The 144179-nt window shown below is 41.8% G+C and overlaps 2 protein-coding genes and 1 non-coding gene across 5 annotated transcripts in view; all 3 read right to left on the bottom strand.

The window, feature by feature from the left end:
• The window catches only part of XPO4 (exportin 4), a 106676-nt gene extending 92548 nt beyond the window's left edge, over nt 1-14128 (bottom strand). Inside the window, exon 1 of the mRNA XM_037037249.1 lies at nt 13427-14128. Coding sequence (XP_036893144.1) covers nt 13427-13495 — 69 coding nt within the window. The 5' untranslated portion in view covers nt 13496-14128. The remainder of the gene's footprint in view (nt 1-13426) is intronic.
• A 25667-nt stretch (nt 14129-39795) lies between these two features.
• On the bottom strand, nt 39796-133895 carry LATS2 (large tumor suppressor kinase 2). 3 transcript variants are annotated; one of them, XM_037037294.1, is made up of 8 exons: nt 133806-133895; nt 118840-119374; nt 52432-52564; nt 50060-51360; nt 48593-49175; nt 47139-47321; nt 44892-44998; nt 39796-42114 (listed from the first exon to the last, which is right to left on the bottom strand). In XM_037037294.1, exons 2-8 carry the CDS (start codon nt 119173-119175, stop codon nt 41620-41622), a joined length of 3138 nt encoding a protein of 1045 aa, XP_036893189.1. In that variant the 5' UTR covers nt 119176-119374; nt 133806-133895; the 3' UTR covers nt 39796-41619. The 3 variants fall into 3 exon arrangements, with proteins under 3 accessions (XP_036893189.1, XP_036893191.1, XP_036893190.1); XM_037037296.1 differs by lacking the exons at nt 118840-119374; nt 133806-133895 and adding an exon at nt 66126-66423; XM_037037295.1 differs by lacking the exons at nt 118840-119374; nt 133806-133895 and adding an exon at nt 60823-60833 and having other exon boundaries at nt 52432-52568.
• On the bottom strand, nt 116252-116354 carry LOC118980636 (U6 spliceosomal RNA). Its single transcript, XR_005065162.1, has one exon. It is a non-coding gene; the product is annotated as a U6 spliceosomal RNA (small nuclear RNA).
• Nucleotides 133896-144179: the final 10284 nt, after the last annotated feature.

The raw sequence follows: 144179 nt of genomic DNA, 5'->3' as shown, positions 1-144179 counted from the left end.
AGACTTCTTAAACACTGAAGTATAATCTAAAAGGTAGATAGAAAGGATTTCACTAACCATCACGACAATCCTATGAGGCAGATACTGTTATTATCCCCATTTTACAAATGAGGAAATTTGTACCAGCTGAAAACATGTATATTGACAGCTGTTGATTCATTCACTAGAGACTTTAAATTAATGGTAAGAATTTACTGGATTTTCAGTTACCTTAAACCTTTGGAACTTAACCATTGCTCTTATCTAAATGTAAATCCATAACACAAAATGATATTTTGTTACTTTTTAAAAACATTTTATTTATTCATTTTTAGAGAAGAGAAAGGAGAGAGAAAAAGGGGAAAAAATCAACATGTGCCCCAACTGGGGACCTGGCTGGCAACCCAGGCACGTGCCTTGACTGGGAATCGACCTGGTGACCCCTTGATCCACAAGCCAGCACTCAAGCCACAGAGCCACACCAGCCTACGTGATACTTTGTTACTTTTTGAATGAGTGGACCTTCCATTCCCAATGGTATCAGTGACTAGATACCTTGAACAACTCTTCTGCTAAAATCAAATAAAAATGGTGAAATATTTCCAAAAATTTTTAATGTATTGCTGAACTTACAGGAAATTAAGGAACCCTCAGAAACTAAAAAGGAACCAAAGCAGGGATCCAAACATGAAAGCAAGCACACATGCATGCATTCACCCTAAAGGTGATCAACCCCAAATGACCTTGAGTTTGCATTGTGATAGCTGCCCAACGTACAGAAGACTGTAGATAGAGCAGGGCCCTCCTAAGGTGGGGCTCTAACAAGACATTTCTCCACACAAAGCTGGGATCTTCAGTAGAAGAGTGAATGAACTATTTTTAAAAAGTGGTGAAATCATTACTCAAAAATTATTTCATTCTCTAATATTCGGTGACAAGAACCTTAACCAACTTGCTTTGCTATAAGGGTATGTGACACATATTGTGTACTCTTTTATGATGTCTGAAAAATTTTCCTGATACAGTTCATAAGTGGACAAGTAGGTGTACAAATGAAGGTGATGAAAAAAAATTCAGTCTTAATCATTCTATTTGGCATTTATAAATCTAAAATGAGAATTACTTATAATTATAAAGCAAAGAACATGGCCAATTTCTCTCCATCACTCTGGTACCATCAATGTTTTCTTTTCCAAAGTACTGTTTTGATGACTCTAAACCAAGGGGAAAATATCAGAAGAGTAAGAAAGAAGCAGCCCTGGCTGGCGTCACTCAGTGGATTGAGCACTGCCCTGAGAACCAAAGGGTCGCCAGTTCAATTCCTAGTCAGGGCACATGCTTGGGTTGCAGGACAGGTCCCCAGTAGGGGGCATGTAAGAGGCAACCACATATTGATGTTTCTCTCTCTCTCTTTCTCCTTCCCTTCCACTGTCTAAAACTAAATAAGTAAAATATTTTTTTTTAAAAAAGAAAGAATCAGCCCTGGCTGGTGTAGCTCAGTGGATTGAGCGCAGGCTCGCGAACCAAAAAAAAAAAGAATCAGTATTCATTCTGACAGTGGAAGTGCAACGAGTAGAAGTAATGAGGATTACTATGAGGATTTTAAGAAATCTGGGATCAGTTTACAAACCATAGGAAGAATGCAAAGAGACATGCAACCACACTGTAGACATGTGCTGCCCACTATGGTTGCCAGTCTCCATATGTGGCCACTTAAATTAAGTTAAATTAAAAATCTAGGAGACTTCTGACCAAGATGGAGGCATAGGTAGACACACTGTGCCTCCTCACACAACCAAAAGAAGGACAACAACAAATTTAAAAACAAAAAACAACCAGAACTGACAGAAAATAGAAATGAATGGAAGTCCAACAACCAAAGAGTTAAAGAAGATACATTCATCCAGACTGGTAGGAGGGAACTCACGGCAAGGCAGTGGCTGGAGGACAGGGGCAGGTGAGGCAGCAGCTGGCAGATGGGGCAGTCCCACATTTGCCTACAGATAAACCAGGAGGAACAACTAGGGAGCAAGAAAGACCCTGCAACCCAGGGTTCCAGTACCGGGAAATGAAGCCTCAAAGCCGCTGACTGAAAACACCTGTGGGGGTTGAGGCAGCAGGAGGAAAAACTCCCAGCCTCACAGGAGAGTTCACTGGAAAGACCCATAGGGTCCTAGAATGTACACAAACCCACCTACCTGGTAATCAGCACCAAAAGGGCCCGATTTGCTCATGGGTAGGGGGAAGAGACTGAAAACTGGCAGAGGGTGGAGCAAGCAGCACTGTTCCCTCTCGAACCCCTCCACTACACACAGTGTCACAACAACATGGGTTGCCCCACCCTAGTGAACACCTAAGGCTTCAACCCTTAATATGTAACAAGTGTGCTAAAAAAGGGCCAAAATGAAAGATCAGATCAAATCTCCACAAAAAATACAACTAAGCAACAAAGAGATAGCCAACCTATCAGATGGATAGTTCAAAACACTGGTAATCAGGATGCTCACAGAATTGGTAAAATATGGTCACAAATTAGATGAAAAAATGAAGGCTATGCTAAGTGAAATAAAGGAAAATGTACAGGAAACCAACAGTGAAGGGAAGGAAACTGGGACTCAAATCAACAATTTGGAGCTGAAGGAAGAAATAAACATTCACCACAACAGAATAAAGAAATCAGAATTCAAAAATAAATGAGGAGAGTTTTAGGAACCTCCAGGACATCTTTAAACATTCCAACGCCCAAATCACAGGAGTGCAAGAAGGAGAAGAGGAAGAGTAAGAAACTGAAAACCTATTTGAATAATGAAGAACTGCCCTAATCTGGCAAAGGAAATAGAAGTCCAGGAAGCTCAGAGAGTCCCAGAGAAGTTGGACCCAAGGAAGCACACACCAAGGCACATCGTAATTACACTACCCAAGATTAAAATGAAGGAGAGAATCTTAAAAACAGCAAGAGACAAGGAGAGAGTTACCCCAAAAAAGTTCCCATAAGACTAACAGCTGATTTCTCAAAAGAAATCTTACAGGCAAGAAAGGGCTGGAAAGAAGTGTTCAAAGTCATGAAAGGCAAGGACCTACATCCAAGATTACTCTATCAGACAAAGCTATCATTTAGAATGGAAGGGCAGATACAGTGCTTCCCAGGTAAAGTGAAGTTAGAGGAGTTCATCATCACCAAGCCCTTACTGTATAAAATGTTAAAGGGACTTATCTAAGAAAAAGATAAAAAATATGAACAATAAAATGACAGCAAACTCACAATCATTAACCACCACACCGAAAACAAAAACAAAATCTAAGCAAACAATAGAACAAGAACAGAACTACAGAAATAGAGATCACATGGAGGGTTAACAACGGGGGAGTGGGAGGGGGAGAGAGGGGGAAAAAGTACAGAGAATAAGTCGTCTAAATGGCAGGTAGAAGATGGACAGGGGGAAATTAAGAATAGTATAGAAAATATAGACTTCCGGCCAAGATGGAGGCATAGGTGGAAACACAGTGCCTCCTCGCACAACCAAGTTTAAAAACAACAAAGTTTTAGTAACAAAAACATAACCACAGAAAACTAAACTATACAGAAGCCCAACAACAACGAACTGTTCAGCTAGACCGGTAAGAGGGGCAGAGCCAGTGACTGGCGGAGCAGGGTTGCGTAGGAAAACTTGGCCAGACCGACCCAGGTGCACAGGCAGCAGTTGGCAGATCCCAGGCATGGGGTTGCGATAGGCAGACCCAGTGAGGGCGCAAGGCCGCAGGCTGACCGCAGTCATACATTCACGCGCAGATAAACCAGGCAAAGGAGTGAGCAGTGAGATAGACTGCACAGGCCCCAGCACGAAGCAGAGGGGACCGCCATTACCCCTCTTTGACCCCGCCCCCACATACAGCATCATAACCCAGAGACTGAGTGGCCCCGCCCTGGGGAACACCTAAGGCTCTGCCCCTTATACATAACAGGCGCGAACAGACCAAAACACTACGGCTCAAGAAGAACCCAAAGCCCCAGAGCCCATAACTTTAAGCGACCAAGAAATAGCCAACCTATCAGATGCACAGTTCAAAACACTGGTCATCAGGATGCTCACAGAACTTGCTGATTTTAGTCACAAATTAGAGGAACAAATGAAAGCTAAACTAATTGAAATGAAGGGAAATGCACAGGAAAACAATAGTGATGGAAAGGAAACTGGGACTCAAATCAAGGGAGTGGACCAGAAGGAAAAAAAATGACCAAACAGAAAAGAATGAAGAAACAAGAATTCAAAAAAATGAGGAGCGGCTTAGGAACCTCCAGGACATCTTTAAATGTTCCAACATCCGAATTATACAGAAGGGGGAAAGAAACAGCCATGAGTGGAAAACTTATTTGAACAAATAATAAAGGAGAACTTTCCCAATCTGGCAAAGGAAACAGACTTCCAGGAAATCAGGAAGCTCAAAGTCCCAAAGAAGTTGGACCCAAGAAGGAACACACCAAGGCACATCAGAATTACATTAGCCAAGATGAAAATGAAGGAGAGAATTCTAGAAGCAGCAAGAGATAAAGGGACAGTCACCTACAAAGGAGTACCCATCAGACTGTCAGCTGATTTCTCAAAAGAGACCTTACAGACAAGAAGGGTTTGGAAAGAAGTATTCCAAGTCATGAAAGACCTATGACCAAGATTGCTCTATCCAGCAAAGCTTTCATTTAGAATGGAAGGACAGATAAAGTGCTTCTCAGATAAGGTCAAGTTCAAGGAGTTCATCATCACCAAGCCCTTATTCTATGAAATGTTAAAGGGACTTATGTAAGAAAAAGAAGATGAAAAATATGAACAGTGAAAGGACAGCAAACTCAGTTATTAACAACCACACCTAAAACAAAAGCAAACTAAGAGGACAGCTAGATCGGGAGTGGAACCATAGAAATGAAGATCACATGGAGGGTTAGCAACAGAGGAGTGGGAGGAGGAGAAAGGGGGAGAAGGTACAGAAAATAGCATAGAGAGTAGGCAGAAAATAGACAGGGAGGGAGGGCAAGAATAGTATGGGAAATACAGAATCTAAAGAACTTGAGACACTTGGACATAAACTGAAGGGGAGGAATGGTGGGGGAGGGGTGTGCAGGGTGTAGGAAAATGAAGGGGGAAATAGAACAACTGTAATGGCATAATCAATAAAATATATTTAAAAAAACGTAGAAGCCAAGAACTTATATACGTGACCCATGGACATGAACTACAGGCGGAGAATGCGGGTGGGAGGTGGTATGCAGGGCAGAGGGGAATAAAGGGGGGAAATAGGACAACTGTAATAGCATAATCAATAAAATATATTTCTAAAAAAATTAGCTCCTCCACTGCACTATCCACATTTCAAGTGCTCAAAAGCCACACGTGGCTAATGGCTACCATATGGGAAAAAGTGTAGGCATAGAACATTTTCCCTCAACGCAGAAAGCACTGCTGGCAAGAGATTTTAACTAATATTTACAAACTACTTACAACAAGGCCCCCTTGATTTATGTGCTTTGACACAATGTTATTTGATACATTAAAGTACAAAATAACTGTTAACACTTACAAAACACTCACTATGTGCCAGGCACTACACTGAACACTTTCCTTCCAATGTAAATGAAATCATTTAATATTTACATTAGCTCCCTGCAGTAAATACCATTATTACCCTCTTTTAGAGATGAAAAAATAGACACAAAGACATTAAAGGACTGACTAAATGTCATACAGCCTAGTTCCAGGAAGAGTCAAGAAGAATCCAAACAGTCTGGCTCCAGACCTCAACGTTACACTGCCTTTCAATTCCTAAATTTTAATAATTCCCATGAGTGCTTACTAATATAGCAACAGGGCGATTTTTCTACTCTCAACTGATTAGGTCAACATCATACAACTACTCCTTTCTAATTTGTTCTCTAATCCCTGCCACAAAACCACAAAATAAAGACAGGCCAGTTTTCTAAAACTATTCATTTTATTCAAAAATTAGGGTCCCACAATTTTACATTAAAACATTGATGTATTATGGATTAGAATAAAATTTTTTAAGATAAAATTTGAGAAAGTCTGAACTTACGCAAGCTGTCCTGGTGTACTCCCCAGCTTAACCCAGACACATATTCATTCTCCTTTACCATAATAGTCACTTTGACATTAAATAATGTTTTGAGAATATTAATATATCCCCTTCTATCTAGCTTTGTTCAGAATCTCATCATCTTTAGCAACTTCAGCAAACTCCTAACTCGTCTTAACTCACATCTTGTTTCCCTCTGATGAGATTTCACAGTTCCACAAGGGACACCACTGGGTGGATTCAAGGTAATCATTGTGGCAAGTGAGGCCCCAGGGTAACTCGGCCCCTGCCTATTTCCTGAGGCTCACCTCACACTACTTCCTTCCTCATTTATTCATTAATGTCTTCATTCTGCAAATATTACTGAGGGACTACTATCTGTAAACAAGGTCCCTAAACTAATACATATTAGGGTCTAGCAAGGGATGCCACGTCATTAATTAACAGCACCAAGTAAATGTAAGATTTTGAATGTGGTAGGTATCGATGAATCACACAATTATCTCAGTACAGGCAGGTACGTTTCAGCTTTCAGGGAAGCTAGGGAAGGCTTTCCAGAAAAAGTAACTACGCAGAGACCTGGAGAATTATGTGACATGAAGAAGAGCATTCTAGACTGAGGGAACAGTACATGAAAGAAGGGCAGGACAAAGGACTGAAAGAGAGCTGTGTGGCTATTGCAGAGAAAAGGCGGTGGGCCAAGGTTTCTAAGGAACTAGAGAGATAAAAACTTACCCAAAGCCTCACAAACAGCAGTCAGTAACAAACCTCAATTCAAACCTGGGTAATCTGTGTCTGACCCCACCACAACACTGTATACCTCCCCTATAGCACTCTGTTCATATGTGTCAGTCCACAAATCACTATCAAATGCCCACTATGTGCCAGGCAATATGTTACATGGTTTAGATACAACAATGTTTCAAGTATAAGCAAAACCAAACTGAATCCCTGTCTGTATGGAGCTTACAATCCATGAGGAGTCAATAACAGAATCCCACACACAGCATAAAATTACAGGTGTAATAATACATGTTACTGAAGCAAATGGCACTAAGAAAAATAATTTAAGTTAGTTCAGCATTGTCAGGCTTTTTGACAAATTAAACTACTGCACTGAGATCTGAGGAATTAAATGTTAACTATGCAAAACGGAGCAGGGTGTTCCACAGGGGTACATTCATGTAAAGTTCCTGAAAGAGGAGATCAACTGGGATGGACTGGAGTGTGACCTGTGCAATGGCATAAGCCCCAGCTCTTAAAAGGGCCATCCTGAAATTCTAAATTATTTTTACCGTTAAACTTGTGACTTGTTACGTGAAGCCCAAACGGACTGTGTGGGAGCTTTGAAGACAGGCTGGTGACCAAGCACCAACCTGCGCAGGCCTCCAGGTAATCTGAGGCACAGAAGCCCCCAGGGGACCTTGGGTAGGGGCTGGGCCTACAGTGGGAACCACTAGCCTGTCCATCCCCAGAGTCTGTCCCAGAGTGTTACCTCTCCAGCCTAAGCACTGCAACAGGAACTCAGGTGGTAAACTTTGATAGTAAATTACATAACAGTAAGTACACATGGCAATGCTATCAGGGACTTATTAGAATTCTTCAAAAAGTTACAATCTCTGGTTCTCAAAATGCTACAGCACAGGTGGCAAACACAAGGCCCGCAGGGCTGAATCTGGCCCTCTACCTGTTATAAGGCCAAGCACCTTGTTTCTACCTGGCAGCAGTGCCAAGCTCTCACTTACCTGTTCAGGAGTAGTTACACTCACACAGTCCTAAAATTACATTCAGCCCTTTGAAGGCAACCTCGAGGCTGATGTGGCCCCCAGTGAAAATGAGTTTGACACCCCTGTGATACAGCAAAGCAAAAATTTACAGGCTTAGAAATAGAAATTAAATTTAAAGATCACTGCAAAACTAAAAATGGAACTGCCTTTTGACCTGGCAATTCCACTGCTGGAATTATATCCTAACAACCCTGAAACACCAATCCAAAAGAACCTATGCACCCCAATGTTCATAACAGCACAATTTACAATAGTGAAGTGCTGGAAGCAACCCAAGTGCCCATCAGTAAATGACTGGATAAAAAAAATCTACGGTACATTTACACAATAAAATTCTACACAGGGGAGGGGAGGGGAAGAGGAGGGGAGGGAAAGGGGAGAGGGAAGGGAAGGGAAAAGAAAAAAGCAAAAAGAGCTCCTACCCTTTGCGACAGTATGGATGGAACTGGAAAGCACTATGCTAAGTGAAATAAGCCAGGAGGTGAAAGACAAATACCATATGATCTCATCTTTAACAGGAATCTAATCAACAAAACAAACAAGCAAGCAAAGTATAGCCAAAGACACTGAAATTGACAACAGGCTGAGAGTTATCAGAGGAGAGAGGGGAGGGGATAATGGAGGAAAAGGATGAAGGGTTTACAGGAACAATTATTTTAAAAAAGAAAAAAATTAATAAATATCATTGTATTCCACAGAAAAAGAATGTTATTTTATTATAAAGCTCTGAACAAACCATTTATTATTAATAAGAAAGACAACCTTACTTTTTTCTTATAATTGAAGATGCAATGCCAGGATGTAAACAGGCATTTCTAATGATTTACAAGCCATTAAGCTACTTCTGGTTTTTTGTGTTACCTACACTAGTAAGAATTGTCAGAGGAAACATTAAGATCTTCTACAAATATACATCTAATGTTACACTCAGACTTATAAAAATCTCATTATATGGTTAAATCGTTTTAGAAAACAAATGTTCAAGAATCAACAGTTCTAAATGTACTAAAATTTTTATCTGTAAACAATCAGAAATTTTTCCCAATGTTGTCCCAGCCTATAAACTATGACAGCTCTAGCCATGGCTGGTATGGCTCAGTGGATTGAGCGCGGGCTGTGAACCAAAGGATCTCGGTTCGATTCCCAGTCAGGGCACATGCCTGGGTTGCGGGCCACTTCTCAGTGGGGGATGCATGAGAGGCAACCATACATTGATATTTCTCTCCCTCTTTCCTTCCCTTCCCCTCTGAAGATAAGTAAATAAAATCTGTTTAAGAAATAATAAAATATGACAGCTCTAGTAATAGTTGCACCAGCAGAAAGACTCTACTCAGTTATAAAAAATTATTCACTATCTTGCATTTGCCAAGAGCAACTGATATCACTTTCAATTATACTGACAGAAAGTGAACTTGCTAAAAGTAAAATTTTCACAACCTAATATATTTGTAGAAAAGCAGACAAAAATACTTTATAACCAATCAAGATATCACAGCCCTGGCCAGTGTGGCTCAGTTAATTGGAACATCAACCTATAAACTGAAAGGCTGCAGGTTCAACTCTCAGTCTGGACACACACCTGGGTTGTGCGATCTGTTCCCGGTTATGGCGCACATGAGGCAATTGATTGCTGTTTCTCTCTCACATCAATATTTCTCTCTCTTTGTACTCTACATCCTCCCCCACCTCTAAAATCAATAAGTACATCCTCAGAGAAGATACTACAGAGGTGTTATTCATTGTAATATATAAAGTTATAATAAAACATGACTTTTGCCAATTTATAAATTTGTTCTCAGAAAGCACTATTACCCCTATTATGTTCTAACGGGTTTTTCTTTTTTAAAGAGAAAGCTTTATACTTTAAAACTTTTAATGGCAACTTTTCCTTTTAAAAAATTTATTTTTAGAGAGAGGGGAAGGGAGAAAGAGAGGGGAAGAAACATCAACGTGTGGTTGCCTCTCACATGCCCCCCTACTGGGGACCTGGCCTGCAACCCAGGCATGTGCCCTGGCTGGGAATCAAACCAGCAACCTCGCAGTGCATGCTGGCACTCAATTCACTGAGCCACACCAGCCAGGGCTTTCCTGCTGTTTGAACCAAGGATTCCACAAATTCTGTGGCCAATCCTGGCTAGAAAACAAATACAGTGAGAGGCATACCTCAGGGTGGACTCAGGGAAGGCCAAAAACTGTGCTGAGCTCAGAGTCTACTGAGACAGCCATTAAAATGAGGGGATGGAATAAAGCATGGTCCAGTAAATCAGAACCTTTATAATTAAAATAGGAGTTCATAGTTCTAACAATTACCCCAAGATTGACTGTGCACACTCTAAACTTTGAAGGCCCCTACTCCAGAATATTCTTTTTTTGTCATTTTATAGTGGGCCTGATTTTTCCCGCAATTACAATAGATCTTGGCCTAAGAGTAAATCTATATCCCTTCTCCAGAATTATGTTTATCATTTTCCCTTTTTTTTCAATTTTTTTATTTAATTACTTTTCAAGTACAGTTTTCAGTCTATTACTCCCATCCCATCCCACCCCCCATCCTCCCCCCTCCCTCCCATTTCCACCCTTCTCAGTTGTTGTACATGTATCCTTTATATAGGTTCCTTAAGTTTATCATTTTCCTAATAGCTCTTTCTCAAAAGCCTTTTTTAGCCCTTATTTGTTAGCAAGGTTAAGCTCATAGCAGTGATGAAACGATCTGCAAAAAATGGGATAACTGACATAAAATGCAAAGCTACAAACCCAGTCTTCACTCAGCCCAGCCAAGAGAGTTTTTCGTTTTCTGAAGAGTTTATTTATTTATTTTTAGAGAGAGGGCAAGGGAGGTAGAGAGGGAGAGAAACATCAATGCATGAGGACCATTAATCGGTTGCTTCTCACATGCGCCCCATCAAATCCACAACCCAGGCATGAGGGCATTGGAGCAGGACCCTTAGCTCTGCGAGACAATGCCCAACCGAGCCTCACCAGTGAAAGCGCTTTTAGTTTTGAGATAAAAACTACTGAACATTCAAAAGTCAGCATATATTTTATAAACACATGAAACATTCAATTTTATCAAAATCTTACTATTTGCAATTCAATAATTTTTTATTTTGTAAAAAATTCAGTTTATATTAAAACTTAGAAATTGAGGACACTTGACACATGCAATCCTATTCCCTATGTAACTATTCTTACAAATTTAGTATATATCTTCCAATTCTGCTTCTATACACATACAAATACATACAGAGATTTTTATTTAGAAAACGAAAATATTCTGTTCTGCACTTTTCCCCTCACTTATTTTGAGCATCCGTCCACGTCTATTCGGAACTTTCCATTAAAACACACACACACACACACACAAAATTACCACATATTAGATCCACATTTCTTGAGAATTCCACAAAATTCCACTGTATAGAATACCACAGCTTATTCAAACAATTTCTCCCAACTAAACATTCATTCTGTTTCAGTTCTGTGCTACTGCAAGGTACAATATAGACAGGGTCAGAAGACATACAGATTTTTTTTTTATCCTCACCCAAGGACATTTTTTTCATTGCTTTTAGAGAGGAAGAAACATCCATGTGTGAAAAACATCAATTGGTTTCCTCCTGGCTGCAATGGGATAGGATCATACGCACTCAGGGTGGGATCAAACCTGCAACCTAGGTATGTGCCCTGACCAATAATCAAACCCACAACCTTTCAGTTATGAGATGATGCTCCAACCAACAGAGCCACATGGGCCAGGGCAACATATAAATTTTTAAGGCTTTGGTACTTCCTACCAAAAACTTGTAACTTTTGTATAACTTGGACTAGCATTCTCTGCTTCCCCACACTTACAGTTTGAAATAATCATTTTAATCATAGTTCTGGTTCTGAACTATTCTTTTCCAGCTTTCTATTCTCTTCCCATGACAGTGCTAAAATGTTTCAATTATTGCAGCTTTCAAATACATACATTTCAACAACTGGTACATCAAGTCAGTCCCTCAAATCTTTTATTTGCTTGTTTGTTTATCTCTGGAAAGATTAAAAGTATGCAAACTTCTATCTATTTGGCATATATGAGAGGTGATGAGGTAGAATGGAAAGAAATCCAGCTTTAGACCCAGGAAAATCTTGAGTTGTAGACCTAATTGTGCAGCTCAGTAATTATGTGATCCAGGCCATGTAAACTCTCAACTTTGTAAATCTGTTGCAAGGAGTACTAGTGTGTAAAGTATGAAACAAAATATCTGGCATGTAATATTCAGTCAATAAACAGCACTTATGACTATCACCCTCATAGGTGATAAAACTAGCTTTGCCAGGATAGAGCGAAAACACAAGCAAGAACAAATACCAACACTCAGGATGGTGATGAAGGACACTCATCTCTTACCAATGAGAGAAATAAAGCTGTAGTTTTGGGGTCCCATACTCCTTCTGGAGTCTAATGAAAATGGGGCTCCGAGAGAAACTTTCTCAGTATTTAACGAAATTCTTTATGCCAGGAACCTTAAGAACCTTGTATTAAGAGAAAGACTAGGTATTTTTTTCTGGACTTAACTGCAAGAATCTGAACACGTTATCTACCAAGTTTTGTGACAAAATTATTCACTTAACTTTGCCCAGAATGAAGCAATTAAATCCTGCTTTTTATTAGACTCCTCAATTTCATGAGAAGGTTGTATGTAAAAACAAATCTTGGTAAGTGAAACCACAAGCTGTGCTAGAATTAGTTCAAGTATTTTTAAATGTGGTTTTCAAACACATAACCTAAACACCGAACCAAAAGGAAAAAAAGTCCAAAAGGATAACAAACCTGGCTGCAGTCAATTCTTAAAAAGGCTGAATCAATTCAAGGAATTAAATGAGGTCCAAAATTCCACACAAACACACACAAAAAGATGACTTCCTTGTCTACGAACAAGGAAGTCACCATTTAAAAAACAAAACTGACCCAGCAAATATACACAAGTTTAACGAGTAAATGAATACAGTTTATCCCGACTTCCTCCAGCGAGGAATCCTTTAAACCCTTTATTCTCCACAAACTCCCTGGGTAAATAACACACTCATTTGTTTAACATGTCGTGCAGAATGAAGACAGGGGAACCAATGGGAGTACCAGACAAAGTTTGGCACCAAGATTCTTGGTCCCAAAGAGTCCGCTCCCTCCCACAGCCACCATTCCACGTGCTGGCGATGCGGTGGCCCCAAGGTGGCTGGAGGCCCGAAGACGCACTTGGGAACTGGAAACACCAGAGCTGCTAACAGCGCCAGGCTGGGCCGCTGGGCCGCTGGGCCTCCGGGCCTCCGGGCCTCCGGGTCGCCAGGCCTCCGGGCCTCCCTCCCTCCCTCCAGTCTCGCTCCCAAGATGCGCGCAGTGTCGTGGACCCCGCGGCCTGAGAAACTCTCATCCGGCAACCATACATCCCCAGGATAGATGGCCCCAAGACGCGGTCGGACAGCAGGACAGCATCATAAGACTCCCATGCCACGCCACCGCCTCCCTCGTGGGCCCCCAGGGGGCCTGGCGGGACCAGACAGGAGTGGAGGCTGTAGCGGGACCGTGCGCTCACCATCAGAACTTTGGCCGCATTCTCCAGCTGAGCGATCACTTCTGGGGGGCCCAGTGTCGCCGCCATCATGGTCTCTCTTCAATGACGCGCCATCCAATGCATTCTGGGAACGGCGCAGCTGCTCACCAATCGGCACACGCCCCTCCCCTGCTCGCCCCAGGTGGCTGGGGAGGGCGGAGTAGGGTGGGGGGGGGGGGTGGGACGGGCTGCCTAGCTCACGACACAGCGGGTTGGGGGCAGGGAAGCGTGGACAGTGTCAGAAATGGGATTGAGGAGCACCGGCGACGACGGCCACGCAAGCGTGCTGCTAGTCTCAGAGATCAGGTGCCTGGCCGCACTAACCCGCAGTTCTCTGTCAGTGACTCCCAGCCGCCATCACTGGCACCTGCACCAGCACCGCGGACGGCCACCATCTCCTGTGTGCCCCGGTACATGCTGCGTTCTGCATAAGAGAGCTTAGTGAGATCTGGATCCCGGGGCGCTCCCCCAGAACGTGCCTCCTGCATCCAGGCTTCCTTGCCTCGGCCTGCAACTCTGCACTCCGGGAGACCGTGCGTAAGGCGTGGTCCCGGTGCGTTTGCACCACAGGCTGCTGACACACTTGTGGGAAAACCCATCCTTCACTGTCCGTACCAGAGAAGCAGAAGCAGACCCGGGTTGACCGCCTGCTTCTCTTACCAAGTGAGAGCTCACAGCCTCCAGGCTTCCAGCTCTGTCGTGTTCACGGGATTCATCATGTAAATCCTGGGCCCATGTGGAGAGGCCGTTGGAGGCGCTACTAACGCACCGCACCGTGCACTCTTTCAGTCTGCTCCTCAGACTCAGCTGCTCTGACTGCTACAAATGGGTTTGGATAAGGGTGTATTTCGTTTGGAGTCCACATCCCTCTTCCTATAATGTCTACTTTGCTGCTGCTCTTGTTCCTGGGACCACACAGTGAGGAAAACACGAAGATAGGAAATATATAAAATGAGGTCACTTTAACCAAGCTGCTAAAATATTATTAACATTAGGAAGGTTGAAGCATGAGGAAAGACTCCATTCTTGTTCTAACTAGCCCGGAAACTCAAACTTTTTCAACTTTTCAGTCTCAGAGTCTCAGCCCTCCGATTACCTCCCTGAAGGATTCACATATCCAGACGACAGGACCAGACTGGACCTGATGGCCATCACCCAGGACACCTGACATTTGACTGATAACTGTCCTAGGGCTAAAAATGCAGGACTGATAATTCTCAAGAATGCACTTTTTTCTCTAAGAACTCTAATTTTCTTCTTTGGAACACTCCTGTGGTTTTATCTAGCTTTGTTCCAGGTTTGCGACCCCTGAGACCCTTGAAAAATTCCTTATTTATTTCTAACCAAAGCCCCCAGACTCCTTTTGAATTTCCTTGGCAACAGAAAATCAAATTCATTGCAGGGTTTTTAAGTTTCATCTGTTGAAATCTTCCTGTAATTCTTCCTAGTTATTAGTAAGTCACACTTTTGAGGGTTTTTTTATGTCACTGCAACAAAATTGCATAATTAGCTCAGTTGAAAATCAGGTCGTTTTATCTGGCATCTCTACAACTTGAGGCTTAAAAAGTGAATTAAAAATTTTTATTGCTTGAGAAATGAAGTAAGTTTCATTTCATTACAAAAGGGTAAAATATGGCAAAATATAGGTAATAGTCTTTTTTTTTATTTTAAGAATTGTGTGAAATGAGCTCTGGCTGGTGTGGCTCAATAGATTGAGTGCTGGCCTGCAAGCCAAAAGGCCGCCAGTTCGATTCTCAGTCAGAAGAGACTGAGTCATGAGAGACAACCCATGCGTGGGTTGTGGGTCAGGTCCCCAGTTGGGGGTGCATGAAAAGCAACCACACATTGATGTTTCTGTCCCTCTTTCTCCCTCCCTTCCCTTCTCTCTAAAAATTAGTTTTAAAAAGTTTTTGAAATGAAGTGGTTGAGATAATGACTTAAATATTTGACTACAATGTCTCTAGTTGCCACAGAACATAATTCTGGCAGGTCAGTGGTATATCTGCAGAACTGTAGATAAATGAATCATTTGTGACATTGAAGGTTTGAGGCCTATAATGCTTCATATTGGGCCTCTGCTCCAAAGCATTTGTTTTGTGCAATTATGTAAGAACTGTGCATCTAGACACACTTTAAGAGGCAGGAGGAAAAGTGTTTTAGCAAATGTGAAGGTGAGTGTGCTTCTTCACAAATTAACTATTTTGAATTTAGAGGCTTTATAAAGTAGATTACAGACATCTCACATAACTGGGAGCCATGAATGTTAGGGTAAACATTGAAGTTGTAGAATCTCAATTTTGGAAAACACTGGAATTTATCTATTAGTTTAATGTCTCCTCCACATGCCTGACTCTCTAGGTAGGGGTGAGTTGTAGTATTGCAGCCATATGGGCTTCATTTCATAAAATGGAAGGGAAGAAAGTAAGTTGTGCGAATTTCAATAATTTCTCATGAGGCATGAGAGAAATGTTTATGGTCTAGGAAAGAATAGTTGTCTGGTTGAAATGTTCCTGAAATCAAGAACATTTCACAAATACATCCCCTCTGCTTTTAGGGTACTCTAACATCTATGGTGTTGACAGGAAAAAAATTCTGAGATGTGGTAGATTACAGCCCATGATTGGAGAGTAGGAAGGGGAGAGTAATTAACAAGTTAATAGCTGTGGGCCAAATAGCAGTAGATTGCTCACAGTCCTGAAGCTTTGAATCAACTTTAGTGACTATTGGAAGCCACCACATCTCTCATATGCCTGTACCCAATGTAAAGAAAAAAACATTTCTTGCTTGAAGACCGCACTCCTATTATAGAACTGCCTGGGCTTCATCTTCCCCCGACTCCACTCCCTCCCCTGACCCACCCTGATCTGTAGCCAATGTAAATTCTTTTAAAACAACTCAACATCTTTCTTCCCCAAAACAATGTATGAAAGTGCCAGGACAGCACATGTGTTCATCTTCCCCAACTTGCCCTTCTGCTAGTGGTTTAGATTGTACAATCCAGGACCTGCTTTTCTGGCTAGGATTTGGCTCAATAAACCCTTTAAGAAAAGTTTTTGAACTATTGGTCAAGATGGTGGTGTAGGCAGCTATGGCTCACCTCTTCACGCAACCACATCAAAATTACAACTAAAATATAGAACAATCATCACTCAGAACCAGCAGAAATCAAGTTGAATAGAAGTTTGACAGCTACGGAATTAAAGAAACCACATCCATCCAGACCGGTAGAAGGGGCGCGGGTGCAGATGCAGAATGTGTGGTGAATACAAATTTGGGAGGGATATCTCAGGAGCGAGGAGTCCCAGACCCACACCAGGACCCCTAGCCCAGGATTTCAGAGTCAGGAAGATAAGTCCCCCTAACTTCTGGCTGCAAAAACCAGCAGAGATTGAGTAGTGGTAGAAACTTCTGGAGCCCCAAGCAATTTCTCTTAAAGAACCCAAACACAGACTCACCCACTCAGACTCCCTCTGGGCTCTGGTACTGGGGTGGCAGCTTGAGGGACACCAGTGGCATGCAGGAGGAGCTGAGGTGTCAGACATCAAGGAGAGCAGAGGCCATTATCCCTTTTCTAGGCCCTCCATCAACTTAGCTAACACTGTTTGACCAGCCTCAGAGATCCCCAGAGTTTCCACCCTACCCAACTAACTGGCCCACCTAAGCTACTTTTCATACAAAGGGTCATGGCTCTTGCTTCACAACTTCCTAAATACTCTCAAAGCAGCAACAGCTGGCCTCAGTGAGCCTCAGGCCTGGAACTAGCACCCTCAATTCCCAGCTTGGCTTCACCTGGAAATCTCCAAGCCCGGCACAAGTAGCAGCCATCTCAGATTGCTTTATAACTCAGGCAGTGTGACCCTGGGAAAAACATAGGTGGAGGCTGACCTTGGCCTGCACCACCCGGGAAATCCTAGGGGCAAGTGCACCCAGTGGACCATGTCAGCTACAGACCATGTCAGAGCATCACAATTATGCCCCTGCACAGCTGATCCTCTGTGGAGAGTGGAAGTTGGTGGCCATGAAAACAGCCAATTCTAACAGCTGACTAGCCTGGGAAAATCCCTCCTATTGTTCTGCCAGTAGCAATCAAGGCTCAACTACAAGAGCAGGGTGCACTCAACCCACACAAACGGTGCACCTTGAGTACCCAGCTTTAGGGAGGCTGTGCCACTGGATCCTACAGGACACCTACTCCATTAGGCCACACTACCAAGACACAGAGTCAAAACAGCTCTACCTAATACATAAAAAGCAAACACAGGGAGGCTGCCAAAACAAGCAGACAAATAAACATGACTCAAATGAAGGAACAGATTAAAACTCCAGAAAAAGAGCTAAATGAAATGGAGATAAGCAATCTATCAGATGCAGAGTTTGAAACACTGCTTATAAGGATGCAGACCTTAACAGAACAAAAAAGATCCAGTCAGGTACAAAGGATACACAGTTTTTAACTGAAATAAAGAACAATTAGAGGGAAAACAACAGTAGAGAGGGTGAGGCTGACAATCAGATTAATGATTGGGAACATTAGGAAGCAAAAAACAACCAATCAGGGTGACAAGAAGAAAAGAGAATCCAAAAAAAACCGAGGATAGTTTAAGCAGCCTTGTGGGACAACTTCAAGGGGTCCAACATTCACTTCATAAGGGTGCCAGAAGGGGAAGCAAAAGAGTAAGAAATTGGAAATCTATTTTTAAAAATAATGAAAGAAAACTTCCCTAATTTGTTGAAGGAAATGGACATACAAGTCCAGGAAGCACAGAGAGTCCCAAACAAGATGGATTCAAAGAGGCTCACCCCAAGATACATGATAATTAAAATGCCAAAGTTCAATGATAAAGAGATGGGAGAGTGTCTGTGGGAGAACGGGTGAGAGGTGAGGGAATTAAGAAGTACAAACAGATAGTTAAAGAATAGCCATGGCAATGTAACTACAGAATAGGAAAAAGAGCAGCCAAAGAACTTACATACATGACCCGTGGGCATGAACAAGGGTGAAGAGATTGCTAGAGGGAGTGAAGGGGGAAAATGGGGAAAAATCAGGATAACTATATCAATAAAATATAATCAATATAATAAAATAATCAACAAAATATAATTGAAACAAAAGAAAAATGTTTCTACATGGACCTGGCCATGTTATTCAGTTGGTTAGAGCATTGCCCTGCACACCAAAGAGTTGGGGATTTGATCCTTGGTTGAAATATGCATATGAGAGGCAACCAATCGATGTTTCCCTCACACATCAATGTTTCTCTCTCTCTCCCTCTCTCTCTCAAATCAATAACTTCTGATCAAACTTCTTTTCAAATCAAAAATATAGTTTTTTATAAGTTTTTTTCCCCAATTTTCCTCTTTATCCCCCCTCTGCCCTGTACCCTCCAACCCTCCAGCCTCCCCTGCCCCTACTAGTTCATGTCCATGGATTGTACATATAAGCTCTTTGACATCTCTGTTTCCTATACCATTCTTAACCTCTCCCAATCTATTTTATGCCTACCAATTATGCTTCTTCACTCTACCTTTCCCCTCGTTCTTCCCCTCCTCTCTCCACTGAAAACCCGCTATGTGATGTCCATTTCTCTGATTCTGTTCTTGTTGTAGTTCTTTTTGTTTTGTTTTATTTTTTTTTTAGGTTCAGCTGTTGATAGTTTTGAATTTGTTGTCATTTTATTGTTCATAGTTTTTTATCTTCTTCTATTTCTTAGATAAGTCCCTTTAACCTTTCATATAACAAGGGCTTGGTGATGATGACCTCCTTTAACTTGATGTTATCTGGGAAGCACTTTATCTGCCCTTCCATTTTAAATGAAAGCTTTGCTGGGTAATCTTGGAGGTAGGTGATATAGGTCCTTGCCTTTCATGACTTCAAACACTCTTTTCCAGCCCTTTCTTGCCTGTAAGGTTTCTTTTGAGAAATCATCTATTCTTCTCCTTCCAGCACTCCTATGATTCAGATGTTGGAACGTTTATAGTTGTCCCAGAAGTTCCTAAGTCTCTCATTTTTTTGAGTTCTTATTTCTTCATTCTATTCTGGTTGACTTTATTTCTTCCTTTTGTTCTAAATCATTGATTTGAGTCCTGGTTTCCTACCCTTCACTGTTAGTTGCCTGTATATTTTGCTTTATTTCACTATAGGTAGCCTTCATTTGTTCCTCCATTTTGCGATCAAGCTCAATCAGTTCTGTGACATCCTGATTGCCAATGTTTTGAACTCTGCATATAAGTTGGCAATCTCTTCATCGCTTAGTTGTATTTTTTCCCTGGAGCTTTGGTCTGTTCTTTCATTTGGCCCATTTTATTTTGTCTCGGCACGCCTGTTATGTAGTGAGGGGTAAACCCTCACTACATACCCTTAAGTGTTCACCAAGGGAAGGTAACCCATATCACTGCCTGGTGGTACTGCATGTGGGGGAGGAGTCTGGGAGGGAACAATGCTGCTTGCTCTGCTCTCTCCTGGCTTTCAGTCACTCCCATCGTTACCCACAAGCAAATCGATTTCCGGGTGGGTGGGTTTGTGTACATTCTAGGACCCTGTGGGTCTCTCCAGTGAACTCTCCTGTGAGGCTGGGTGTTTCTCCCTCCAGCTCAATTCTCACAGGTTTTTTCAGTCAGAGGTTTGAGGCTTTATTTCCCCATGCTGGAACCCTAGTTGTGCAGTCTGTCTTGCTCCCCAGTTGTTCCTCCCAGTTTATCTGCACTCAAATGTGGGACTGCCTGCTCCGCCAGCTGATGCCTTGCCAGCTGCAGTCCTCCAGCCACCACCTTGCCCCAAGTCCTCTCCCTGGCTGCCTATCTCTGCCCCTCTTACTGGTATCATGAATGTTTCTTCTTTAAGTCCTTGGTTGTCCGACTTCCATACAGTTCAATTTTCTGGTTGGTTGTTGTTTTTAAATTTATTGTTGTCCTTCTTTTGGTTGTGCAAGGAGGCACAATTGTGTCTACTTATGTCTCCATCTTGGCCAGAAGTCTTCAACCCTTGTATTTTTTATTTATTAGTCTGTGGAAGAACAACTTAAGACCGCACAGTGGTTGTCTTACCCATTCAATGGTCTGAGCAGTGGGAGCTGCCAAGCAGTTTCAGTGGGGACAGCTAAATGGACATAAGTACAACTGTTCCCCTCCAGGCTAAGGAGTAGAAAGTACCAACCCACTACAGGAAGTGATGTGTCCACCAGAGGGAGCCATCCTTGCCCAGGAGGAGACAGGAACACATTTTGAGTGTGGGAGTGCTAAAGGTTTGGGTTCTGGTTTTAAAAGATCACCTAAAGTTCTGTTGTGAAAGAAAAGAAAGGGGCTTTGCAGAAAGGGTTACAAAAATGTGGGGTACATGGAGAGAGAGGAGTAGCAAGTCAAGAATCACTGGGTTGGGTCACCCAAGGCCTGGGACTAATCTGACATTAAACTCAGAAGAAGTCCTACTGTGTCTTGATTGTGAGGGCAAAGGGTAAGACCACTGGGAAGGGTAATAGTCAAGAACCCTAGGGGCTTTGAGCCTGAAACCTGCTAGGGGCTGAATGCCCAGCTCTAACTTGAGCAAGAGCCACTCTGAGGGCAGCCCACGGCCTCAGCAGTTCCTCCCACAGTGACTCAGAGAAGCACATGCATGCCCCAGCATGCTCTTGGGCCCCAAAGAGATTTCTGGCCAGCTGTGGGGGACTTCCCACCCCTTCCCTTGAGCAAGCTAGAGGTCTGGAACTAAGACACCCTATCCTTATCTGTGTATGTCTCCTGGGTGGGAACAAAGAACAAGAATTTGGGAGTGATGGGCATGTGGCCACACACTCAAATACATGTTTATACCTGACTGATTACCATTCTGAGTAGACTGGGCTTATCTCCATGTGTTAAAGAAGCTACTAGGAGAGTTATAATGATGTAAAGTTAAAATGTCTCTGGGATGATTAAGTGCTATGCTAGTGGTCTACTACTTGTCATGTCACATTCACAATAGTTTTTAATCATCTGCTGGCATCAGTATCTCAACGTCCATGCTGCTCATTGCAGCACTGACAAACTTCATGAAAGATCACAAGCACACACTCAGAAATCTCAGACCTAGAAATTTCAGGCAGTGACATGCCAAGAACAATATGGCTATTAACAAACCTATAATATATTGCTTTATCAGTGGATGGTCAAAAAAAGTCTAATGATAAGAATGTACCTTGAGTCATATAGAATTTTCAATCTAAAAGTGACTTTGGAGATTCTAGAGCCCAACCTCCATTTTTTCTTATAATTATTATGTAAAAGAGCACACTTTAATTCCAGGAAATTTAGAAATAAACAGAAAACAATGGAGGGGAAAAATTCACCCACAATCACACCATCCAAAAGAGGCAAAGTTTTTTAACTTTGCCACATTCTTCTCATTTAAAATTTTGATACATCTTTCTTTTTCTCCCTACATTCCACAGTTGAGATGATATTATACATATATCTTGTATCCTCCACTTTTAACATTATATAGTGATCATTTAATTTGTCATTAAAAATTCTTAGAAAATAGAATTTCTAAAGATTCATGAAAGGTCAATATGTCATAGGATTAGATCATAAATTTTTTTTAAAGATTTTATTTATTTTTAGGCAGAGGGGAAGGGTGGGGAGAAAGAGAGGGAGAGAAACATCAATGTGTGGTTGCCTCTCACACACCCCCTGCTGGGGACCTGGCTTGAAACCTAGGCATGTGTCCTGACTGGGAATCAAACCAGCAACCCTTTGGTTCGTAGGCTGGTGCTCTATACACTGAGCCACACCAGCCAGGGGTAGATAATAATATTTTTAATTGTCTCATGCTATTGGGCATGTCATTGTTTTTTAAAAAATATTACTGTAAATGTGTTGGAGTAAATAGTTCTGTGCTGGTTTTGTCTTTATAAGCTCCAGTTTCTTTGTTCTCTCTGCATCAGGTGAGTTGCTACCTGAATCTGTGTCTCCTGGGTTGCAACTCATTTGTTCAAATAAATGCTTTTTATTTTTATTACACTCTAGAATAAATTTTGGTTGACAAGGGCACCAGAGACAGTTCAAGAAAAGACTTGGAGGTGCAACATGAGGTGTCTCACATGGGCAACAATATGAGCCAAACTGGAGATGTTTGGCCTTCAAAACAGAGGCTGATGGAAAGACTGACTCCGTGTGGTCACCTGGAATGCTCCTGGGCCCCAAAGGTGCAGAGCCACCTGTGAGGAGTGTTCCCATCCTTTGGGGTTTTAACCACTCAAGATAACAACTTGCTTTAGTCCAGTGGGTCTCACAGTTTTGAACTCAGGAGGCCTCTACACTCTTAAAAATTATTGAGGACCCAAAAGAATTTTGTGTGTGGAGAGGGTGTGAAAAGAGCTATATCTGTTAACCTTTACCATATTATAAATTAAAACTAAGACATTTAAAATGTTTATTAATTGAAAAAATAATAAAAAGACCCTGGCTGGGGCAGTTCAGTGGATTGACTGCTGGCCTGTGAACCAAAGGGTCGCCCGTTGGATTCCCAGTCAGGATACATGCCTGCATTGCAGACCAGGTCACCAGTAGGGGGCACACAAGAGACAACCACACATTGATGTTTCCCTCCCTCTTTCTTTCTTCCTCCCTTCCCCTCTCTAAAAATAAATAGAATCTTTAAAAAATTAACAAAACCATTGCATGTTCACATGTTCACATAAATGTTTTATGTAAAATAATCTTTTCCAGAGCAAAACAAAACTTATGGTGCTGGGATAAGTGATGAGTGGCAGGCATTGTTTTATATTTTACAAATTTCTAGAATTGTGCTTTCTTATTTCTGCCTACACATTCAGTCTGTTGCAACACACTATTTTGGCTGGAGAAGATGGAGACAGTCCAACCTCCCCCAGGTATGCAGTTGGAAAACAGTTCTTCTTGGCCCTGCAAGTCTGCAGAACACACTGGCAGCTGTTCCTCTGGCCTAAGTTGAGACTTCTGCAACCCCATGAGCAGTGCTCCAGCAGAAACCTGTACTATTTCAACAGTCCAGAGACAAATTGTTTGGAAAAGGGTTTTCTAGGAGTTGCCATAAATCACATGACCCATTTGAACCTTTTTACTACTTTGAAAAAACTTCAGCCATACAGCCTTTTCCTGTTTCCAAACCTAAGGCTCTGGACTCAATGAACACCTGACCTGCTAGGCCCTGTCCACAAGGTTGCTCCTGGCCCAACCCTTTTTAGATGGACCCAGTCCAAGGCCCTTGGTTCCAAAAGGGGGCATGTCCAGAGCCAAGGGAAGGAGCTGGGAGGTGGGTGCAGAGAGCCACAGCAAAAATTCTCGCTGTGGGCATGATGGTCTTCCACAGCTGTCCATTCTTACGTTTCTCAAGTCATTCTTTCTCGCAGGAAAAAGAAAAAGGAAAAAAAGATGAATCAAACAAGAACACGTCATGGTTTGGAAGCCCTGCCTGAATGCAAGACTGCAGCTGTCACAGGAGATCAGTGAGTGGTTCAACAGTGTCTCCTGCCGTCTGCCAGCATCCTTCCAATCCTGTCCTTGCCTGTGACCGAGCCCATGGACACTGGGTTTTTCTCAGCAGACACTACTTGCTGTGTCACATGACTGTAGTTGTTTTTCTTTTTTTTTAACTTTGTATTTGGGTAGATAAAAGTAAAAAAAACAGTTTATGTCTAAGCACAAGTGATCTAATAACATTGATTTTAACATTGATTTTGTGTGTACTCATAAAGCAGGTGGTGTTAATTTTGAACAGACTTGATGCTATACTGATAAGGTTTAAGATCAAAGAGTTCCCAGGGCAAAGAGAAATGGCCTGAGGTTACAAGGCTGTCTATAATATTTACAGTATGGGGGCAACTTTGCCAGCAAGTTCCCCAGTCCGCCACAGATGAAAGTGAAACTACAAAGACATGACCTGCTTGGGGAGGAGAGGTGGTCAATCTCTCAGAGAAGGACCAAGAGCCCCTTCTTCAATGGCTTTTATTAGGTTTGTAATACACAGGAATACAGGTAAAGCTCATCAATCAATGTCAGGAGGCAAGGATCAAACAACAGATAACATTTCAAAGAGATCTGAGGGCTTAGTCTGAGTCAGTGTCTGTCAGGTAAGGGGGTTGCAAACACTTTGGGAGACATACTCATTTCCTGCTTGGACCCTTATCATATGAATGAAAGTACTCTTAGCAAAGCAGGCTTCACAGGACTTTAGAATTCTTTCTTATGCCCAATCACCCCGGATCCCACTCTAGCCGGCAAGGGGCTGCACCACCTTCCCAGTCACAGGTTTTTAGGCTTAAGTGGACTAGAGCCAGGAAGCGCTTCTCCCAGATGGAAATGGGGACTCAGCGTGGGGGTGACTTCCCTCGCAGGTCCCCCCAGTTGCCATGGATGAGAATGAATATGACCGAGACACAATGTGAACTGCTTGGGGAGGAGAAGTGGCCATTTTCCCAGAGGGAAAAGGCCATGGGCTGGTGGCCAGTTTCTCTGGGGAAAAAGGCCAGCAGCGGCCAGTTTCTCCAAGGACAAAAAGGCCTGAGCCCCCTCTTCCAGAGCCTTTTATTGGGTTGTAATACACAGGAATACAGGGCGGCAAGATTCAAAGAGTAGATAACATTTCAAAGAAATCTGAGGGCTTACTATGAGTCAGTCTGTCAGGAACAGAGTTTTAGGGTTTCCTGCTCGAACCCTTAACATATGAATAAACTCACTCTTAGCAGAGCAGATTTCACAGGTTTATCAGGAAGTCTTTGTGATGCCAGATTTTTCCCCAGGACACGCTCTAGCAAGGCAAGGAGCTGCACCTCTCCCCAACAGGTATTCAGGCTTAAGGCGATTAGAGCCAGGAAGTGCTTCTCTCAGAGAACATGGGGACTTGGGTTATGTCAAAGCCAGGGGGCAAGAGTCCATTGCTCCTTGTTGCAGCCCCCCAAGTCTTTCCATGAAGGCCTCCCAAGTGATGAGTCTGGCGTAGGTTGCCCCCCACTGTGAGGAGTCTTACCTGTCACTGACTTCCGACCATGCTTTGGAGGCAGGGAGAGGAAACTGAGGCAGCATTTGCTACCAGAGACAAGCTTTGTCTCCTGTGGCTCACATTCCAGAGGTCGTCCCTCGCCTTTAGCCACAAGGGGTCGAGATACAATTCCTAAAACCAGGTAGAGTGGTCTGCAACAACTCAGGCTATGTCAGAATAGCCAGGGGGCGAGGGTCCATCACCCCCCCTTTGTTGCAGCCCCCCAAGTCCTTTCTTGATGGCCTCCCAAGTGATGCTGTCTGGCTTAGGTTGCCCGCCCCCCCCTCCCCACTGAGGGGTCTTACCCATCTCTGACTATCCGATCATGCACTGGGGGCAGGGGATGAAGCAGAAGCAGCGCTGCTGCCAGAGATAAGTTTTGTCTCCTTAGTGGCTCACAGACCGGAGGTCGCTCACTCAGCCTTAGCCATGGGGGACCAGTTACAACTTCTGAAACCAGGCAGAGCGGTTCCCAACATTAAACCATAGGCTAGTGATGTTTCTGGGAAAAATGCAAAATCCCAGGAAGCTAGAACCTGGAGTATAACCTCAGGGCCACCCTCTTCCATGTTCCATGGCTCTGGATGTGTGCTCCACACCTAGGGGTCTCTTTTCACCTTCTCTTTTCAGGACACACCCACAAGAACCAGTCCCGGCTCCAAAGGCACAAGAATAAACTGTTGTGTCCTTGGCTCTTGCTTTCTTGGGCACTTATTTACTAAGGGTTATTATTATGTATAACATTGCATTGGGCACTAGGTAAAGGGGATAAGTCATGGAGAAATCAAATGATTGTCACACACAGGCCCCACTCTGAAGGACACTGTAGATGAATATATAAATTTAACAAATAATATGAGTGCCTACTATGTGTGATACACAGGAAGTCAATGGGGAAATAAGACATCTTTAACAAAAATCACTAAACTTAAAAAATATTTTGACATGAATTCTAGATCAATAAAAGCTTGAGCTAAAAAGCTTCTAGAAGAAAACAGAACATCTTTATAATCTTGAAGAAGAGAAATATTTCTTAAGTATAACATAATGCATTAATCATAAAAGAAAACATGAATTTGGGATTCATCAAAATTAAAACCTTGCTTTTAAGATACTATTAAGAAAATGGAATGTGTTCCCAATACACACACCTGACAAAGAATTTACACCATATTGCCTCCTTCTAATGCAAAATCACATTTTCTGTCTTAGCATATATAATTATTCTCCAACACGGAGAATGAGAATTCTTTTTTTAATATATTTTATTGATTATGCTATGACAGTTGTCCCATTTCCCCCTTTACTCCCTTCCACCCTGCACACCCCCTCCCACCCACATTCCCTCCCTTTAGTTCATGTCCATGTGTCATATGTTCTTTAGCTTCTACATTTCCCATACTATTCTTCCTACATGTAGGAAACAAATGTTTTTCTTTCCATGTAGAGAAAAACCCAATTCTTCCCTTCTGTGTTTCCAGAGTGTCTCCTTTACTATTCATTCACATGAAACACTTTACTTATGGTCACCAAATGTGGAGGTTTCCCCAGCCTCCCTACCAAGTAATTCCTCTGCACTGCCGGCTGGATATCCTACAATTTAACTCAATTCTGGTGCTATCCACCTGGACGTAGATCAGATCCCACAGGTTAAGGACTCAGTCCCCCCCCCCCTTCACATGACCCTTGCAAGTAGTAGGTCCCCTGGTTACCCACAAATTGAAGGTTCCCACAACCCTTCCCTCAGTTTTGATCATTTTGCTATGTAGCTCACAGAACTCAGAGCAACACGTCAGCAGTTTATTAAACAATATGATAAAGGACACAGACGAATAGCCAGATGAAGAGATGCATACACAGAGAGAGGCCTGGGAGGGTCCCAAACACAAGAACTTCTGCCCCCTGGAGTTAGGGTGCCAGCCTGAAAGCTGTCCAAAGCCCCTACAACTGGAATTTTTATGCAGGCTCCCTCATATTGGCAAGTAACTCCAAGTAACTCTGTGTCCAGCTCCTCTCCCCTCTCTGAAAGATGAGGGTAGGTGTAAAAACTCCAAGTTTCTTTCTCCAGTCTTTCTGATGACCAACCCCCATCGAAGAGTCCACCTAGTCACCTCTTTAGAACAAGAGATGCTTATAGTGTTCTTATTTAGGAAATTACAAGGGCTTCAGGAACTCTGCCTGGAACTGGGGACAGAGACCAATTATATTTTTTCTTTGCTTCATACCTTATATACATATCTCTATCTGAATTCTTTTTTTAAAGATTTTTTGAGAGAGGGAAGGAGGAGAGGAACATAGATCAATGTGCAAGAGATACATTTATAAATGGGCTGCCTGTTGTATGCCCCCAGCTGGGGACCTGGTGTGCACCCAGACATGTACCCTGACCAGGAATTGAACTGGCAACCTTTAGATGCGGGTCTGCACTAAATCCACTGAGCCACACCAGCCAGGGCTATATATGAATTCTGAAGAGTGGGGTTGCCTGTAGAGAGATTAATTACACAGTGCAACTTTGATGTATATTGCCAAATTACTTTATTTTTTACAGTTAAGCCATTTTACACTCCCACGAAAAATGCTGCATTCCCTCAGCCTCAGCAACACTGGTAATTTGCTTATTAGACAAAACAGTCTTATTACTGACTTCACTTGCATTTTTAAAATGTATTTTATTGATTATGCAATTACAGTTGTCCCATTTCTCCTTCATTTCCCTCCACCCTGCACACCGCCTCCCACCCGCATCCCCCACACATCAGCCCATGTGTCATACTTGTAAGTTCTTTAACTTCTGTATTTCCCATACTATTCTTACCCTCCCCCTTTTTTCTACTTACCATCTATGCTACTTATTCTCTGTACCTTTTCCCCCTCTCTCCTCCTCCCACTCCCATTGCTAACCCTCCATATGATCTTCATTTCTGTGGTTCTGTTCCTGTTCTAGTTGTTTGCCAGTTTTTGTTTTGATTTTAGGTGTGGTTGTTAATAATTGTGAGTTTGCTGTCATTTTATTTACATATTTTTTATCTTCTTTTTCTTAGATAAGTCCCTTTTTAAAAGATTTTATTTATTTATCTTTAGAGGTGGAAGGGAAGGAGAAAGGGAAAGAAATATCACTGTATGGCTGCCTCTCCTGCATCCCCTGCTGGGAACTGGCCTGCAACCCAGGCATGTGCCCTGACTGGGAATCGAACTGCGATCCTTTGGTTCACAGGCCCGTGCTGGTAAGTCCCTTTAACATTTCATGTAATAAGAGCTTGGTGATGATGAACTCCTTGAACTTGACCTTATCTGAGAAGCACTTTATCTGCCCTTCCATTATAAATGAAAGTTTTACTGGATAGAACAATCTTGGATGTAGGTTCTTGCCTTTTATGACTTGGAATACTTTTTTCCAGCCCCTTGTTGCCTGCAAGGTCTCTTTTGAGAAATCAACTGATAGTCTGATGGGAACTCCTTTGTAGGTAACTGTCTCCTTATCTCTTGCTGCTTTTAAGATTCTCTCCTTCTCTTTAAACTTGGCCAAGGTAATTATGATGTGCCTTGGTGTGTTCCTCCCCGAGTCCACGTTCTTTGGGACTCTGAGCTTCCTGGACTTCCTGGAAATGTATTTCCTTTGCCAGATTGGGGAAGTTCTCCTTTATTATTTGTTCAAATAACTTTTCCACTTGTTGCTCTTCCTCTTCCCCTTCTGGTACCCTTATAATTTGGATGTTGGAACATTTATTAAAGATGTCCTGAGCCCTGGCTGGTATAGCTCAGTGGATTGAGCTCAGGCCTGTGAACCAGACGATCACGGTTCGATTCCCAGTCAGGGCACATGTCTGGGTTGCAGGTCAGTTCCCCGCAGGGGCCAGTTCCCAGCAGGGGATGCACGAGAAGCAACCATATATTGATGTTTCTCTTCCTCTCTCCTTCCCTTCCCCTCTAAAGATAAATAAATAAATATTAAAAAAAAAATGTCCTGGAGGTTCCTAAACCTCTCCTCATTTTTTGAATTCTTGCTTCTTCATTCTTTTGTTTGGTTGTTTTTTCTTCCTTCTGGCCCACTCCATTGATTTGAGTCCCAGTTTTCTTCCCATCACTATTGGTTCCCTGTACATTTTCCTTTGTTTCACTTAGCATAACCTTTATTTTTTTCATCTAATTTGCGACCAAATACAACCAATTCTGTGAGCATCCTGATCACTAGTGCTTTGAACTGACAGGTTGGCTATCTCTTGGTCACTTAAAAAGTACTATCTCTTGGGCTTTGATTTGTTCTTCTGTTTGTGCCATTTTTGGTCTGGTTGTGCCTGTTACATATGAGGGGCGGAGCCTTAGGTGTTCACCTGGGTGGGTCAACCCAGTCACTGGGTTGTGATGCTGCCTGTGAGGCAAAGGTCAGAGAAGGAACGATGGCACTTGCTCCACTCTGCAGGATTTCAGTCCCTTCTACCATTTCCCCCAAGCAAACTGGGCACTTCCAGTGCTGACTTCTGTGTGGATGGGCTAGTGTATATTCTAGGACTCTGTGGGTCTCTCCAACAAACTCCTGTGAGGCTAGGAGTCTCTCCCACCACCTCAACTCCCACAGGTGTTTTCAACTGGTATTTTGAGGCTTTATTTCCCTGTGCTGAGACCCTGGGTTGAGTGGTCTGTCCTGCTCCCCAGTTTCACCCGGTTTATCTGCATGAGAATGTGGGACTGCCTGGTCTGCCAGTCACCACCTGCACACCCTGGGTCCACCAGCCACCTCTGTTTTGTCTGTGACCCCTCTCCACCCCTCCCACCAGTCTGGATGAATATGTCTATTTTAACTCCTTGGTTGTCAGACTTCCATACAGGTCAATTTTCTGTCAATACTGGTTGTTTTTTGTTTTTAAATTTTTGTTGTCTTATTTTCGTTGTGCGAGGAGGCACACACAGTGTGTCTACCTATGCCTCCATCTTGACCAGAAGTTGAGAATTTAATTCTTTTAAAACTCTCTGCCCCTGATACCCATACACGTTCTTCCTGCTTCCCCATCTTTCTAATATAGGATTCTCGTGATTTGGTAAAATATTTAGCTTTTCATTATTATAACTATCCCAGTGCTTTCTCTAAATGAACCATATGGTAAACAATTCTTTGCTTTTCTGCAGAACCTTTAGTTTTTCCCTAGAATTAATTTTTGGCTTGTGTTTTCTAATCAGTGATTTATGTTTTCCAGGTACTTCTCCCAAATTCAATTCCAGACTCTTTACCAAGTACCCTAATCTCCTTTCAAGACAGGTGAAAGACTTCTTCCCTGAGAATTCTCTCCACGAGCCTTCTGACCCTAGATGCCCCAACATAAACCCAGTGATTCCCTTTCCTCTGCTCCTTTGTTGGGTCCATCTCTTGGATGCCATGTCTTCCCCCAGCTTGGTTTGCTCTCTTCTTTTGGTAGAGGGCATCCTGCCCTCCTAAGAGGGAGTATGAAAAGAAAATATTCTTTATTCTCAAATGTCTGAAATGCTATTATTCTATTCTCACACTGATAACTTGTCTGAGTGTAAAATTTTAAGTCACGAACAACTATTTTTACAAATTATGAAGGCCTTGTTCCATTATTCTCTAATATCTGTAAATGGTATTAAATTCAAAACCGTTCTGATTCTTGACCCTTTGTGTATGAGCTCTTTTATCTCTCTGGAAGCTTATAGGATTTTCTTTGTTCCAAATATGTATTCTAAAATTTTGTGATAACATGCATTTCTATGGGTCTATTTTTATTCATTTTCCAGGCAGTCCAGGCTCTTTTTATCTAGCAATATATCTTTTAGCTGTAGAAAATACTCTTGAATTACTGCATTGAGAATTCAACTCCAATTAAATTGTTTTTTTCTCATGCTTGAAACTCTTATGATTCAGATGTTAGACATGGACTCATCTTCTAACTTTATGTTTCTCTCTTACTTTCCATTTCTTCATCTTCAGCTTTTTTTTTTTCTGGGAGAGTTCCTTGACTTTATTGCCCGAACTTTCTACTAAGGTTTTCATTCTTGCTATCATTGCTATCTTTTAAATTCCAAAGCATTCTCTTTTCTTTTCAGGATTTTTATTTTCTCCATTGTATCCTGTTCTCATTTCAAGGTTGTAAGATTTATCATCCTGAAATTATTCACGGTAATTTGTTGACATGTTCCTCTCCTTGCACAGCTGCTTTCAATTAGGTTGCATTTTTATTTTTATTTTTTAAAGATTATCTATTTACTTATTTTTAGAGCAAAGCGAAGGGAGAAAGAGAAACATCGATGTGCAAGAGATATATTGATTGGGTGCATCTTTCACACCCCCAACTGGGGACCTGGCCTGCAACCCAGGCCTGTGCCCTGACAGGGAATTGAGCAGGTGACCTTTGTATTCACAGGCTGGCACTCAATCCATCCTGCCACACCAGCTAGGGCTAGGTTGCATTTAAAATAAAATTGATTTGAAAGAGAGAGAAACATTGATTTGTTGTTCCACTTATTTATGCATTCATTGGTTGATTCTTGTTGTATGTGACCTGACCAGGGACTTAACCCTCAGCATTGGCATATTGGGATGCTATTCTAATCAAATGAGCTACCCAGCCAGGGCCTAGGTTGCTTTTTGACTTTGTGTTGACTGCATCTCCCATGTTAGATGCTCTCTTCAGGTTCAGTTAGTCTTCAGAGGATAACATCTGAGAGGTGGACACTAAAATGCAGACTAGATCTTATTGTCTGAGGGAAGCTTCAGTGTAAGGTATCCCACTAGGTTCCCTAGTTAGGGAACCTTGATACTCATATTTTCAAGTCTCTCCTCCTAGAGTGTTCAGAGGTCCCAGAGAAGACCACCACTCTCCTGCTCAGAGCATGACAACCTTGTTGCCAGTATTCCAAGAGCTGACTAGGAAAAGAACCGAAAGATTCAGTATGCATACATTCACTTCATCCTGCTGTGGACAGCCCCACAGTTCTGTCCAGAACCATGCCTCGTAACCTCAGCAGCCTTCTAGTTTACCACCCTCAGGAGTAACTGCCTCATCTTTTTCAATCTGGATTAAGGGCAGCCATTCGTCTGTCCAGAGTTGAAGAGATGATCTGGATAACTTCTGTAATAGATTTTCAACCAATCTTCTTTATTTTAGCATGAAATATTACTCAAGACAGACCACATTCTGGGCCATAAAACACACTTTTATACATTTAAAATAATAAAAATCATAGGTTTTAGACCACAATGGAAATGAAATAGATAACAGAAAGATCACTGGAAAATCCCAAAATACTTGGAGATTAAGCAACACACTCCTAAATAACACATAGGTCAAAGAAATTTTAAAATATTTTGAACTACATGAAAATAAAAACACAACTAACTTATCAAAATTTGTAGGATGCAGCAAAAGCAGTGCTTAGAGATAAATTTATAATAATGACTATGTATATTAGAAAATAAGAAAAATGTAAAATCAATAATCTAAACTTCCACCTTAGGAAACTAGAAAAGGAAGAGCAGTTAAATCCAAAGCTATCATAAGAAGATGAATGATAAATATTAGAACAGAAATCAATGAAATTGAGAACAGGAAATCAGAAAATAAAATCAATAAAAGTGGTTCTTTGAAAAGATCAATGTAATAAATACACTTCTGGACAGACTAATTAGGGACAAAAAGAAGCAGAACACAAACTGACAGTATTAGAAATGAAGGAGGGAGCATTACTACCACATGGATATTACAAGGACAATCAAGGATTATGAACAACTATGTCTATGAACTTGATATCTGAGATATAACAGACCAATTCTTTGAGACACAATATGCCAAAATACACACTAAGAAGAAGATTCCAAATAGGCCTATATTGTAAAATGAATACTATTTGGCAACAGAAAGTAATGATACACTGACACATGCTACAACACAGATAAACCTTTAAAACATTGCTAACTGGAGACTTCCGCCAAGATGGAGGCATAGGTGGAAACACTGTGCCTTCTCCCACAACCAAATTTGAATACAACAAAGGTTTGGAGAAACAAAGACACAACCAAAGGACAGAAAATTGAATTATACGGAAGTCCGACTACATCTAGCCGTTCAACAGGGACGGTAAGAGGAGCGGAGCCAGCAGCGAGCAGGGTCGGGTAGGACAGGGCCCCCGACCCAGGCGTGCAGGCAGACGGGAACCAGTTGGGGTGCGGGGCAGACCGCGAGCGCATATTCGCGCACAGGGAGACAGACCACGCAGGCCCCAGGGGGCGAGGGCTGACGGCGGTGGCACACTCGAGTGCAGTGGGCCCGGTGACGGCAGCAACTGCGGCACCGGTGAGGGCCGCGGCGGCAGGCGGCAGACGGAACGCCAGAGTCCCTTTCTGACCCCGCCCCCACATACAGCGTCACAACCCAGCGACTTAGTTGCCCTCCGATACCGGTGAGAGCCATTGTCCCTCTTTGACCCCGCCCCCACATACAACGTCACAACCCAGTGACTGAGTTGCCCTGTTCTAGTGAACACTTTAGGGCTCTGATCCTGCTATGGAACAGGCACGAACAACCCGAAAGATGGCGCAAGAAGAACTCAAAGTCCCAGAGCCAATAACTCTAAGCGACCAAGAAATTGCCAGCCTCTCAGAAGCACAATTCAGGACACTATTTATCAGGATGCTCACAGAACTGGTAGATTATAGTCACAAATTAGAGGAACAAAGTTACAAATTAGAGGAATATATGAAGGCTAAACTAATTGAAATGAAGGGAGATGCACAGAAAACCAATAGTGATGGAAAGGAAACTGGGACTCAAATCAATGGAATGGACCAGAAGGAAGAACAAAACATCCCACCAGAAAGGAATGAAGAAATGAGAAATCAAAAAAATGAGGAGAGGCTTAGGAACCTCCAGGACATCTTTAAACGTTCCAACATCCGGATTATAGGGGTACCAGAAGGGGGAAAGAAACAGCCACGAGTGGAAAACTTATTTGAACAAATAATAAAGGAGAACTTCCCCAGTCTGGCAAAGGAAATAGACTTCCAGGAAATCCAGGAAGCTCAGAGAGTGCCAAAGAAGTTGGACCCAAGAAGGAACACACCAAGGCACATCATAATTACATTAGCCAAGACCAAAATGAAGGAGAGAATCCTAGAAGCAGCAAGGGATAAGGGGACAGTCACCTACAAAGGAGTACCCATCAGACTGTCAGCGGATTTCTCAAAAGAGACCTTACAGGCAAGAAGGGGCTGGAAAGAAGTATTCCAAGTCATGAAATCCAAAGACCTACAGCCAAGATTGCTTTATCCAGCAAAGCTTTCATTTAGAATGGAAGGGCAGATAAAGTGCTTCTCAGATAAGGTCAAGTTCAAGGAGTTCATCATTACCAAGCCCTTATTATATGAAATGCTAAAGGGACTTATATAAGAAAAAGAAGATGAAAAATATTAACAGTGAAAGGACAGCAAACACACAGCTATTAACAACCACACCTAAAACAAAAGCAAACCAAGAGGACAGCTAGATCAGGAGTGGAACCATAGAAATGAAGAACACATGGAGGGTTAGAAACAGGGGGGTGGGAGGGGGAGAAGGGGGGAGAAGGCACAGAAAATAGCATAGATGGTAGGCAGAAAATAGGGGGGAGGGCGAGAATAGTGGGGGAAATATAGAATCCAAAGAACTTGAGACACGTGGTTATAAACTAAGGGGGGCAGAATGGTGGGGGAGGGAGTGTGCGGGTGGAGGGGATTGAAGGGGGGGAATAGAACAACTGTAATGGTATAATCAATAAAATATAAAAAAAAAAGAAAATGAAAGTAAAAAAAAATAAAAAATAAAATAAAACATTGCTAACTGAAAGGAGCCAGTCACTAAAGGCCATTTACAAGAAATATGTACAATAGGCAATAGAACCCAGAGACACAGAAAGTAGGTTAATGGTTGCCTAAGGTGGGAAGTTGAAATTGGAGTGATTGCCAAAGGGAACAGGGTCTCTTTTGGGATGATAAAAATGTTCCAAAATTGACTGTGGTGATATTTGTGCAACTCTGTAAATATACTAAAAACTGTTTAATTGAATGGGCAAATTTTGTGGATTTATGTGAATTATATCTCAATAAAGCTATTAAAAAATGTGCAAAGCCTTAATGAAAGCCTCAACATGAAAGAGAAAGAACAAAGCAAAGAAAGAAACCAGCAAAACAACAGAAAGGAGCCCATGGGACATAGAGGCATTTGGGAAGCGGGGGGGGGGGGGGGAACAACTTGAAATAATAAGAGAAATAAACAACATAAAAATTGAAAACAAAACAAGAACAAATTGTAATGCATGTCCCCAAAAACATTTAATTTAAAATCTGTAAGACAGAGTCAATGACATCTTCCAGAAAGTGAAATAAAAAAGACATGGATTGTAGGATATAAAGATAAGAAAATTAGAGGGTCATTTGAGGAGCTCCAACTTATAGGAATTAGAGAATAGAAAAAATAAAGTTCAAGAAAATAATGCAAGAAAATTTCCCAGAACTGAAGGGCACTAGTGTCCAGGTTGAAAGCTCCTAGAGTGTTCAGCCTATATCAAGGAACACCATCATGAAGTGTACGACACGGGGCACACAAAGATGATCCTAAATACCTCTAGAGAGAGGAAGACAGATCAATCATACAGAACTGAGAATCAGAATGGCAGTCAGGCCAGAAGCAGAACAAAGGACTCATGTCTTCAAAAGTGCTGCGTGACTTTTCATGCTAGAATTTTATGCCCACCCATATTTTCAATTGAGTATAAACAAGACATTTTTAGACATTTGGCAAAAATGAGATCCTACACAGCAAAGTGACAAAAGAAATTTCCAAGATGACAGCTGCTTGCCAGGCTTGGAGAACAGCTGGTCCAGACTGCAGGAGGAAGTAGACAAAGCATCTGCTCTTGGGAAGTAGTCTGGCATCTGACAGACCCACTGTAGCAGCTGGAGAGGAAGGAGGGAGGGAGGGGAGGGAGGAACCTGCAGTTTCAAAGAAGAAAGAGCAAATTAAAAACTTTGGTAATTATTAAGTCCAAGAGGAAAGAATTTTCATATAAGAAACAATCACAATATTCTAAGACTCAAAGACTACCTAGTATAGTATTAATAATATTTACATTGACAATTGATTTAACTAAAAATCTTAATAGAACTGGAAAGGGAAACAGAGATTGAGAGAGATAAGAGAATTATCATAATATGCAGTTGATAGAACCAACTTAAAATAAGTCAAGAAATATCATTAAAAGCTATTAATAATATAATGAAAACCCGTGAAAAATAAACTTAGAAAACACAAGAGCAGTGATGTTTGGGAAACAGGAAGTGGCAAAAGGTGGACCGAGACTCCCTCTTACAGTAATACAACTATGTACATTTATTGTTTATAGAATTAAAAATTAGCTCTAAACACAAAAGAAAACACATTACTAAGTATTTAAACCAATAGTCTTATCTTATTGGGGTGATAACTTTGTAAGGTATATAAATGTCTAAAACATAATATTGTATGTCAACTGTAATTGAAAAAAAACCCAACAAATTAATAAGCCTGTAGTCTTAAAGCTTTCTTGTTGTTGTTAGCAGAATGCTTTTCCCCAAAATTTAATGCAGAACAAAAGCACAGCTAGTCTGACAGACGCTGAGGGCAGGGCTCTCCTGCCCTGGCAGCCCCTGAAACACTTCCTTTTAGAAGTCACTAATTCTGGAGAATTTTAAAACTTACTAGTTTTATAATGACTCATATAACTAATATAACTCATATAACTCTGACTCATATAACTAATGAATCTGGAAGAAGTTATACAAAGTTGGGGTTACACTCAAGAGTCTGCACTCAGGACTCTTTCTCTTACATGGTCCTGCTTCAAAAATTTATAAACGAAGGGAGAGAGGTATCAATTAATGCCAATTCATGTTTAGAGATAAGAAAATGGGGATATCCTTGATTACACTGGTGTAGGAATTGGGGAAAGTGGGGAAAGTGAAAGAGAATGCAGGAGACTTGAGGCTTTCACAGGAGATTTAGCAAAAGAAATAAACCTACAGGTTCAAGAAGCTGGGTAAACCACAAACAGGGTACACCCAGGGAAATCCAAGCTGAGACATGTCATAACTAACCTAAAAGGTAATCAAAGAAAAACCTTGAAAGCAGCCAGAGGAAAACAACATCTTTTCTATAGGGAGAAGTAATCAGAATGACAACAGATTCTCCTCAGAGATCATCAAGGCTAGAAGGAAGTGTCAACCCAGAATCCTGTACCCTAAACACAATTATACCCCCAATAGATGTGCCTAAAATACCCTTCAGGATAAAGGGAGAAATGAAGACACTTTTCAATGAAGAAAACTAAGAATCTGTCCCTAGTTGACCTATCCTAAAAGAATGGCTAAAGAAGTTTTGTAAAAGAGGAAAGAGAGAAGAAGCCTTAGACCACCAGGAAGCAAGAACTCAGTAAGAGAAACTATTAGTAAATACAACAGCCTTCTTCTCTCTCCTCTTGAGTTTTCTAAGGTATGTTTGATGGTTGAAACTAACGTATAGTAACACTATCTGATTTGAGTTTCGAAAGAAGAACAATGTTGTCACCAGGCATTTCTCTGAGGCCACATGTATTTAACCACAGTGTCCAATAACCATAGAATTTTTCTTCCTTTCCACAGTTAAATAACCACATTTTGTACACTAAATTTAAGATGCCACTTTGGGAAATGAAAAGTTCTCTTGCTAAAGGAAATGTTTTTTTACCGATGGAAAAGGATACAATGCTTAATAAAATGACTTATAAATGCGCACATAATGGCAACAATCTTCTTAATTATGCTGAATTCTGCCAGCTGAAATAAAATATTAGTTAAGTACTGGGGCTTTAAACTTGGTTTGTAAGTCAAATTTGGAAGAAATAAACCACATTTCAAAAATTTGTAACTGAAAAATGGTTCAGACCACATGAGGTTCAGGGGAAGCGTGCCATGCTGGCTAATGTTTTTCTCTTTGTGATTTGCCTTATCAAGCGGACATGTAGCATGCAAGGTGGAGAAGGAAACTTGGCAGGAATGTAATATAATTTTCTCCCTCAACAAACTCCAATCATATCCAACAATGACCACAAACATGATGAAGCCGGGCCTGACTGTGCCCTGGCAACCCTCTGAACAGAGAACTCTGGAATGCTAGAGTATTCACCTCCTCTGGAATCTGTCAAAACACTGAAGAAACTGTTGTTCTCCATAATCTGTTGTTTGGTCACTAGACACAGTTAGTTAAATGACCCATGTTAGCTGAGCAGGAAGAGAAGATGATGAATGAGAAGAGAAAGGAAATCATTTGGGAGTCTCAACTGAGGAAGGTCTTAGGAACCAGCATTCAATTTATGCCTAAAATTAGGATCATCGTTTTTAAGGACATTCAAATAGATGTCAAGCATAGACAAAAGATGCTCAACTTCTTTCAAAATAAGAGGAATGCCAAGTAAAAGTACACCAAGGTTTTTGTTTTTGTTTTTTAATTTAGTTAATGGGCAAAGATAAAAAAAGTTAGTATATTGGTACATTGTGTGGCTGGCAAGAGTCTACCTAAACTATCTGCACATTGCTATTGGGAATGTATATTGACTCAGTATCTGTTGTCAGGTCTAAGATTGAATTTTATCCTACTTACAAGCTAATAAGTAAGTGAGCCTGTTAATTCCTTCATGGATCCTGAATTAAGACAGGAGACGCCAGGATCAGAGACAAAGGACTTTGTTACTCATAGCACATGAAGCAGTTTGAGCACCAGTGTGTTGGCACAATGAGCTAGCGGAAGGTGCTCATTGCAAACTCGAACCTGAGAAATGGTCCATATAAAGATACGTCAAGGACGTGCATTCTCGGCTACCTAGTGGGGTGTGGAGGAGATAACCTAGAGGGGTTCCTCCTCTATTGTGCAGGGCTACTTTGCAATAAAAACCACACACACATTTAACTTTTGACCCAGCAATTCCATCTCTAGGAATCTATCCTACATATTTCCTTGCGCACAATGATGCCTATAAGGGGTTACTTATTCCAACATGGTTCATAATAGAAAAAGACCAGAAACAATTGAAATGTCCATTGATATAGGACTGGTCTAATTATAACAGACCCTCACAATAAAATATTACACAGTAATAATAAAGGGTGAAAAATTTATGTACTGGTACAGATAAAATGTGCATAATCCTCCCACTTGTGTAAAAGAGACAAAAAAGTGTATTTTCTTGTGCTAAATATGCATAAAGTTTCACTTTTCTATAGATACACAAAAATTAATTTTAACTCTTATATGATACACTGATAAAAGAACTTAAAATTCCAATAAAACATGACACCAAGGGGTTTGTATTCAAAATTTTAATAATATTTTGTGCCAATAGAAGCTTTTCAAAGGTAATGATATATCAATAAATAATAGTTAAATTGAGTTCCTGAGAAAGAACCTACCACTTAAAAGTGTGTCAGAGCGCTGTAAATAACAACACAGCATTACTGTAAAGTCGCAGAAATACTGACAGTCATGGTACAAGCACAGCAGATGTTGGGATTTGCCATTCATACAAAATGTAAACCGGTACACAGGAATTTTTTTATAGTTTAGACATGATAAACTTATAAGTGTTATTGCCTAGATATATACTAAATAATGAATACAGTATGCTAAAAATATCAAGGGAAAATATGTGGAATAATATAATGAAAATATAATGCACTGGATTCTTAAAAAGCAAGAGAACTGAACTTTTCACTGAAATATAAATCACTTTAAATAGGAATCATACTAATTTGAAATAAGGAATATTTTATACATTTATCTATGTAGTTATATATGTATCTACACATCTAAGAAAATAGGTATGGCTTCATTTTTATTTGTATTCCAATGTCACTTTGAATAATCCTTACTGTTTTACAAAGATGAGGAAAATGTACTTTTAAAACCAAGTTAAGATTGACATTCAAAGCACATCAAAACAAAGAAAAGTGAAAGAATGCCAAGATCACTAAATTTCGACATGGTGAGACCACAGCTGTCTCAGTGGTGGGAGGAATGGTGGTGGGCAGACCTCTCGGTGGGGCCGTCTGGGGCAGTTATTGGACCCCACACGTCAGCTATGCCAAGAACGAGAACGAGAGAGTGGATTGACTGGTGAGACAGAGTTCCATGATTAACTTCAAACTTTTTTGGCATAGCTAAATTAATCCTTTTAGAAGAACACAAGTTTAGCACATGACAAATGCTTAATTTTAGCCCCCAAAGAATCCAACCATACCCAAGACACACATAGAAAGTCACTTCTCAGTTCCATACTTGCATTTCTTTAACAAAACAGTAAGGGATACAATCACAGTGAAGTCACCCACACATGTCATCACACACTGTGTACAATGTCTCATTTATAGATACTGTATAAAAACATCTTCACAGAACCCGCTGTGAATGGCAAGACACAGTCATTCATAACAGAAAGCCCAGCTCACGCAGCACTCTACACACCAGACATCAGAAGTCACACCCGTGGAGTCACCTTGTTCACGAACTGCCTATTATATTATAATATGCAAAAAGCAATTTTAAAAAAGCAGCTTTTAACATATCACAATTTTTAAATGTGGGAAAAATATAAAACAAAAACCACTGTATGAATAAAATGGTATCAGTAACAACAAACAGTGTTATCTTTATGTTATTGCACAGAGATTTATCACGTTCTTCAGTTTAATTTTTTTCCCTAAATGTGAGTAAGTGCTGTGATAAAATACAAATGTATAAAATAACAGCAGCACGATTTGTCAGAGTTAATCCCTATAGTTTAGTAATAAAAATGACTATAAACAAAATAAGTGCTCTTTCTAAACTGTACTAAATTTTTTAAAAATTCTTTCAATGCAGAGAAGGTCCTCAAAAGCTGATTCAAAGCCATGTTTACAACCATCCCTCTTATCAACCAGAATCTAGAAGTGAAGATATGCTAGACTAGAGTCCTTTTTTAAAAAGTATTTTTGGGTTTTTTTGGTTTTTTTTTGACGAAGACTAGAGTTTCAAGTGAAATAATCAATGAACTAACTGAAAACGAAGCTGCCCTGAACTTTCCCTCAGGCCTTTTAAGGAACCAGCCACAAGCACCCAGGCCTGACGGAGCTGGGCGCCAGCGCCAAGTCTACCTACACGTACACTGGTTGGCAACCTTCAGTCTGATCCACCAGATTGGAATTTTCCAAATCCGAGTTCTCAGCCTGTGACATCTCTGCTCCTGAAGGCTTTGGGCATCTGAAGGGGTAGCCATTGTCATCAAAGAACCTTCGGAAGGTAAATTCGTAAAATGCGTGTTCAGGGTGCTTGTTATTTGGGGAGGTGAGTGTGTCCCAGGCCTTGGTGCTATCTTCACTAGCATCATGCCAAGGGTTTTCTTCATCTACTGGGTCAAAATTTGAGGTGTCCATGGGGTGGCTGATCTTGGGAACGTAGGGGGCTGGCTGCTTCCGAATGTCACTAGAGAAATCAATGGTGACGAAGAATGGGTGGGCCTTCAGGTCGTCAGCCCCGTTCCTCCCCAGCCGGTGGTCAGCAGCACAGCATAGTTTAGTGATGAGGTCCCGGGCCTCGGGGCTCAGCTTGACCTGGGCTGGAATGTGGAGCGTGTTCTCCCAGTTTATCACCTCAAGAGACAATAGAACCAAAGGTTTAGTTTCTCTCAACATCCCAAAGCCTATATGGACAGTTCTGGGACAATATGTGATGATGTGACTTTTAAATAATTTTAGCCTGACAGAAGAAAAGGTAGGATAGACTCAGAAGATACAGTTGTGGATCTGAGCAGCCATAGCAGGTCACTGACCTAGTCTGAGGCCAGGATGCTGAAGCTGAATGCAGACCCAGAGAGACCAATTTTCTTCTATCAGAGAGACTGTTTAGCAAAAGAATTTTGTGCTTTCCACAAAAAATGAAGAGACTGATCCTCTCTGAATCATTTCTTTAGCTATGGCAACAGATTTTTGTTGAACCATCATGGTTCTCATTAAATACTTATTGTGGCTGAGAGATGGTGAGCTGGGGTTTTATAATTTAAAAAGGCAATCTCATAGAGAAGAATAAAGCTGACCTACCCTATGACCTTGACCTCCTATCCCTGGTGCTCAACTGCACACACCAGCCATCTAAATGCTCAGTAAATACATTTGTCATAGAAATGTGTTTACTGTGAGAAGAAAAGCTAAAGGACTTTACTGCGCATACTTTGAATCAAGCCAACATAACTGGCTACTGTAAGGGGAACTGAGCATCGGGTGTGGCATGAAGGACGGTAGGTGTGTGGATGGGAGGGTTGGTTTGAATCTGAGTAGTTTTAGTAGAGCTAAAATTTATCCAATTCCTAGCAGAAAATGGGAAAATCTTCATGACATTGGATTTGGCAAAGATTTCTTGGATATGATACCAAAAGCACAGACAAAAAAAAAACATACAAATTTGACTTAATCAAAATTTAAAACTTCTGTTCATCAAAAGACACTTGTAAGCAGAATGAAGAGGACTATATTTATTCACAGAATGGAAGACTATATTTGCAAAAAAAGTATCTGATAACAAGTCAATATGCAAAATATATAAAGACATTCTACAACTCAACAACAAGAAACAGTAAAAAAGGGCAAAGGCCTTAAACAGACATTTCTCCAAAGACATACAAATGTCCAGTAAGTACATGAAAAGAGGTTCAACATCACTAATCATTAGGGAAATGAAAATCAAAACCACAGTGAGGTATCATCTCATTAGGATGAAATGAAGCCATTGTTGGGATGGCTACTATAAAAAAAAGGAAAAGTGTTGGTGAGAATGTGGAGGAAATGGAACCCTCATGCACTGTTGGCAGAAATGTAAAAATGGTGCAGCCAGTGTGGAAAATAGTGTGAATAAGTTAAACAGAGGTACCATGTGACTCAGCAATTCCACTTTTGGGTATACAGTCAAAAGAATTGAAAGCAAGACTCACACAAATTCTTGCACATGGATGTTCATATCAGCACCATTCGCAATAACCAAATAAGGTAGAAATCAACCAAGTGTCCAATGCTGGATGATGCGCAAATAAAATGTGGTCTATATGCACAACGCAGTATTATTCAGGCTTAAAAAGGAAGGAAATTCTTTCACATGCAACAACATGCATGACCCTTGAAGACATCCTCAGTGAAATAAACCAGTCATAAGTGGGCAAGTACTATGTGATTCTACTCATCTGAGGCACCCAGAGTAGTCAAATAGAAGAGAGGTTACAGGAGTTGGGGTGGGGGGAATGGAGAGTTACTGTTAAACACGTACAGTTCTGTTTGGAAAAATGAAAATGTCTGGAAATAGACAGTGGTGGCAGTTGCACAACACTGTGAATATATTTATTGCCACTAAATTGCACACTTACAAATGGTTAAAATGGTAAATTTTATTTACAATAGAAACTGTGTTATTATCACACAGGCAAATTAGTGAGTGGTTTAGCTATTCAGTGAGGCTACAGATAATACCAACTTCCAATTTTAACAATAAAATTGGAACTGGCATGAAACTAACCCTTAATTTAGGGTTCTTCTAATTAAGAGACTATTAATTTGGAGTCTACCATAAACTCCAGGGCATATGAAATCTTCCTAGAATTGTTAGTAAACATGTGTCAGTGGGTAAGTGCACTGTTCTGAGAAGTGGTAAAGATTTCATCAGATTCTCAATTCAATTCAATTCTTCTTAAGTAATTGAACCATTTATGCCAGAGAGTAAACAGCCATCATTCTAAAACTAATTATTTAATTACATCAAATGAATGTTAGAAATATGTACACTACCATAACCTTATACTGATAATTTGAAAACAGTAATGATAAAACATCCAAATAAACAAATTTATCTCTTTACGGATAGTTTATATAAAGTTTTCTGTTCCTTTGCACAGTGGCAGTAGAGACTAGATCTGACCATGCCTTACTGCTTGCTTTTCTTTCTTCTTACCTAGAAATACCAAGATGGCAGGGGACCAATGGTTTAAGTAAAATTTCACACACACAATATTCTGTATTTTAAAACTCTGGTCTAACTCTAGGGCTTTACTTATTAAAACAAAAATGTTCACCCTGGCTGGTGTGGCTCAGTGGACTGAGGAATGGCCTGTGACTCTAAGGGTCACTGGTTCCATTCCCAGTCAGGGCACATGCCTGGGTTACAGGCCAGGTCCCCAGTAGGGGGTGCACAAGAGGCAACCACACATTGATGTTTCTCTCCTTCTTTCTCCCTCCCTTCCCCTCTCTAAAAATAAATAAAAATCTTTAAAAATAAAATCAAATCATTAAAATCCCATTTTATACAACTGAGATTCCCATATCACTCAGAATAAAAGGTCAGAACATCATGTGTTTGCAGCAAATGGATGCATTTCCCCCTTCATTACCTTTAGCTGGGTCTCTGTGGGAGTGGGGGCCAAAAAGGGTGGCTGCCCCACCAGCATCTCAAAGAGAATCACTCCAACGCTCCACCAGTCACAGAGCTGAGTGTACCCTGAAAGACAAGGCTACATTCAAGTCCAGCATGGGTACATACTCTTTGCAGAGAACTGTACGAAAAACTCAAGTATTACTTTGCTACATGGGGAAACATGGTGTAGCAACACACATTATATAAAAGAAAATCCTATACAAAACACATCCCCTTGTATGTGTGGCTCAGAATAAAGGCTGGAAAGGGTATGTGCTAGGGTGGTAACAGTGTTTATGTGGGCAGGAGGGTATCACTTGCTTTTTTTCTTATTTTCAGTCACTGGTCTGTGATAAACACAGGATGCTTTTGTAATAAGAAAAAACAATTTTAAAATATTACTGTTGTTGTTACTAATGATACTAACCAGAATTTTAAATTCTCAAAGATCATACAGACACAAATTATGATTAGCAGTAACCACAAACAGGAAGTGTTAAGACCTGTGAACAGGTGTGTCCAGTCACGAGGGCTTCCTGACCAGGCTTTCCTGAAAGGGACAGAGGTAAGTGAAGAACATGAAGGGAGGAGGAAAGGGAGCACCTGAGGAAAGGGAGCACTTTGGCAAAGGGAACAACTGTCACTGAAGACACAATCCCTGTGTGAGGCATTAACTAGCCAGGCTCTTCCTCACAGTGCTCCCAAGACAGAGCTAAGGCAGGACATCCTGCAGTTCAGTCAGAGTCAGCCCCAAGGAGGCTGCAGCGCAGGTGCATTTTTTTCTCTGATTCTCTCCCACTTTTCCTCCAGAGCCTCAGGTCCCATTCTAAACCATGCTCCAGTCTTGATGTCACCCAATCTGTGCCAAGTATGAACTGGGACCTTTCCCAGTTGGCAGTATTCCCAGTCAAGTTTCTCCAGACTCTTTGGTGCCCTTCATCCCAGTCTTTCCTGCCCGTCTAGCACTAGGGGCTGCAGAGTAATACCACCTCCAGTTCCTGGACTGGACGCATGGTGGATGCTGAAGAAGGGTAGGATGGGAAGAGGGATGTTTTGTCCCATGGCCCAGCACCACTTCCTCCTACTTTGAGACTGTGACTGGGCACCAAGGTTATTGTTATAGCTGTGGCTCTGAGTGGTTAGTTAATTTGCCTTGGATTACCGCAGCTAATAAAGAAAACACAGATTTGAATCAAGTCTGGCTGGCTGCAAAGATTTGAAACAACACATGTGAACTGTGTTGTTTCTGTCATACTCAATAACCAGCTGGAGATGGTACAGCTCAACTCAGAATGTGAGCAAGAAGCTGTGGTGCATATATATAATGGATTATTACTTGGCCATAAAAAGAATGAAACCTTACCATTTGTGACAGTGTGGATGGACCTGGAAGGTACTACACTAAGTAAAACAAGTTAGCCAGAGAAAGACAAGTAACTTAGAATTTCACTTATATGTGGAGTCTACAGAACAATATAAACAAGGTAAAACAGAAACAGACTCACAGATACAGAAAACAGATTGATGGTTGCCAAAGTAGAGGGGAGGTTAGAAGACTGGGTGAAAAAATTGAAAGGATTAAGAAGTGCAAATTGGCATTTACAAAACAGCCACAGGGGTGTAAAGTACAGCACAGGAAAGAGTCAATAATATTGTAATAATTATGTATGGTGCCAGGTGGGTACTAGAAATATTGGGGGTGGTGAGGGTGGATCACAATGTAAATGATGACTAACCACTCTGCTGTATACCTGAAACTAATACAAACTAATATTGAACTTAAAGTGTAATTGAAAAGATAAAATAAAGTAAGTTTTTTAAAAAAGAGAGCTAGAGCCAGAAATGTCTTAGGTGGATGAACAGTGTCTCTGTGCCCCCCCGAGTTGTTTCTACCACACGACTGTCAAACTAGTTCTGGAGCGGTTCTCCTGGGAACCAGACAGTAAGCCCACACCTCTATTTCCCACTTCCCAGTCAAAGGCGGAGCGAGCAAAGACTGACCTAAGGGTACATGTCTTCTGTCATCCTGGGGGCAAGTGCAGTTCCAAAATGGAAGTGACACATGCTTCCATGGGTACACAGTTACAGGGGAATATTTAGGGTCTTAGAAAGCTGGGGCTGGAGAGACTCTCAGAGGTCCTCTGGCTCTACGGGTAAGGAGTCAAGATGGCCTCTGGCTGGGCAGGAGTGTGGAATGGCCTAGGTGAGCGCCAGAGGCACCCACCTTTTCGGAGAAGCACTTCTGGCGCAATGTAATTTGGGGTCCCAACCAAGGAGTGCGCCAGACACCTCTGATGCTGCTTCTTGGCTCTCTGTTCCAGGGTCTTCAGCCTGTCTCCACAATGACAATTAGACACATCATCCCAGAGGTCGCCAGGCTCCATGCTGTCCTGTCTGATGTGGCTCCCTTTTTCACCCAGGAATAAGAGAATACAGAACAAATTAATTTTTCACATTTTGACAAACTCATAGCTTCAAACTGAAGAGTAATTCAATTCAGCTCCTTATGCACTAAGAGAAAGAACCCTGCCCAGCTGCTCAGCAGGGCAGCCTGAGGTCCTGGGCGTGAGACTCCACGTGAGGTGAACACTGCACCATGACAGAAACAACTGTGGCGTGGTGACAGCAGCTGTAGGCTGCACTGAGCCTTAGGTGACTGAGGGAATGTCACTTTGTGCCCTTCTCATGCCAATCTCAACAAGGCATGCTTTAAGATGAGCATGGAAAAGTGTAAGAAGATTTTCGAAATGTGAATTTAAAAAATGACATAAATGCCAGAAAATAGGACTAGATTAAATGACTTAAGATTAGTTTTAAGTTAAAAGAAAAAGCCCAGAAACCTGAAGTATGATATTAAAATAAATACTTTCTGGCTGGGAAGCTCAGTTGGTCACAACATCGACCCAATATGCCAAGATTGAGGGTTCAATCACCAGCCAGGGCATACACAAGACTCAACCAGTGAATGCATAAACTAGTGGAACAGCAAATCGATCTCTTTTCTCTAAAATCAGTAAATTTTTTAAAAATTTAAAAAAGAAAAAAGAACCCAAGCCATAAATAATAGCCAGCTGTTTCTGATTTTTCCAAACAGCAGAACTATAGGAGCTAAACTATAATCATCCCTATATCCATACCTACACTTACAGATACCTACAGATACTGCAGACAGTGCAGGCAGATTCAGGTCAGCTGTATTAAGACTCCTTAGGACGTCGTGAGGCTCACTTTTTAAGGTTCATTTTAATAGGGCAGAGTGACAGTTCTTCACAAAGGCCCCATGACACCCATTGTCCTAAAAATACCATAGTAAAAAAAAATCCACTCACACATATCATACTACTTTCTTAGGGAGAAAATGATGTCACACCAAATTATAAAATAATGGAGTGACAGATAATTTCACAACAACTAGGAGCCACTAGAGTGGGAAACAGTTGCATTTAGATCTGCAGTCCCCAACCTTTTTGGTACCATGGACCAGTTTCATGGCAGAGGGGGAGGCGGAGAGGACGGAGGCAGAGCCCAGGTGAGCTTTGCTCATAGTCCAGTTCCTAACAGGCCGTGGTCCAGTCCGTGGTACCAGTCCATGACCCCACAGGGGTGGGGACCCCCTGCTTTAGATAGCTAAGTTGTGTCCAGATGTGTAAAGCAGGTGTGGTGTGCCTAAGACAGTACCTTTCTGGTAGTACTTGGAGTTGTGAGTCCACCTAAATCCAGTGCAGAGGCCAAAATCTGTCAGTTTGATGTGACCATCAAGATCTATCAAAATGTTGTCTGGCTTGATGTCTCGGTGGATAAAGCCCATCTTGTGGACGCTCTCAATGGCCAGAGTCAACTCTGCAATGTAGAAGCGTGCCAGGTGCTCGGGGAAGACCTCCATCCGGATGAGCAGGCTCATCATGTCACCCCCAGGGATGTAGTCCATCACAAAGTACAAGCTGTCCTTGTCTTGGAACGAGTAGTAGAGTTTGACTACCCACTCATTGTCTGCCTCAGCTAGGATGTCCCTTTCAGCCTTGACATGGGCCACCTGATTCCGGTTTAGGACGTCCTTCTTCCTTAGGGTCTTCATGGCATACAGGGCATGGGTGTCGACCTTACACGCCAGGCATACTTCCCCAAAGGCACCTATCCCTAGGGTTTTGATTTTCACAAACATGGACTTGTCCATCTTGGCCCGCTTCAGCCTGTTGTAATTAGACTCCTTCTGGTAGAGGATTTTCCTCATCTGCTCCTGCTCAGCCTCACACAGTCCAGCCTGCACAGAAGGAAAATAAAGGTCACATCTGAGGAACCCCAGGAGGAAATGGCTGGTGGGAAATGCCCTAGAACTGAGAGGAACCTGACTTGATCTACAGGAATGAGAAGAAAGGAGAATGAGTCCAATACACTCCAAACAAAAAAACAAATCAGTTTTGTTCTTTATATCCATATATGACACAAATCCAGAATCCCAAGGGAAGACAAAATAGTTCTCTCTCCGGGTGACTTTAGGCCCTTAAAAACAAAAGGAAACATCTATTAACAAAAACCCGTGGAAAGGGGACCACAAAATGTTAGAAGCTCTAAAAGCAATCTAACATTTTAATAGCTCAGGGGAAAATGAGAAAACAGAAAAGTCAATGAAAATGAGAGAGCAAAAAGTAAGAGCACAATTTTATTTTTAGAATTTGAAATTATTGGTTTGTGTAATTTAAATTTACTATAACATTTAAATTTACTAATTACCTTCTCATCAAGTCAGTTCCCTTTGAAGCATTACTTTAATGAAAGAATAAATTATTTAAAAAAGGATAAATGAATCCCATAATTTCAATTCATAAAGCCTCAAACTTTGTTTCTACTCTTCCCAAAGTGTTTTATTAGTGAAATTTAATGAACTTTGCCAATGAACAAAAGCAAATAAAAACCAATTTGCTAATTCTCTTGTTGGCACATGGTGCACAGCTATAGCTGATCCCTGCAGTCCTCAAAAGGAAGAAGGGAGGCTGACACACCTGTAATTTCTCCAGGTTCTCTCCCCATAACCAGACCAGTGCTGGGGAGATGACTAGTTGGTACCAAAAGTGCATAAAACAGAAAGAAAAGGGATCCTGCTGCAATTCCTATTAATGGCTTAGGAAGAGTGAAAGAAGAGATTACTCTGGCCATCTCCTGCTCCAGCTGCAGCCTGCGGTTGACCTTCTGCTGGTAGGTCTTGATGACATTTTCCACATGCTGCTCCATGAAGAACTTGAACGCATAGGGTGAGTAGCTCTTGATTCGAGACTCTCTTTTTTCCTCGTCACGGCTATGTTTGCGAACTGGGACAGGAGATGTTTGGATCAGTTTCTTATCCTTCCCAGCTCGATCCACCTTGATGCCTTTGTGGCCCCTGTCGGGGGGCTCAGAGGGGTTTCCCCGCAGCCTCTGCTCCAGCCCCGCACACAGGCAGTCCACATCCACATCCACCTGCTCGGCTACACCCTGCAGCAGCAGGTGCTTGGGGTAAGGTGGGGGCGGGCACCTCACATCCACATCCCTCGGGTAGGGGCTGGCACCCACCAAGGGTGGAGGGTGCTCATCAGTAGTGTCAGGCCCATCAGGTGCTGGGGTGGGTGCGGGCACCCAGGCCGGATGGGAGGGTCCCACAGCTGTCTGTGGCTCAGGCCGGAGCACGCGCACACTCTTCACTGGGTGCAGGATGTGAGCTGCTGTCACTGCCGTGATGGTGTTGGGGGAAGCCATGGCCACGGGCTGCTGGTGGCTGTTGAAGGAGCTGCTCCTGCTGGGGACAGTGCCCTCGGGCCGGAATGCCGCCTGCTTTTGTAGAGAGTTGCGCCGGGCCAGGGTGGGCACGGGCCATGGCTGGACAGGGGCGCTACCAGCTTCAAACAGGTCCACATTGAGGCTATTCCTGGAGGGGGCCAGGAGGCTCTGTGGGGGTACCATCACGTGCACCTGGGGGGCCTGTTTGTGGTGTGGGTGCAGCACATACAAACCTGCTGTGGCCCCCACTGCTTGGAAGGTGTGGCCAGCCCCTGGCTGCCCAGCTGGGCCCTTGGCAGCCAGACTGGCATACCCCACAGCATCTTGTGGCACCTTGTTCTGGAAGGATGGGCTGCGCTGGACGCTGTAGCTCAGGGGTTCCCCGGGCACCAGCAGGTGTGGCCTGTAGTGTGGGCCCTGCAAGGGGAGGCCTTGGCCTCCGGGCCCAGCCACGGGGAAGTTCATCCCGGCAGCCTCCATACTTGCAGAGTAGTCCTTGGGCTGGTGCTGGGAGCCACCAGGTGTGCTGTGGGGACTGGTGCCAGCAAAGAGATAGTCCATGTACTGCCGGGGCACCTCCTCCAGAGCACCGTTGCCCTCATAAGCCCCACTCATTGGATGGTAGGGGGAAAAAGGATCCTCTGCTCCTTCAAAGCTTGGCCTTTGTGGCACTGAGGTGGGCGCCAAGCCCTTTCCTGCAGAGGGAAGAAAGAATCAGCGTGGCATTAGAGGGGTCTGTCCAGAAGGTTCTGGCACTTTCAGGCTCTTTCGGGACTGAAGATCCCTGGGCAAGGCTGAACTCTGTTGGGGCTCATCTGGGCTGCCTCTGAGTCAAAAGTTCTGCCCTTCCCATAGAGAGCCATTACGGGGGCCCCTGACAAAGCCAAGACCCTCTAGAGCCACCACATCAGGAAGAAGTCACAGCCAAATATAGCTGTTTCCTGCACCACTGAACAAAAACCAAAGGCTAATGTAGAAGAGAATCACACAGAACATCGCCCTGTGGTCCCCTGAAAGCTGTGCTCTAAGACAGGACCAGAATGGCTAAGCACCATGACATGGATGGCTAACCAGTGCTGTGTAATGAAACTCCTTCTGCCAAGAAGAAAACATGAGTGTGTGTCCTCTTAACAGCAGAGGTTCATCTTTCAAAGCCTGTACAGTTCTCACTCAGCAATGAAGTTGGTTTGTCCCAGGCCTTCCACAAAACAGGGGAAACTGCTTTGCTAAGTACCACAAGTCCTCACCACACTTGGGGGAGCTCATGCCCCTCATCTGCTCCATCCCAGAAAAGGACTCTCCACAGAGAGCCAGAGAAGCCGAGCACTTGCTCCTGGGTCCAGGCCTCCCCAGTACCAACACCCTAAGCCACTGGGCAGTGGTTCTCAAGTGTGAGAAATGGTGTTTTAAAATCAATGAAATAAGCCTCCCTTTTGAAAGATGCCTCCACAGGCCTAACAGAAAGTAAAAAGAACATTTTTATTCCCACTCTGCCTAATTTTAATATCCAGTGAATTTTGCAATCTTTCACAAGTCGCTCCCAACATAGGTTATTTCAGATGGGAGGGTACCCAGGGAAGTTGCATGATCTACCACCGCTGCATCCCCTCCAGAGCCTGAATGTCAGAGCAGGGCAGGCTTGGTTCATCCATTACAGGCTAGCAATGTGCCCAGAGGCAATTTGCTGAACACGACCACAATAGACCTTATTTTATGTTTGTAAATCACAAACCAACTTTACTAGCAGGCTGCAGGCCTCAGCTCACCTGGGGAGGTCTGCTTGATGACACGCACGATCTGCTCCTTCCTTGGGTCCAGGTAGCCCATCTTGCTGATGTAGTCCAGGGCAGCCTCAATGCTCCTGCTGCCCGTCTGCTTCAGCGCCCGGCCTGCCATCTCCTGCAGGAAGCACATGGTCACCTTAAAGCAACCAGAGACTTCCATTCCAGCCCTGCTCCTGACTGTTGTGACACTTGCCTCCCTGTGATGTTGAAGGTGCCGCAGATGAGTCTCAGAATGGGCACAGTTGGTTAGATGTCCTCAGGTGCCTGATGGTGAGTCTACCCTGTACTAAACCACAGAGGACTACTTAGTGTGTATCAAGAACACACAGGAATTTTGATGGTGGACCTGAAAGAATCTTAAATTGTTTCACCTTAGAAAACTTTTGAGACTGGGTATAAACCTAAAACTCCAACAGTATACTGTGAAGAATGGTGGGGTCAAGGAACCTTGCTGTAACCCAGCTCACACCCAGGCTGACTCTGGGACATGGGCATCTGCAATGCTGAGGTCCAGACCAGGTGATCTGCCCCAAGGGGATGGGAAAGTTGCTAAAAAGTCATCTATAAAGAAACTTCCTGAATGCCTACTATTTGCAATGACCTATGCTGCCTAGAGCAGTTGGGAACTTGTGCTTAGGGCCCTGGTTCGGTGGGAGAAGGAAAGAACAGGCTAAAGGAGCCTAAGCACTCATGGGTGGCACAGGACAGGCCCCTTAGAATTCCCCTGGGATACTACAAGACAGACACTGGTGGTTACCACGGGGAGATGCAGGTAGAATGGATGAGGGTCAGAGGAATCAGACTCATCTCACCAAGGGAGTGGGCACCAAAGACTGCTCATGGAAGAGAGGGCTCTTCAAGACAGACAATTTGGACAGATGGCGAGCCCAGTAGAGAAAATGGATTCTTGGCATGTGGAACAGTCAGAGCAGGAGCTTACAGAGAAGATGGGTTGGAGGCTTGAGGAGGCAGCAAAGAGGGACCACCATCTCGGTCAACTGGACACAGAGTTCTGTCCCTATTTGAAAGCAGTTGCAGAGGCTTTCCAGGAGGGACACTGGTCAATGAGAAGATCAATCTGGGGCACAGAGAAACTGTAAGGTGGGGGAGATCCAGCATACAGGAGCAGATGGTAGACAGAGGGACAGGACACTGAGGACTGTGGCCCAGGTACCCTGTGGTCGGCTCTGCAGAGCTGTGAGCCGTGAGAACATATGGGAGGATGGTGACCACAGAGGACAGCCTACTGGACGCAGGGAGGCTGTTTTGAGGGTTGAAGGGTGGAGAAATGAGGAGGAAGAAACGAAAAATTTGGAAGAAAGGTGGTGAAGAGATGAGAAGGGCTCTGAGGGTACAAGGGTGGGAGATCACTCCTGTAACTCAGACTAGGAGAAGGGAGGGGTGGAAACACAGAGAGATTCCAGAATGATGAGGGGGCTCAGGTTCTGCTGAAGGAACAGTGCCTGTGTCTGCACACTGCCACTCAGGAGACAGAGCCACCACTCCAGATGCTCCCTCCTTCCTCACTACACACTTAAAAAAATATTTTATTCATTATGCCATTACAGTTGTCCAATTTGCCCGCTTCATTCCCCTCCACCCTGCACACTCCCACTGCCCCCCTTTGGTTCATGTCCATGTGTCACAATTTCTCTAGCTTCTACATTTCCCATACCATTCTTGCCCTCTCCCTATTTTGTACCTACAGTCTATGCTATTTATTCTCTGTACCTTCTCCCTCCTTCTCCTCCTCCCACTCCTCTGTTGCTAACCCTCCATGTCATCTCCATTTCTGTGGCTCTGCTCCTGTTTTAGCTGTCCACTTAGTTTGCTTTTGTTTTAGGTGTGGTTGTTAATAACTATGAGTTTGCTCATAGTTATCAACAACCTTTCATTGTTAACATCCTTTCATTGTTCGTATCTTTTATATTCTTTTTCTTAGATAAGTCCCTTTAGCATTTCATATAATAAGGACTTGGTGATGATGATGTCCTTGAATTTGACCTTTTCTGAGAAGCACTTTATCTGTCTTTCCATTCTAAATGAAAGCTTTGCTGGATAGAGCAATCTTGGATGTAGGTCTTTGGATTTCATGACTTGGAATACTTCTTTCCAGCCCCTTCTTGCCTGTAAGGTCTCTTTTGAGAAATCAGCTGACAGTCTGATGGGCACTCCTTTGTAGGTGACTGTCCCCTTATCTCTTGCTGCTTCTAGGATTCTCTCCTTCATTTTAATCTTGGCTAATGTAATTATGATGTGCCTTGGTGTGTTCCTTCTTGGGTCCAACTTCTTTGGGACTCTCTGAGCTTCCTGGATTTCCTGGAAGTCTATTTCCTCTGCCAGACTGGGGAAGTTCTCCTTTATTATTTGTTCAAATAAGTTTTCCACTCATGGCTGTTTCTTTTCCCCTTCTGATACCCTTATAATTTAGATGTTGGAAAGTTTAAAGATGTCCTGGAGGTTCCTAAGCCTCTCCTCATTTTTTTTGAATTCTTGTAACTTCACATTTTTCTGTTTGGTCATTTCTTCCTTCCTTCTTGTCCACCCCCTTGATTTGAGTCCCGGTTTCCTTTCCATCACTTTTGGTTTCCTGTGCATTCCCTTCATTTCAATTAGTTTAGCCTTCATATGTTCCTCTAATATGCGACTATCATCAACCAGTTCTGTGAGCATCCTGATCACCAGTATTTTGAACTGTGCATCTGATACACTGGCTATTTCTTGGTCGCTTAGAGTTATCGGCTCTGGGGCTTTCAGTTCTTTTTGAGCCATATTTTGGACTGTTTGTGCCTGTTGCTTATGAGGAACGGAGCCCTAGGTGTTCACCAGGGCAGGGCAACTCAGTCGCTGGGCTGTGATGCTGTATGTGGGGGCGGGGTCAAAGGAAAGCAATGGCAGACCCCTATGCTGCCTCCCGCCGCCGGGGGCCCACTCGGTCTGTCCCACTGCATGTGGATGTGCAACCACGGTCAGCCCACCACCTTGTGCCCTCACTGGGTCCACCACTGGGGCCTGCATGGTCTGTCTCACTGCTCACTCCTCTGCTGGTTTATCTGCGCACGAATGTGTAGCCACGGCCAGCCTGCTGCCCTGTGCCCTCACTGGGTCCTCCTGATGCTACCCCAGCTGCCTGGGCACCTGGGGTCGGGAGATCCTTCCTGCCCGACCCTGCCCGACCCTGCTCCGCTGCTGGCTCTGCCCCTCTTACCAGTCCGGTTGAACGGTTCATTGTTGTCGGACTTCTGTATAGTTCAATTTTCTGTTTTTGGCTGTGTCTTCGTTTACTAAACCTTTGTTGTATTCAAACTTGGTTGTGGGAGAAGGCACAGTGTTTCCACCTACGCCTTCATCTTGACGGAAGTCTAAATGCACTTTCTCATTGACAGAAAGTGTGTATGTTTGGAATATGGAAGAGTTGCTGAAAGTGAGCAGTGTTCAGAAAGTGGACACTTCAGTGTCTCCTTGACTGCACGTGGCATGTGAAACTCAACTTCCCTATCTTGCAATTCTGTTGTGCAATGAGGTCAAGTCTGTGAAGGAGTCTCCGCAGCTTGGAGAAGGACCTGACAAGAGACCACCTCTTATGTCAGGGGTCACCCGGAGCTTTTGGTGCTCATTTAATGTGTGCTATTAGAAGATGACTCTTAACACAGCCTTTTAATCTGCAGGAACCGTTCACCTGCTTTGTGTGCAACATGGCCACCAGCCCATCTTCTTCCCAGTGAGCTGCCAGCCACGGTCATTGCTCCAGAACCTGTTACATGTTCAGGGATTGACAAAGTTAAGTGTGCACATATTTCAATCTCTCTCTATTTACTGGGCACCCCAACTGCAAGACTTGTATGTTTATTGTGCTACAAATCTAGAAATGTAACCAAGAAAACTCAACACAAGGAGACCATAAAGAATGACTCATGTTCACAGGGACATTTCAGGTCATAAAATCTCACCTCTTAAATGCGTAGCTCATTTATCAGTTAACTTTCAGTAACCAGAGTCAGAGCGTCTGCCTATGTGTCACTGCCCTTCACTGAGCCAACGAGAACCATAGCTTTCATAACAACTGTCCGGAGACACAATTACACCATGCTGTCAAAGCCACAGGCAGCCCTGCCTCTCATCCCCTCCCCAGATGCCACAACTGCTTATGGCCCCAGTGAGCTGTCACTAAGCCGCAAGCCCATCTAACAGCATGACTCCCGTCCTCAGACTCTGAGCCAGCAGGCTGGAGTGGCACTATGAGAAGTGACTTAAAACCCGCTTGGAGGAGAGGCATAGAGTGAGGGGGTGCAGCCACCACCTTGAGCATCCCCACATAGTAGCCAGGTGCTGGGCCTGCCACCAGGTGGGAGAAGGCCTCATCACGGCCAGCTGCCTCTCCTGGCACCGGTCAGGGAGTGTGGTTGCAGCACCATCACACTTAATTTCTTTAATCGGGGCACCCAACAGTGCCTCGATTCTGCCCCTCAGTGAGCCTCCTCCATAGTAACCTTGACAAGCTCTCTGGCTGTCACAGACCGCAAAAGGCCCTGAAAGCCTGCCCCACTAGCCTGCAACCTGCACAGCAGAGAACCTGCCAGGAAGCTACAGAAGACTAATTAATGGTCAGCTTTGCTGTTTCCCGGCTCCTGAAGCACCCTTACACAGTGTGGTCTGTCCCACCCGCTCTGTCCTAGTCTCAGGTAAAGTCTCTGGGTGTGTGCCTACCTGCCTTTGCTCTCCTACCTGCCATCCCTGCAGGGGCAGAGCTGTGGCACACCCCTTCATGCTCCTACAACTAATGGCTCATAAATAGGAAGACAGAAGTTGGATTCACACACTCCATAGCTCAGCTGTTTTCCGGCATCAATATAGAGTAATTTAAATTCAGAGAAAAGGACTTCCGGCCAAGATAGAAGTGTAGGTGGAAACACTGTGCACCCTCCCACAACTAAATTTAAAGACAGCTAAGTTTTAGAAACAAAAACGCAGCCAAAACAGTGAAAATTGAACTGTACAGAAGTCTGACAACAACAAAGCACTCAACCAGACCGTGTAACAACCCAGTGACTGGACCGCCCGGCCCTGGTGAACACCTTAGGCTCCGCCCCTCATACATAACATGTGCGAAGAGACCAAACATTATGGCTCAAGAACAGCTCAAAGCCCCAGAGCCTATAATTCTAAGTGATCAAGAAATAGCCAGTGTTTCAGATGCACAGTTCAAAATACTGGTGATCAGGATGCTCACAGGACTTGCTGATTTTAGTCACAAATTAGAGGAACATATGAAGGCTAAACTAATTGAAATGAAGGGAGATGCACAGGAAACCAATAGTGATGGAAAGGAAACTGGGACTCAAATCAATGGAATGGACCAGAAGGAAGAACAAAACATCCCACCAGAAAGGAATGAAGAAATGAGAATTCAAAAAAATGAGGAGAGGCTTAGGAACCTCCAGGACATCTTTAAACGTTCCAACATCCGGATTATAGGGGTACCAGAAGGGGGAAAGAAACAGCCACGAGTGGAAAACTTATTTGAACAAATAATAAAGGAGAACTTCCCCAGTCTGGCAAAGGAAATAGACTTCCAGGAAATCCAGGAAGCTCAGAGAGTCCCAAAGAAGTTGGACCCAAGAAGGAACACACCAAGGCACATCATAATTACATTAGCCAAGATTAAAAGGAAGGAGAGAATCCTAGGAGCAGCAAGGGATAAGGGGACAGTCACCTACAAAGGAGTGCCCATCAGACTGTCAGCTGATTTCTCAAAAGAGACCTTACAGGCAAGAAGGGGCTGGAAAGAAGTATTCCAAGTCATGAAATCCAAAGACCTACATCCAAGATTGCTCTATCCAGCAAAACTTTCATTTAGAATGGAAGGATGGATAAAGTGCTTCTCAGATAAGGTCAAATTCAAGGACATCATCATCACCAAGCCCTTATTATATAAAACGTTAAAGGGACTTATCTAAGAAAAAGAAGATAAGGATATGAACAATGAAAGGACAGCAAACTCATAGTTATTAACAACCACACCTAAAACAAAAGCAAACTAAGTGGACAGCTAAAACAGGAGCAGAGCCACAGAAATGGAGATGACCTGGAGGGTTAGCAACAGAGGAGTGGGAGGAGGAGAAGGAGGGAGAAAGTACAGAGAAGAAGTAGCATAGATGGTAAGTAGAAAATAGATAGGGGGGAGGGCAAGAATACTATGGGAAATACAGAATCTAAAGAACTTGTGACACATGGACATAAACTAAAGGGGGGGAATGGTGGGGGAGGGGTGTGCAGGGTGGAGGGGAGTGAAGGGGGGGAATGGGACAACTGTAATGGCATAATAATAAAATATATTTAAAAAAATAAAATAATTCAGAGAAAAGTTATGATGTACAAAGAAACGAATTTCCTCTGGAGATCCTCTCCCACCTCCTTCCTGGTAGGAATGCATTTTCCAAATGTTAGCAAAGTTATATCCCCACATTATAATTCAATTAAGAATTTTGGCCAAGAAATTACAAATGAACAATTCTGGGCTTATTGGGTCTATGTGGGTTTCCTGTGTGTCTGTCTGTCTGTCTCTTGGTCTTTCTCACACACACCAGCAATTCAAGTTCCAACTTCAAGTGAAGGAAAAGAATCTCCTGCAATAGCTCACCAAAGAGGCTGAGACCCAGCGGCCACCAGAACACTGCTGTTCTGGGGGTAACAGCTTCAGCAGCTTCCGAGGGCCTCAGACACCACACTCTAAAATAAACAGGCACATCCTCAGTTTATCAAGGAAAAGGTAGACAGCACAGCCAGGTTTTAGATTGGGTGGTATTCCTTTTCTTTCATTTAAAAGTAAATCTTATCCAAAAATAGATTCCTCAAGGACAGAGGAGGCGCCTAAAGAACTAGCGAGCATGGAATTTTGGAGTCTGAAGATGGTGGTGAAGTAAATGGGAGGCCAGTCCACTTCCCCCTGCACTTGGGTGAAACGCCTACCTGATCTACTGAGGAACAGGGTGAACAGCCAACAGTACCCCAGCATATATGAAGAAAGGAGACCAAAAACTGTAGAGGACATTGAAAAAACAGATGGTAAGGAGACTGCTTCAGGACAATAAGGTCCCTGGGACCAGTGTGGAGCCCAGGGCAGCTTCAGCCCCTGGCCTGGCACCCCAGGCCCAGCACCTGCCCGGTCTGCCAAAAGGTTCTTGGGAGAGAGCCGGGTCAATGGCTCCCTCCCTGGCCAAAAAAGGTCTGAGCAGCACCAGGACAGACCTGGTTGCTTGAAGTCGCAGAGAGGGGTAATAAGGACAAAGTGGCAAACACACAGGGGCTGTGTGCACCCATGGAATCTATGGACACTGGCTGGGGAGAGTTGAGAGTTGGGCCCTGACCTAGACAGTCCCTGGTCTAGTTGGAGAATTTGGCTGTGTGAGAGGCCAGACCTCTGTACAGAGCAGCAGGCTTGAGCAGGAGGAATTTCTCAAAAAGGAAAAATGAAAAAAGAGGTACTTGGTGGCTGATTGGGGAGCTCTCCTACAATAGCCACTCTGACCTCCTCCCCATCCAGCCACATGGCCCTCCCGAGGTGGGGTGGAAGGCCCTGTGCACCACACTCCCGTAGCCCTGGGCAGAGTATGCACCCACACCTAAGAGACCTGAGGTCGCCGGGCCAAGTGTGCATGCCAGCAACCCCAGGGAAAGTGCTTACCATGGAAGGCCCAGCACCCACATCTGAAGAACCAGAAAGAGTGCACACTGCAGAAGACCCCTGAGCCCACACCTGTAGCACCAGGGAGAGTGTATACCCAAACCCGAAGGACCGGAGGCTGCTGGGGAACTGGGCTGGAGGCTGACGGAGTGCTGATCAGGAAGGGAGAAAAGCCCAAGCCCCCCTCAGCCTGCTGCAGCCAGGAAGACCAGCAAAACTGGCAGGGCCAGTTTGAAGCCAATAGGAGGCTTTTTTTTTTATTCCCATAGTGAGACAAAAAAACCTGGAACTGGCCAGAGATGGACCCAAAGAGGGTTCATCCCAACAGCTGAGACAGTGAGAAAAATGTCACTTTGCTACTACAGAGAACTTGCAAGTTACTGCATATTGGCATTATTATTTTTCACTATTCTTACATCTTTTATTAGTATTTTTGTATTTCTCTTCTTTCTATTTAGTCTTCTTCATTTGTCTGGTTAAACTGCATTGTTTGACTGGTTTCCCCTCTTCCCTCTTTCATAGTGTATTGTTTTTTTTTTAATATTTTATTTATTTACCTTTACAGGAGAAGGGAAGGAGAGAAGGAGAGAAACATCAATGTATGGTTGCCTCTTGTGCGTCCCCTGCTGGGAACTGGCCTGCAACCCAGGCATGTGCCCTGACTGGGAATCGAACCGTGATCGTGTGGTTCACAGGCCCGCATTCAATCCACTGAGCTACACCAGCCAGGGCTCATAGTGTATTGTTAATTTACTGTCTTTCACTTGACCTGTGTTCCATTAGCACACTACTCAAGGTCATATACTTCCTATTCTGGTTATCCAGATCACACAGATTCTGTTATATGATTGTTGCTCCATTATTATTGTAAATAATAGCTGTTCCATACAATTGTAAATACCACACAGCACCCCTCCCAGCTGTTACCCACTTCAGTTTCCTGAACTTTATTACTGTAGTGGTTAACTCTACTGTCTCATACACTACACCTATTTTGCATCCTTTATTCTCACTTTATCTCATAATCTGACCTCCCACAACCTCACTGCTTTCTATGTCCAACTCATAATCCTTCCCCCCACTCCCAAAAGAGTCTTATCTTCTTTCTACCCTTTCTAAAAAGTGGCTAGTTGGGTGAAATATCACAGTTAACACTATACATATCCAAAGGATCTATCTCTTCTCTACGGACTGATACTGTAAATATCATAGAATACACTCTTGCTGTCTTAAACCATTTTGCCTTCCCCCTCCAACTGATCACACAAGAAAAGTAGGTGGAAGCTGTGAACACCAGGATACCCAGTGGAAGAGGAAACCCACCAACAAAGGAACCACCAGCAGATAACAAGAGAAGAAGGTGAAGGAGGGAGTAGAAGCCACACTAACTCAATCCAGGACCTATCTGGAAATATAACTAAATAGTGGAGAAATTACCCAGAACAAACAACTGAACAAGAACAAGAAAGAAGCCTGAAAACCTTATACACACAGAAGAACCAGCTTCAACATAACTTGTACACACCTGCACAACAAAATACAAGAGGTAGTGGTCAAAGTGACGCTCAGTTAACCAGCTGGTGGGAGGGACCCACCAAATAAAGACCCAACAATAATCAAAACCCAAAGACATACAGAGAGCCAACATAAACGACAGTCCCAAACCAGCAAGCTCAGGAGATCAAGGAGACTGTACCACTGAATCTCACAGGTCTTCTAGTACAGAAGTTCACACCATAAACCCAGGGAGTCAGAACAGATCAATTTAAGAAGCTAAGGCTAACAAGAAGAGTCTCACAAACAATGGGAATACAAAGAAAAAATCCCCAAATAAAAAGAAAGGAAGAAGACTCAGAAAGAATACTAAATGAAATAGAGGCAACTCAACTATCAGATCTTGAGTTCAAAGCAATGGTTATTAAGGAAGCTCAATGAGCTCACAGGGAATTACCAAAAACTACAGGGAAACTACAATGAACTCACTGCAAACTACATCAACATGTAAAAGAGAATAGAAACTATCAACAAAGGCCTCGAGGAAATGAAGAATACAATTTGTGTTCTGGACTGAAGAACACAGTAGAAGTAATCAAAAGCAGACTTGATGAAGAAGAGGATCAGATCGGTGAGCTGAAGGACAAGGTAAAAAAAAAAAACAACCAAAATGAGCAAGACAAGGAAAAGAGGCTCACAAAGAATGAAGAGGGGTTAAGGGAAATGCAAGATAACATGAAACATAATAATATCCATATAATAAAAATATCAGAAAGAGCAAGGGATAGAAAACCTATTTGAAAAAGTCATGATGGAAAACTTCCCTAATTTGATGAGAGAAAAAGTCACACAAATCCAGGGAACACAGAGTCCCAATCAAGAGGAACCCAAAGATGCACACTTCAAGACACATCATAATTAAAATGGCAAAATTCCAAGACACAGAGAGAATCTTAAAGGCAGCAAGGGAGAAACAGGAAGTAACATGAAAGGCAGCCCCAATAAGATTAGCAGCTGACTTCTCAAAGGAAAAGCTCCAAGCCAGAAGGGAATGGCAAGAAATATTCCAATTAATGAAAACCAGAGGCCTGCAACCAAGAATACTTTATCCAGCAAGACTCTCAATTAAAGTGGAAGGCCAAATAAGGAGCTTCCCAGACAAAAGAAGTCTCAAAGAATACACCTTCTCCAAACCAGCTCTGTAGGAGATGCTAAAGGGTTTGCTTTAAGAACAGGAAGAAAAACAGTGAAAGAGAGAGGAACACAAGTATAAAAAATTGGCTATGAATAAAGTACCCATCAATAATAACCTCAAATGTAAATGGATTAAATGACCCAATTAAAAGACACAGAATAGCAGAATGGATAAAAAAAAAACCTGACCCACACATATACTGCCTACAGGAAACCCATCTCAGAACAAAAGACCTACCCATAATGAAAGTGAAGGGCTGGAAACAAATATTCCAATCAAATGGACAGGAAAAAAGAGCTGGAGTAGCAATACTCATGTCAAACAAAACAGACTTCAAAAAAAGAAGCATAAAAAGAGACTCAGAAGGTCACTTCATAATCTTCAAGAAAAGAATCCATCAAGAAGACATAAACATAGCAAATATATATTCACCAAACATAGGAGCACCCAAATACATAAAGAAAACCTTGGAGAATTTCAAGAACGATATTGTCAGCAACATAATTATAGTAGGAGATTTTAACACCCCACTGTCAAAAAATGGACAGCCCTTCCAAATAAAATACCAACCAAGATATTGTGCCACTGAACAATGCCCTAGAGGAAATGGACTTAACTGATACATATAGAGCCCTTTATCCCAAAGAAGCAAAATACACATTCTTTTCAAACACACATGGAATATTTTCAAAGACAGACCATATGACAGGACACAAAACAAGTGTCAACAAATTCAGGAACACTGACATCATAACAAACATTTTCTCTGAGCACAAGCAAATGAGTGGATCAAAAAACTATGGTACATTTACACAATGGAATTCTATGCAGCAGAGAGAAAGAAGGAACTTACATCCTTTGAGACAGCATGGATGGAACTGGAGAGCATGATGCTAAGTGAAATAAGCCAGGTGGTGAGGGACAAATAACATATGACCTCACCTTTAACTGGAACATAATCAACAAAAGAAAAAAGCAAACAAAATCTAACCAGAGTCATTGAAATTAAGAATGATCTAACAACAGCCAGAGGGGAGGGGGAGGGGACAGTCGGGAAAAGGGTTATCAGGAACTACTTTAAAGGACATATGGACAAGACCAATGTGGAGGGTGGAAGCAAGGGAGGGAGGTGGGTTTGGAGGGGTTTGGGGCAGGGCTGGGGAGAAAAAACAGACAACTATAATTAAACAACAATACAATAATTTAAATTAAAAAAAAAGAAGAAGAACTAGTGAGCATGGGACATCCAAAGGTGCTCACATGCAAGGTAGAGTCCTGAGAGGAGGGTGTCTGGGAGAGGAATAGAACAAAGCCCATGTGCTCTCATAGGATATGCTGTCGCATTTCATTGTCTGGACAGAGTATTTGCAGTTCTTTTGGAAACAGGGACACTGTTAGTGCACCCTACACCAACTGTCAAGCCTTAATTAGAAACATGGGTCTTGGGTGGAATGTGCAGAAACCCCTGGCGAGCCAGATCAGCCCAGCCCCCATCACTCTCTGAATTCTATGTATTTCCCAAGGAGATTGCAGAGGTCTACATGGGCTTCTTAAGGCTTCTCATTTTGCATGTGCTCAAACAATGGTGGAAAAATACAGTGAAGAAAAAGAAATCAGCTTTGAATTGCAGGTATGTGTACAGGAGAAAGAAATGTGTCACCACTTCAGTGATGTGCAGCTACAATGGCTGCCACCCCCACTGGTGCCTTGGGAAGGCTTACTGGGTGAAGCCACAGCACTCACTCCTGAAAGTACTGCACAGCAAGTGGACTGAGGTAGGGTGACCAGTCAGCACTTGTGTCGGAAAAATTTAAGTAATTTATAGGTAGGGAACTAAGAAGAAATTTGCCCTTAAATTAAACAAACATGACAAATTTTCAACCTTGCCAATGACCAAAGAAACACTAGTGGCACTGGCTGGTGTGGCTCGGTGAATTTAGTGTTGGCCTGTGAATCAAAGGGTTGACTCAGTCAGAGCACATGAAGGCCTGGGTTGAAGGCCACGTCCTCAGTGTGGGGGGGATGTGTGAGAGGCAACCACACAGTGATGTTTCTCTTCCTTTCTCCCTTCCCCTCTCTCTAAATCAATTCATTTAAGAAACACTAATGAAACAGAATTTTATAACTATTGTTAACAACAACAAAAAATAAATAATTTAAAGATAAACGGGCTGGTGAAACTATTCACAGTTGTATATTTTTAATGCCAACATAAATCCTATAATTCCTTTCAGGTTAATGTTAATAAGTATCAAAAGTTATTAAATTTGTACTCTGATTTAATCATTTTACTTCTTGAAATTTATTCTTAAGACTAATTTAAGATAGCTGTATTTGAAAGACAATTTGTATAAAGATGTCTTCAGAATTAGGCATCATAAATTAGCACCTCAAATAAAGCGGTGGGTTGGGAATTGGGTGGAGCTTAAACATCCAACGATAATCATGATAATTATAATGAATATATTCCCCAGAATACATTCAATGCAGCCATAAAATTACTTTTATGGCCACAGTCCTTTTACTTGACAAACATTTCCTGAGCATCTACTATTGCTCTTGACATGTAACCAAAACATGTGCCTTTCAATAGTGTAAACACAAAAAATACTTATATAGAAAATATTATGTCTCTTAGCATCTTAACCATGTACAAATTAATTATATCTATGAACAAGGTTTGACTAAAATGCAAGAAAGAAAAACTGACTTAATTTTGTTTTATGTTGAAATATTATGCAACACTGTCTTTTATAAAAAGGTATGATAATTAGAATACTGACATGTATCAAGCTCCCAAATTAATAAAACTGGCTATGTTACCTTGTTACATAATTGTGGACAGAAAACAAAAGCTCTCCACATAACAGTTGAGCTGAAAATGCAGGGCATGATTTCACAAGGTAATCCTAAATGTCTTGTCTACTCTAAAATTCCATGATTCTGCCCTGGCTGGCGTAGCTCAGTGGATTGAGTGCAGGCCTGCAAACCACATGATCGCGGTTTGATACCCAGTTAGGGCACATGCCTGGGTTGCAGGCCAGTTCCCAGCAGGGGACACACGAGAGGTAACCATACATTGATGTTTCTCTCCCTCTCTCCTTTCCTTCCCTTCAAAAGATAAATAAATAACATCTAAAACAAATAAATAAAATTAAAAATTAAAAATCCATGATTCTGAGAGATATTTGACAAAATCTTAAGAGATTTTACTTTTGCCACTATTGGGATAGGTGAACAGAGGTCTGACAGACTCTATATCAAAATAATATACAAATTCCTTACTAGTTTACACACACACACAGTTTCAGGGTCCTGGATCCTGTTTCTATTCCCGTGTCCCTAATTGTGTACAACAATGATAACAACTCTGTTCCCACATGCAGATTCCATTGAGAGGCAACATTCGTCTCTCCTCCCCCAAGTCTTGGCTGGCCCGGGACTTGCTCCAGTGGAATGTGTGCAGAAGCAACACTGTGCCCCTTCGGAGCCCAGCCTTCAAGAGGCCTGGCTGCTTCCACTGTCATTCTGAGATCCCTGAGTTGCTGGAAAGAGGGGCCCAGAAAGCCTTGGATTTCTAGCACTTCTGACATGTGAGTTATGCTGTCATAGACTTCTAAACCCAGTTGCACTCTGGTGAAATGAGCTACACAGAATCCAGCAGACAATACATGGAGTAGAACCACCCAGTGGAAACCGGCTGACCCAGATGATCATTAGTAAATCATTGTTATTTTTCAGCCACTAAAAATTCTGGGAGGGTGTGTTACACAATAGATAACTAATAACCAACTCTATTTCTTTTTCTGCTGCGTATGATCTGAAAAATGAGTCTACCTATTTACTTATCTTAAACTTTGAATAGTTTAGTCTGCTAAACCTTTGCCCAACTAAACTAAATTTCTGTTAAGATCAGAAAGTTTTCTAAGTTAAATTTACAGATAGAGCCCTGGCTGGTGTAGCTCAGTGGATTGAGCGCAGGCCTGCGAACCAGATGATCGTGGTTCGATTCCCAGTCAGGGCACATGCTTGGGTTGCAGGCCAGTTTCCAGCAGGGGCCAGTTCCCTGCAGGGGATGCACAAGAAGCAGCCATACATTGATGTTTCCTTCCTCTCTCCTTCCCTTCCCCTCTAAAGATAAATAAATAAAATGTTGTAAAAAATTTACAGATATGTAAGATTATTATTAGTGGTAAGATTTAACAATATGCCAACGAACAGTATTTCATCAGAAAATAGGGACATTATCCCAATAGTGATGGCTGGTGTGATTAATGAAGTTTGAGAACCTAAACAAACATGGTTTTATTCCAGTGTATTCCAGGTTATTCTAGTTTCTCTATTATGACCCTAGAAATAAAATATACTTATTTTGCATTTGTTTATCATAATTTGCCTGTGTGTTCAGCATTAAGCACTGCCTTTTTACGTGGTCTGGTAAAATCACTTGAAATTTGGTTGGATTAATGTCTGATTATACAAATTATTATTGTATCTTTAAATGTTTTTCTTTCTTAAACAAGGACTGCACTTTTGGATATGGTGACTATGACTTAGGTCCAATCTCTTTGAGAAATCAGAAAAATCAATAGGGAAACAGAACATAACCTACAAAAATGCCTTAGGAAAGGATGGGAGAATCAATCTTTAACATGCTGTTCAGTGCCATGTCTTCTGAAAGAGTACACCTTCATGTGTACAGGCATGAAGTTGCACATGTGTATAGTCAGCTTGCTGCCTGGGGTCAGGAAAGCAGCTCCCATGGCACCAGGAGACTGTCCAGCCACATCCTGGCCTGTAGAGACTGCACAAGTGCTTCCCAAGGCAGAATTTATTTGCTCTACACCTTCCAGAACACCTCTTCCACCAGGACATTCTTTCTGCTTTTAAGGAGGACAACAGATAGCCTAAAATTTGGCTTGTATAATTCACCAAAAATTAGGCACACAAAGCACAGGGAGTTGCCATGAGCTTCCCTTTCACAAGGTCTCTAAAACAGTCTCCAGGAAACCTAGCGTATCGCTTCCAGAGAGACAAGCCCCCACGTTCCTGGTGCTCAGGGAAGCGAGAAGCCTTGGCAGACACCAGGAGGGAATGATATTGGTCCCATAGAAGATAGAATTCTGGGGAAAATTATGGTAAGCATCATCCAGAGGATTTGACATCACAAATGGGTAGAGGTCCATGTTTTATCAACACAAAAGAAAACCTAACACTGTTTTTAGAGAGATGCACTTTCAAAGAATGAGCTAAATAAGGGGTCCCCAATTCCCAGGTCCAGGACGCTACTGGTCCACGGCCTGTCAGGAACATGCTGCACAGCAGGAGGTGAGTGGCAGCCCAGGTAGCGAGGCTTTTCACTTGTATTACCACCTGAAATCTGCCTCCTATCTGCCTGTCTCCCTACTCCGTGAAAAAATTGTCTTCCAGGAAACTGGTCCCTGGTGCCAAAAAGGTTGGGGACCACTAAGCTAAAGGACTCAAGGTAGAGGGTGGGGCTAGAGGTGGGCAGAGTTCAGAAGGCAGCTCATCAAACTTCCCAGGAGACAGGAAAAAACTGTAGACAAAGCAAACTTAGAACACAACTGACCTTGACAAAGTGTGGTCTAAACTGAAGAGACACCAAGCTAGGCAGGGCTGAGGCTAGTCTGGAATACACTGACCCCAGGCTTAAATGTGGCTTTCACTTTCTTTCAAGGTAGGTTCAGAGGTCAGGACAAGTGTCCAGAAGGAGGGGCTTGTCAAGCTCGAGGCTAGTCTGCAAACTCAGCTCTGAACTTTCAATACTGTCTCTGACAGGGATGGAGATAAGATACTAAAGATAATACAGAAGGCCACCTGCCCTTGTCTATGGTGCCTGGAGGAGTGTTGCTCAGTGGTCAGGAATAGAATAAAGAAAGAAATGGATTCAGAACTTTAATTCATGCTGCTGCTGGGAATTCTACATTCAGAGGAAAAACTTCTTCAGAAAGGAAAGAATTCAGCTATGTCTCGGTCCATGATGCTTGAGTAAGACAAGTCATAGCAAGAAAGATGACAGGCCAATGGTCTAGGAGCAAGGCAGAGAAATCTGTAATTGGTGAGCAAAAGAGCCATGACGCCAGGTGTGTATGTGATAGTGAATACCCGTTGTGTGCATCCTCGTCAAGGGTATGGGTCAGCTCTATGAAGACTGTCTGTACCTGGATCATCAGCTGTGAAGAGACTGAATATAGGAGGGATAGGCCTTTGCTGTGATTGAGCAGAGGGGATGGCCAAAAGGCAAACCAGAGTTATCAATGCTGAAACAGATGGGCAGCTGGAACAGGACTCTGGAAGAAAAGACTTGTCCTGCTGGGCTACTAGCCCAGCCTGGCTCCTGAAACAGTCAGCTGAATGGGAGAAGAATGGCTGTCCTCCCTTCCAGGCCAATGCTGCTTGGAAACCCTGCTGTGAAGAACCCCATCCCACCTCCCAACCACACAGAGCCACCCCACCCTGACAAGCTCTATCCTGGACCTCAGGTTCCAGCCTTTGGGTTTTTGTTTTTGTTTTTTAAGATTCGATTTATTTAGAGAGAGAGGAAGAGAAGGACAAAGAGAGGGAGAGAAACATTGATATATGACAGATACATCAATCCGTTGCCTCTTGCAATGCCCCCAACCAGGAACCCAGCCCAGAACCCAGCCCAAAACCCAGGCATGTGCCCCAACTAGGAACTGAACTGGCAACCTTTTGGTTCACAGGCTGGCACTCAATCCACTGAGTCACACCAGCCAGGGTTCACCTTTGCTTTTTAACCAAGGGGCTGTTTTGTTTTTCTGTGTTCTATAGCCCTTCCTGCTGCCTGTCTCACTCTCTCTTTTGGGGACAGTGGGCCCATCGCATCAAGGGGAAGAGACACTGAACGCAGATCACACAGAGCTCTCTCCCCTGTGCTTATTTTTAAATGATATCAAGTCAAAACGGAAGATCTAGAAAGCCACAGGTTCATCTAAGAAGACAGGAATCTGCTACTTTTATCCTATACACTTGTAAGACATAATGTATTTGTCAATGTAATTTATTAAAATGTATGATGTCTTACTTATGAAACATGGAAATGAAAATTGGCTGTTAGTTACATTTTTATGTATTTTTCAGAAAAAGTGACACTAAGTTTGAAGTGGATACTTACTAGAGGTTAACTTTAATTCTCATCATCAAAAGCTCAGAATCTTGGTAACAGTTTGCATTTTTCAACAGTGCTTTAACATTCGATTGTTCTGTTTAAGACTTGGCTGTGAAAACCAGTCAGAATTTTCTTTTTAATTCCATGTTGCTCAGAGTGAAATCTCAGGACACACACTGCCAATTGTGATATAAACTTTCTTACATAGAAAGAAATCCTGTCTGCACATTTTATTTTAATATATCTACTATTAAACAGAATGCTATATTTGAATTCTTGTTCTGCCCAATTGGGCAAGAATAGCTTTTACCAAGTTCAGATGACAAACTCATTTCTCTCCTGCTCCAATTTTTCCTAGGGAGGAGAAACTTATCGATGTCATTTTTTAGGAGTGAGTCAGGCATGTGAAGACCCTCCACAGAACTCAGCAGGACCAGGCAGCTTTCCTGTGCAGGGGATGGGGTATAGGCCAGTCTTTCAGAGGGGGCAGAACGTGTGTGTGCGTGTGGGTGGGTGGGTATGTGAGAGAGATGGCGTGATGAAGAAAGACTGATCATAGATTGAGAAGGGGCCCCAAATCAGTGTAATTCCTTACTTGGGGGAAAGGCTGAACTTGCAAAGAGAACCAAGGCTCCACAGCTCCATTGCCAGCATTCCCCATGCTTGTCACCAGCAACTCTCACCGCCTCCAAGTGCTCCCAACCTAACCATCTCACAAAATTTCATGATTTGAGAAAAATCATCATTATTAATGAGAACATATGCAGTGAAGGAAACAACCCGAGATGTTAACACTACCATCATCTCTGTGTGGTAGAAGCTGATGTGAATTTATATTCTTCACACCTTTCTCACATTTTCCAAATCTTCTGTAATGAGTCTGTATTATTTCTATATTCAGAAAATAAAATCTTAGCAATAGTGCATCATACGTACACATAAACATCCCACTCTGCTAGCATCTTCTCTCACCCTGGCCTTTCTGACCTTGATTGAAGCCCCCTCCCCCTGGGCCCACTTACAGAATTGCCCTTTGTGGTCTCTGTGGGCCGCTTAGCTTTAACCCACCGTGGGCCACACTGAATGGCTAGCCACTCTGAAACTCACATGGAAATCTGTTGTCTGGCTTAACATCCTAGGACCTAAGCTCACACTTAGCTTCTTATGCTGCAATGTCAGTCCACTCCTAGCACCTGCATAACGAATGCCTACACTCCTGTAGAGTCAGTCCAGCCTGCTTTTCACCAGAAAGCCCCTCCTGATGCCTCACCCCCAACAATGGATTTCTCTGACTTCTTGTACCTGGCATGTGCCACTGTCAAGCTAATGTGACTGTGTGGTACTTACTGGTTTATATATTGTCTGTCTCAACTGGATGTGATAACACAAAGAAATACATTTATTATTGTATCAGGCCCTGGGGACACAGGTGTGAACAAAACTGAGGCTCACATATTTCGACAGGACTAAGAATAAACAAAAAGTAAATACATAGGATGTTAGGATGGTGACAAGTGCCATGGAGAAAAAGGTCAAATAAAAATGTTGGGGTAACTACGTTGTTATTTTGTAAAGGACGGTAAAAGCCTTTCTATTACAGGAACATATGAGCAGAGACCTGAAGGAGTGAAGAGTGATCCCTGAAAGTTTCTGCAGGAAGTAGGCACAGAGACTGCAAAGGCCCTGAGCAGGTACAAGTGCGTTCAAGGACCAGCAGAGAGTTCATGTGGCTGAACAGAGCAGGCAGCCAGGGGTGGTGGAACCCCTCACAGTGACCAATGTGTTGTCTCAAAGGAGACAACACATTTCACATGAAAACTCAGCACAGAGGCACACAACTTAGCCAATGACTCAATATGAGCTACATGTCACACTCTTCTCCCCTGCTCTGCTTTGTGGTTTGGAAATGACACTCATCACCCTTTAAGTTCATTTCAAGATTTAAATAGGTGACAAACCAGTGTGCAAACTTGTAACACAGACCATAGTGAGTCCTTTGGTTTTTACCAGGTGAGTCAGGAAGCCACTAGATCTCTTTTAAAAGGATCACTCTGACCCCGGCTGGTTTTGCTCAGTGGATTGAGCACTGGCCTGTGAAGCAGAGGGTCGCTGGCTCAATTCCCAGTCGGGGCACATGCCTGGGTTATAGGCCGGGTCCCTAGCAGAGTGTGTGCGAGAAGCAACCACACATTTATGTTTCTTTCCCCCTCTTTCTCTCTCCCTTCCCTTCTTTCTAAAAATAAAAATCTTTAAAATATATAAAAGGATCACTCTGACTGCTCTCTGGAGATACTGATTGTTTTTCCTCTGCAGTACACATCCACATGTGGGTGTACTCCAGGGGTTCCTCCTTCCGGGGCCTCAGATTCAAGGGGACCTCCACCTCCCTTATTGGTTCCTCTGCTCCAGGTCAGAGCTTCTGGGGTGGGGGTGGGGGGTGGAATCTTCTCAGTGGGGCAGGGGGCAGCCTCCTGGGTATTGTTGGTAGAATCACTTGACACTGAAACAGAAATAGAGCCAGGAACTGTGCCCAGGGCCTCTAGTTCTCATAATAACTCTAAAATGTAAGTAAACATGTTTTATCAAAATCAGGAGGCAGCCTCAGAATGAGTAATCATTTCCCAAATTCATAAAGCCAGTAGTAAAGTAAGAATCCAAAATCCAAACAGTTAATAGAAGTCCAACATCATTAGTAGTCAGAAATGTGTTTTTTAAAACAAGGGACCATTTCACTCATGAAATTGAAAAATATTTAAAATGTCTGATGCCACTACATGTTGGCAAGGATACACAGCGGAAAGGAGTGTAAAATGGTCTAAACATACAGGGAATACTTTGACAATATCTGGTCACATTGAAGGTGCTTGATTTCTACAACCCTGAAATTCCACTTCCATGTTTACATTCGAGAGAAACCCCCACAATCAAAAGAGAACACGTGGAAGAACCTGGCTGCACTTGTCCGTAAAGGAAACTGGATACAATCTACACCTCCATCAATAGGATAATAAACAGGATAGTGTCAGTATAATGATACAATGGAATGCAATTCAGCAGTAAATTAGTTACAGCCTGGTCAAATCTTAAAAACATAAGTTGAATGAAAAAAACAAGTTACAAAATCATAGTGTAGATTTTTTTTAAAACTTGTAAAACAATATTACAACCCAATTGTAGTATGCTTCTATAGTAAAAGTATAAAATACAAATGGAGGTGAGAAAATTGACCTAGGCCAGTAGCTGCTTTTGGGGAGGAAGGGAGACTGAACAAGTTCAACTCCGCATGTAACATAGCATTTCTGTTGAAAATCATTTAAACAAATGTGAAAAAATGTTCCATTATTCTCCCTACTTTTATAAATGTTGAAGTGTAACACCATCATCAACAAGCACCAAACACATTTAATACTAACACCAAGGCCTGAGTTCTGTTGGTCCCACCACCCATGCTCGTTTTTCACAGTCTTGCCTCCTGTCCTGTAAGTTCTCTGTGCCAGAAATGAGCCACATGCACGTCTGTGTGCACTGTGCCAGGCAAATCTGAGCTGCCAAATCAGGCTCATGGGCAATGAACAAACAAGCGAGCACATAGCTGAAAGCATAGCCTCTTCATACTGCAGTTTGCCTGGCACACTGAAGCTCTCAGAAGGCAGAAACAGTACATTTCATGACTGATTCAGTCCTCTGGAGACCTTCTTCCCTTTTACTGCTCCTGTCTTTCACCTCCTCTCTAGGGCAACTATCCATAAATCCTTCTTGCAATTGTTTCAAATCCCGTAGATGACTGGTCTTAAACAGTACTTAACCCCTGGCCCTGCAGTCACGCCCAACAATGAAACAGTTAATTAAATGTATACCAGGCCCTGGCTGGGTAACTCAGTTGGTTAGAGGGTCCTGTGTTTGAGCAGATGTCCTGATATGCCAAGGTTGTAGGTTCACTCTCCCTCTAGTCAGGGCACATACTGGACAAGAATCAACCAATGAATGCATAAGTAAGTAGAACAAATCTGACTCTCTCTCTCTCTCTCTCTCCCCCTCCTCAAATTAATTTTAAGATACATTATTTAAAAAATTAAAAGTATGCTCATGTTGATGTGGTTTCTGGGTAAAGAACTAAAAACAACCCAAGTGTCCCTCCAAACTACTAAGGTCTATCAGCTACTTGGTGGACTACAATACAGTTTAAAAACAATGTACTAGAGAATAAAATTTAATGACATGGGGAAATGTTTATTATATACTGTTATAAAAACAAACACACAAGAGTGGGTCACAAAAAAAACATGTATTGTACAGTTTTTGGCTCATACGTGTGCACTAGTGACAAATCACTATCTTGTTACTTGGCTTAACAGGTTATCATAGAAGAGAGTTCAGTGCCTTTCAGCTACTCCTCTGTCTGCTAACTCAGACAGAGGAGTAGCTGCTGCCCCACATCACAGAGGATGATACACCAAGTGCATAATGTGAGCCCAGAGGGCAGAGGATGAGGTGCGGGTAGGGAAGGGGATGGTTGGCTAGAGGTCTATATACAGAGCACTGGGTCCACACCCTGCCCAACCCCTACCCCTGGGGACACAAAACCAGAAGCTCCAAATCAGAGACTGCAGCACAATGATGGAAAAACAGCAAGCACAGGAATGAGGCAGAGGGTTAGGTGCATGAAGACGACACTGATGGACCCGAAGCCCTTTGGCACTTCTCCCTGCCACCATCCAACACCCCTTACTTCACAGATTTGAGAAGCCTCTGGGAAAACGGTGGTCTCCAACATAAGCCTCCAGATTGTGAACATCCGTGGGTCTATCTGACCACCTGATCAACCTAAATGACACCTCAGTCTTCATTTTAGTGCATCACTCCCACCATATGGACAAACAGCCAAGATTCGCTCACACTCAGGAATGTTCTCCAACAGAAGCCCAAACCAACAAGTCAGAGAGTCTATACAATACGACCCCATCTTTATAAAATTAAACAGCACCCAACAATGCATCAGCCAGGGGCTCCCTGACAGTGGCACTGCATCATGCTGTTCCAGAACCACCAGCCACACAATCAGCAGGCCCTCTTATGTCAGGGCCTGTGACCCCTCACCTCCTCTCACTGCTGCTTTGGCTGCCAATTGGAAATCCCAAATTTTCCCTCCCTCAGCCACAGGGAAGGCTGAGACTGGCTTCCTAAATGGTGAGTATGTGTCAGCATCAGGTAGGAAGTCAGAATCTATCTATTCTCTGCAATTGTGTGAAGGTCCCAGACACTTGAGAGAAAAGCACTCTGACACTTGACTATAAATGACCTAGTTGGAGTAAAGCATCTAATGATATGGGGACTTGTGCTTTTAACCTGTTCACCATACCCACGGGGCAGAGAGCTCCACAGGTCCATTGTTATTTCCTTTTTTTAAATCTTCACCTTATGATAAATTCATTGATTTTTAGAGCAAAAGTGAGAGTGAGAGAGATCAATGCAAGAGAAAAACATCAATCAGTTACTTCCCATATGCACCCTGCCTGGGGATCGAACCCACAACCTAGGTATGTGCCCTGACCAGGAATTAAACTCAGAGCATTTTGGTGCACAGAACAACACTCCAACCAACTGACCACTCAGCCAGGGCTCCTTAATATTTTCTTTGAGAAGACGGCTGCTTTTCATGGCTGAGTGGCTCCATGTGGAGACAACTAAAATGGTAGGATATGTTGGGGACTGCCTCAGTCCAGAAATGCAAAACTCTTGTCATACTCCTTTCTTCACTCTGGAAAACCTGGGGCCAAAATACCAGCTGGCTACTGTAGAGTTAACCAATTTCCAAAAAATGACAAGATGTTTCACTGACTAATATTTGCCCAAAGCTTCAACTCTTCTACTAGAAATTTCTAGTCAAATATCCTACCCAGCAGCATCCCTAACTTAAGATATGTTCTCAGAAAGTGCCATTTTGCCACTGTCAAATAGGCCACAAATGTCAGCTGTGGGTGGATGTTCAAAGAAAACAGACCATCTGAGAGGACTATGGAATGGCCAGTGCGACAAGCAGCTGGGTACTGTATCAGACTTTTTACCTAAATTTTCTCCTTTTAACCCCACAATGACCCAATGAAACAATCATTAGCAGCCAGGGTTCAAAGAGAGAAAAACTAAGACCAAAGAAGGTTAGCAATTCACCCAAAGTTCCAAAGACAACATGAATAGTGATTAGGAGACTGACAGATTTGTCTCTACTTGAACAAAGCACAGAGACCCTGTTCAAGTCAGTGACCTCATGATCTCAGCTGTAATATTTCCTTCATTCTATACATGGGAGTCACTCTTTGGTAGGGAATGTTCCTGTATGTAAAAGTCCCCACTACAGCTCCCTCGGGCAGATAATCCAGCCAGCTGCAGTGACAGGTGAAGCAGGGCTGCTCTGTAGGGTGACCAATATTGCTTATCAGACCTCATAGCATCACATCAGTCCCAATGTCACCTGAACCATTTAAAGATGTCCTGGAGGTTCCTAAGCCTCTCCTCATTTTTTTGAATTCTCATTTCTTCACTCCTTTCTGGTTGGATGTTTTGTTCTTCCTTCTGGTCCATTCCATTGATTTGAGTCCCAGTTTCCTTTCCATCACTATTGGTTTCCTGGACATCTCCCTTCATTTCAATTAGTTTAGCCTTCATATGTTCCTCTAATTTGTGATTATAATCAACCAGTTCTGTGAGCATCCTGATAAACAGTGTCTTGAACTGTGCTTCTGAGAGGCTGGCAATTTCTCGGTCGCTTAGAGTTACCGGCTCTGGGACTTCTGAGTTCTTCTTGCGCCATCTTTTGGGCTGTTTGTGCCTGTTAGGTATCAGGATTGGAGCCCTAGGTGTTCACCAGAGCAGGGCAACTCAGTTGCTGGGTTGTGATGCTGTATGTGGGGGCGGGGTCAAAGAGGAGCAATGGCGCCCCGTCTGCTGCCTCCCGCCGCAGCTGCCACAGTCACCAGGGCCCGCACGTTTCGTCCCACTGCATGCGAGTGCGCCACCACCGTCAGCCCTCCACCACTGGGTTTGCCCTCTGGGGCCTGTGTGGTCCGTCTCACTGTGTGCGAATGTGTGACCGCAGTCAGTCTGCCCCACACCCTGACTGGGTCTGGGCCACTTGTGCGCCTAGGTCGGGGATCTGTCCTGCCCGACCCTGCTCCGCTGCTGGCTCCGCCCCTCTTACCGTCCCTGTTGAATGGTTCGTTTTTGTCGGACTTATTATAATTCAATTTTCTGTTCTTTGGCTGTGTCTTTGTTCTCCATACCTTTGTTGTATTCAAACTTGGTTGTGGGAGAAGGCACAGTGTTTCCACCTATGCCTCCATCTTGCGGAAATCCTAGTAATTAGTTTATGTGTGCCATGAGATTTTAAAAAAAGGTTCAAAATTGTTGCTGTAAAGGAACACAATGTGGGGCGGGGGACAGGCAAGGGGGACTTCCCTGCAAGCAATGGAGTCACTGGTGCTCTCTCACCTTTTGTTACCCATGACAGGCACAGCACTATCCCCTAGAAACATAACATGAGCCACAAAGTAATTTCCAATTTTCTTGTGGCAAAATTAGAGAAGAAAAATATAAAGGTAGAATTAATATTACTATACATTAATTAGCCTAATATATCTCTTCAACATATACCCATATTTAAAATACTGAGATGCTTTACATTTTCTTTTTTGCATGGAGTCTTCCAAGCCAGGTGTGTATCACTGACTCAACTGGCATCTCAACTCAAGACGATCCCCATTTCCAGGGCTCCACATCCACAGTGACTCAGGCTAAGACTGAGCAGTGTAGGGCTAGAGACATGGGCCACGTCCCCTGAGCCACTGACATATATGCAGATACCAGGAGACTACGGTTTCCCACGTAACCTTCTGTCTGAATTTACTACCAATCACACCAACCTTCAACTGTCTGGTTTTCATTAGCTCTGGACTTGAAATTATTGACTCAGACGGGTTGAGGACTTGATGTTGTTCACATCACCATCCAAAATGGTATTAAAGGTACATTGGTCCATACATGACTCATAGATGGTGGGGTGTCCCACCTCCCATACAGAAGAAGCAGAAATGTGCCCACAAGACACAATGCTCCATACGAGAAAAATACAGAGCTGTGGACATATGGACTGATGGCCACTCAGCCCTGTAGGTCTGCATGGTTTCCCATCAGTCTTCACTTCCTGGCCCTGTCCTTAGGTTTCTTAAAGTACAGTTTGCTTTCAGCTTTGATTCTGGCTCAACATTTTGGAAGAGACTATCTTTGCTCCCAAACCCTCCAAGAACTGGTCTGCTCAACCTTAAGACATACAAACCACTGCCCATGAGATCAATATCTCTGGAACTTCCATCTGATAACCCACCCTCCTCTAGGTTGTAGGAAGGAAAAAAGAGAAACAAATGATCTGTTTGCATTCATTTTAATCAGAGAGCTCAAGAAGTGTTACAGATGGATACACCCGTAAAACCACCATCACAAGATACAAGTATTTTCATCACTCCTGAAATTTCCTTAGCCCCCTTTGTAGTGCTCCCTGCTCTTACCCACACCCTTGTCAACAACTGATCTGCTTTCTGTCACTATAAATTAGTTTACATTTTCTAAAATGTTATATAAATCAGCTGTGAACACACAAATCTTTTTGCAGACTATGTTTTCTTTTCTCTTTGATAAATAACAAATGAAAGGAATAACTCAGATGTATAGTTGGTATACGTTTAACTGAAAAAACTTACATTTCTACCAGAAATATAAGAAAATTTTAGTTGCTGCACTTTCTTACCAACTTTGGTATTATTAAGCTTTAAAGTTTTACCCTTTCTAATGAATATGGAGTGGTATTTCATTATGGTTTTAATTTGCATTTCCCTGATGACTAGTACTGTTATTTTTTCATGCTTGTAGCCACTTTTTTTTTTTAAGAGAAAGAAAAGAAGGGTGGTAGAAGGAGAGAGAAAGAAAAAATGATATAACAGAAACATGGATTGATCGGCTGTCTCCCATATACACTCTGACCAGGAGCGGAACCTACAACCTAGGAAGTGCCCAGACCTGGAATCAAAACAACCTTTGCTTTTCGGGATGGCACCCAACCGAGTCACAGGGGTGAAGGCTTACCCACTCTCTTACACTCTTTTGTGAAGTATCTGATCAAACCTCTGCCTCTTTTTAAGTGTTTGCTATTTTGGTATTAGTGAATTAAGGATCTCTCAATATATTCCAGAAAAACGTTTGCTGTGCAGTGCAAATAGAGAGGATATTTATTCTTATTCCATGGATTAACTATTTGTTGTTTTAATGATGTCTTCTAAAGAGCAAAGCCTGGCTGGTGTAGCTCAGTGGATTGAGCGCGGGCCTGCGACCTAGACGATTGCGGTTCGATTCTCAGTCAGGGCACATGCCTCGGTTGCAGGCCAGTTCCCTGCAGGCCAACTCCCAGCAGGGGATGCACGAAAGGCAACCATACATTGATGTTTCTCTCCCTCTCTCCTTCCCTTCCTCTCTAAAGATAAATAAATAAAATCTTAAAAAAAAAAAATAAAGAGCAAAGATTTTTACTTTTGTAAGTCAAACTTATCAATTTTACTTTTACACTCCATGCTTTTTATGTTGGATCTAAGAAATCTTTGCCTTTGTGAAGATTTTCTCCTATGCTTTACTCTAAAAGTTTTTATAGTTTTGTGTTTAGTTCTCTAATCCATTTTCACTTAATTATTTTGAATTGTGTAAGAATAACTGTTAATTTCTGTCCATTGGGATATCCACTTATCCCAGAACCATTTGCTGAAACAACAAAAACCCTAACTTTCCAAATTGAATTTCCTTCATACCTTTGATGAAAATCAATTGACTACATAAGTGTGGTTCTATGCTGGACTCTATTCTTTTCCACTCATCTTTGGATCTATCCTTATGCCAATACCACACTATCCTCACTATTGTAGCTCTAGAGTCTACTCAATCATAGTCTAAAGTTTTGACTAGTCTAAGTCTTGAAACTAGGTAATTTAAATATTCGACCTATGTTCTTTTTAAAATTGCCTTTGTTCTGGCCCTGGCTGGTGTGGCTCAGTAGATTCGGTGCCACCCCGCAAACCAAAAAGTTGCCAGTTCGATTCCCAGTCAGGGCACATGCCTGTGTTGGGGGCCAGGTCCCCAGTAGGGGACTCACAAGAGGCAATCTCACACTGATGCTTCTTTCCCTTTCTCCCTCCCTTCTCCTCTGTCTAAAAATAAAATCTTTTAAAAAATTGTTTTTGCCTGGCTGGTATAGCTGAGTGGATTGAGCACGGGCCTGAGAACCAGAGTATCGAGGTTTGATTCCCAGTCAGGGTACATGTCTGGGATGCAGGCCAGTTCCCATCACGGGACACACGAGAGGCAACCATACATTGATATTTCTCTCCCTCTCTCCTTCCCTTCCCCTCTGAAGATAAATAAATAAAATCTTTTAAAAAAGTTGTTTTTGTTACTCTAGGTCCTTTGCAGTAATACATGAATTTAGAATCAGCTTGTCAATTTCTTTCTTTCTTTTTTTTCTAAGAGCCTGCTGTAGGTTTACTAGGATTGTGCTGAATCTATAAATAAGTTTGGGAAAAACTGCCATCGTAACAATAATAAGTCTTCCAGGAGACCCAGAGACCCGGAGACCGCACAAAAACTCAGAATGAGTACACGTGCTCACCTCAGGAGACCCGCCCGCCCACATCTGTAAACCGGCCCCTCAGCCTACTACAGCCAGCAAGAACAGAAAGAAACAGTTTGGCCAGTTTGAAACCAGCAAGAGGGTATTTGGGGGGTTTTTGTGTGTGTTTTTGTTTTTTTGTTTGTTTGTTTGATTTTTATTTTTTTTAATTTCTTAATTTTTAGTATTTTTATCTCTCAATTCCTTTGCTTCTCTTTCCTTCTTTCTTATTTTATTCCTTCTTCCTTTCTTTCCAATTTTATCTTTTCTTCCTTCCTTAGTCTGATTTGGTTTTTTAAAATATAAATGAGACAAAAAACCCCAGAACTCTGAAAAGACCAGAGTTGGATGGACCCAAAGAGTGGGCATCCCAACAGCTGAGACAGTGAGACAAATTTCACTTTGCTATTATGGAGAACCTGCAAGATATTGCATATTTGTATTTTTATTTTTTTCATTATTCTGATATATTTTATTTGAATAATATTTTTCTATTCCTCTTCTTTCTCTTTAGTCTTCTTTGCTTGGCTGATTATACTGTATCATTGGACAGGTATCCTCTATTCTCTCTTCCATAGTGTATTGCTAATTTACTGGCCTTCACCTGTCTTCCATTAGCACACTACTGAAGGCCAGATGCTCCCTATTCTTGGTATCTAGAACTCATAGATTCTGTCATATGATTGTTGCTCTAATATTCTTGTAAATAATAGCTGTTCTATACAACTGTAATTACTTCACAACACATCTCTCGGATCTTAGCCCACTTTACAGGTTCCTGAATTCTATTACTATAGTGATTAACTCTATTTGCTCACATGCTACACCTAGTTACTATTCTTTACTCTCGCCTCACCTCAAAATCTGACTGCCCGCAACCTCACTGCTTTCTAGATGCAACGCACAAGCCTTCCCTTCCCAACAAGAGACTTATCTTTTGTCTATCCTTTCTTAAAAGTGGCAAGTTGGGTTGAAGATTACGGTTAACACTATACATAGCCTAAAGATTGTCTATTTCTTCTCTACTGACTCCGACTGTGACTGTAAATATCATAAAATACTCTTCTGCTGTCATAAACCATTTTGCCTTCCCCTCCAACTGATCACACACACACATACACACACACACACACACACACACACACACACACACAGGAGTACGTGGAAGCGAAGAACACCAAGATACCTGCAGGAGACTGCACCACTGAATCTCATAGAAGTTCACACCATAAACCCAGGGAGTCAGAACAGATCAATTTAAGCAGCAGAGGCTAACAAGAAGAGTATCACAAACAATAGCAAAACAAAGAAACAGTCTCCGGACGAAAGAAAAGGAGGAAACCTCAGAAACAATGCTAAGTGAAATAGAAGCAACTCAACTATCAGATATCGAGTTCAAAGCAATGGTTATTAAGGAAGCTCAATGAGCTCACAGAGAATTACCAGAAACTACAATGGGAAACAGGGAAACTACAATGAACTCACTGCAAACTCTATTAACATGAAAAAGGAAACAGAAACTATCAACAAGGGCCAAGAGGAAATGAATACAATTTCTGAACTGAATAACACAGTGGAAGGAATCAAAAGCAGGACAGATGAAGCAGAAGATCTGATCAGTGAGTTGGAAGACAAAGTAGGAAAAAACTCCCAGGAAGAGCAAGAAAAGGAAAAGAAGCTCAGAAAGAATGAAGAGAGATAAAGAGAAATGCAAGACAATATGAAATGTAATAATATCCAAATAATAAGAATACCAGGAGAAGAACAAGGGATAGAAAACCTATTTGCAAGAGTAATGATGGAAAATTTCCCTAGTTTGATGAGAGAAAAAGTCACACAAATCCAGGAAGCACAGAGAGTCCCAATCAAGAGGAACCTAAAGCGGCCCACTTCAAAACACATCATCATTAAAATGGCAAAATTCCAACACAAAGAGAGAATCTTAAAGGCAGCAACGGAGAAAAAGGAAGTAACGTACAAGGGAGTCCCAATAAGGTTAGCTACTGACTTCTGAATGGAAACACTCCAAGCCAGAAGAGAACGGCAAGAAATATTCCAAGTAATGAGAACCAGAGCCCTGCAACCAAGGCTACTTTACCCAGCAAGGCTCTCACTCAACATAGAAGGCCAAATAAGAAGCTTCACAGACAAAAGAAGTCTAAAAGAACACACCTCCACCAAACCAGCTCTGCAAGACATGCTAAAGGGATTGCTTTAAGGAAAGGAAGAAAAAGAGAGAGACAGAGAGGAACACAGGTACAAAAATGGCAATGAATAAAGTATCTATCAATAATAACATTAAATGTAAATGAATTAAACGCTCCAATTAAAAGATATAGAATAGCTGAATGGATAAGAAAGCATGACCCACACATATGCTGCCTACAAGAAACCCACCTCAGGACAAAAGACCTACACAGATTAAAAGTAAAGAGCTGGAAACAAATTTTCCAAGCAAACAGACAGGGTAAAAAAGCCGGGGTAGCAATTCTCATAACAGACAAAACAGACTTCAAAAAAAGGGCCATACAGAGAGATCCAGAAGGTCACTTCATAATACTCAAGGGAAGAATCCACCAAGAAGACATAAACATTATAAATATATATGCACCCAATATAGGAGCACCCAAATACATAAAAAAAACCTTAGAGGACTTCAGGAAAGATATTGACACCAACACAATTATAGTAGGGGATTTTAACACCCCACTGTCAAAAATGTTTGATCTTCCAAACAAAATATCAACCAAGATATTATGGCATTGAGCATAGCCCTAGATGAAATGGACTTCACTGATATATATAGAGCTCTTCATCCCAAAAAAGATAAATACACATTCTTTTAAAATGCACATGGGACATTTTCAAAGATAGACCACATGACAGGACAGAAAACAAGCCTCAACAAAGTCAAGAAAATTGAAATCATACCAAGTATTTTCTCCGACCACAAGAGACTGAAACTAGAAACCAACCCCAAGGGAAAATAAACCCAAACACTCAAAACACGGAGATTGAATAGCATGCTATTAAACAATGAATGGGTCAAGAATGAAATTGAAGAAGAAATCAAAAAGTTTCTGGAAACAAATGAAAATGAACTGACAACAATTCAAAATTTATGGGACACAGCAAAGGCAGTCCTGAGAGGGAAGTTCATAGCAATACAGGCCTACCTATAAAAGACAGAAACATTTCAAACAAACAACCTGACCCTATGCCTACAAGAACTTGAGGAACAACAACAAAGATAACCCAGAGCAAGTAGAAGGAAGGAAATAACCAAGATCAGAGCAAAATGAAATGACATAGAAACTAAAAGCACAATTCTAAGGATCAATGAATCCAGGAGCTGTTTCTTTTTTTAAAAAGATAAACAAAATCAACAAGCCTTAACCAGACTCATCAAGAAAAAAGGAGAGAAGACCCAAATAAACAAAATCAGAAATGAAAGAGGAGAGATTACAAGTGACACCACAGAAATACAAAGGATTGTAAGAAATTACTACAAACATCTATATGCCAAGAAATTTGAAAACCTAGGTGAAATGGACACATTTCTAAAAATATATAATCTTCCAAAACTCAATGAAGAAGTAGAAAGCCTGAACAGACCAGTAACAGCAGAAGAAATTGAAGCAGTAATCAAAAAACTCCCAACACACAAAAGCCCTGGACCAGACGGTTTCACAGGAAAATTCCACAAAACATTTAAGGAAGAGCTAACCCCTTTCCTTCAAAGGCTATTCGAAAAAATCCAAAATGATGGAAGACTCCCAAACTCTTTTTATGAAGCCAACATCATCCTAATCCCAAAACCAGGTAAAGGCACAACAAGGAAAGAAAACTTCAGGCCAATATCACTGGTGAACATAGATGATAAAATCCTCAATAAAATATTGGCAAACCAGCCCTGGCTGGTGTAGCTCAGTGGATTGAGCGCGGGCCTGCGAACCAGACTATCACGGTTCGATTCCCAGTCAGGGCACGTGCTTAGGTTGCAGGCCAGTTTCCGGCAGGGGCTAGTTCTCTGCAGGAGATGCAGGAGAAGCAACCATACATTGATGTTTCCTTCCTCTCTCCTTCCCTCCTCTCTCCTTCCCTTCCCCTCTAAATATTGAAAAAATATATTGGCAAACCACATCCAACAATGCATTAAAAAGATCATACACCATGACCAAGTGGGATTCATCCCAGGGATGCAAGGATGGTTCAACATTCGTAAATCAGTAAATGTAATACACCACATAAACAAAAGCAGACAAAAATCACATGGTCGTATCAATAGATGCAGTAAAAACATTTGATAAGGTACAACACCCATTTATGATAAAAACACTCAGCAAAGTGGGAATAGAGAGAACATTCCTCAACATAATAAAGGCCATATATGAGAGACCTACAGCCAACATCATACTCAATGCGCAAAAACTAAAAGCTTTTCCACTAAGATCAGGAACGAGACAAGGTTGTCCACTTTCACCACTTCCATTCAATAATAGTATTGGAAGTCCTAGCCACAGCAATCAGACAAGTAAAAAAAATAAAATGCATCCAAATTGGAAAGGAGGAAACAAAACTGTCATTGTTTGCAGATGACATGATAGTGTACACAGAAAATCCTATAGACTCCACCCAAAACTGCTCGATCTAAAAAATGAATTCGGCAAAACAGCAGGATACAAAGTCAATATCCAGAAATCAAAGGCATTTTTGTATACCAACAATGAAGCAGAAGGAGAAATCATGAAAAAAATCCCATTTGATACAGTAAAAAGAAAAATAAAATACCTAGGAATAAACCTAACCAAGGAGGTAAAAGACCTGTATGCAGAAAACTACACAACACTGAAGAAAGTAATCAAGAAAGACACAAACAAATGAAAACATATACTGTGTTCATGGATTGGAAGAATGAACATCATCAAAATGTCCATACTACCCAAAGTAGTTTACAGATTCAATGCAATACCTATTAAAGTACCAATGGCATATTTCACAAATACAGAACAAACACTTCAAAAATTTATATGGGACCATAAACAACCCTGAATAGCTGCTGCAATTTTGAGAAAGAAGAGCAAAGTAGGAGAGATCACAATACCTGATGCCAAACTGTATTACAAGGCCACTGTAATCAAAACAGCCTGGTACTGGCATCAAAACAGATACATGGAGCAGTGGAACAGAAAAGAGAGCCCAGAAATAAACCCAAGTCTCTACAGTCAACTAATATTCAACAAAGGGGGCAGCAACATAAAATGGAGTAAAGACAGCCTCTCCAACAAATGGTGTTAGGAGAACTGGACAGCTAAATGTAAAAAAATGAAACTCAAGCAATGACTTACAACACACACAAAAATAAATTCAAGGTGGATAAAAGACTTAAATATAAGCATAACACCATTAAAGTCCTAGAGGAGAACATCAGCAGGAAAATCACAGATATTTGACACAGCAACATTTTTACTGTTATGTCCTCTAGAGCAAAGGACATAAAGGAAAGAATAAACAAGTGGGATCTCATCAAAATAAAAAGCTTCTGCATGGCTAAAGAAAACAGTATCAAAGTAAAAAGACAACCGACTGTATGGGAAAACATATTTGCCAATGATACCTCAGACAAGGGGTTAATCTCCAAAATATACAAAGAATTTACATGACTCCACTCTAAGAAGACAAAAAGTGGGCAAAGGACTTGAACAGACACTTCTCCAAGGAGAACATACAGAGGATCCAGAGACACATGAAAAGATGCTCAATATCACTAGCTATCAGAGAGATGCAAATTAAAACCACAACGAGATACCATTTCACATTAGTCAGAATGGCCATCATAAACAAAGCAACAAACAACAAATGTTGGAAAGGTTGTGGGGAAAAGGGGACCCAAGTTCACTGTTGGTGGGATTGCAGACTGGTAGAACCACCATGGAAAACAGTATGGAACTTTCTAAGAAAACTAAAAATGAATCTGCCCTTTGACCTGGCTATTCCACTGCTAGGATTATACCCTAAGAATCCTGAAACACCAATCCAAAAGAACCTATGCACCCCAATGTTCATAGCAGCACAATTTACAATAAACAAGTGCTGGAAGCAACCCAAGTGCCTGTCAGTAAATGAATAGATCAAAATTCTATGGTACATTTACACAATGGAATTCTATGCAGCAGAAAGAAAGAAGGAGCTCCTACCCTTTGCAACAGCATGGATGAAAACTGGAAAGCATTATGCTAAGTGAAATAAACCAGGTGGTGAAAGACAAATACCACACCCTCTCACCTTTAACAGGCACCTAAACAACAAAACAATCAAACAAGCAAACTATAGCCAAAGACACTGAATAGAGAACAGGCTGACTGTCCAGAGAAGAGGGGGGAGGGAATTTCAGGGGAAAAGGGGAAGGGGTTTACAGGACAAATATAAAAGACACATGGACAAAAACTAGGGGGGATTGAAATGGGAGGGGGGAGGGCTGGGTAGGTAGGCTGGGATGGGATTAAAAGACAGAAAACTGTACTTGAACAACAATTTCTGTTCTAAATTTATTTTTAAAAATAAAAAAAAATTTAAGAGTCTTCCGGTCCACAAACATGGTATAATCTCTCCATTTATTTAGATCTTCTCTAATTCATTCAGTAATGTTTTGCAGTTTTAAGTATGTGGGTCTTGTACGTATTTGTTAAATTTAACCCTAAGTAGTTCATATTTCTAAATGCTATTATATATGAAGTCACATTTTAAATTTCAATTTCCAAGCATTCATTGCTAGTATACAGAAAAACTATTGATTTTTACAATAATAATCTTATATCCTGTGACCATGCTAAACTGTTGAATAGAAAATCAGTAGTTCTCGTAACTTTCTATAGATTCATCAGGATTTTCACAAAAACATCATGTCGAACACAAATAAAGTTTTACTTCTTTTCCAATGTGTGTACTTTCATTTTTTTCCCTCTCCTTAATGCAACTAGCCAGCTTTTCACAAAGGATGAAAGTGGGCATCCCTGATTTGTGTCTTAGAGATACCAATTTGTTACCACTAACATGATGTTAGCTGTAGATTTTACAGATGACCCTTAGCAAATTGAGAAAGTTCTCTTTTTTGCCTCATTGGATGAGGATTTTTGTTAAGAATGACTGTTGAATCTTGTAACATACTTTCTTTGGTATCCGTCGATATGACTTTACTTTTCATTCATTGAGATGGTAAATTATACTGATTAATGCTAAACCAATATTGATGTCTGGGATAAATCCACTTGGTCTTGATATATTATCTTTTTACTAAATACCATTTACTAATATTTTGATTAAGATGTTTGTAGTTAGAGCAATTATAAAAGATATTGAAATAATGGTCTGTAGTTTACTCACAGTGGCTCTGTCAAGTCTTGATATGAGTAAATACTGGTCTCATAAAATTAGTTGGGAACTATTCCTTCTTGCTTTATTTTCTGTAAGAACTAGCTAGGATTATTATTTCTTTATTAATTGTTTAACAGAACACACCAGTGAAACATCTGAGCCTGCAGTTATCTTTGTAGGAAGAATTTTAATTATGGATTTTTCTTTCTCTTTTTTTAAGTATATTTTATTCACTATGCTATTACAGTTGTCCCAATATATCCACCTTTGCCCACTCCACCCTTTACACCCCTTTCACTCCAGCAGCCCCCAACTTAATTCACCTTCATGGGTTGTACATGTTAGTTCTTTGGCTTTTCCATTTCCTATACTATTCTTATCCCCGTCTACATTGTTCCTACCAACTACACTTCTTAATCCCTGCACCTTTCCCCCCATTCTTCCCACTGCCCCTCCCAGCTGATAACCCTCCAAATGATTTCCACATCTATGGTTCTGCTGCTATTCTAGTTGTTTGCTTAGGGGTTTTTTTTTTAGATTCAGTTGCTGATAGTGGTGAATTTGTTGCCTTTTTAATGTTCATACTTTTGATCATCTTCTTTTCTTAAATTAGTCCCTTTAATATTTCATCTAATAATGGATTTGTGATGATGAATCCTTTAGCTTTCACCTTGTCTGGAGAGCACTTTATCTGCTTTTCTGTTCTAAATGATAACTTTGCTGGATAGAGTAACATTGATTGTAGGTCCTTGCTTTTGAAGACTTGAACTCTTCTTGTCAGTCCCTTTTTACCTGTAAAGTTTCTTTTGAAAAATCAGCTGACAATCTTATGGGAGCTCCTTTGTAGGTAACTCTCTGCTTTTCTCTCGCTGCTTTTAAAATTCTCTTACTTTAACCTTTGGCATTTTAATTATGATGTGTCTGGGTGTGGTGCTCTTTGGGTCCAACTTGTTTAGGACTCTCTGTACTTCCTGGATTTGTATGTCTATTTCCTTTGCCAAATTGGGGAAGTTTTCTTTCATTAAGTTTTCAGTTTCTTTATTTTTTAAGATTTTTATTTATGTATTTTTAGAGATAAGGGAAGGAGAGAGAAGAGGGAGAGAAACATCAATGTGTGGTTGCCTCTTGCATGCCCTCCACTGGGGACCTGGCCTGCAACCAAGGCATGTGCTCTAGACTGGGAATTTAACCATCAACCCTTTAGTTCAGACCAGTGACCCTTGGGTTCACAGGTTGGTGCTCAATCCACTGAGCCACACCAACCAAGGCTAAGTTTTCAATTTCTTGCCTTTCCTCTTATCTTTCTATGATTTGAATGTTTGGCATGTTTGGAGATGTCTTGAAGGTTCCTAAGCTTCTCCTAATTTTTCTTGAATTCTTTTTTTCTTTCTGTTCAAGTTGAATGTTTATTTCTTCCTTATATTCCAAATCATTTATTTGAATCCCAACCTCCTCCTCTTCACCGTTGGTTCCCTGTAGATTTTTCTTTATTTCACTTAGTGTAATTTTCCTTTCTTTCTTTATGTTTTTGCTGTACTCAATCAGTTCTCTGAGCATCCTGATCACCAGTGTTTTGAATTCTGCATCTGATAGGTTGGCTATCTCTGTTTCACTTAGTTCTTTTTCTGGGGTTTTGTCCTGTTCTTTCATTTGGGCCGTATTTCTTTTTCTCCTCAGTTTGGCAGCCTCCCTATGTTTGTTTCTGTATATTACAAAGAATTGCCTTTACTCCATCTTAATAGCATGGCCTATGTAGAAAAAGCACTTGCAAATTGTGTGGGCAGAGCCTTAGGTAATTGTGAGGGTGGGGCAACATGCTTCATCACTTTGTGGCTTGGTGTGGTGGTGGGGGGTGGGCAGTGAGGACTCAAAGAAGTAACAATGCCACTACCTAGTTTCTGGAAGTTTGCCTGGTACTTGTCCTGTTTCCTGTCACTTCACCCACTTCCTATTTGCAACCTGCATCCTTCCAGCTGCTGCCCTGATAGTGAAATCCATTGTGGGTGGGTGTGCATACTTCTAAGTCTATGAGGGCCCTTTAAGTGGCTAAAACCCTGGGCTGTGCAGTCTAGCCTGGGGCTCAGATCACTTGCTCCCAAGGTGTCCCTCTCGATTTTTATCTACCATATGTGAATGAGACCATCTGTTCTGCGGCCACCTTTCCTCTCCACATGATCTCTCTACCCATCTCCACGAATCCACACCTCCTACCCACCTGGATGAATGTGGCTTCTTTAAATCATTGGTTGTCAGACTTCCATACAGCTCAATTTTCTGATGGTTCTTGGTGTTATTTATTTTGAGACCTAGTTGTAATTATTTGTATAGTTATACCAGGAGGTGAAGCATGTCTACCTACACCTCCATCTTGACTGGAAGTCTTATGAATTTCTTTAATAGATATTGTGGTTCTAGGGTTTTCCTACTTCTTCTTATGTCAATTTAAATATTTTTTCTCTTAAGCAATTAGTCTATCCATTTTATTTAAGTCACATTTACTGGATAACATATTTACTTTTTTATTCCCTTACAATCTTTGTAATGTCTGCAGGATCCATAGTGGTCTCCATTCATTCCTGAAATTGGCTATTTGTTTCCTCTATGCTTTTTAAATTTCTTATTTATCTATTCATTTATTTACTGTTTAGGGTAAGTTTAGCCAGAGGTTTATCAATCTTATTTTTTTTCAAAGAACCAGCTTTTGGCTTCATTGATTTTTCTCTATTGTTTGTTCTCTTTGTTTCCTTTCTTTCACTTACATTGGGTTTAATTTACTGTTCTTTTTTTCAAGCCTCCCAAGAGAGAATCTTCAAAAATTGATTTTAGACTTTTCTAAAATAAACATTTAAAACTATAAATTTACCCCTCTGGCCAGGTGGCTCAGTTGATTGGTGCATTGTCCCATATACCACAAAGGGTGTGTATTTAATTCCCTGTCAGGGTATGTATGGAAGGTAACCAATAGATGTTTCTCTCTCACATCAATATTTCTCTCTCTTCCCTCTAGGTACTGTTTTAGCAGTATTTTCATTTTCATATATGGTATTTTCATTAAGCGATCAAATTTTTTTTTTAAAGATTTTATTTATTTATCTATCTTTGGAGGGGAAGGAGAGAGGGAGAGAAACATCAATGTATGGTTGCCTTTCATGCGTCCCCTGCTGGGAGTTGGCCTGCAGGGAACTGGCCTGCAACCCAGGCATGTGCCCTGAGTGGGAATCGAACCGCGATCCTCTGGTTCGCAGGCCTGTGCTCAATCCACTGAGCTACGCCAGCCAGGGTGCGATCAAATATTTTATAATTTATTTAATGATTTCTTTTTTGAGTCATGAATTAATGTCCATATATTTGGGGCTTTTAAAAGTTTAACACTTTGCTAACTTAATTTCACTATGATCAGAGAATACAGTCTATAAGATTTCAATCTCTGAAAAACTACTGAGACTTCTGTCTTAACAGCTGGTCTGTCTTTGTGAACATCCATGTACAGTGGAAAATAATGTATATGCTACAGTTACTGAGTATGGTGTTTTACAGATGTCAATTAAGCTAAAGTGGTTGACAGGGTTGTTCAAACTTCCTAGGACCTTACTGATATTTTTGTCTCCTTGTTCCATCCATTCCTGAGAGAGGTGGGTTAAAATCTGTGTGTGTGACTCATGGATTTGCCCATTTCTCCTTTTAGCTTGTAGTTTGAAGATCTGTTTTTAGGCATATACTCAACTACGCCTTCTTGGTATACTGACACTTTTATTGTTAATCATGCCTTTTTGTCTCAGCTATACTTGTCTCAATGGTATCTCTGATATCAATATTACCACTGCATCTATTTATAGTTACTGTTTGTTTTGTGTATCTTTTTCCAGACTTTTACATTCAGTCTATTTGTGTCCTTGTATTTAAGAAGTGTGTCTTCATGCAAAAGGATGAAACTAGACTGCTATGACCCCATATACAGATTAACTCAAAGACCCAAATATAAGACCTGAAATAATAAATTACATTAAAAAAACACATAGGTACTAAATTTATGGACCTTGGACTCAGAATTTTATGAATTTGACACCAAAGGCAAGAAAAGAGTAAAAATAAATGAATGGAACTATATGAAATTAAAAAGCTTCTCACACTAAAAGAAACCATTATCAATAATAATGGTTTCAAGCAACAACAATGAAAAACAGAGTGGGAGATATTTATAAAAAACACTTCTGATATGGAGTTGATATCCAAAATATATAAGCAACTTACATGGCTCAACAATAAGAAAGTAAACAATCTAATTAAAAATTGGCAGAGAACCTGAATAGACACTTTTCCCAAGAGGACATACAAATGACCAATAGTTTTATAAAAAGATGTTCAACTTCTGTAACAATAAGGGAAATATAAATCAAAACCACAATAAGGTAGCACTTTGCTCTTATCAAAATGCTTTTATCAACAAGACAAGTACTAAGTATTGGAGAGGCTGTAGAGAAAAGGGATCCCTAGTACACCGCTGGTGTAAATGTAAATTGGTATCACCACTATGGAAAATAGTATGGAAGTTTCTCAGAAAATTGAGCATATAGCTACCATATGACTAAGCAACCTTGTTCCTGCATATCTACCCCAAATTTTTGAATATGTGTATTTATAAAGATGTGCCCTGGCTGGTGTAGCTCAGTGGACTGAGCATAGGCCTCCTGCGAACCAAAGAATCATGGTTCGATTCCCAGTCAGGGCACATGCCTGGGTTGCAAGCCAGTTCCCAGCAGAACAGGCATGAGAGGCAACCATACATTGATATTTCTCTCCCTCTCTCCTTCCCTTACCCTCTAGAGATAAATAAATAAAATCTTTTAAAAAAAAAGATACATGTATCCCTATGTTCATGGCAGCATTATTCATAGTGACCAAGACCTGGAAACAACGAAAGTGTCCTTCCATAGAGAACTGGATAAAGATGTGGTGCATATATACAACACAATACAGTAGTACAGCCATAAGAAAAGATGAAATACTGCCATTTGCAACATCACAGATGGAAATTAAGAGTACCATGATAAGCAAAATAAGTGATAGAGAAAAGGACAAGAATCATGATTTCACTCATATGTGATATATAAAACAGAAAGCAACAAATGAACAAACAAAAAACTCACAGACACTGGCAACAGTATGGTGTTTACTACAGAGACAAGGGGGGTTGAGAAAGGTATAGGAGGGTAAAGGGGTCAAATAGCTGGTGACAGAAGGAGACTAGACTTTGGGTAGTGAGCCCAGAGTGCAATATGCAGAAGATGAATTATATTTGGTATTGTACACTTGAAACTCATATAATTTTATTAACCAATGTCACCCCAATTAATTTGATTAAAAATAATAAAGAATTTTTAAGTGTGTCTTGTATACAAGGTATCATTGGATCTTGATTTTTTTTATTCAGCATGGCAATTTCTCCTTTTGATTGGAGTACTTAATCTCTTTATAGTGAGTGTAATTATCAATATGGTTTTATTTAGATGTCTTTCCTATTTATCTCATCTAGTTTTTGTTCCTTTAGCCCTCCTTCTCGGTCTCCTTTCACGTTAACCCTCCCCCCAAAAATTTTTAGCCCTCATTTGAGGATAGGTTTTTATTGTTTTTAGAGAGAGAGGAAGGGGGAGAAAGAGAAACATTGACTGGTTGCCTTCCATATGTGCCCCAACCAGGGATCAAACCTGCAACCTGGGTATGTGCCCTAGACTGGGAATTGAACCCCCAACCTTTTGGGTGTATAAGACAAAGCTCCAACCAAAGGAGCCAAAGGGCCAGGACATGTTAATCAATTTGGGGGGGGGCATTCTATTTCAATTCCTCAGTTGGCTCTCTAGCTCTGTCTCTTCAAATTATATCTTAGTGATTGCTCTAAAGAATGCAAGCAACATACGCCTTTAACTTAACACAATCCACTTAAACATCAATTTCTAATTATGTCCAAAAAATATAGGAACCTTGCAATAATATAATTGCATTCAACCCCTACCATAGTGTTCTTACATCTTTATGTGTGGTGAGCCCATTAATACAGTGTTATTTTTTGCTTTAATTACTGATATATCTCTTAAAAATTGATAAAGAATAGATTAAATTAATCTTTATATTTATTGTTATCTACCATTCCTAGTGCTCTTCCTTCCTGCTTGTTAAACCTTTAGCATTCCTTTTAATGCAGGTCCCCTGGTGACACATTTTCTCAGATTTTTGTTTCTCTGAAAATATCTTCACATTCATTTCTGAAGAACATTTTGGTAGACATAGACTTCCCAGTGGACAGATTTTTCCCCCTTCTGCACTTCAAACATATCTTTCCAATATATTCACCTTTTATACCTTCTGATGAGAAGCCAGCTATTAATCTTATGTATACTAGTCTGTGTACACATTCCCTAAGTCTATTCCTACAAGTTTTTCAGCAACTTGGGAACATGTTATTCCATTATTGCTTAAAATATTTTTCTGCCTCTTTCTACTGCTCCTCTCCTTTGCAGACTCTAATTTCACATACACTAAATCACCTGATATCAACCTCAGGTCTCTGAGATTCTACTTATTTCTCTTCAATCTTTTCTACGTTTTTGGTTGGGTAATGGCTACTGATCTATACTTAAGTTCACTGATTCTTTCTATTTCCATACTTAATCTTATGTTGAGCCCCTTTAGTCAATTTTTAAATTTTAGTCAGTGTACTTGTTAAAAAAATTTATTGAATTTATTGGTGTGAGATTGGTTAATAAAATTATATCCATTTCAAGTGTACATTTCTATGATACATCATCTGTATAATTGTAGCATTTGTTCACCATCCAAAGTCTCTTTCTGTCACCATTCATCACCCTTTACCCTCTTCTACTTCCCCCCAGTCAGTATACTTTGAAGCTTAGAATTTCTGTTTTTGTGGTTTCCATTTCTCTACTGAGATTTTCTGTCTGTGCATTCATTAATACTATATTTTCTCTGAATTATTCTGACATATCTTCCTTTCTTTTTTCATAAAATTACCTTTTAATAGGTTTTTTAAATTGTAGGCTTTTTTAAAAAGCACATAAAATTTACCATCTTAACAATTTAAAAACATATTTTTAATCTTTATGCTAAAGCCACCAGAAGTGGCACCAGAAGTTGGTTTGACTGACTTATTACCTGAGTATGGGTCTCACTGGTCTTTTTCTCTGCATGTTAAAAACTGAACACTGTGAATAATACCTTGCAGCAACATTGCATTCTGCTGGGTTCTGAGGTTAGTGATTTTGTTATCACAGGCAGTAGCTTGACTGGATTCAAACTAGAACACATAGAAACTAATATCTCTATCTGTTCTGTGGCTTCCTGATTTTTTAACCTGGCACCCTTGTAGTGGTCTCTTCTATGCCCACACAACTGCTCATCAGCAAAGGCTACAGAGAGAGCTGAGGCTTAGCTTCGCTCTGACTTTCTTGCTTCTAGGGATTCCTTTCCTTTTCACCACTAATTTTTAGCTGTTCTGTCCTCTGAAACTTGAAGCCCATAAGTTTTACTTTATGCCACCTACACTGCACATGGTTGAAAAAAGCACTTAGTTTAAAAATGCAGAGACTTCCGCCAAGATGGAGGCATAGGTGGAAACACTGTGCCTTCTCCCACAACCAAGTCTGAATAAAACAAAGGTTTGGAGAAACAAAGACACAACCAAAGGACAGAAAATTGAATTATAGGGAAGTCCGACAACATCTAACCGTTCAACGAGGACGGTAAGAGGGGCGGAGCCAGCAGCGAGCAGGGTCGGGCAGGACAGGGCCCCCGACCCAGGCACGCAGGCAGACGAGAACCAGTTGGGGGTGCGGGGCAGACCTCAGGCGCATATTCGCGCACAGCGAGGCAGACCACGCAGGCCCCAGGGGGTGAGGGCTGACGGCGGTGGCACACTCGCGAGCAGTGGGACGAAACGCGTGGGCCAGGTGACGGCAGCAACTGCGGCACCGGTGAGGGCCATGGCAGCAGGCGGCGGACAGGACGCCATAGTCCCTCTTTGACCCCGCCCCCACATACAGCGTCACAACCCAGCGACTTAGTTGCCCTGCAATACCGGTGAGAGCCATTGTCGCTCTTTGACCCCGCCCCCACATACAACGTCACAACCCAGCGACTTAGTTGCCCTGCAATACCGGTGAGAGCCATTGTCGCTCTTTAACCCTGCCCCCACATACAACGTCACAACCCAGCGACTTAGTTGCCCTGTTCTAGTGAACATTTTAGGGCTCTGACCCTGCTATGGAAAAGGCACGAACAACCCGAAAGATGGCACAAGAAGAACTCAAAGTCCAAGAGCCAATAACTCTCAGCGACAAAGAAATTGCCAGCCTCTCAGAAGCACAATTCAGGACACTATTTATCAGGATGCTCACAGAACTGGTAGATTATAGTCACAAATTAGAGGAACAAAGTCACAAATTAGAGGAATATATGAAGGCTAAACTAATTGAAATGAAGGGAGATGCACAGGAAACCAATAGTGATGGAAAGGAAACGGGGACTCAAATCAATGGAATGGACCAGAAGGAAGAACAAAACATCCCACCAGAAAGGAATGAAGAAATGAGAATTCAAAAAAATGAGGAGAGGCTTAGGAACCTCCAGGACATCTTTAAACGTTCCAACATCCGGATTATAGGGGTACCAGAAGGGGGAAAGAAACAGCCACGAGTGGAAAACTTATTTGAACAAATAATAAAGGAGAACTTCCCCAGTCTGGCAAAGGAAATAGACTTCCAGGAAATCCAGGAAGCTCAGAGAGTGCCAAAGAAGTTGGACCCAAGAAGGAACACACCAAGGCACATCATAATTACATTAGCCAAGACTAAAATGAAGGAGAGAATCCTAGAAGCAGCAAGGGATAAGGGGACAGTCACCTACAAAGGAGTACCCATCAGACTGTCAGCGGATTTCTCAAAAGAGACCTTACAGGCAAGAAGGGGCTGGAAAGAAGTATTCCAAGTCATGAAATCCAAAGACCTACAGCCAAGATTGCTTTATCCAGCAAAGCTTTCATTTAGAATGGAAGGACAGATAAAGTGCTTCTCAGATAAGGTCAAGTTCAAGGAGTTCATCATCACCAAGCCCTTATTATATGAAATGCTAAAGGGACTTATATAAGAAAAAGAAGATGAAAAATATGAACAGTGAAAGGACAGCAAACACACAGCTATTAACAACCACACCTAAAACAAAAGCAAACCAAGAGGACAGCTAGATCAGGAGTGGAACCATAGAAATGAAGAACACATGGAGGGTTAGAAACAGGGGGGTGGGAGGGGGAGAAGGGGGGAGAAGGCACAGAAAATAGCATAGATGGTAGGTAGAAAATAGATAGGGGGGAGGGCGAGAATAGTGGAGGAAATATAGAATCCAAAGAACTTGAGACAGGTGGTTATAAACTAAGGGGGGCAGAATGGTGGGGGAGGGAGGGTGTGGGTGGAAGGGATTGAAGGGGGTGAATAGAACAACTGTAATGGTATAATCAATAAAATATATTAAAAATAAATAAATAAATAAAATAATAAAAATAAAAATGCAGGAAGCTCACAAGTCTTGTCTCAAACAGTTCTTCTTTAAGGATATACTTCTTTCTGGTTTTTGTATCCTTTCTGACTGAGCCCTCTGGGCTTTCCCCATACATACACACTTTAACTGCTGCAAGTGATTTGGGACAGTTTGCACTCAGAATTTGAGCTTCATGCCTTCTGTATTTTTTTCACTACCTAGATTACCTCTTTACATTCCCAGCTATCTGAGACCTCTGGTCAGTAAGGCTAAAGTTCTCTCTCTCTCTCTGTACCCATTCCTTGCAGCAATGGGAATTAGACAAGACCCTTGGGATAGAAAGCCACAAGTTCCCAAGTTTTACCATTTCCCATTGGTTTTTGCAGATTAAATCTCTCCTGTGGTATCTGTTTCCGGACAGTTTCCACTGTCTTTAAATGTTTAATTTTTAAAATCTAGTTTTTATAATGGTTATAGAATGAAGGTTTTGCCACCCCCTAACTCCTCTACCATTACTGGAAACACCCACCACAAGGTATAACTGGTAAATGACAGAGAATCCAGAATCAACCAAGCATTAAAATGAAGTGTCTCATCACCTAGTAAGTATTTAGCAAACACGTGCTGAAAACATGACTTGGGTTTACTTCTAGTTCACTGGTCATTTACTACTATGTGATCTACTACTCAATGTTACTCAACCTCAAGGTAAAACTGATTTACATGAACAATGACAGAACAAATTTCCTGGAGTAACTTCACTTTAAAAAAATCTAGCCTAAAAAAAAGTAGTACAGATGTCTTCCAAAATTTATGACTAAACATGTTCACTGTAGCATTATTTATAATAGTAAAAAAGTGAAAACAATCGAATGGTCTAAAAAGGGAGAACTGTTGAATTCTGGCAGATAATAGACACTACTATATGTCATATCATTTCAGAATAATGATTTTATTAATATAAAGAAATGTCCTATATATTAATTTGAGGAGAAAGAATTCAGGAACCAAGAAACAGCCAGATCTGGATTTTATTGCTAGTTCCACTTCTTAATACCTACACTATTTACCTTGTGTAAGTTAACCTATGATGTGGTTTGTTCACCTGTAAAATACTGACAATGGTGGAGTCTTCTTCCTGGGCTTCTTGGGAGGGTTAAGTGATATCCATATAGCAATTGCTCAAAAAACATTCATTTCACTTACACAGTAAGTAGCTGTAAAATGTTAAATAAGTAGCCATAAAAATTACATTAAAATGACACGTTAGTTTTTTAAGGTAATAACAATATGTAGATTATGTTTTTACTTTGTCTTTTATGTTCTTAAATCTCTTTTGTCTTGTCTTCTAGAGATCTATTAAAGTCTATATAAGTGATCAATTATATGACTGATGCCTAGTATTTGTTTTTAAAATATCCTGGATATTATACTTGAATTAAATATTTATTTTAAAAACTACTCTAGAGACAGACGAAATAAGGAAGAATAGTGACCCCTGTTGAAGGTAATTGATGGATATGTGGGGTCTTTCACAATGCTGTTTTACTTATAAAACTTTTTCCAAACTAAAAGCTAACAAAAATAAAAAAGAAATTACACACGCACAAATAATTATGCATAGCCAACCAACAGTGATTACCTCGAAATAGTGGGTTGATGCAGGAGGAAAAAACACACAATAAGGTAAATATAGTCTATTCAATAAATAGTGCTGGGAAAATTGGACAGATACCTAGGGAAAAAAACTAGGCCACTTTTTCACACCATATACAAGAATAAACTCAAAGTACATTAAAGACTTAAATGTTAGACTCAAAACTATAAAAATCCTACAAAAAATAGGCAGTGAAACCTCAGACATTTTTCAAAGTAATGTTTTTTCTGATATATCACCTCAGACAAGGGAAACAAAAGAAAAAAAATGAAACTACATCAAACTAGAAAGTTTCTGCACAGCAAAGGAAACCATCAACAAAATGAAAAGACAACTCACTGAATCCGAGGGAGAACACATTCACCAATGATACATCTGATAAGGAGTTAACCTAAAACTTACGAAACTCAACACCAAAAAACCCCAAATAATCCAATTAAGAAACAGGCAAAGCACCTGAATAAACACTTCTCCAAAGACAACACACAAATGGCCCATACACATATGAGAGGATGTTCATTATTAATCATTAGAGAAATACAAATTAAAATCACAATGAGATATCACCTCACACCTGTCAGAATGGCTATCATCAATAAATCAACAAACAGCAAGTGCTGGCCAGGATGTGGAGAAAAGGGAACCCTTGCGCACTGCTGGTGGGAATGCAGACTGGTATAGCCACTGTGGAAAGCAGTATGGAGATACCTCAAAAAATTGATAATGGATCTGCCTTTTGACCCAGTGATTCCCATTTCTGGGAACATATCCTAAGGAACCCAAAACACTAAATCAAAAGAACATAAGCACCCCTATATTCATTGCAGTGTTATTTACAACTGCCAAGATATGGAAGCAGCCCAAGTGTCCATCAGTAGATGAGTAGATAAAAGTATGGGACATTTATACAATGAAATACTACTCGACTACAAAAAAGAAGTAAATCTTGTCTTCTGCAATAGGAATGGGTGAATCTGGTAAGTATTATGCTGAGTGAAAATAAGCTAGTCAGAGAAAAACAAATACCTTATGATTTCACTTATATGTGGAATCTAATGCCCAAAATTAACAAAGAGGAGACAGACTCATAGATACAGAGAACAGACTGACAGTTGTCAGGGGGGTGGGGGTTGGGAGTTGGGTGAGAAGGGTGAAGGGTTTAAGCAAAGAAAAAAAGACCCATAAACAGAGATAACAGTATGGTGACTGCCAGAAGGAAGGGGTTTGGGGAGAGGTATAGGAAGGTAAAGGAGGTATAAATGGTGATGGAAGGAGACTTGACTTCCAGTGATAAACACAATACAATATACAGATGTTGAATTGTATGCCTGAAACCTATAAAATTCTACTAATCGATGTCACCTCAATAAATTCAATTTAAAAAAGGAATAAGTTTCTAAGAACTATGTTGTTTTTATAAATACGGGGATGATTATTTCTCTTTCAAGCTTCATGGACCAGACTGAGCTGCTTCTAGCTCAGCTCTGCCCCTCCACTTATGTCTTGAACTGACCACATCACCTTTCTGGATCTCAGTAATTCACCTGTGAAAGGAGCTGGTTAGGCTAGATAATCCCTAAGGCCCTGTGTAGACCTACCATGGTTGCCTGGATGGCACTGATAAAAACAGGAGTTGAGAAAAGGGAGAATTCAGCTTGCTCTGGAATGAATAACTGGAGGAGGTCATAGGATGAATCACAGAAGAATGGGCCTTGAACGGGTGGAATGTGGTTGGACTCGGGGGAGTGCATTCCAGGTGGGGTAAACAGCATGAGTGAAGACAGTGTAGAAGAAAGTTACAGAGCTAGATAGCAGTTCCTGTGTAGAGAGGTAGGCACAGCTGGAGCCAGCAAGCTGGACTAGTCTTGAGAGAAACAATGAAGTCTGGTAAGTAAGTGGAGGTCAGATGGTAGGATAAGAGCAGTTGTTACTAAGAGTAACTGATGGTTTTGTTTTAGGAAAAGTTCAGGAAGAAATACTGGATCAGGGAGACCACTTAGGTGTACAGGATGTTAGCACTGAAAAGATACATTCGAAAGCTACTTAGGAGAAAAAATAGCAGTTATTGGGGAAGGTACTCATTAACTTAATGACTAAAATAGAGACCACAGTCAAAGACAAGCCTAAGAAACAAGTCTCAGCCTTTTTTAGGAACTACTCTCAGCCTTTCTTGAGAGAGACAGACAGAAGACAGAGAGAGCTGAAGAATGAGAGGAAAGGGAGAGAAAAGAGAGCATACACCTTCACACTACAGGACAAACTTGTGAACCTACAGTGAAATCCTAAAAAAAAAAACACACACAAAGACTCTGTTGCCCTGAATCCCCTTTCTCTAGGGGGGAATCTAAGAAACTTTGGTCCAAATGAAAGGGATGTAAATATGGCAGATTGCAAATAAGCATATCAAGAGTTGCTAACAGATTAATGATTTTCCCCTACATAACCCATCCCCTGGCAGCCATCTACAGCCAAGTCTTTCAGCAGTAGCTTACCTGTGACTCCAGACTGGCCACCATTTCCTCAATTGATAAACACTTACTTTCTTGGTACAAAAAAAGAGAGAATTTACTAATAGATCCCCAGCTACAGGTAGGAACCTCTCCTGCTAACATTTCCAGCCAGAAATACCAGAAAAACAGTGGGACTGCCAAAACAGTAGTTGAATGAAGCCATTAGGCAAGGAGGAATAAAGGAGAGGTGACAGAGACGCATGCACTAGCCTGAAGCTTCCTCAGAGTCACTGGAAGCTGACAGCTCCAGTACGCTCAGCCACATGTTTGTGCCTCCATTAGCTTTACAAGGCTCTCTGCTGAATAAAAGCTTATGTAAACCACATGAGGTTGTTTTCAATTTATACTCCATGTTTACTCGTCGGTTGGGGAGATTTTGTCACTGTTAATAATTTATTTTTGTACAAAGCAACTTTTATTTCTGCCACATGCTTAATAATTCTTCTAAAACAGAATGTCATAACCAGCCAAATATGTCAAAACCACAAGGGCACACGCATCGCGTGGTTTACTATAAATCTCCTCCATGTGGTTACTGGGAGGTAGAGGACTTGCAGCCCAGAAACTGCTGAGAGATAACAAATCTTACCATGAAGCATCTGAAACCCAGCTCTCTAGCCACTCACAAATTTTCCAGATGGATGACGCACAGCACCATGCTATGTATGCCTACCATATGCCAGGCATTTAACAAACTTTTTTTTCTGGTCTGCGATACCACCCATGAGACAGAAGTAATTATTGTCCCAGGTGCATAGAAGATGAAGAAAATGGTGACACAGCAGTGCAACACCTGGTTATACTCTGGTTTCCTAACCAAGATCTATCTTCCCTTTCTTCCTTACTAATGGAGCTGTGTTTTGTTAGGGCAGCCATATGCCCAACTACACATTTCCAAGGCTACTTGAAGCTCTGCGACCCAGTGACTATCATGGGGTCAGTGAGGTGTAGGGAAAGCTTCTTAAGGAAGAGCCAAAGCTAGGGCACAGGGAAGCCTGTTCTTATTGCCGCCACTGCTTCTGGGATGCAATGCTGACTATAGAGGTGCCATTCAGTATATGTGAAGATGGTACCCTCTTTATTAGAATTGCAGAACAGAAAAAGGAGGAACCTGAGTCCTCAGTGACACCATAGAACCACCATGCTGGCCATACTGTGCCACCTTTGAGCCTTCATTTTCATTCAGCATATAGGTATGGGGACCTGTGACCAGCGGCTTAATTCAATTCCAAATCACACTTAAAGGAAGCTCAGTCAGATTCTAATACAGAGTCTGTCTGATCTAAAGCCTGGAAATACTTTATGAGCACTCATTTTTATCCATGGCTATGCTAGAGCTGGGGGTAAGGGTGTGGGGATGGAAGTGTGGTACAAAGAGAAGAGAAATTTCCTATAGTTTCCCACAACTACAGAAAAGATATAAAGAATATTTATAAAAATTCAAATGGTCACACTGAAAAATAAGTATTACATAAAATAACAAATTGGAAAAATATAATTTTGAAAACCAACTCCCTTCTAAATAATATATTCCAAATTATAATAAAATAAATATAAATCCAAGACGGGTAAAACCTAACATAAAAGTTATATAGAAATCCATTTTGCTTCAAACTTGAAAACTATGAACTTTTGGTAACTAAATTTTAATAACAAAATAAAGAGAAGCTGGGTAGTGACTATAATAATGGATGTGGCTTTTTGTTGTTAAGTTTGAAATTCATAATTACCCTATTAAAAATAGTTCTAAAACACATAATTGTTAAACAAAATTTAAAAATTGAATTTCCTTATGGGTTTTCACTTCTTTGACATCCAAATGGAGTGGCAATGACAGAACCAGTGTAAGAAGCCCCACAAAGCATGTATGCAAACGACACAACTTAGAGCCCTGCTCCCAGGACTCAATCTACCCAACACAGAGCAAGGTCTACCCTGGCTACACATAAGTCACCACTTTGGACCATTAATAAGGGCTCACACCTGGGACCCATTCCTCACCAAATGAATTCAGACTGGGGTGAGAGCCTGGGCAAATGTTTTTCAACACTCCCCAGGTCCTTTTACCTTGCCATTAGAACGCCTACTGGTGCAGCACCAGGTAGGGAGTAAAGCACAATGCTACTACAGAAAAGCCCTGGACTTTGGAGCTCAGGTAACTGGAGCATCATCCCATAACCAAAAGGTTGCGGGTTCCACTACCAGGTAGAGCACATGCCTAGCTTGTGGGTTTGATCCCTGGTCGACCCCCAGTCTGGCACAGAGTGCAACCAATCGATGCTTCTCTCTCACATCAATGTTTCTCTCTCTCTCTCTTCCTCTCTCAAAGCAATTTTTAAAAATGTCCTCAGAAAGTGGTTCAGGCAGGGGAAAGTGATGGTGGGAAAATGGAGACAACTGTATTCAAACATTAATTTTTAAAAAATCACTTTAAATTTCAAAAATGTTCTCAGGCGAGGATTAAAACAAAATAAAACAAAACCAAACAAAACACTGGTACAGAATAGATGACAATGACCACTCCTCATCTCCAAGGATAGCAAAACCCACCATATGAGTCTTGTAGTATCCAAGTAGGATACTGCTCAGGTGGCAAGTAAACATTTGTGATACTACATATCAGGTATGTAGTATCAGGTGGCAAGTAAACATTTGTGATCACCCAACAATTTACAGGTATGACACAGAGAAAACACTGATATTTGTACTACATGCTAGGATAAAGGAAGAAAGGTTGCTTTAAGTGGAGGCCAGAACCCAGGTTTCTAGGGCAGCAGGAACCAACTCTTCCACAAACCTATAGCTTGTTATTCCTAAACACCTGCCAGGAAGCTCTACTCTGCACACAAAACACTTTCCTACAGGAAACAAAGCTGGATGTCCAGCTGGTGCTTCTCCTGGGATTCTCATGGCATGTCCTCCTCCCTCGGGAACAGGCCTTGCTATTGGTTTGCCAACTCTCTGCTCCTCCTTGCAGGTCTACCAGGACGGCAGATTCCTGGCTTGGTCTAGGATTTGTACCAAGGAGGAAAGAAAAGATGTGTTCTTTCAAAGATGTATTTTGGGGTCTTCTGGCCAAGATGGAGGTGTAGGTGGAAACACTGTGCCTCCTTGCACAACCAAATTTAAAGACAACAAAGTTTTAGTAACAAAAACACAACCAAAACACAGAAAATTGAACTGTACCAAAGTCTAACAACAACAAACCATTCAGCCAGACAAGGAAGAGGGGCAGAGTCAGCGGCTGGGGGAGAGGGGTGGCACAGGAAAAAGTGGCCAGACAGACCCAGGCACGCAGGCGGTGGTTGGCAGATCCCAGGTGTGGGGTGGCAATGGGCGGCCCTGGTGGGGGTGCAAGATGGCTGGTTGAATGCAGTCACACATTCGCGTGCAGATAAACCAGGCAAAGGAGCATGCAGTGAGACAGACTGCGCAAAACAGGGCCCCAGTGACGGGAATTAAAGCCTAAAAGTACCAATTGGAAAAACTTTTGGGGTCGAGGTGCCGGGAGAAGCTCCCAGGCTCACAGAGAGTTCATTGGAGAGACCCACAGGGTCCCAGAGGGTGCACAGGCCCACACACCCGGAAGCCAGCACCAGGGGGCCTGGTTTGCTTGTGGAAAGCAGTAGAGGGTACTGAAATCCGAGAGCGGAACAAATGCCATTTTTCCCTCTCTGACCCCGCCCTCACATACAACGTCACACCCCAGTAACTGAGTGGCCCTGCCCTGGTGAACACCTAAGGCTCCGCCCCTCATACATAACAGGCTTGGACAGACCAAACATTATGACTCCAGAACAAATCAAAGCCCCAGAGCCTATAATTATAAGTGACCAAGAAATAGCAAACCTATCAGATGCACAGTTCAAAATACTAGTGATCAGGATGCTCACAGAATTGGTTGATTTTATCCACAAATTAGAAGAACAAATGAAAGCTAAACTAATTGAAATGAAGGGAAACGCACAGGAAACCAACAGTGATGGAAAGGAAACTGGGACTGAAACCAAGGGAGTGGACCAGAAGGAAGAGAGAAACAACAAAACAGAAAAGAATGAAGAAACAAGAATTCAAAAAAAATGAGGAGAGGCTTAGGAACCTCCAGGACATCTCTAAACGTTCCAACATCCGAATTATAGGGGTACCAGAAGGGGAAGAGCAAGAGCAACAAGTGGAAAACTTATCTGAACAAATAATAAAGGAGAACTTCCCCAATCTGGCAAAGAAAATGGACTTCCAGGAAGTCCAGGAAGCTCAGAGAGTCCCAAAGAAGACAGACCCAAGGAGGAACACACCAAGGCACATCATAATTACATTAGCCAAGATGAAAATGAAGGGCAGAATCCTAGAAGCAGCAAGAGACAAGGGGACAGTCACCTACAAAGGACTTCCCATCAGACTGTCAGCTGATTTCTCAAAAGAGACCTTACAGGCAAGAAGGGGCTGGAAAGAAGTATTCCAAGTCATGAAATCCAAAGACCTACATCCAAGTTTGCTCTATCCAGCAAAGCTTTCATTTAGAATGGAAGGGCAGATAAAGTGCTTCTTAGATAAGGTCAAATTCAAGGAGTTCATCATCACCAAGTCCTTATTACATGAAATGTTAAAGGGACTTATCTAAGAAAAAGAAGATAAAAAATATGAACAATGAAAGGACAGCAAACTCACAGTTATTAACAACCACATCTAAAACAAAAGCAAACTAAGAGGACAGCTAGACCGGGAGTGGAACCATAGAAATGGAGACCACATGGAGGGTTAGCAACAGGGGAGTGGGAGGAGAAGGGGGGAGAAGGTACAGAAAATAAGTAGCATAGATGGTAGGTAGAAAATAGATAGGGGGAGGGCAGGAATACTATGGGACATACAGAATCCAAAGAACTTGTGACATATGGACATGAACTAAAGGGGGGGAATGTCGGGGGAGGGGTGTGTAGGGTGGATGGGAGTGAAGGGGGAGAATGGGACAACTGTAATGGCATAGTCAATAAAATATATTTTTTAAAAAATCCAATTTAACCCTGACTGGGGTGGCTCAATGGATTGGGCACCAGCCTGTGAACCAAAGGGTCGCCGGTTCGATCCCCAGTCAGGGCACAGGCCTGGGTTGCAGGCTGGGTCCCCTGTGGGGGATGCGGGAGAGGCAGCCACACAGTGATGATGTTTCCCTCCCTCTCTCTCCCCCTCCTTTCTCTCTCTAAAAATAAATAAATAAAATCTTTTAAAAAAAAATCCAATTTAAAAAATGGGTAGAGGATCTGAACAGACATTTTTCCAAAGAAGACATATAAATGGCCAATAAGATACCACCTCATACCTGTTAGAATAACCATAATCAAAAACCAATAAACAAGTCGGGGTTTGAAAGAGAGGGAACCCTAATGCACTTTTGTTGGTGAGAATGTAAATTGCTGCGGCCACTACAAAAAACAGTGTAAAGGTTCCTCCATAATTTTTTACATTGGCTTATGAACCAATAATTTTACCTCTGGGTATGTAACTGAAAAAAATGAACATACTAACTCAAAAAAGATATCTGCATGTTCACTGTAGCATTATTTATACTAGACAAGATATAGAAGTAACCCAAGTGTCCCAAGATGAATGGATAAAGATGTGATATATATAAACATACAGATATTGAATACATACACAGAGACATACACAATGGAATACTGTTCAGCCATAAAAAAGAATGAAATCTCACCACTTGTGATAACAAAGATGGATCTTGTGAGCAATATGCTAAGTGAAATAAGTCAGACAGAGAAAGACAAATACTATATGATCTTTAAAACAAAATCTTAACAACAAAAACACCCTAAATTCATAGATACAGAGAACAGATTGTTGATTGCTAAAGGCAGGTAAAGAAGAGTAGAAGAGCCCTGGCTGGTGTAGCTCAGTGGATTGAGCTCGGGCCTGCAAACCACATGACCACAGTTCAATTCCCAGTCAGGGCACATGCCTGGATTGCAGGCCAGTTCCCAGCAGGGGACTCACAAGAGGCAACCATACACTGATATTTCTCTCCGTCTCTCCTTCCCTTCCCCTCTAAAGATAAATAAATAAAATCTTAAAAAAAAAAAAGAAGAGTGGAAGAAATGAGTGAAGGAGGTCAAAAGATACAAACTTCAAGTTATAAAATGAGTAAGACATTACATCACTATGATGTAATAAACAGCATAGGGACTATAGTTAATAATACTTATTGTATATTTGAAAACTGCTAAGTAAGATCTTAAAAGTTCTCATCACAAGTAAAAAATGTGTAAATATGTGTGGTGATGGATGTCAACCAAACTTACTGTGGTGATTATTTCACAATATATACAAATATCAAATCATTATATTTACAACTGACACCACTACAATGCTGTATGTTAATATCTTTAAGAAAAGAATACAAGCCCTGGCTGGTGTAGCTCAGTGGATTGAGCGTGGGCCTGTGAACCAGATGATCGCGGTTCGATCCCCAGTCAGGGCACATGCCTGGGTTGCAGGCAAGTTCCCCGCAGGGACCAGTTCCCAGCAGGGGATGCACGAGAAGCAACCATACATTGATGTTTCTCTTCCTCTCTCCTTCCCTTCCCCTCTAAAGATAAATAAAATATTTTTTTAAAAAAGAAAGAAAAGAATACAGAACTATTAAATAGACAAAAATTTGGTTTTTGTTGTTTTTTAAGTAGTAGCAAGAGTAGTCATGATTGCCCAGGTTGTAAATATAAGTGCAATTTAATAATCTTTAAAAGAAACTTAGAGATACAAATAAAAACTAAAAAAATACTCTAATCATTTACCTTAGTAATTCCACATCTAAAATTTATTCTAAGGAAGTCAGTGATACCCATAAAGTTATGTAGAAGGATGTTCTTCACCAGTGTTAAATTAATTAAACAGTGAGGCCATGAGATGAGGGTGGTTCTAAGGCTTCAGTAGCCCAAGGAAGCAAACCCAAAACTAAGCCTGTAAGTGCCCCAAGGTTACAACATAAAAACCTAAGGACAACCAATCACAAATAGCCAACTTGCCTTTCCCCATTGAGGCAATCCCTAAACTAGAGCCAATCAAATGGTCTCCTTGCTTTGCTTCTGCCTCTTCCCTATAATTCTCTTCCAAAGAAACTCCCAGTCTCACAGGAAAGTCCATAGGAGGGCCCCATGGGGTCCTAGAATGTACACAAACCCACCCACCCAGAAACCAGCACCAGAAGAACACAATGCACTTGTGGGTGGGGGGAAGTGACTGAATATGAGGCAAGAGCTGAGCAAGCAGCATTGTTCCTTCTCGGACCCCTCCTCCACAATGACACAACTCTGCAACAGGCCCTGGCGAACTCCTAAGGTTCTGCCCCCTACAACATTACAGGTGTGCCAAGACAAAGAATATGGATTAAATAAATAAACAGATCAAAGCTCCAGAAAAAGAACTAAGTGATGAAGAGATAGCTAACCTATCAGATACAGGGTTCAAAATACTGGTAATCAGGATGCTCACAGAAATGATTGAGTATGGCCACAAAATAAAGGAAGAAGTGGAGGCTATACAAAGTGAAATAAAGAAAAATATACAGGGAACCAACAGTAAAGGGAAGGAAATCGGGACTGAAATCAATGATTTGGAACAAAAGGAAGAAATAAACATTTAACTGAAACAGAATGAAGAAATAAGAATTCAAAAAAATGAAGAGAGGCTTAAGAACCTCTGGGACAACTTTAAGTGCTCCAACATCTGAATCAGGAGGTGGAGGGTCAGAAGGAGAAGAAGTAGAGCCAGAAATTGAAAACTTACTTGAAAAAAAAAATGAAGGAAAACTTTCCCAATCTGGCAAAGGAAATAGACATGCAAGTTCAGAAAGCTCAGAGAGTCCCAAAAAGTTGGACCCAAGAAGGAACACACCAATGAACATCATACTTCCATTACCCAAGATTAAAGATAAAGAGAGAATCTTAAAAGCAGCAAGAAAAAAGGAGACAGTTACCTACAAAGGAGTTCCCATTAGACTGTCAGTTGATTTCTCAAAAGAAACCTTGTAGGCAAGAATGGGCTAGCAAGAAGTATTCCACATCATGAAAGGCAAGAATCTACATCCAAGATTATTCTATCCAGCAAAGATATTATTTAGATGGAAGGGCAGATGAAGTTCTTCCCAGATAAGGTCAAGTTAAAGGAGTTCATCATCACCAAGCCCTTATTATATGAAATGTTAAAGGGACTTATCTAAGAAAAAGAAGATAAAAAATATGAACAGTAATATGACAACAAACTCAAAGTTGTTAACAACCAAACCTAAAAAAAACAAAAACAAACTAAGCAAACTAGAACAGGAACAGAATCACAGAAATGGAGATCACATGGAGGGTTATCAATTGGGGGGGATGTGCAGGGAATAAGGAGCATAAATATTAGATACAAAATAGACAGGGGGAAGTTAAGATTAGTATAGGAAATGAAGAACCTGAAGAACTTACATGTATGACCCATAGACATGAACTAAGGAGAGCAGGTGAATGCTGGAGGAAGAGTGGGGGATGCATGGCTGAGTGGGATAAATGGGAGAAAAGAAAATGGGAAAACTGTTAATAGCACAATCAATAAAATATACTTAAATAAAAGTAAGTCTCTCTCCAGCTCCTGTGGGCAAAGTGCTCCTAATCACTTTCAATTTAGTGCTGCCTGTTTCAAATCAATTTTTGCTCAAACCCAGTGTTCCTTTTAATACTAACTATTTATAATAAATTACAAAACATCTATTTGAACATGGAATACAATGCAGATGTTAAGAAAGTATTTATTACAAAATGTTTATCCCTTCACTTATGCATCAGATATTTTTGAGAACCTGCACAGTTCTAGGTCCTAGAGAATGGTGACCAGAACAAAGTCACTGCCTCATTGGGCTTGAAATCTGCAAGGAGAGATGGATGTTAAAGAAACTACACAACTACTTAGTAACAAATTCTGATGAATGCTATGAAGGGAAATTACAATGCAATGAGAGAGAACAAAACAGAGGGATCTATTTGAGATTCAGGGATCAGAAAGTCCTTCTGAGTCCCTGACATAAAGACAATCCTTCGAGGGGGAGTGGGCATTACCCACTCATGGGCCAGTGTAGGAAAATCTGGGAAAAGGCAGTAAATCTAGATGGGCCAGAGCACCAACTGCAGGAAAAGTGGTGTAACCAGAGGCCATAGGGTGGACCCTGCCCACCCCACCAAAACTCCATGCCAAGTAGAGTGGGAAGGGTTTCCAGGAGGGAAATGACACAATCTTTTCTATTCTAGGATGATCACTTGGAGGGCTCTGTGCAGCGAACAGTCAGAGAAAAGGGCAGGGGGAGTAGTTAGGAGGCACTTGTACCTCAGTGAGCGAAGGTGGAGGTTTGGCAGTGGGATGGAGGGAGGGGTACATGGCTGCCTGAACCAACTGGGCTTGGCAGCATCTTAGATAATTAAATATACACACGCACATTTTGTAACAGAAGAATCGGGATCATACTATAAATATTGCTTTGTGATCAACTCTTTTCACCTGTCACCATTGGCCCATCCCTCCTTACTTTTCTTAATTTCCTTTCATTTGAAAAAGATCTGGCAATGTCCAGAGTGGTCATATCTAGGCTAACAAAATTATATGCAATTCTTATTTTCTTTTTATATTTTTCTATAATTTCCAAATTTATAGAAATTATAGGAAAATAATTTTGTCAAATTATTGTCAATTTTGACAATAATTTTGTAAATTTTGTCGTGTTTTGTCAAAGTATTTTTAAAATCCTACTTTAAAAAGGTAAACAGTTTTATCTTTTGACAGGGCCAAATTTAATTTGAAAGTTAAAAAAAAAATAAGGGGAAAAAGGCAAGGAACTGCTACACCCAAATCTATTGTAATACAATTTCCTGCGACATTACTGACATTCCTAAACTTAAGTGTTTCTCTTTTCCTTCTCCTCATTAATATTTCAGGGTAGCACTGGGTGTTCAGTAACACTGAAAAGTCACTCCCATCCAAGAGAAACAACTTTATCTTTTTTGTTAGCAAAATGCCTATATTACAGTGAAGAAATCCTCAGACAGGACCTTGTCTCTGAGATAAAGGAAGAGTGGTTTAGTGTTAGCCTTTCTCTCGGCGTCTCTACAGCTTTCCTGATGGTGCACATTGTTAGAGCTAAACAAAGTAAATGATGCAAAGCCATATTTCTGTCCATGTCAACATCCGGCAAGTGAGCTAGGGCTGCTGTGATTTTCATTCCATGGGCTCATCTCTGCAAAGCTCTCTATTCACCTCCAACTGAGCACATCCCATGGGCACTCCAGTCCCGGAGTAGCTGTACACAATAAAGGAACAGGCTGGGCACTGCAAGCTGCCAACAGAAGCCAAACACACCAGGCCCCTAGAAGTTAGAAATAAATGATTGCCTGGATGGGGGCAGCTCATATGCAGCTGGAAGAATCAGAAAGACCCTGTGGTAAAAGGAATTTGAGTTGAACACAATAGGTGCCCATATCTAGACACAGGAAAGTGGAAAGCAGCATTACCAGCTAACAAAACAAGACGTCTAAAGTGCTCCACAAGAAGCCACTGGGAGAGTGCCTGGGAGCAGGCCAGACCATGGAGCACAGGAGAAAAGTGAGAGGGGTTCCCCAGGGAGGACCAGCTTAGTGGGCTGCAGGGGTTAAGAGCCAGACAGGAAGAGGTCCTAGAGAATAACCTCCATGGGATAGGACACACATCAGCAAACACAGCACTGACCATGGCTGCAGTAGTCCACAGTGAGGAGACAAACAGTATGCAGGGGCCATACCAAGAGAGCACTGCTGTCCCTCTCACATGTACATAAAACGCACACCTAATTGGCACCCGCTGGGAATACAGGTCAGTAACAGCGGGGCAGGGCAGTGAGCAGGGCAGAGCTCCAACCACTTGTGTGACCCCTGAAGCCATCGTTTTCCCTGAAATGCTGGGAGAGCCACTGGAGTCCATGTCAGATCACTGCTGTACGGTTTCAGTCAAGTTGCGTGTGGCTAGTGCTTGGCCTGTGGGCTGTTCAAACACCAGGTGTATCCCGAGGGGGTGAAGGGGAGGAATCTGAGGGCTCCAGCAGGCCTCACCCCTTGGCAGGTCTCTCATTTGGCAAAAGGTCCTGGCTCGAGAATTAACATGTAGAATAGATCGAGAAGCTTGACTTTCTGCACGTTTTAGCTTGAGAATGCAAAGAATTCATCCTCTTTTCCTACTAACCAGATCACCCTGATTTACTTAGTGTTGTGACCATTGTTCTCAGGAAGCCTGCCTCTGAATGCACATCCTGACCATTGGCTTTTTTTCTTCTGAATTTGGCATAATAAATCTATTGTTTGTTTACATTTTTTTCTAACCTCACTCCATTAAAGATTTAAATCACTTAGACACATACAATATTAAGTCAGAATTAGGAAAATTACACTAACACAGAAATGCAGGACCAGAGGAACACAGCATGCCAGGTCAGGGCCCTAAACAGTCTGCAAAGCTGCCAGACCTGGCACCCCTCACACAGATCAGTGACAGAGGCTCAGGGAGACTCAGGGAGGTCAGGATGCAGGTTGTCCAAAGAGAAATAGCATATGGCAACTGCTCAAAGCATTTCTTAGTGCACACATCTGAAGGAAATCTCCCACCTGTCTTCCTCCTGGGGACCCTGGACGGGGAAGAGAGCTAAGGGTCTGGGAGCCACTGAATCAGTGGCTGACTCCCCCAAGTCCTACCTTCCCTGCACACCCTGTACTCTGAGTGGACTGAGCACACTCACAACTGTTAGCTCCTGCCACACACTGAGAACACAAGTCACATGCTTCTGAGAAGCAGAACTGTACGTATGTTAACGTTACGGCAAAGTCAAACAAGTGCTTCTTAAAACTTTGTCAGAAAGAAAAAGAGAGAAAACCTAGTAATTTGGGCACTTGAAACCATAAAGATGAACAGAAAAAGTGAAACTAAATGTTCTTTTAAAAAAGCTAAATTAAAATTATTACTTATTTCAGTAATAAGAGTATCCAATGACACAAAATATGACATTCATAACCAAAACATGTCACTTCTTTATATTTAAATAACAGCTCCTTCCTTAAGGAACATTATTCTATTGACCTCAGATTTTTTCCCCATAGAAATGTTCATATCCTTAGTACATTATGTGCAAAAGATTTATTAGCATTGTATCATTTGACATCTACATTAAATCATTACATAGAAAATATTTACCCTGGCTGGTGTAGCTCAGTGGATTGAGCTCGGGAGTGCGAACCATACGATTGTGGTTTGATTCCCAGTCAGGGCACATGCCTGGGTTGCAGGCCAGTTCCCAGCAGGGGACTCACAAGAAGCAACCATATATTGATATTTCTCTCCTTCGCTACTTCCCTTCCTCTCTAAAGATAAATAAATAAAATCTTTTAAAAAAAGAAAATATTTAGTCCTTAACTTTTCTAGAAATTTCTATTTTAAAATATTTTACTTAAAAATTCACCTGTACCTGATAGTTACATGGGTATAATTTGCTGGGTAAAAGTCACCAAGCTGTATGCTTAGGAATAATGTACTTTTATAAAATAATTTTATTATAACAAAGTTTTTTTAAAAAATACTAATCTAAAAACATTAAAATATTTTCACTAAGTCTTAGTCCAAATAAAATGGAAAAATGTGTGTGTGTGCACATGCAATGGACAGAATACTGCATATGAGAGTGTGCATTGCACTAAAGCCACCTGTAAGACCTCAGGAAAACACAGTTTATGCTATTCTGGGTTTAAAATGATACTTAGACCCAAACCATAAGAAAACAAAACTGAACCTCAATTAAAAAACACTACAATAGGAGACAAAGTGGAAAAGCTCTAATAACGGGAATTCTCTGTATCTGTTATACTGGAATTTGAACAATCTGCTTTATTCAAGACACATACAGCTCTCAAGGCGCTGTCGGTATTTTTCTCTCACATTATCTGGGTTCACACAGTGACTTTCCAACTAAAATTCTCTGAAAGCAAAAGCACTCTATCAGACCACAATAATCTGAGTTGGAGGGTAACCATGAAGGCAGAGCTGCTTTAAATGATAAAGTAACACTGTACACCAAGCTGATTGGGAACTTTACTGGTGTTGTGATCCTCGATTTAACCGTATTTGTATTGTACTGTATTGGAAATGGAACCAGCTTCATCTCTTGCACTATAATTATCACTAATGGATTTTACCATAATAAGATCCCACCTATATTTTGGATCATTTGCTTGAGTTGTTTCTTTTTGTCAGCGCTGAAACACAGCTGCAAAAAACAACAGCTCTGATCACTTCTTTTGTTGGCAAGTGATTTCTAGAAGTTTCAGCTTTGCCGTTGGGCTACAGGTCTCAGGTCAGCATTTCCCCAGGACCACTCCCTACTTTCAAACCACCCTGCTGTGCTTATCAGGGCCAGTATTTGGCAGCATATCTACCTTCATATACTCACAGTGGGAAAGGTCAGTTTTACGGTCAGTTTCTACTGCTGGAACATTCTACAGCACATCATTTATGATCCTGAGCTTCATAAAAACAACTCTCAACATGACAATGCTCACATACACAAGTTAGTCCCAACATATTCCAAAGTGTCAAGAAAGGCTCTATGAAATATTGGTTAGTTCCATAAACATATTCAAGAAATGATAATTCTCCAAGTAAGTTCTATAGCAATGAACTACAACAGTAGGGTTGAGATGACTTTGGGACATAAAACAGGGCACTGTTAGCCTTCTCCTGTGATTGTGATGCCAGGAGTGCAAAATTAGGTTATTTCTAGGAAACTGTAAGTGCTGAAGCCATCCTGATGTGCTGTGACCATGAAATCGTAATAATTTTCCAAGGCAGGAAAAATACCTAACTTATTTCCATTTTCGTGCAACTATGACTTTTAAGATGACAGATGATAAAAAAGGACTGGCTCTCAGAAGTCATTTTATAAAGCAACTACATTTTTACCAATTACATTTTACTAATTACATTTTTACCTTCACTTGACACTGGCTTCATTTTTTTTGCATTTTTTATTTTTTTAAAGCTTTTATTTATTTATTTTTTAGAGAGAGGGGAAGGGAAGTAGAAAGAGAGGGAGAAAAATATCAATGTGTGGTTACCTCTCACGCAACCTTCACTGGGGACCCAGCCTGCAACCCAGGCATGTTCCCTGACTGGGAATAGAACCAGCAACCCTTTGGTTTGCAGGCCCGCACTCAATCCACTGAGCAATACCAGCTAAGGCTGTATTGTTTTTCAGTTACAATTTACTTTGGACATTATTTTATGTTGGTTTTCAGTGTACAGCATAGCAGTTGACAATCATATACTTTAAAAAGTATCTCTCCTCCCAATATTTCCAGTACTTACCTGGCACCATACATAGTTATTAAAAACCACTGACTATATTCCTTGTGCTTTACTTCACATCCTTGTGAATATTTTGTAGTTACCAGTAAAAATACGGAATACTTCACGAATTTGCATGTCATACTTGCGTAGGGGGCATATTAACCTACTATGTTTCATTTCAGTTTTAGAATATGTATTGCCAATATATATTGACTTCCGCCAAGATGGAGGCATAGGTGGAAACACTGTGCCTTCTCCCACAACCAAGTTTGAATACAACAAAGGTATGGAGAACAAGGACACAGCCAAAGAACAGAAAATTGAATTATACGGAAGTCCGACAAAAACGAATCATTCAACAGGGATGGTAAGAGGGGCGGAGCCAGCAGCGGAGCAGGGTCGGGCAGGACAGATCCTCCGACCTAGGCGCGCAGGTAGACCAGACCCAGTCAGGGTGCGGGGCAGACTGACTGCGGTCGCACATTCGCACACAGTGAGACGGACCACACAGGCCCTAGAGGGCAAACCCAGTGGTGGAGGGCTGACGGTGGTGGCGCACTCGCGTGCAGTGGGACGAAACGCACGGGCCTCAGTGACAGTGGCAGCTGCAGCGGGAGGCGGCAGACCAGACCACATTGCTCCTCGTTGACCCCGCCCCCACCTACAGCATCACAACCCAGTGACTGAGTTGCCCTGCTCTGGTGAACACCTAGGGCTCCGATCCTGATACGTAAAAGGCACAAACAGCCCAAAAGATGGAGCAAGAAGAACTCAGAAGTCCCAGAGCTGGTAACTCTAAGCAACCGAGAAATTGCCAGCCTCTCAGAAGCACAGTTCAAGACACTGTTTATCAGGATGCTCACAGAACTGGTTGATTATAGTCACAAATTAGAGGAACATATGAAGGCTAAACTAATTGAAATGAAGGGAGATGCACAGGAAACCAATAGTGATGGAAAGGAAACTGGGACTCAAATCAATGGAATGGACCAGAAGGAAGAACAAAACATCCCACCAGAAAGGAATGAAGAAATGAGAATTCAAAAAAATGAGGAGAGGCTTAGGAACCTCCAGGACATCTTTAAACGTTCCAACATCCGGATTATAGGGGTACCAGAAGGGGGAAAGAAACAGCCACGAGTGGAAAACTTATTTGAACAAATAATAAAGGAGAACTTCCCCAGTCTGGCAAAGGAAATAGACTTCCAGGAAATCCAGGAAGCTCAGAGAGTCCCAAAGAAGTTGGACCCAAGAAGGAACACACCAAGGCACATCATAATTACATTAGCCAAGATGAAAATGAAGGAGAGAATCCTAGAAGCAGCAAGAGATAAGGGGACAGTCACCTACAAAGGAGTACCCATCAGACTGTCAGCTGATTTCTCAAAAGAGACCTGCCAGGCAAGAAGGGGCTGGAAAGAAGTATCCCAAGTCATGAAATCCAAAGACCTACAGCCAGGATTGCTTTACCCAGCAAAGCTTTCATTTAAAATGGAAGGATAGATAAAGTTCTTCTCAGATAAGGTCAAGTTCAAGGAGTTCATCATCACCAAGCCCTTATTATATGAAATGCTAAAGGGACTTATCTAAGAAAAAGAAGGTGAAAAATATGAACAGTGAAAGGACAGCAAACTCACAGTTATGAACAACCACACCTAAAACAAAAGCAAACCAAGAGGACAGCTAGATCAGGAATGGAATCATAGAAATGAAGAACACATGGAGGGTTAGCAACAGGGGAGTGGGAGGAGGAGAAGGGGGGAGAAGGTACAGAAAATAGCATAGACAGTAGGTAGAAAATAGATGGGGAGAGGACAAGAATAGTAGGGGAAATATAAAATCTAAAGAACTTGAGACACGTGGTTATAAACTAAGGGGGGGGGAGAATGGTGGGGGAGGGAGTGTGTGGGTGGAGGGGAATGAAGGGGGGGAATAGAACAACTGTAATGGTATAATCAATAAAAAATATTTTTAAAAAAAGAATATGTACTGCCAAGGTGAGAACTGCTTCTATTTTATATGACTCTGCCCCTCAACCTGGATTTTATTTGGTTTTATTAACTGCTACAGGATCATAAAGGTACAGCTCTAAGTTGTGTATTTATGCATGACAAGTGCCACCTGTTAATGTGTCCTTATTCTTAAGCAACTGAGAAATCAGCCTGCACTGCCACCATTTCCATGATTTTTCTAGCCTTTCTTATTCCTTGCTATACGAAGTTAGATGTGACATAGTTATAATACATCTCCCGTAATAGTATATTGAATATGTTTTTAAATACAACAAAACAGTCAAAGAATTGCCAATCTGCATTAATCAATCTTCCCCTTAACTAAGTAAAAATGCACAAACCAAAAATAAGATAAGGGAAACCAGTCTCTTTCCCATAACATCTCAGAATAAGCCCAACTAAACCCCACAGAAAGGGCTCTATGTGAGAGTCCTGCTCAAGGACAGACCAGGATATACACATGGCCCAATTCAGCAGCATTCAGAAACTTCTGGATCTTGCCTGAATAGGAAAAAACAGCTAAAAGGACACTTTTAGAGAGAAAATGGAGGTTGGTTCAATGATCCATCTAAAGGGTCCTGGGTTTCTAACCTAGAGACCCTTCTCTGAGTAGTAATCCCAATCAAGGCACCTCCACGGGGACCCCTTCCTGTAATGGCCTTGGGGGCCCTGGGAGCCCACCTGGTCACAGCCTGCATTCACCAGCTCCTGCAGCATCTGTCGGTTCACTTCTGTAGCAGCTGGGGGCCCTGATTCATTGGCAAAGGGCAACAAGGAGTATCGGATCTCCCTCAGTGCTTTTTGGTAAGGGCCGAACTTTGGGGCAGCTCTTGGCTGCTGCTGCCGGGCAACATCCTTGCCCCCTAGGACTTTGTTATCCACAGAAGTGTCGCCTGGTCCTACAGGTGGCCCCTGAGTGGAAGACTTGGGGGGCTGCTTCAGCCCCTCACGAATCTCCTGCAGTCGCTGCCGGCTGTTTCCAGAGTAAGTCGTGGCAGGAAAAGTCTTTGGCCTCATTGTTAGTCCAGTTTTCTCTTACCATAAATACAATCTTCTTAAAGAGTTTTATTTTGTAAAAACTGTGAGCAGTTATCAGTTAGTTGTAAACATAGTTTCAAAATAATTTCCTTTTAAACATTTTCTTTCCTTTAATTTTTGTAGTTTCTATCCAGAACCCAAAAGTTTCCAGAGCCTTCATTTTGATGAGAAACACCATCTGAAAAAGAAGATAGAAAGGCAATCAATGTTCGTTTGTAGTTTTCACATAATGTTAATAATACTTTCCAGAAATGGACAATGATCTTGAAAATAGTCCATCTGGAAAGATTAAGAAAGCACACATCATCTCTCAGAAATGACAAAAAACAGTTTCAACTCGTTAGAATACATGACATTCAGGGTTGTCCCAAAATGTTTCCTCGACTATGTAATCTTCAGTAAAGCCAACCTCTACAAGCTGATACTGACTAATAAATATTCAACTCAAGGCAAGAACAATAGTATTAACAATTGATGGCTCATTTAAGATACATTATAATATAATTTCATTTCAAATCCACAGCTTGAATATTGGGGTTAAACTTTCTTACACAGGGTCTTGGATTTCTGGCTTGTTCCTAATAAGCCATCAACTCCTGGTCCATACCAGGAGATGGATACACCATCTTCTATCCTGGCGCTTCACCAGCCTCTCAACCTGAAGCTGTGGTCCCTCCCTCTCTTTGGAAATCTTCCTCTCCTGAATTTCCTGAAAGACACCACCAAACTTATCACACTGAAGATGCCTTTATTACAATTCAAAGTAGTTCCAACAAAACATATCAGGAGACTTTCAAGGTAACTACTTCCTTGATTATTTATAAATTTGTCAACTACTTATCAGCATTTTCATCTAAATACTAAAATAAAAATCTTTCATGTGGAAATTGATACCTGCATGGAAAGGGACTGGTAAAGGCATATGGGTGATTTCTTAAAGTGATTTATGACCACACTAAGAACAAATTAAAGTTGTAAGCACAGATCAGCAATGACTTCAGCATTTTCCAACAGCAATTATACCTACTATAGGCCCAAGTCTGAATACTCTTGTTCTTGCATTCAGAAAATAAAATCAAGACCAACCCCCAACACTGCCCTTAGCAGTCAGAGCAAAGTATCTAGCTCAAGTCACTTATCTGGGTGACCTAGGGCAAGTCATTTCACCTCCCACACCCTTCCTCTAGGAACAGATGACAACACTTGATAACAAGGGGTGGTGAGTGCTGGATGTCTCAGCAGTCCTTAGGATACAGTTATTCTCACTTATGCAATTAGCTGCCACAACCCCAACACTGAGGCCCACAGGTGGTGAAGGCAAAACCCTGCATGCCCTGCAGGCTCAAATAAGCACTGACCCAGAAAAGAGCATTCTTTAAAAGGAAAGGATGGCCCTGGCTGGCATAGCTCAGTGGATTGAGCGCGGGCCTGCGAACCAGACGATCACGGTTCGATTCCCAGTCAGGGCACATGCCTGGGTTGCAGGCCGGTTCCTTGCAGGCTAACTACCAGCAGGGGACGCACAAAAGGCAACCGTACATTGATGTTTCTCTCCCTCTCTCCTTCCCCTCTGAAGATAAATAAATAAATAAAATCTTTAAAAGAAAAGGAAAGGATGAAGGGGCCTGGACTTTGTCTCAGTAAAGAATTTTATAACTATGAAATGAAACTGCTTCACAGACATTCTCGTGTGGGGAAAAAAATCAGGATAGCTAGTATTTATCCATTATTTACTATGTGCCAAGCTTGTTCTAAGAGTTTTATGTGAATTAACATATATAGATCTATTTCGTAACCATATACAACAGTAAACCCAGAGAGATGACAATGAAACCACTATTCCTTTCTCAAAAGTGGGAGGATGGAGGGTCACAACCATCTCCTTTCTTAATGTAGCTAAGAGAAAATTGACTACATTTAGAAAAAGTACCAGACTAAATAAACTTTTCAATATGAAGCCCGTATTTAGTGCACAAAATCTACTACATTCAAGTCACTGGAAAGACTGTTGTAAGGCTCTGCAGATAATGAACCACAGATCTGTAGCTGAGTTCCCTGGATCTATGTTGACCATGAGCCAAGCCTAGAGCTCTGCTTAATTGGTGTAAAACGAGGCACATTGCAACCACACTCACATTCAGTGACTTCCTGGTCTAAGCATCTGCATAAAATACCTCACTTTCTGAAATCCAAGTTCACATTCCAAAAAAAGGCTCTGGGAGCTGCCAGCAATACAGAGATCGCTGAGTAATGGTATCTGAGAACTGAGGCTTCTCCTAGGGGAATTCACATAAATTACTTGTATCCAATCTTGTTTTCTTTCCTTTCTTTGAAAACTAAAACAGAGAAGAGATAAATAATACTATCTTCACAATGAAACAATGTACAAGAGGGGCCTGATACTAAGCAAGTGTATTCTTATCCCCCCCCACCCCAAACCACCACCATCCACTGATCTATCCCACCCACACCTATTTACCCTTACCAAACGCCTAAATCTCTGGAACTGCTGGGATAAATAAGAACAAAATCCTGCCTTCGGGAAGTTCACATTCAAGTGAGAGGTAAGGGTGTGGTGGGCAAACAAACAGCTTGAAAGAAAAAGAAATGTCATCAAGGAGAAAAGAAAATCAACAGAAATGTCAACAAGGAGAAAAAAAATCATCTAATTGTTGGGAGAAAAAAGGACAAAGTAAGAAAATGCTTTGAAGCAGAGATAACCAAATCTGAGGGTACTGAAGAATGGATATACCCCCAGAGGGAAGAGCACTGACAACCGAGCAAAGGAATGTGAAAGCTGTATGCACCACCCTAGATCTAGGGGCTGGAGGCTCTTCCTGAAGAGCACAGGACTCGGTGAGGAAGACCAGGAACCACTGTCTGCAGTTCAGGTAAAGACTGACACGGCCAGAAGTGTCCTTTAGGCAGCCGAGTCTGATAGCCAGCAGGAAGGTGGCTAGAAGGGAAACACACAGCACTAGGCAGATGATGAAACCTGGGTGAATATCAGCAACCCCACAGGGCAAAGGGGGTCAGATTCACGAGCTAGTAAAACCATGGGCCAAGGTCTGGGATTAAAGACAGATGGGGAGCCATCTGGGACACAAGGGACAGTCACCCAGAGAGTGATGTACCTACATAGCCATGAAATGGAGCTATTAGGTGGGAGAGGGAGAGCAGCAGTCAGTGACCATCAAGTGATACCAGCAGATTAAAGAGAAGAAGCTGAAAAAGGGCAAGAGCCACAAGAGATTGCCCATGTCAACTTCCGGCCAAGTGGAGGCATAGGTGGAAACACTGTGCCTCCTCACACAAACAAAATTAAGGACAACAATGATTTAGAAACACAAATACAACCAGAACAAACAGAAAACTGAACTGTATGGAAGTCCGACAACCATTCAACCAGACGAGTAAGAGGGGAGAGTGAGCGACCAGAAGAGAGGGATCACAGCAGGAAAAGGCGGTGACTGCCAGACCGGAGAGTGCAGGCCGCGAGGGGCTAGCAGACCCCGGGCACAGGGAGGAAACGAGCAGAGCACACAAGGCAGTTGGCTGACTGCGGTCACACATTCGTGCGCAGATAAACTAGGCAAAAACAGGCTGCAAGACAGACCGTGCAACCCAGGGTCCCAGTGATGGGAAATAAAGCCTAAAAGCACTGATTGAAAAGGTGCCGGGAGAGACTGCCAGCCTTACAGGAGAGTTTGTTGGAGAGACCCACATGGTCCTAGACCATACACAAGCCCACCCACCCAGGAAGCAGCACCAGAAAGGCCCAATTTGCTTGTGGTGAGCGACAGAGGGAACTGAAATCCAAGAGAGAGTGGAACAAGCACCATTGTTCCCTCTCTGACCCTGCCCCCACATACAGAATTACAACCCACCTACCTGGGTGGCCCTGCCCTAGTGAACACCTAAGCTCCACCCCTCACATGTAACAGGTGTGACCTGACCAACAATGGCAAAAACAGAAGAACAAATCAACCAGAGCCAATACTTTTATGTGACCAAGAGATAGCCAACCTATCAGATGCACAGTTCAAAACACTGGTGATCAGGATGATCACAGAACTGGTTGATTTTAGTCACAAATTAGATGAAAAAATGAAGGCTACACTAAGTGAAATGAAGGGAAATGCACAATGAACCAACAGTGATGGAAAGAAAACTGGGACTCAAATAAATGGAGTGTACCAGAAGGAAGAAAGAAACAACCAAACAGAAAAGAATGAAAAAACAAGAATTCAAAAAATAAGAATAGGCTTAGGAACCTTCAGGACATTTTTAAATGTTTCAACATCCAAATCATAGGGATACTAGAAGGGAAAGAGCAAGAGCAACAAGTGGAAAACTTATTCGAACAAATAATAAAGGAGTACTTCCCCAATCTGGCAAAGGCAATAGACTTCCAGGAAATCCAGGAAGCTCAGAGAGTCGCAAAGAGGTTGGACCCAAGGAGGAACACACCAAGGCACATCATAATTGAATTACTCCAGTTTAAAATTAAGGAGAGAATTCTAGAAGCAGCAAGAGATAAAGAGGGAGTGACCTACAAAGGACTGTCAGCTGATTTCTCAAGAGATCTTACAGGCAAGAAGGGGCTAGCAAGAAGCATTCCAAGTCATGAAATCCAAAGACCTACAGCGAAGACTGCTCTATCCAGCAAAGCTTTAATTTAGAATGGAAGGGCAGATAAAGTGCTTCTCAGATAAGGTCAAGTTAAAGGAGTTCATCATCACCAAGCCCTTATTATATAAAATGTTAAAGGGACTTATCTAAGAAAAAGATAAAAAACATGTACAGTAAAATGACAGCAAACTCACAATTACTAACAACCACACCTAAAACAAAAACAAAAACTAAGCAAACAACTAGAACAGGAATAGAACCACAGAAATGGAGATCACATGAAGGGTTAGCAACAGGGGAGTGAAAGGAGGGGAGAGGGGGAAGGTGATGAAAATAAGTAGCATAGATAGGTAGAAAATAGACAGGGGGAGGGTAAGAACAGTATGAGAAATGTAGAAGCTAAAGAACTTATAAGTATGACACCTGGACATGAACTAAAGGAGGGGAATGTGGGTGGGAGGAGTGGAAGGGAGTGGAGGAGGGGAAATGGGACAACTGTAATAGTATAATCAATAAAACATTTTTTAAAAAGACTTTAAAAAAGAAAACATAAACACTGTAAATATATATGCACCCAATATAGGAGCACCGAAATACATAAAGAAAATCTTGCAGGACCTCAAGAACACTATCGACAGCAACACAATTACAGTAGGGGATTTTAGCACCCGACTATCAAAAGTGGATAGATCTTCGAGACAAAACATCAACAAAGATACTGTGGCACTGAGCAGTGTCCTACATCAAATGGACTGATACATATAGAGCCTTTCTTCCCAAAGAAGCAAAACACACGTTCTTTTCAAATGCACATGGAACATTTTCAAAGACAAACCACATGATAGGACAAAAACAAGTGTCAACAAATTCAAGATAATTCAAATCATAGAAAGCATTTTCTCTGACCACAAGGGACTGAAACTGGAAACCAACCACAAGGAAAAAACTCAAAACACTCAAACTCATGGAGACTGAATAGCATGCTATTACACATGAATGGGTCAAGAATAAGATTAGGGAAGAAGTTAAAAAGTTTCTGGAAACAAATGAAAATTAACTCACAACAACCCAAAATTTATGGGACACAGAGAAGGCAGTCCTAAGAGGAATGTTCATGGCAATACAGGCCTACCTAAAAAAGATAGAAACATTTCAAATAAACAACCTAACCCTACATCCACAAGAACCGGAGGAACAACAGCAAAGACAGCCCAGGGCAAGTAGAAGGAAGGAAATAATGAAGATCATGGCAGAATTAAACAACATAGAGACTAAAAGACAATTCTAAGGATCAATAAATCCAGCATTGGTTCTTTAAAAAGATAAACAAAATCCACAAGCTTCTAACCAGGCTCATTAAGAAAAAAAGAGAGAGGACCAAAATAAACACAATCAGAAATAAAAGAGGAGAGATTACAACTGATATCACAGAAATACAAAGGATCGTAGAAATTACCACAAAAAAACTACATGCCAAGAAATTTGAAAACCTAGGTGAAATGGACACATTTCTACAAGAAGACAATCTTCCAAAACTGAATGAAGAAGCAGCAGAAAGCCTGAACAGACCAATAACAGCTGAGGAAATTGAAGCAGTAATCAAAAAACTCCCAACACACAAAAGCCCTGGACCAGACCATTTCACAGGAAAATTTTACAAAGCATTTAAGGAAGAGCTAACCACTACCCTTCACAGACTATTTCAAAAAATTCAAGAAGATGGAAAACTCCCAAACTCTTTTTATGAAGCCAGCATCACCCTGATCCCAAAATCAGATAAAGACACAACAAAGAAAGAAAACTGTAGGGCAATATCACTGATGAACATAGATGCTAAAATCCTCAATAAAATATTGGCAAACCACATCCAACAATGCATGAAAAAGATCATATACCATGATTAAGTGGGATTCATCCCACGGATGCAAGAATGGTACAATATTTGCAAATCAATAAACATAATACATCACATAAACAAAACAAAAGATAAAAACCACATGATCATATAAATAGATGAGGGAAAAGCATTTGAAAAGGTACAGCACCCATTTATGATAAAAAACACTCAGCAAAGTGGGAATAGAGGGAGCATTCCTCAACATAATAAAAGGCATACACGAGAGACCTACAGTCATCATCATAATCAATGGGCAAAAACTTAAAGCTTTCCCACTAAGATCAGGAACAAGACAAGGATGCCTGCTTTCACCATTCCTATTCAACATAGTATTAGAAGTCCTAGCCATAGCAATCAGATAAGAAAAAGAAATAAAGGAATCCAAATTGGAAAGGAGGAAGCAAAACTGTCACTGTTTGCAGATGACATGATACTGTACATAGAAAATCCTATTAAGGTGGCGGGGGGAACTGGGAGGAACATGGGGAGCATGGGGGGGGTGGGCAGGGGTGGGAATTTAAGACAGAAAACTGTACTTGAACAATAATTAAATAAATCTAAAAAAAGAAGAAGAAAAGAAAATCCTATAGACTCCATAAAAAAAAATGTGGACCTAATAAGTGAATTTGGCAAAACAGCAGGATACAAAGTCAATATCCAGAAATCAAAAGCATTTTTGTACATCAACAATAAAATATCAGAAACAGAAATTAGGGGGAAAAAAACATTTGATATAGGAACAAGAAAAATGGAGTACCTAAAAATATACCTAACCAAGGATGTAAAAGACCTATACTCAGAAAACTACACAACACAGAAGAAAGAAATTAAGGAAGGTACAAACAAATGGAAGCATGTACCATGCTCTTGCACTGGAGGAATTACCATGAAAATGTCCATACTACCCAGAGAAATTTATAGATTCAGTGCAATCCCTATTAAAGTACCAATGACATATCTCACAGATATTGAACAAACATTTCAGAAATTTATATGGAACCAGGAACTTCTGCCAAGGTGGAGGCGTAGGTGGAAAACACCGTGCCTTCTCCCACAACCAAGTTTAAAGACAACAAAGTTTTAGTGAACAAAAATGCAGCCAAAACACAGAAAACTGAACTATACGGAAGTCCAACAACAACGAACCGTTCAACCGGACCAGTAAGAGGGGCAGAGCCAGCGGTGGAGCAGGGTTGGGCAAGAAAGATCCCCCGACCCAGGTGCCCAGGCAGCCGTGGACGGATCCCAGGTGTGGGGTGGCGACGGGAGGACCCAGTGGGGGTGCAGGGTGGCGGGCTGACCAGTCACACATTCACGCACAGATAAACTAACTGGAAGCTAGCAGTGAGACAGACCACACAGGCCCTAGCGGCCGGAAGCAGCAGAGGGGACCGCCACTGCCCCTCTTTGACCGTGCCCCCACATACAGCATCACAACCCAGCTACTGAGTGGCCCAGCGCTGGTGAACACCTAGGGCTCCGTTCCTCATAGGTAACAAGCATGAAGAGTCCAAAGCATGGCTCAAGAACTCAAAGCCCCAGAGACGATAACTCTAAGTGACCAAGAAATAGCGAACCTCTCAGATGCACAGTTCAAAACACTGGTGATCAGGATGATCACAGAACTGGTTGATTTTAGACACAAATTAGAGGAGCAAATGGAGGCTAAACTAATTGAAATGAAGGGAAATGCACAGGAAACCAATAGTGATGGAAAGGAAACTGGGACTCAAATCAGGGGAGTGGACCAGAAGGAAGAAAAAAAATGACCGAACAGAAAAGGAAGAAACAAGAATTCAAAAAAATGAGGAGAGGCTTAGGAACCTCCAGGACATCTTTAAACGTTCCAACATCCCAATTCTAGGGGTACCAAAAGAGGAAAAGGAACAGCCATGAGTGGAAAACTTATTTGAACAAATAATAAAGGAGATCTTTCCCAATCTGGCAAAGAAACTAGACTTCCAGAAAGTCCAGAAAGCTCAGAGAGTCCCAAAGAAGTTGGACCCAAGAAGGATCACACCAAGGTACATCATAATTACATTAGCCAAGATGAAAATGAAGGAGAGAATTCTAGAAGCAACAAGAGATAAGGGGATAGTCACCTACAAAGGACTTCCCATCAGACTGTCATCTGATTTCTCAAAAGAGACCTGCCAGGCAAGAAGGGGCTGGAAAGAAGTATTCCAAGTCATGAAATCCAAAGACCTACATCCAAGTTTGCTCTATCCAGCAAAGCTTTCATTTAGAATGGAAGGATAGATAAAGTGCTTCTCAGATAAGATCAAATTCAAGGAGTTCATCATCACCAAGCCCTTATTATATGAAATGTTAAAGGGACTTATCTAAGAAAAAGGAAATAAAAAATATGAACAATGAAAGGATAGCAAACTCACAGTTATTAACAACACCTAAAACAAAAGCAAACTAAGAGGACAGCTAGATTGGTTGCAGAACCATAGAAATGGAGATCACATGGAGGGTTAGCAACAGGGGAGTGGGAGGAGGAGAAGGGGGGAGAAGGTACAGAAAATAAGTAGCATAGACAGTAGGTAGAAATCTTCATCAGTGAAGATGTTGCTACGTAGAATATCAGATTTTCCTGCCAATATTTTCCTCTAGGACTTTTATGGTGTCATCACATATTTAAGTCTTTTATCTACCTTGAATTTATTTTTGTGTATGGTGTAAGTTGGTGATTGAGTTTCATTTTTTTGCACGTAGATTTCCCAACACCATTTGTTGAAGAGTCTGTTATTACTCCATTTTACGCTTCTTTCCACTTTGTCAAGTATTAATTGACCATAGAGACTTGGGTCAATTAATTGGGTCTATTGATAGGGGGAGAGCAAGAATAGTATGGGAAATATAGAATCTAAGTAACTTGAGACACATGGTCATAAACTAAACGGGGGGAATGGTGGGGGAGTGGGGTGTGCAGGGTGGAGGGGAATGAAGGGGGGAAATAGAACAACTGTAATGGCAAAATCAATAAAGTACATTTAAAATAAAAAAGAAATTTATATGGAACCATAAACAACTCCGAATAGCTGCAGCAATTTTGAGAAAGAAGAACAAAGCAGGAAGAATCACAATACCTGATTTCAAGCTGTATTAGCCACTGTAATCAAAACAGCCTGGTACTGGCAAAGGAACAGATACACAGACCAGTGGAACAGGACAGAAACCCCAGAAATATACCCAAGTCTCTATGGTCAATTAATACTTGACAAAGTGGAAAGAAGCATAAAATGGAGTAATAACAGACTCTTCAACAAATGGTGTTGGGAAATCTACGTGCAAAAAAATGAAACTCAAGGCCCTGGCTGGTGTAGCTCAGTGGATTGAGCACAGGTCTGCAAACCAGAGGATCGCGGTTCGATTCCCACTCAGGGCACATTCCTGGGTTGCAGGCCAGTTCCCTGCAGGCCAACTCCCAGCAGGGGATGTGCAAAAGGCAACCATACATTGATGTCTCTCTCCCTCTCTCCTTCCCCTCTAAAGATAAATAAATTAATTAATTAAAAAAAACATAAGAATAAATATACAATTTTTATAAGTTAAAAAAAAAATGAAACTCAATCACCAACTTACACCATACACAAAAATAAATTCAAGGTAGATAAAAGACTTAAATATGTCATGACACCATAAAAGTCCTAGAGGAAAATATTGGCAGGAAAATCTGATATTCTACGTAGCAACATCTTCACTGATATGTCCCCTAAAGCAAGGGACATAAAGAAAAGAATAAACAAATGGGGTCTCATCAAATTAAAAAGCTTCTGCATGGCTAAAGAAAACAGCATTAAAATGAAAAGAGAACCAACTATATGGGGAAACATATTTCCCAATAACACCTCAGACAAGGGTTTGATCTCCAAAATATATAAAGAACTCTCATGACTACACTCCCGAAAGACAAAAAAAAATGGGCAAAATTAAAAAATGGGCAATTAATCCAATTAAAAAATCCAATTAAAAAATGGGCAAAATTGTTGAACAGATACTTCTTCGAGGAAGACACACAGAAGGCCCAGAGACACATGAAAAGATGCTCAGCATCACTAGCCATCAGAGACATGCAAATTAAAACTACAATGAGATACCACTTCACACCAATCAGAATGGCCATCAGAAACAAAGCAACAAACAAGTGTTGGAGAGGATGCAGAGAAAAGGGAACCTTAGGGCACTGTTGGTAGGAATGCAGACTGGTGCAGCCACTGCGGAAAACAGTATGGAAATTTCCTCAGAAAACTAAAAATGGAACTGCCTTTTGACCCAGCAATTGTAGTGCTGGGATTATACCCTAAGAACCTTGAAACACCAATCCAAAAGAACCTATGCACCCCAATGTGCATAGCAGCACAATTTACAATAGCCAAGTGCTGGTAGCAACCTAAGTGCCTATCAGCAAATGAGTGGATCACAAAACCATGGTATATTACGCAGCAGAGAGAAAGGAGCTCCCATCCTTTGGGACAGCATGGATGGTACTGGAGAGCATTATGCTAAGTGAAATAAGCCAGGCGGTGAGGGACAAATACCATATGATCTCACCTTTAATTGGAACATAATCAGCACCAGAAAAAAGCAAGCAAAATCTAACCAGAGACACTGAAAGTAAGAACAATCTGACAGTAACCAAAGGGGAGGGGGAGGGGATAATGAGGGGAAGGGTTTTGAGGAACTACTGTAAAGGACACACCGATGAAACCAAGGGGGAGGGTGGAAGTAAGGGAAGGAGGTGGGTTTTGATGGTATGGGGGGAGTGGTAGTGGGGGGAGGAATGCAGACAAGTGTAATTGAACTGTAATTGTATTTTATTGTTGTAACTGAACAACAATAAAATAATTTTTTAAAAAACAAAAACAAAAACCTGGAGTGAGACTCATGAGTTATAATGGAGCTAATCAGTAATACAACATGCTGGTCTTCAGCATTCCTGTTCAAGAAAACTGCCTGGAGGCAGTGAGCCTAGGCTTCAAAGGAAGGCCCACTCCATTCAAAAGCCAACTTTCATTCTTAAGAAGATCCTTACCATCCTAACTAACTTAGAAGCTTTAGGATCTGTTTATGATACAATGTTGTACCCATTAGTTAACAGTAAGTACAAATCACTGATACTAAATATAAGATTTTTCATTTGTCTTCCAGAAAACCTCTTAGGAATGTCAAATATTGGCACACAAACGAAAAGTATGCAATTAATGAAATTTTTTTAATCCTCACCTAAGGATATGTTTATTGATTTTTAGAGGGAGGAACATTAATGTGAGAGAGAAACATGGATTGGTTGCTTTCTACACGCTCCTGACCAGGGTTGAACCTGCAACCTTTTTAGTGTACGGGACAATGCTCCAACTAACTGAGCCACCAAGGCATAGAATTAACTTAAAACCACCTGTCACAATTAAGTTGGCATAGTCTAGATGGTAAGCAACATAAACTTTTCATACAGTAAATGCCAAAGAGTAAGCAATGTCAAATTGCCATCCTAATTTTAGCATAATAACTATTATTTCCAATATTTTCCTGTTTTAATCATACTTTCTAAATCAAACTATAAGTCAGATAACATCAGCCTTCAAAGTATTGAGAGAACAGCTGACTAGTAGTGAAACTAGTGGCCCAAGCTGGCCACCTTCAAACTCGGGGAGCCACACACAGGTGCTCTTCTTAATAAAGTCCCACTTCACAGGGCTACACCCACCCAGCATGGGATAGTAACCCCCCAAACCTGTGCAATTTGTAGGCCTAGTTCTGTCGAAAGAAATTACTAAGCAATAGGCTTTTTGAAAAGGAAAGAAATTCAGAGAATATTTTGAGCTGGAAGTTAGTCACTGTAGAGATTATCAAGCTCAACCCTTCATTCTGATTAGGATATTTTGCTCCTTGTTACAAATTATTTACAAAGTCAAGACAAAATAAATTATCTTCTGTATTTCAAGCCCACAATTTTAAAAAAGTCAGGAATAATTTTTAGAAATTTTGCATTATTATAACAATAAAATAAAAAGAGCTTTTCAAGAAAAGACTGCACTGGTCTGGATTTTCCAGTACAAGGCAGAACACCACCTCCCCCTGCCACACCGACCCCCCCACCAAAGCTTCCCAAAACCCTTCCTGTGTGTTTACAGCCAATTTATCAACTTCAACACTTCCCTCACCTACATGCACACACACACATACACACATACACACACACAGTGGGATTTAGGAGCCCAGGGCTGGCAATTTACAACACAGCATTTAAAAAACAAGACATCTTATGGTAAAAGCATTCCCCTCCCACCAACCCTGTGATTTGCTAAGAAATGTGCACAGCTCCAATTTACACTTGAGTCAAAACTACAGGGTCCAGCCCAGTGACACCCCTTTTTTACCTTTCACTACAAATTTGTGAGCATGTAATTCTGTAACAGAACAATACCACACTCAAGCACACCATATGACATTTTAGGTGCAATGTTCAAATTAAAACTATAAATTATTACATTCATATTTATTACCCTACCAACTACACTCAGGCAGGCATTACTTCTGCGGGACCCTACATTTCAAACTGGACAGAGGCTTAGGAGAGTCCGTTCCAGTCCTAAAATGCCATGATTCTAGTAATTCACTGTAGTAATTCTGCATGACATCTTCTGCTCAGATACCACTTTATATTGCTTGACATTTGGAGATTTATTAATATTCAGCATCTTTAATTCAAAAGATATGCCGATGTATTCATTAAAAAGTACTCTATATTACCTGGACAATGAGACCAATTATATGAAGCTAACATAGTGTCTTGTTAATTACGATTTACAACAGATTTTGTTAAACAATCTTTGCATTCTTATTTTGGAAGATTTTTCTGTTTCTAGCAGTATTATAACAGTTGCTACAGAAAAAAAGATGAAAGATAAAAACTGCTTAGTCTCTTGATTTGGCACCTAGAAACAGTGATACATCACGCAGGGACTAAAACAGAGATTTCACAAAACTCCCTAATAACCAGCCACCAGTTACCTCTCCATTACTAAAGCAGCTCCTCAACTACTAAATAGAAATTTCAAGAGAATAGCTGTATGAAGATAACACATATTTTGTGACTTTTCATGCGAGTTACAGTACATTCAAGTGTCTTGGTAAAAGGTGCACCAACTCTCCTTTTAAAATGTACATATCGGCTGACTGCTCTGGGAAGACTGCCACTAGACGCTTGGGGTTTACCTGCCAAATGGACCTGTGGTTTACAAGTGAGAGTTAAATCACTTTAAGAAGTCAGGATTCCGGAGACATTCAGAACACTCTCACTTATGTCCCATATGTGAGGAACCACCAAAGTTCTCATTTAAACCTTGGTCAACATAAGGAGATCCACAAACAACGTGTCCTTCCACGGTTGTCCTGGCAAAAGAGGACTTGTCACTGGAGGGTCTCGGAGCGCACGGCCGGCAGCCAAAGACCCGGGACCCTTCTCGTAGCAAGCAAGTGTGTCCACCTTCCCGGGCACTGGGACACGGGACCAGCACAAAAGTTGGGTCTGTGCACGCGAGCACGTCGCCGATGGGAACACCATTCTTACTACTCCAAACGAGGCACGAGGGGAAAGACACGGGATACAGTGAGCACAGCAGAACCCGCCCTTCCCAGTTCTGCGAGTTAAGTCGTGTACGGCCGCGTCAGCGATCAGACCGGAGCCCCTGGCGCGCGCCGGAGACCCGGAATCCGGGTTGCGGCCTTGAGGACGAAAAACTGGAGGCGCCGGAGCAGCAGTGACGGAGGGGACGCCAGACCGCGCGGCCCAAGGGGGGAGGGGACGGGCGACACCGCGGCCCCTGGCAGAAGGGGAGGGACTTGCGACGGTGCTGCCAGGGGAGGAGACGCGTCCGGACTTCGGTGGAGGCGGGACCCGCGCGAACGCTGTACTTTGCGGGCCAGCCCCGCGCTACAAAGCGGCGCCGCCCGCCCCAAGTTCCCCGCTGCCGACTAGGGCCCGCGACTGCCGCTACCACAACGCTGTGGCGGCGGATTCCGGCGAGGCCCTGGCTCACACAACTTTCCGGCCCCGACCCGCCCGCCTCACCTCGGCTGGGTCTACCGCCGTGGGGGCGCCCTCGTCCGTGGCTCTGAGCCCTCGCGCGCCAGAGGACCGGGCGCCGGTGGCGGCAGTGGCTGGTGACCCCGCGGGGTCTCGGGCGTCCCGGGCGGCGGCGCGGACAGCGGCGGCTCCATCTTCCCGGGTGCTAGCGCCGCCGCTCCGACGCGCAGACCCAAGTGGGACATTCGCTACATTGTTGGCATTCCACGGTCATCACGTGACCGCGCGTCACGCTCGGCCCGCCCCGCCCGCGCTTCCTGGTCCCGCCGCCACCTGCGGCCTGGCACTGTCCCCGCCCCCCCAGCCTAGCCCTCGCGGCGCGCTCAGTAGGGGTAGATCACTGTACCACTGGCCACTCTCCTCTCCAGCGTCTTAACTCAACCCCGAGGCAAACAGGAAGTTAACAGGCGTGGGGGAGCCACTAAGTTGGTGACAGCCACCGAAAGTGGGAGCAGAGGGGGCACACCGCTTCCAGGTCAGGAGATCAAGTCACAGAGAAGGACGTCAGATAAACGCCCAAATTCTATCTTTTAACTTAATCGCGCCCGACACCTTGCGCGTTTTTTTCACAGGAAGTGTTGTATGATGTATACAAAGATGTAGGATGTTCACCAAGCAAGTGATATCTCAGTTGCCCTGCCGGGCTGACTTTTACACTAAGGACGATGGAGTTACCAGGTTACCTGGTCCTAGGTCGTGTGCAGGGACGGTGAGCACAAATACTAACACAGGACACCAAACCCTCAACCTAACATACACTGTGGCCCCTGATTCTGAGGGCTACACCATCATTTTAAAAGCCAACTCAATTTCCTTTTCATTGATTTTCTTGAAATGTTTAAATGTTAATCTTGGAAGAAAAAAAAAAACACCACTGATGACGACTTGAACAACCTCTCCTGTGGCTGGCGGTATAAATCCATCAAGTGCTCCTTTCTCCCTAAACCCTAATTAGATTTTAAGCCCTGCCTCCGCCCTTGCTTTTCCAAGGTACCACTTAGTACTTCCTTCCTGTTTCCTCTCTTCTTTGCGCTTGAATTATTACATCATTATAGTGCAATTTAGATTTGAATTTCATTTTTCAGTGTGATCTTCTACTATACCCAAGCATCCTGCACGGTGTAGGGAGTAAAACAAGCTGCTTTGCACTGACCTGTGTACCTACCCCTCACATACTAAGTATACTTTCTTCACCCCCCTCCATTCTCCATCCCCACTCCCAGCCACAGGACCTGCTGCCACTCTTCCCTTGTGTGCATTTACAGGTCCTGCTCCTGTTCTCTCTTCAAAGATGTAAACATAATTTTTAAATTGTCAAATGAAGTGTTGTAAATAAAAGGAATTTAATGGATTTTAAAAGTGTATGTTAATATACACTTAATAAAATGTTGTAATGGCAGTGAGCATTATAGCATTGTTTGCAATAGTAAAAAATGAAACAGGATGAACCTAAATGTCCAACAGTAGGCAATAGTAGGAAAGTAAAAGGTAGATATTCAAATGAAACACATAAAATAGGTCAGTATTTTTCAAAGGGTAAATGATTATAGATAAAATTCAAAATCACCTGGCTGGTATGGCTCATTGAATACAGAGCCAGCCTGAGAACCAAAGGATCACTGGTTCGATTCCCAGTCAGGGCACATGCCTGGGTTGCAAGCCAGGTTCCGAGTTGGGGGTATGTGAGAGGCAACCACATGTTGACATTTCTGTCTCTCTCTTCCTCTTTCCCTTCCCCTCTCTTTAAAAATGAATAAATAAAATCTTTAAAAATAAAATTCACACCTAAATGTTGTTTTGCACAGTTGATTTTCAGACCATGTATTTTCCTTTATCAACTAGATCTGAAAAGAGAAACTGAGTATTACCTTCAGTTGTTTGAGAAATGGTTTTTGATCAGGAAAGCTATGATGTGATTATGTGGCAATTTCACTGTAGAAGTGGAAGGAGGCCAGGGTACACACAGACCATCAAATTCCATAGAGCAAAGACAAGCCTTAAATATTAGGAAGCAGTCATGAAGATTGTATTTGAAAGCCAGTAACCCCAGGCAAGAAGAGTTTCTGGGTTTGGGGCTGGAACTTGAAAAATACCCCAGAGCTAATACCCTTCAGAAAGATAAGATGAGAAATAGAACTATAGTTTGAGGTACAGATACTTGGAAGGGGAAAGGGCAGAAACAAGTCATGGGGAAACCTGGTATTTAAGGCATGCAATGGGAATGTTAGAGAAATAGGCACATGAGTAAACAGAAGTTGGAGAGATCAAATGGCATAGCTCTGGGATTGTGTACTGTCCCACTAATAATTGGGAGGAGTGAGGAGCTAAAAAGTACTTGAGAGATATCACAGAATAAGAGAAAATTAAACTGAGCTCAAGTAGAGACAAGATATGAGGGCTAGTGGGAGAGGTGAACAATAACCAGATAATGTCACAAACCAATGGAAACTTTGGATTGTAATTAATATATAAGGAAAAATACAACTTCATCTGAGAGTTTGTATCAGAAGCCATGGGTGTATTCTCCCCAACTCCACTTCTGATTGAAATCCTACCTACCAATTTGTGGTAGTCAGAAAAATGCCCCCAAAGAGGTCTATACCTTAATGCCTGGAACCTGTGAATATGTGACCTTAAATGGCAAAAGGTACATTGCAGTCGTGATTAAGGTTACAGATATTGAGATGGGGAGATTATTTTATATTATTCAATGTAATCAAAAGGGTCCTTAAAAGTGGAAGAAGGCAAAAGAAAAGGTTAGAGAGATGACAATGTAAGAAGGACTGCTGCTGACTTTGAAGATGGAAGAAGGGGCCACATTCCAAGAAAAGCAGTGGCCTCTTGAAGGTTTGAAAAGCTCTCAATTTATAAGCAGCAAGAAAACACGGATCATCCTACAACCACAAAGTACTGAATTCCTTTACCAACCCAAATGGAAAGGAAAGAGTCTCCCTTAGAGTCTCTGGAAAGGAATGCATTCTTGGTTTTAGACCAGCGAGATCTGTATTGGACTTCTGGCCTCCAGAACTGTAACTTAATAAATGTATGTTGCTTTAAGCCACTAACTTTGTGGAATTTGTTAGGGCAGCAATAGGAAATTACTATACCCTCCTTCATGGCCTGGTTCTAATGCAACATCTCCTTGGTGATCTCAGAAATGACCACTTTCCTTTGTACTCCCAGCAGCACAGCTTGCATGAGAAGTGGTCTGGTTTCAGGGTGATCTGTAGACTTGTCCTCATTCTCCTGTTAGTCCTTAGCTCCTCGGATTTAGGTGGGGATAGAAGTCACTCAACGGTGATTTTTTTTTATGTAATAAATGAACAGATGGAAGTCCCCATAAAGGTGGCAGAAACAAAATACCCAAAATAAATGTGTCCTTTCTCTTTTCCCTCAGGTTAGATATTATTGCCTTAACTTCGAAATTAGAACTCATTCCTTCTCTGTCATCAGAGGCTCCAAAGTAAGTTAAATATTACTGTTTGCAGGAAATACTATTCTTGTCACATAGTTAATTTTAATTAGTTAGATTTTTGTGCCTTTCCTCAGAACAAGACCTTGATACTTCAAGGGATTAATAATAAATGATTAGTTTATGTGTAAACGGATGCTGACAACCAGGGTATTATTTTTTAATGCTGCTGATAATAAGTTACATTTACACCAAATGGGGCTTCACTTGCTTATGAAGGACTGAGTCTGCATTTGAATCCTTCTCTTTAGGGTGGAATTCTGATAAAGAAAAAAATAGAATGGTGACTGTAAGTTGTACTTAGACTTAGGAAGAGGGGGGAAATGATTTCCACCTGATCAAGGGGCATGTCCACTTATACTGAATTAACATCATGATGATAATAACAAGAGGTATAGTACAATTGTACACTAATAAAATCCAGAAAAACAAAGCTATAGGGTTCAAATGCTAGTATGAAAGCATATGGCAAGATTCAAATTCTAGACATCATTACTCCGTTGATGACAGATGCATGAATTTCACGGATCCCAGAACTAGAAATTTAAGAAGTCAATTCACAAGAAAAGTATATTTTAAGCAGTTGAAATCATAATAAAAACCACAACTCAGAGCTGAACTAGTGAATTAATTTTATATTGAATGGTTAGAATGATGGATTTTGTTTTTCCCAGGCTCTTGCTCGTTCCTAATCTTCCATGATCCCCTCCCAGTATACCTTACATCTGGTAAAGAATATGAGTTGAAGATCTTTCTAATGAATGTACAAACTACTCAAGTATTGAATGTAGTTAGCTACAGAAATCTACAGATAATTTAAGTAAAAGCTCGTGAGGAAGGGAAGAAGTGTCAGGAAATTAGAGGGGGAAAGCCTAGAAGTGCAATTGGAGCAGTAACTCAGAGCAGGAACATTGGGAGACAGGAAAAGATATGAGTGGGAGCTGAGCTCCCAGTGGGAAATAATCAATGAGCACTGGTTCCTGTTAAAGGTGAGATCATATGGTATTTGTCTTTCACTGCCTGGCTTATTTCACTTAGCATAATGCTTTCCAGTTCTATTCATGCCGTCACAAAGGGTAGGAGCTCAATCTTTCTTTCTGCTGCCTAGAATTCCATTGTGTAAATATACCATAGTTTTTTGATCCAATCATTTACTGGTGGGCATCTGGGTTGCTTCCAACACTTGGCTATGCTGACAGTGACCAGAGGGGAGAGGGGAGGGAATTTCAGGGGAAAGGGGGAAGGGTTTGCAGGAACAAGTATAAAGGGCACATGGACAAAAACAAGGTTGGGGGTAGAAATGGGAGGGAGTTGGGGAGGACTTGGGGGGGGGGACTGGCATGGGAGTAAAAGGCAGAAAAATGTACTTGAACAATTAAAATAAAATAAAATAAAATAAAATAAAAATGAGCATTGGCACTCCTACAACAGGGCTATCAAATTGTGGTGCCTATCCTGTGAGTGTAGAATTATTCTTGACAGATTTCTCAATTTTCTTGCGCAGATTAATTTTTAATGACTAAATATATTAAAAATAGTATAGGATGGCATAGGCTCCCAAGCCCAGGTCCTTTTTATTAGCAGGCCCTACGAGGAAGTAAAAAACAAGAGGAGAGACTTTAAAAATACTCTTTGAAGTCCTGGCCTAATTCTCATGAAGGTAATGCTATGTCACCACGTATGCGTCTGCAGCTGGTCCCAGGTGTGGTTGCTGGTCCCAGAAAGCCATGTCCAAGCCCATTCTAAGTGCATTTCCTCTGTTAACTAATAACCACTGTATATTTAAATTTCAAGGAGATGGAAAGCCTTTAGATTCAAAGGATTGAATCTCTTTGAGTAGAATTTCAGGAATTATAAATATTCTTCATTCATCCATTCACCACATGTGTATTGAGTCCCAGGCACTGGGATTATACTGGCAAGCAAATTGAGACAGAATCTGTCATCACAGAATTTACAGCCTGCAGGAGAAGGTATTGTCAATCAAATACTCATTAAAACAAATGTGTAATCACAAACAGTATTAAGTGCCATATAATCTAATTTCTTAACCTACCAGGCATAAGAGGCAGTCAGGACTGGCCTTCTGGAGGGAATGATCTCTGAGAGCTGGCAGGCAGTGGAAGTGAACCAGGAAGCAGTGAGGCAGGGTGGCAGGAGCCATCCAGTCCTAAGCCTGGAGAATTTCTGTACGGGGTAGGAGGAACGGGACCTGCGTTTACCTACAAATGCTGCATAAAGTTTGTAGCCTGTTTGCTCTTGCTGGATGGACCCCCATTATTTTAACAAAACAACTCCCCTCTGGTGGCACTGCTAGGAGTGACCCAAGGGGCATAATTGGGTTGGAATAGAGGTAGAAACTTGTCCCCAAACTGTTTTGCAGATCTAGAAACCCTGTTTTAACCTGGTTGTGTGTTTAGTTGAAGTGGTGAAGATGTTGGTGACTTAAGTCCCTCTCTTGTCCCCTTCCAGCCTCACCTTGAGACAAGGGACTGACAAACCACCTCCCCATCAGGCCCACAGCTCACAAAAACAGTGTAATTTAACTTCTTCTAAAATCAGAAGAAAAAGTGAATGTAATAACAATGAGTATATATTTGGATTGTATTTGCCTTCATACACAGTCATATTTTTTCAATTAGCAATAATCAAGGCTCGCATAAACCTCATTGGTTACAAAACTGCCACTGCTCAAAGGCACAGTCAAAAATATTTTAATTGCAGCCCTGGGTAGTGCCTGTGGCAGGAGGGCTTGAGAGGAGAGTAGTGGGACTTTATTGACCTAAGCTTAATGGGAAATCACTCAGATGGTCTAAGCCAAGGAGGCACCTGACTTTAAAAAGACTATTCTGGCCATTGTGTGGAAAGTGGATGGTGGGATTGGTGGGGAATGGACAGAAGCAGAAGTGGTATAAGCCGTCAAGGGATTAGGGCCTCACTGAAGTAAGAGAAGAGATGACAAAGGTTTGTCAGCCCAGGGTGGTGTTCGCTAGGGCTTCCTAGCAGAGTACCACAAACAGAAGTTTATTGTCTCACAGATCTGGAGGGTAGAAATCTGACATCAAGGTCAGCATGGTTGGCTCTCTCTGAAGGATGTGAGGGAGACTATGTTCTAGGCTTCTTTCCTCGCTTCAGGTGGCCTCAGGTGTTCCTTGGCTTGTTGGTAGCCATGTTTTCCATGTGTCTTTACACCATCTTCCTCCTCTGTCCATGTCTGTGCTCAAACTTCAGCCATTAGGAAACATAATCGTATTTGGTTAGGGCCCACCCTAATGACCTCATTTCAACTTGATTCCCTCTACAGAGATCCCATCTCCAAGTCGGGCCACACTCTGAGGTGCCAGGCATTAAGACTTCAACATACAAACACAACTCGACCCATAGCAAGGGGTCAGCAAACTGCAGCTCATGAGTCATACCTAGCCCATCACCTGTTTCCATTTTTAAATGGTTGGGGTAAAATCAGGAAAAGAATAGTATTTTATGACTCATGACAGTCATATGCATCTATATGTCAGTGTCTGTAAACAAAGCTTTATTGGAACCCAGTTGCCCTCCTTCACTGACTCAGTGTCTAGGGCTCCTTTTGCCCCATCTAAGAACTCAGTGGGTGAGAACAGACCACACGGCCTGCAAAGTTAAATGCTTGCTCTCTGACTTTTTACAGGAAAACTTTGTCAACACTCACTCTCGAATCACAGCAGAACAGAACACTGTGTTAGAGAGGGGCTAGCAAAGAGGGAGATGTCAGTGACTCCTGCTTTTGACAATTCTCCCACCCCAATATTATAAAACTGAGGATGTGCAAATGCCTTTGAAGACCAACTGGGTGAATAAGATGAACCTGTATTTGGAGCTGTGTAAGAAGAAAAGATCAACAGGGCCTGGGGAGGAAAGCACACCTTGCCTAAAAGTTTTCAAAGTCCGTTTTTGTGAAAACACTTTGCTGGTAAAACAATACAAACTTGGAAACCAAACTCAGGCTGACTTGCTGGTTCACAAATCTCACAATCAGTGGCTGGTGTGTGGAGGCTGGCCAGGATTAAAGGAAGAAATATGAAGCCCCTGTTAACAAAATCCCAGCTGCCTGTCCACCTGGTTTCAACAACACCAGGTGCCCTACTGGTTTTCATTCCAGAAGGCCCTCAACACTTTTCTAGGAGCTTCCTTTTCCCATCCTCTCTGAGCCCGTTTGCTCCCAGGGCCACTCCTGCCTCTATCCTAGGACTCAGACTTCCTGCACCCTGCCTGTGTAAGCCTAGGAAGAAAGGACTAAGCCTCCTCTTTTTTGAAGAGCTCTCTCCATAGGGAGACAGCGTAGAGGCTAGCTGGTACCCAGGCGAAGTGCGGACAGCTGCAGGTGTGTGAGGGAAGCCTGAGATCAGGACCACAGCTGGTGTCTGAATGAAGACTCTGATGATAGGCTGAAACCTGCAAATGTAAGTGGGCTAATTCCCAAAAATCTCCCTGGAACTGCCTGCCAGCTAGTGCCTCACACCCGCCTGAGACAGACTCTGTTGACCCCGACTTCCACACAGCTTTCCTGCCCATGGTCCTCCACTGTCCAGAGCCTGGCCCCAGGCTTGAGTTTTGTCTCTCAGAGGCTCTTCTGAGATTCCAGGAAGAGGGATATATGAGTAAATATGGGGAAAAAAGAGAAGCCTTACCTCACTGCTGTCAACAGTGCTATGACAGGGATTATTTTAGTCCTAGTTCCATCCTCAGCACCTAGAACAGGGACGGACACATAGAAAGTGATCACAAGCTGTGAAAGAATGATTGAAATTGGCTGCTTTCTAATGTTATAATTTCAGGTGCCCAGGAATGCTGTAGCTGTATTGTATTTCTACATATTTTCCATAAGGTTTTGATCCTTAGTACTTTTTACCACTGATTGCTCTAAAAGCTTCCATCACTCTGATCTTAAAACAGCTCCCCATCAGGCCACTACCTACAAGAAGACTTTCCTGACCCTGGGCAGCCAGCATAGGACCTCTGGTCACAAAGCCAGACCAGTATACTGGAAAGACCCAACCTTTGGAGCCAACGTATCTGGTTAGTTGTGAGACTGTGACCAAGTTTCTTAAAACTTTTCAGAATCCTGGTTTCCTCATTTATGAAGCAAGGATTAATGTGTCTTGTAGTGTCATGAGGATCAAATTAGACCAGGTATGTGAAATTTCTGGCATATGGCAGGTGTTTGTTGAATAAATAACTGTTTTATCTAAGGAAACATTTTGAAGAGCAGAGCTTACGAAATATCAAAACAGTAAACTGAACATATTAGAAGGGAGGAAAAGTCAGTCACCTTCCTGTGAGTTCTCAGTATAATGAATCAAATTATTGACAATGAATTTGGGGAGAGAAATACACTTCTACAGAAAATAATAGCAGCATAGCTATTCATTCTTAGGAATCATGAACAGAAATTTTAAAAAGGCATTTATGATAATTCCTAAATGAAACATGGCTGTGACCATTATCCTGTAAATATTGAACTTTTTAAAATAAAATTATTTAGCTATATTAAATTGTGCATGCTGAAAACACTAACAGAATTTGGGGACTTTGAATAGAATTTCCCAGACTTGGGGAAAAAATTTAGCCTTCATATGTTCCTCTAATTTGTGACTATAATCAACCAGTTCTGTGAGCATCCTGATCACCAGTATTTTGAACTGTGCATCTGAGAGGTTCGCTATTTCTTTTTTGCTTAGAGTTATCGGCTCTGGGGCTTTGAGTTCTTCTTGAGCCATATTTTGGACTGTTCATGGCTGTTACGTATGCGGAGCGGAGCTCAGGTGTTCACCAGGGCCGGCCACTCAGTCGCTGGGTTGTGACGCTGTATGTGGGGGTGGGGCCAAAGGAAAGCAATGGCGGGCAGGCTGCGTGCTCTGTCCCACTGTGCGCAAATGTGTGACCACAGCCAGCCCGCTGCCCCGAGCCCTCACTAGGTCAGCCCGACTCGGAGCTGCCTGGACACCTGGGGTCAGGGGATTTTTCTTGCCTGTCCCCTACTCCACTGCTGGCTCCGCCCCTCTTACCGGTCATGGTTGAACGGTTCGTTTTTGTTGGACTTCTGTGTAGTTCAATTTTCTGTTCTTTGGCTGCGTCTTTGTTCTCCAAATTTTGTTGTATTCAAACTTGGTTGTGGGAGAAGGCACAGTGTTTCCACCTACACCTCCATCTTGGCAGAAGTCTCTCTTTTGTTACGACTCCTTGTATTGGCCTCACAGATAAAGTGTTTTCATCAGCAGAAATTTAAGGACCTTCATGATGAAAAGATGACGACTTACTTTAGCAATTTTCAAGTTGTCTCATTCATAAGTGAGTGTTATTCCCCAGCTCTTTTGGTGGTGAATCACAGTCTTGCTGCTGAATTGAAGTGGGAGAACTCTTCACTGTCCCCTTGGACTCTCTGTGTCCTTTGTTTTTATTTTTGTTTTTTAGATTCAGTTGTTGGTAGTTATGAATTTGTTGTCATTTTAATGTTTATAGTTTTTGATCATCTTCTATTTCTTAGATAAGTCCCTCTAACATTTCATATGGGCTGGGTGACGATGAACTCCTCTAACTTTCCCTTATCTGAGAAGCACTTTAAATTCTAAAGTGCCTTTCCATTCTAAATAATAGCTTTGCTGGATAGAGAGTAATCCTGGATGTAGGTCCTTGCCTTTCATGACTTTGAATACTTCTTTCCAGCCCCTTCTTACCTGTAAGGTCTCTTTTGAGAAATCAGCTGACAGTCTGATGGGAACTCCTTTGTAGGTAACTCTCCCCTTTCCTCTTGCTGCTTTTAAGATTCTCTCCTTATTTTTAATCTTGGGTAACTTAATTATGATGTGCCTTGGTGTGTACCTCCTTGGGTCTAATTTCTCTGGGACTTT

This window comes from Sturnira hondurensis, unplaced genomic scaffold, assembly GCF_014824575.4.
Source record: "Sturnira hondurensis isolate 20B ecotype Veracruz unplaced genomic scaffold, ASM1482457v3 Scaffold0022910, whole genome shotgun sequence".
Classification (NCBI taxonomy): Eukaryota; Metazoa; Chordata; class Mammalia; order Chiroptera; family Phyllostomidae; genus Sturnira; species Sturnira hondurensis.
The sequence above is the reverse complement of the archived record's forward strand: the minus strand, read 5'-3'. Positions and strand labels throughout refer to the sequence as shown.

Coding starts and splice junctions, on each gene's coding strand:
- LATS2 (XM_037037294.1), bottom strand. CDS start 119,175: ATGAGGCCAAAGACTTTTCCTGCCACGACTTACTCTGGAAACAGCCGG. Junction 52,565..118,839: donor TGAATGCAGGCTGTGACCAG/GTGGGCTCCCAG, acceptor TGCTTCCTGCAG/GAGATGGCAGGCCGGGCGCT. Junction 42,115..44,891: donor CCACAGAGACCCAGCTAAAG/GTAATGAAGGGG, acceptor TTGTCTCTTGAG/GTGATAAACTGGGAGAACAC.